Genomic DNA, 144,179 nt, shown 5'->3' on the forward strand with positions numbered 1-144,179 from the left:
ATAGTAATTCTTTAATATTGTCAAGAGGCATGATATAAATAACCGCTTCTATGACTCGATAAAGTAAAAAATTCTAATGATTATTTTGTTTTAATGGAGGTATTGATTTTCTCAGTCTATATATTTCAATTTATATGGTGATATTTAATAGATGAAAAATACTATTATCCCAAATGAGTACTCCCAAATCCCAATTTGAGGCACAATTCCCACATTATAATTTTTATTTTTATTTTCTCTTAATAGGACAATTTATAATCCTATAAATATTAAGAATCAACTACTTTAGTTTAAAAGTTTTCAAAATTAACACACATTCAAATAATATTACATAAATTAAAATAAAATAATGATATTTTTGTTTATATAACAATTGAAAACAAATCAAATAAAAAAAAATATACAAGAAAATGGGTGTGGCCGTGGGGTCATTAGCCCGAACCCGTTATAAAATTTTAATATAAATTTAAATTAATTAAATTTCAAAATGAATATCGATAAAAAATAAAATAAAATGGTACCACTAGAACAAGTGACTCCACAAACTCTCTCTAATAACCGCCTGTGTTTTCTTATTGGTCACTTTTTCAATGATTTGCAGGTACTAGCCATACAAAACAAAATAAACAAATAAAAAAATATTTTCTATACAACAAATTCTGTTTTACATAAAATATTTTTGAATAAAATATAAGAGATGAGCCAAAGTTCTCTTTCATCATAAATTATTATATTATATGATAAGATTAAAGTTGGAGAAAAAAGGTAGATAGTTGTTCCCTTGATTTAAATGTTAGTTTAGGTAATGGAGAAATATGATCGGTGAGAATTTATTATAGTTGATTTATTTGAAATCGAGATATAGTATTGTTTAAACATATCACATCAACTACAAAATTGTTATCTATTCATTCATATGAATATTTAGGAATTTCTTTTGTTTGTAGATCTTGAAACAAATTAATATTTATCGAGTGATGAATTATAAATTTTCAATTCATTTTGTAAGGAAGGGTGAAGGAATAAATCTATTATCCATCGAGTTATGAATTTTACTTTATCTAATTTTCTTTTAACAAATTTATTTATAATAAAAAAGATAAAAAGTAAATTTTATAACTCGATGGATAATAAATTTGTTAGCCTATACTTCCCTACAAAATGGATTGAGAATTTACAATTTTGGTTTTAGCTAATTATTAAACCAAAACTTGTTTAAATGGAAAAGGCACTCAACTAATTGTGTTCTAAAATTAATTAAACTAGTTGAAATGGATTTGTTTGGTATTTATCTGTTTTGTTGACATGTCAACATCTAAACCTTGTCATCACCTAAAACTCAAGATTCTTTTCCCTTAATTAGAAATTTGGTTAAGTGGACTTTACCATTTAGTATTATTGATAATGATAATTAATTAGGGTTCCTTTTTTGGGCAACAAGAGGTATGATGCTTGCCTCTATTATGTCAAATAATGTTACTCACTTTGTTTTGAGATTATGATTAATTAATCTGAATTCATGCCGCATAAAATGATAAGCATTTTCATTCCTAAAGTTCGAATTTGTGTACATTCTCTTGTTAAGAGTTGATAGATCTTATTAATCTCATCACTAGTCTTATTGGTGTTACTTATAACTCTTCATTTTCTCTTTGTATCTTGCTCAATGTTCGGTATTTATTTTGGAGCTTTGATTAAACTTAATCAAGTGTCATAAAAAGAAAAAATGCTTCCTATATAAAAAAATCATTCTTAGGTTTCAAAGATTAAGTAAAAAAGGCATAGTTTAAATATAAAACTAATATAAACGTAATGATTTACGAGAGAGATTTTAGACTGTCGTGATTGGCACCCACACTAACACTCCGGTGGGAGAACATCTACTATGACTCAAACCAAACAACTAAACCAGAACTAAGGCATATAAATCAAACACTAAGGAAATAAAAATAGAGTTGCCATAAACTCTAACAAAAGTCTAACAATAATAACTAACAATGCGGAAGAAATAACCTAGAACCTGAAAGTCAATGTATCAAAACATCTAACAATGAACCAAGTCTAAACAAGAAGGAATGCAACGTCTAACTAATGTACTAATAACTAAAACAACTGTCTAGGTCTGGAAATGGTGGACATAGACGAAAGAGAATTTCATGACAGCCTGGAAGAATTGGCTCACCTTTGAATTCGAAGCGACGATCACTGATCTTCTAAGCGAGGTCTGTAAGTAGCCGCTTGAAGATGCACTGTACTCAACAAAAATAAGAGCAAGTGCAGAATCAGTACACAACTACAGTGTACTAGTAGGATCACACGGCTATCCCACTAGTGCAACATAAACAAGTCAAACAACATTATAATCACATGCATATATATCAACGTATACAATATTATCAACATTTACGAACAACGACCAACTTCACATTTTATATCAAATCATTGGTTCTCTCATGGAACCCAAACGCAAACAATGAGCATGCTAGAACATGACAATCGATCCCATATTTATATAGGAACATGGCAACTGATCCCATTTTTATGCCGAAACGTGGCAACCGATCTAAGTTAGTTATGCCGGAACGTGGCAACCGATCCTATTCACACATCACAATCACAATCACAAGTATATCATCAAGATCATACATTTAAGTCATGATTTCATAGCAATCATCATTCATTGTCTCAGTTACAGCAAGTGTGATCAACATTGCAACATTCATATACATACACGTATCATAATGAAGCAAGAACAAGCATACATCACACAATCATAGAATCACAACCATCACCTACCTTGAAACAAGCTTGAAACCCTAAGAAACTTGATCCTTCCCTTTCTGGATCCGTTTCGCTTGTTCTTGGTCTACAACAATCAATATAATACGAAAATCAATAAACAATCACTAATTACCCGAATTACTAACAATTCTATGAACCCTAGATCATACCCATGATCTTAATTATCCATTTTAGGGTTGTTTCCACCATAGAATCTATAACAAAACCTTCCCCCATCAATATTCACCCATTCTATTACGTTCTATGAATCGAAAAACGGATTCATGGAGTGAAAAGCTTACCTTTTTAGCCTCAAGAATGGTGAAAAATGAGTAAGAGTCGCCTGGGGGTCGTGCTCTAAAAGTTGAAAAGTGCCAAATAAGGTCGTTTAGGGGTTTATTTATGACTTTAAGTCGCATTGGTCCCACTGCAGCGGCCCTCACCCCGCTGTAACGGCCCTGACAAATCGACCAGAACCTCCACCCCAGCGGCTTCCGCGTAACATTTAGCTATTCGTCTTTCGTCTACGATTTTGAGTCTTGTCGTACCCGCCACAACGACCATCATCCTGTGCGACGGCCACGCTAGAGTGGCAACTATCCCGCCAAAGCAATCCAAACGAAACCATAGAGCTAATTAAAAGAATTTCAAAATCCCATTTCACATCACACCTCTAAACCACGACGATCAAAAAATACCCTTTACGCTAAGATCGATTCCAAGAGTTCTACTCTCCCAAATTCAATTCCGTAAAGTCGTATGGATTCTTTATCGAGTTATTTAACCACTCATGTAATCAAAACCATAAGAGATCCACCCGATTGTTACCAGATTTCTCTACACTTAAAAGACTACGATTTCGTCCAAATTTGGACAAGGTTGGAAAAATTCAAATACTATGGAAAAAAAATTCGACCCCAAATTTTCCCCCGCTGACTTTCCTATAACGACGGAAACGGGTCGTTACATATCCACATTTGGAACCTGATTATTCTGAATTAGCGACGCAAGGACCCCGTTCGGAGGAAAGCACTCTCTGCCAAAATTTTTACCATATCCAAAACTCGTAATCAAAATCTGTGATTAAGAAAGTGGTTTAGAGAATTTTGTTTCTCATGGTTGAAGGTAAATTTTGTGTAAACACTAGATAATGGCTTAACATTCTGCACATAAAAAAAATTCAGACTGTAAAAATAATTATAATCTACAAATGGACCCATATATATATGATAAAGTTCATTTAGTTGGAAATTGGAATATACAAAAAAATTATAATGCTTTTATCATCAACCACCTTTGTAGCTAGTATTCCCCTACCAATAATTCCTTCCAATCATTGGCCATACAAAAGGTTATTGGGACCATAAAAAGGAGAGAACTTGTTACCAATGGATTAGGTATGCATGTAATTGAGTGCTAATAACTTTTTATTTCGATACGTAAAACATTTCATATTCACGTAAAATTTGAAAAAAAATAATATTTTGAGAATGAAGGGTGGTGTATACATTTTATTCTAACGGAAGATCAATAGTTGATATCATAACTCCTCTATTGTAATTCATAAAAAATCTCATATTTTCAGCGATGTTTCAATAGATATGTCCACCAAAAATTTGCATTTTAAAAAAAATGCTTAACCCTGTAAATTATAGGTCAGACATAGTCTATATACATTGATTAGAAGAAATAAATAATAAATTTGATTAGAAATAAATAATCTATATACATGATTGTATTCTTGACTCTTAAACTAATTCAACATTTTCAAATATTACTCAATACTCATTCAAAATTTTGTACTATAGTTTAATGGTCAGAATATTCCAAATAATACACCAAAAATGGTACTTGCAATTTTTGAGTGATTTTTCTTTTACTCTTTGAACAAATCATTCTAACACTTGAAAAAGAAAATCTCAATACAAATTAATTATGGGTTTTAAGATTTGCAAGCCATGGTTCATGCATATATATGGGGTTTTACTAATTAGTAAACTAATTAATCTCCTAAACTAATCAAAATTATGAGGCAACTCCTAAAAGTTCCTCTCAGTATGACTAAGGGGCATTGCTTGATTTTTTTTTATTTTTTTTGAGGTTATTTATAGTTAAAACGATGATTTTGTGCACGAAGCATTCCATTTTTACGTGGAATTATGGGAAAGGTCGCATTTTATAGGTGTATAATAGGGGTGTACATGGCCGGGTTGGTTCGGGTTTTTCAAATATCAAACCAAACCATTTGTGTCGGATTTTTAAATTTATAAACCAAACCAAACCAATAAAACTCGGGTTTTTCAACCTCGGGTTTTTTCGGGTTTTTCCGGTAAAGTATTCATACAAGCATATAATTTACTTGTACTTCAAATATTTCTTTAGTCCTACCAAAATACAACTATCTAAGATGTTTCTTAAAAATATAACACAATATGATATGATTAATGACACTAAAATATCCAACAAAAATAATAATAATGAAATCGCGTAAAACAAATATTGCAAATTAACAAGTCATAATGAAAATGATCATAATTTAAAAGTACTAAGTCATGCTAAAATTAAGTTTAAGAAGTTTTAGTTACATGACTAAATATTAAAGAAAATTAAAATTAGATTATGTATTTTAATTGTCTAAACCAATGTAAAACTAAAGAACAAATATTCAATATTATTGTCATTCTTACTGTTGAGTTGATTTTCTTTTTGCATTAGTATTAATTTGATTTTGATTTAAGCTTTATTATAATTACTAACATCTGTGGACTATAATCTTTATTGACCCATTCATAATTCTAAGTTTCAAACTTGAAATAATATATTAAAAGATAAAAACTATGGAAAAGTATAAGAAATATTTAAAAATTATATCAAAGTAAATATTTTTATGTATAAAATAAAATTTTAAAATTATATATATAAATTCGGGTTGGTTTTTTTTAGTTAAAACCAAACCAACCCAAATATAGTCGGGTTATTTTTTTCAAAACCAAACCACTAGTCGGGTTTTTTTTTTTTTGGCTTGACTCGATTTGCGGTTTAATTCAGTTTTCGATTCGGTTTTGTACACCCTAGTGTATAATATAATAAGACAATAAAATGACACATTTACCACTCTCAAAGCTTTTCTCCTAAGGTTTTTGTTTAAGAAATATAAAATTGAAATTGGAAATTAATTTTTTATTCTTATTTATCCAATTCAAACTATAACATATTTTATATTATATTATATTTTGAGTCTAACGAACCAAACATCTACTAACATCTCCAACCAAATAATTTTCTATTGATCGTTTGATAGCTAGTTAGAATTATACAAATATTAGTAATGTAGAGATGTTAATTACAAGATAATTTATTTGTTATTAGTTATTCCATCTTTTATCGCGTGTAAAATCATACACATATTTCCTCCAAAACTTATACATGTATTAATTATGCGAGTTTCTAAATTGTAACCGAACATCATATAATTAGGTGTGTTGAATTTTATACATAGCGAAAAAATGCTACCAAATATGACACTATTTATACTAGATTTAATACATGAATAACTTAGCTCCGAACCAACTCCAATTATCACTAATTTATATGTTTTTATGTGTCTTTAAATATTACAAAAAACAAAATATACATAACACATTTATTTAATCATATCTTTTAGTTAAATCAGTGCGACTTTTATCCTAAAGTTTTCCTTAGAAAGAACTTAATTTGTGTAATTATCAGAAATTGATACCTCAACAAATTAAATATAAATAACATATTCTCTATTTAACTGATAGACTGAATGATTGACTATATATTATAAGTCATTGAACCATTATTTTTTAAAAAAAATGAGAAGGAAGCAAAGCTTCTAGTTTTTTTTTTTAAAAAAAAATGTTTGTCACCATATTTTAAATTTTTAATATTTAGCAAGCTAACATTATTCATACCACATATACATAAACAAAACTATTTTGAATAGAACATTTTTTTTTATAAGTAGAACAAAACAAACTTGAAAAACAAAGAGATCAAAACTCATCATCAGAACCACAAATTTTATTTTTTTTAATTATACAAGTGATAATATTATCAGATTAAATATTTAGTATTGATATTGAAACTTCAACTTGTTATTGAATATCCTTAATTTGGAAATAATGAATGTCAAAGTAAATCTAACTACTATTCTCCAGCCACAACTACATTAACAACTGCATTAACTGATTAGTTAACTATATACTATGTAAAGAAAAAACGACAGTCCGATACACTAAACTCCTATGCGTGGGATTCGAGAAAGAGTCAGACCACAAGGGTCTATTATACATAGTCTTACTCTACATCTCTGAAAAAGGTTGTTTAATTTCCACTACATCGACCCATGACCTCATGGTCACATGACAACAACTTTACCAGTTACACTAAAGTTCCCCTTCTAGAATTAAAAAAAAAGGCATTATAGCTCTCAACGAAGGAGGTAAAAACCATGAATTAAAAAAAAGGCATTATAACTGATACTGATAGTTGAGCTCAACTAGACCTATTGTTAACCAACAATGAATTCATGCATTGAGTCACAACATGACAAAGATACACTATGCTGTAGAATGTCTTATAATTTTGAATATGTGCTCAGACCATATGGTCGTATCTGTATAATAACTACGTCTCAATCCCAAACAAGTTAGCTCGTATCTGTTCAAATTGGAGAACAGTTTAGTCCCTTGGACTTTTTGATAGAAAGATATGATGTCCAAATACTAAGTTGTTCTATTCAACAGAACCATAAAACAGATCATTCTGTAATTTGGTTTGATGAGTTCCAGCACAACTTCTGAGCTCTGAGACAAAAGACTGAGGGGCCTATATTGCTACGAAAATGTTGTCGTACCCGTGTCAGATCCTCAAAAATGCATTAATTTTGAAGGATCCGACACACACCCGACTACATTCTTTGGAGAGTCTGAACAACGTAGCTGAGGGCTGCTATGTGTCAATTAACTCCAACACCATTGCTTAAGAGCCCAAAAACATAACTAGTGTACATTTGACATATCAAAGAATCAAGATGCTTCACCAAAGGTTTAGGTCTCAATTCAAAGAGAGAGAAAGACGTTGTTTCTCGGTGTGTATGTGAGAGAGGGGAAGAGAAAGATACACAAAAACATAGAGCATTCCAATTTAAACACTAGATACAACAACAACAAACTCAGTGTAATCTCACAGGTGGGGTCTGGGGAGGGTAGAGCGTATGCAGAGTCACATACCTTACCCCTACCTTGAGAAGGTTGATAGATTGTTTCCGATAGACACTTGGCTGAATAAACGATGAAAAAGAGGCAGCAGTAACATGGGTTCCTGGGGTAAACATAGCTGCAATTTCAATGGAAAACATAGAAGATAGTCTCAAAATTCAGCACATCAGATACTAAAGTGCGATAAAACTAGAGTCATCATTTTCTGGAACTAGAAATGACGTTGGTCAAAGGAATGGTCGTGTAGAGGAGAGTCCACCAAGATATACAAGTATCCGTACACAATCAACAAATCGTCATAACATATAAACAGAGACTGAACAAGGATGCTAAGGAACTTTGTTCTTGATGAGATGGAAACATAAAAAAGGAAACAAGAACTTCTAAGTGAAAGAAATCTTTCAAAGACAACAATGATCAAAACTGCTTGTTGCAAACATTACTACGAGTCTATGACATTCATTCCACCTCCACAGTCGGATGGACGAAGATACAAGAGATGTAAGTCCTATCAACATGCTTAGATCCATTTGTAGATAAAGCAAATGAGAGTAATCTTTGTTACAAAATGCAGTGGTTCTCATTTCTTTCAATGCATTTTGGTTGACAGCTCTTCTAACATACAAGTTAGTAAAAAGATGAACTAAGACCTGGCAGCCATTCCAGTCTTCTAGTCGAAAAAAACACAGAACAATCTAAGTCATCAATTTCATTAGGTGATTAACTTTGACCATACTAAAATGAAAAGAAAAAGGACATGGCGTGGTAGACTTCATACTTTTGTGACACGAACTGTTGGATCATGAAATTGCCAACTTAAGGAGACGACATTTGGAAATTTGACACATCATAGCATGCTAGTCCATCTCCTTTATCCACAGTGGGTTTTAAGTCTCCTGTTAAAGAAATAAGAGTTTCAATTTGAGATCGAGATCACTCGCTCAAGAAAAGAGTTGTAGTAAATATATATCAAAGCGTGATTTCACTCAAGGATATAGAACGTGTATGTACATTACAAATTCAAACTCCACAAAACTGAGAAGACAAGATACCAAACAAAACTTCGTTTAGGCAGCTATTTCCCATCTATTTCTATTTTCCTTTTCAATTTCTTACTTTTCCATCAACAAAAACTCAATTTAAAGAACCAAGAGAAATGTTATTTCGTACTGAGTGAATAATGGAATCTACTAGACAATGCATTTCTTCAATATGTTTTTTTTGACAACCGCAGTGTCTCGGCCAGCTTGTGCACACCTCGACTAACTCCACGGGGTACCTGCCACTTTCCACCAGTAACAAATACCAGGTAACTCTATCCACAAAGGCTAGGACAGATGGGCAGAAATCACCTAGTGTTTTTGCCTCCGTTGGAATTTGAACTTGAGACCTCACTGTTCTCAACCCACCTCATTAATGACCACACCCTTAGGTGTGCATTTCATCAAGTTGTTACGAGTGACTGACAGTAATCAAGAGGAAGTTATCATGTCATTTGTCAAATTTGAATCGTCAGTATTATAGCAATAGCAAGTATGCAAAGAGGTTTACAAAAGGTTAATCCAGTGGAAAGGATGATCTTCACGATGGATGCTAAGCTATCTACTTCGAAACATTACTAGGAAACCATTCCATAATCTGCACCATTTCATTAAAAATCAACAACAACAACAACATACCCAGTGTAATCCCACAAGGGGGGGGGGGGGTCTGGGGAGAATAGGGTGTACGCATACCTTACCCCTACGGTCCTACCTTAGGAGGTAAAGAGACTTTCCGATAAACCCTCAACTTAAAGAAAAGCATAACAAAGCAGATCGAAAAAAAATAAAGTGAAGAAATCATGGAAAAATACTATAGAAAGCATAAAAAGCATTCAGGAAAAACAAAGGAACAGTAACTACAACAAAATAGCGCAATAATCGAAGTACAAGAGGAAGCAAAAGCTTCAAGGTCAATTAAATACCTTTTCTACCTGCCTCTGATATTGTTGATTGAGCCCAATATACCACATTAATGTTTGTCTCTGAGCTACTCAAATTCAAACTGAACATCTACGTGTACGTATCGCCTAATCAGCTGGACAATAGATGAGGTAAAGTTGGCTAACATTTGACACTCTTCAGGTGTTTTAGTCTCGGAAATCACTCCATGAATAACTAATTTAGTGAGATTAGGGCATCTTTGCAGTAGACCAGTAACCCATTGAGTAAAGACGTCATTAATTACCGTTGATCCCAGCTCCAACACATTGACATTCTCTAACAGAGATAATCCTTGTAAACCATAGTGGAGAATTCCTTCTCGTAAGTCGTCTCGTAAATCATAACTAACTGCAAGATGGTTTAATTGTGGGAAGCAAAGTGCAATTGTTTCGACATCCACAATCTCATCCTCTTCATCAAACACAACGTCCCATAACCTGAGACTTGTCATTGTAGATGATTTCGAAATCATCTGATAGAACTTGGACCAATTTATGGTGAAATTACTAACATCAACGGTTTCAAGATTATCAACAGACTCACCAACATCAAGATGTATAATACTAACATCATCAATCTTGAAATACTTCAAAGTTCCTTTACCGACGAGCTCAAAAAGCTCAAGTGCACAGTCTTTTAAGTGCAGATTCTCAAGGCTGTCAGCCTCCAATATAAACTTGTCCAAACTTATCGCTTCAATGTAGATACTCTTTAGTGTAGTGCTGTTCAGCTCAACAGTTACCTGTGCATCTGACATTGCAATCTCGGGATTCACAAGGGCTAAAATTTCAATCTTTGGACATGCTGTCAGTAACAAATTAAGATCCAATGCTGAAATACTAACGTAACTTAAAGAAAGCGATTTTAAACAGAGGAACCTCTGATAATTTGGTTCAACCCCTGATACAGAATTATGAGCAAGCACCAACATTTCCAACTTCTGTCGCCCACATATATCAAGAATGTTGATATTTGGATTAGTACGGACATTGTAAAACAACCATTGCAACGATTCTCTTGTATACATGAGCCAAGCAACTACAGTGGAAGCTGAGAACTCATCAACATCATCCATCAATATCGATAAACCTTGTAAATGTGTTGTCTGAAACAATGTCTGAGTAATCAGTATCTCCAGCCTACTAGTACTTAGGTCTCGATAGAGTGGCCAATCATGAGAATTGAATGAAAGTGTATGGAGGTGTTTCTGACAAGCCTCCCGCCACTTTCTACACGTTGCAGATGCTACAATCACATCCCTCGCTGCTCCGAGGTGAGAGAGGATATTCCCAACGACCTCAACAGGAAGGTAATCCATATCACTAAAACAAGTAAACAACAATCAGAAATTTGAACCTAAAGAGTTTGCAACCTTTCAAGCCATAACTATTATCCTAGTAATTCCACAATGAGACGTCACCAAATTAATCAAGATTTGATTTTTCTTCAATCATCGCGTAAATTTTAACTTTTAACCTTCAAATATGACACGAACTAAACTAAAATGACATGCATTCACCAATACACAGACATAGACAAAGAAGCAACCGGACCCAGGGGTTCATCCGAATCCCCTTCAGTGGAAAGTACATTGTTTATACATGGTTAAAATTACTTTTTATGCATATATAGTAAATGTTGAACCCCATTCGGCTTCTTCCTGAGTTTTCTTCATCATATTTTGAACCACTTACTGAAAATTCTAGCACTGCCAATGCCTTCTCTCAAACCCGTATTTGTATTAAAAATATTATTTAGGAACATTTGGCCATGAGTTTTTTTCTTTGTTCCTGAGTTCCAACTCCGGAAAACACATTTGACCATATCATTTTTCCGGAAGTTAAAAAACACCAAAAAACTGTTTCCACTCCAAATTAATCACACAAATTCTAAAACAAATCCAATTCGCATTCATAACGAAACACAACTCCAATTTTCAAATATCATTTTTCGCTTTGAAAACAAAAACTACTTTTCTTCAAATGCTCACAATTTTCATAGCCAAACGCCTAATGTGTATAAAATAATTTATCCAGAAAACCCAGTAAGCAAAAAAGGATTATACTACAGAACTCATAAAAAAAATCCTAGCTCCGGCACTGGCATCAAATGGGTACCTCTAGAACACAACAAATTCACAATTTCTTGAAAAAAATTTGCAAAATTTGTAACAGACCTCATAGACTAAAAAAAAATCCTAGCTCCGGCACTGGCATCAAATGGGTACCTCTAGAACACAACAAATTCACAATTTCTTGAAAAAAATTTGCAAAATTTGTAACAGACCTCATAGACTAAAAAAAAATCCTAGCTCTGACACTAGCATCAAATGGGTACCTCTAGAACACAAAAAAATCACAATTTCTTGAAAAAAGTTTGCAAAATTTGTAGCAGAAAACAACACCAACCCATGATCTATAACACTTATCTGATTACAAAGATTAAGATTTTAAGGGTTTTTATACATACCCAATTGAGAAAACTGCCAAAAGGAATGAATGATTGATACCATTCCACAAAATCACCAAAAAATGAGAAGAAATTTTTTTCAGGTAGCATTATGGGGAGTGATAAATTGGTTGACGGTTCACAGATGAAGAGTAAATCAAGGAAAATTTTTTAAATTGGGAATTGGAGATCCAACAACTATGAGAGGGAGAAAATAAAAAGAATTTTTTTTTTTGAAAATTAATAAATATAAAATATATTTAATGTAATACTATATTAACAAAATATTATAAAAAAATTATGGTGAGTCTGTGATGGTGATAGTTGATAGTGACGAAAAATGATAGTGATAATTAATGGTGGTAATGAATGTGATAATGGTTGCAATATGTTCTGGTAATTGATGATGGTGATTATCAATAATGATTGTACAGTGATTAGAAGTGATGATGACGGATTACAATGATTGGAAGTGATGGCGGTTGTCGTTAAGGAGGGTGGTTGTGTGTGGTAGTTGATAATGGTGGGTAGGGGTGTTTTGGGTCGATTATTGGTCAAAATCAAATTAATTTAGTCGGTTTCTAAATTATTAAAATCAAACAAAACCGAATAGAATATACATTTATTGATTTGATTGTTATCAATTTCATTTCAGTTTAATTTGACTATTCAGTTATTAATCATACATGAAATTAAAAAAAAATTCATTCAAAACGAAAAAAGAAGAAGAAGAAAACAAAATGAAAAATAGTTAGAAGGACTAGCATTACAAAACTTTCAATCACTAAATTTATTGTGAATAAAGCTCCAAAATTTACTACTTTTGGCTTAGAAAAGGAAGAGTAGTCACATTTTGAGTCCCACCAAGAATTTCTACATATACATATACACGAAATCAATAAGATAAATACTCTCTTCTTGAGCTTTTTTAATTTCATATATACGAGTGTCTATAGAAATGATTTGATTCTCCTATCCCAATTTAAATTGATGAAGCTGAACGCACATCATTAAGATTATGATCTAATTCTTCAACTTAATTAAATAAGGTTCAAGTTTTCCTCATTATTAATCTATCTATATACTAGAAAGGCATGGCCCGTGCTAACATAGTAAGCCTGTGGTAAACAAAGTATTGTTCGAACTTATTTCAACCATAAAAGCCACAATTTTCAATGAAGCAACTTATTCAAGTTATGAATGATTTGGTTAAAGGGATGATCTAGTAAGTTATAAACAAAAGAAATTCAAATGAAAAGAAGTATTCTAGCAATTGCAATCTGTCCTGGAAACATCAGCTCTTCAACTCCTTCCTTGCACATATCTCCTTTTCAATGCCTGGACATTACTGTTTGTCGTTCCTGTAAATTATTGAAAAGGAACATATCAAAAATAGTTGGGCCAAGCTCCTATTAAGATATCAACTTCACTATTTACACAAATTGCATATTTATATCAAGATGACAAAATCAAAAGATTTTAGATACAAATTAAGCAGTTCTCTTATGTTTAAAGGTTGAAGTTAAAATGTAAGTAGGCAAATTTAGATAAGTCGGATATTATACATGTTGTTAGAGAAAATAGATTAGCAATGTCAAATTAGTAATAATGGAAAATTTACAATATTGGGACGATCAATATGCCCTACGGAACACGTAATGGAAATTAAAGAACAGGCTTACTTGTTAGAGAAATGGTCAGAGGATTGTATACTTTTTCCTTTGTTTAAATTGTCTTGGGGTTGAGTTGGTCGAACATGGTGACTGACAACTGGCAAACAAAATACAAAAGATGTTTAAAGGCAGACTTGGTCTGTACACATTTACAGAGGGAACACATTGGCAACATTAAGTTAATAAAAGAGGAAACCTTTCTCAGGAAGCACATGAGGTTCTTGGATGATAAGTGCAACATGTTATTGAAAAATCATCTCTGTACCAAGATGATGTTGGCTGCGTTGGGGTGTCAATAGTGGGATTTTCAAGAAGATTATATCTTGTAGAATCTGTTTGCAGACAACGAGATAGCAACAATGCCTCCCAAATACAAAACAAACTTCAAATGCTTACTTTACTGTAAACGTAAAATTACGCAACAAAAGAAATACCAAAGAAGTATAACTAAAAATAAGTGAGATTTACAAATACCAGGATCGAGTAGATGGGATAGATAAAAAGATGCCGGGAGATGTGAGGCAACTTTTTATTCCTTCTTTTGATAAATTCCCACATAAACAATGTCTACCAATAATTAAACTCCAGCTAGTGCAACTGATGCTATTGCATCTATTATTTTATCTGATGAACCTTATAAGACACTTATAAAAAAATATTCGACACGCTTAGTTGGTGCAGTATTTTCCATCAACAGATTGATTTGAGAGCAAAAAGGGATAATGGAGATATCAACACAAAAGAAAGAGAAGGAAAGAGTAATCCACATTTGCTGCAAGCTAGGAAAAACATGAATGACCAAATATGTTAATAATCTGCAAGTACCTGTTAAGATAAGGTGCTTCATGTATAATTACTTCAAATATGAAAATGGGTAGACTATCTACATCAAGCCCCTTGAGGTGTGAACTTTTTTCATGCCAACTGTGAATTCCTTAATATATATTAACTTGAGCTACTAATCGGTATAACAGAAAAAAATTGAGAAGAAGCAAAGACCACCCAAAATAATGTATAGAAAGAGAGAACCAACAACAATATTGACTTACTTTCCCTCTGTTCCTCTGATGCAAGATCTTCCATGATTTGTTGCATGTCACAGCAAATCCATGAAACAATAATACCATATTCGTTACATGAATATACAACTTTCTTTTTCGAGCTCTGCTAACAATAATACCATATATATATATATATATATATATAACACTTGAGCTACTAACCCGTATAACAGAACAAATTGAGAAGAAGCAAAGATCACCCAGAGTAATGTATAAAAAGAGAGAACCAACAACAATACTGACTTACTTTCTATTTAACCTCCAATGCAACATCTTCCATGATTTGTTGTGTTCACAGCCAATCCATGAAATAAAAATGTCATATTCGTTACATGCAGGTACGACTTTCTTTTTCGAATCCTGCTAACAATAATACCATATAAAACACTTGAGCTACTAATCCATATAGCAGATCTTCCATGATTTGTTTATCTGCATAAAATAAGTATTCATGGATAAAATTGGATTTAGAAATAGAAGATCCATGACAACAACCACCACATTGTGCCAAGAAAGAAGTACACTGACAATCCATAAATTATACGTATTCAATAATATTTACAAATAAATCGAGCTTAAACTCAATATAAACAGTTCTACAATCTTTATAATGCCATTTTGTATCATATCAATTTCACCTCTAATCACAACTGAACTTTATTGGTTTAATTAATAACATTAGTTAGTGAGCATACAATAACTGAAATTGAAAAAGAAGAATGTGTGAATAAAAGCCGCCTCACAGTTTCTAATTAAGGAATAGTTAAAATCTAAAAAAGATATGCATAGAAAACAGACAAAAGAATTCTATAGGCCAAGAATTTACAGTTGTAAAATCATGAAAAGAGGAAGCAAATTCCAACAATGTCGGCAGAAATCTTGTAATACGAACAATTTGTTTGTGCATTTTTCCTGTTTCAAGAAATCACCAGAGAACAATTGAAATGACGGGTGCATTACTCTAATGTCAGAGAATTCACATAAGCGTAACAAGATTATTGTAAAATCTTTACATGAGTTATCAAGGGACATGCCATGTTCCTTTATCTGACACAGAAATGTAGGACTTTTCACAGTCGATGATACCTTCTTTATTCTTTGGAGGTGTGTTGGTGTCTTCTCGAATTTCCACTTCCACATATGAAGTGAAACTCCAAGATCAATTGAAATGGAGAACAATAAAATTTCAGAACTTGGTGCTTGAAATGTAATTCGAAGTTTCAACATTTTCTAACTACATATAAGAACAAAGGAATTATATTACTCTCTAGAATAAAGAATCAAGTATTTTATAAATGCACTAAAGGAGAAGATACAAGGATAACTATTAAAGCTATAATGTCTCTAAAAAATTCCTAATAGTATTTTTTAAGAAGTAAAATTTCATTGCTCACCTAACAATAGTCACAATACCGTCAAGTAACTTCAATTCCACCAATTCCTCGCTTGTTTATTCCTACTGAAGTTGAAAACATCCTTAGGTGCATTTGAAGAATTTTTCATAGTGAGAAAGAGACCTTTACGCTCTTCTTTTTATTACTTTCCTTCCAATTCAACACATCTTCTAAAAGTATTAGTTAAAAGAGAGAAAGAGAAAGGAAAAACATATTTACATTAAGATACTTGGTACTGTAGAAAACCATTTGATTAATGGCTTAAACTGAATAACAATGTCAATTTACCAGTGGGATATCACATCGACAACATTTTATTTTATTTTTGTAAGTATTACATAGACAATATTCACAACATTTTTTCTTATAAAGTAATAAATTTTGTATTGATAATTGAGGCAGAAAACAACCATATACACACGTTAATAACACAAACTGAATTCACCTTAAATATAACATCCTTAGAGGGTAATAGAGCATATTTTACTCCCTTCATTTCAATTTATTTGTATCACTTTTCTTTTTAGTACGTTTAAAAGAATGTCTCTTTACTTTTTTAGCAACTCTTTATTTCTAACTTTTCACATGACATGTTAAAGATCACAAGTTCAAAAGGGCATTTTGGCACATCCTATATATTTTTAGTTTAAGACCATAAAACTCAAGAGCCTTTATTACTTGTAAAAAAATACATAAAACATGAATTTCTCCTTTAACATATAACATGCATATAAGAGATTATTCTCATAAAACATCAGCTTCCAAAATATACCTACTAAATAATAAAGAACTTTTAAATTCAAAAGTAATTATCAAGATTAGCATATTAAACAAAAACCATAACAAAATTCTGAAAATTGGAAGCAGAGAAGAGCAAGTATTATCATACCAAAGATTTTGGAAGTTGCTCCTAGTCTAAGTAAATAGCAAAGAATGATGAACGGAGATTGCCATATGTGTATCTCCTCTAAGTAGCAAATAGAACATGTTGAAAGAAGCCTTAAGAATATTTGCAATTAGCAAGTAGTACTTGTTTAATGAGTGCCCAAATAAAATACAACTTACATTACTTTTGGTACAAGTATTTACCTTTAATTTTAATTTCTCAATATAGAAAAGAATGGACATAAATTCAAATTTTTTTTACAGCCATGAACTCTTTCAGTGCTTTAATCCCATAATCCTTTTTAGTGTTGTTTGAGTAAACCTAAAACCTTCCTCAACCTAGATGCCCAGTTCTCTTCAAAGTTTGATCCAAAGATCAAAGAAAAATAGCAATGGACGTAAAACCTAAACAATATACTACAACATAAAAATATATATTGTAAGAGATTGATATATACCTGTAAGTGCTTTTACTAAATGATCTTCTGCCTCTCTAACTAAGCTCAGTTTTCAATTTTCCAAGATCTGCAGCCCTTCAAAGGCGGATACTTTTTAGAATGAAGTATTTTCAATTTTACCCTGGAATTGAAGGGTTTCTTCAGCTTGGAGGTTGGCTGGATCCAAAGATTTTCGAAAAGAGATGGCGCCTGCATCTATACTCTGTTGTTGAATTTGTAAATCCCTATTACCTAAGTTGCTCCATTTTGTTTAGTCTATCATTTAGAGTTTACAAATGAAAATTTTGGTACTTGTCAAAATGGTATAGATACATGAAAAAAGAAAAAGAAAAGGAAAGACCAAGAAATCTACCTCATACCCAGTTGAATTTTGAGGTCTTTGTTGGTATGTGGCAGAAGAATTTTTTTGTTGTACTCTCTTATAATATGACTCATCAATGCAAAATTGAGACGGGTCTACACTTCTGGGCATAGGAGATGAAGAAGAAGTGGATTCAAAATAGAAATTTTGTGCATGCAACATACCTACATCCACATAACTATGAAGGAGCAAAAATTGAAAGCAATATCAAAACAATCGAACATAAAATCAACAAAGCAGGACAAAGTTTAACCTAAAGTCCTGGAAGAAGATGATGAAAAAGCAAAGAAAAACAATGAGAGCAAAAAAGTAAAGTGAAAGAGAAAAAATAGAACAGCAAACAGGAGAAGAGAAAAATGGAAGTACACCTAGAAGGAGAGAGATTGCAGGGGAGGGAGATAGAACTGTAAATGATTTGGCATACGCATAGTTTTGCTAGAAAAAAAACATACACGTGTTAAACAAATAGGCACACAAAAGATAAAGTAATCAATACCCAATGAAAAAGGTACACATTTATAGTACCACTCAAATAACTTTGTGTACAATCCTCAATTGCAGTGTTAGTCCTATTGTTGTTGGCTTATAAATAAGGGTAATAAAAGGAGAAGAAAAAATGACACATGTCAATACCACAAAAATTTCAGAATTTTGAAGAATTTTAAATACTTAATAAACAGAAATTAAATAAATAAATATAGACACATGTCAATAATTAGAATTAGAATGACGCATGTCAATAATTAGAATTAGAATGACACATGTCAACATCACAAAAATTTTAACAATTTTAAAATTCAAAAAATAATTAAAAATATTTTAATTATCTATCTTAAATTAACCAAAAAGAAATAAAGGGTACTGTTGGAATCAGTTTCCACGAAAATTGCCAACAAATTTAAATTTTAAATTTTTCCTTTTCTGAAATACAATTTTAAAATTGAAGTACAATTTAATAATAATAATAATAATAATAATAATAATAACAATATAGTAATAATAATAATAATAATAATAATAATAATAATAATAATCTATCTATATATAATAGGAGAGAGAAAACGTCACATGCCATCACCACAATGATTCTTAAATTTTAGTTTTAAAACTGATATTTTTAGTTAATTTAAATAATAAATTCGATTTTAAAAACAAAGAACAATATAAAACATTTTAAAAAAACAGTTTTGAAACTTAACATTTAAATTCAAATTTAAAAACAAATAACAATATAAAACCACTTTTTAAAATTGGAACGTAATGTTTAAATTCAACTTTAAAAATAAATAACAATATAAAACAATTTTCTAAAAATAAAACATACATTTTGCAACTTACCGTTTAAATAACACTAAAGCATATTTAAGCTATATACAAAATTGTAAAGAAATCTAAACCTATCTAATTATCTATTTATTTATTTTTAAAAAAAACTTCAACTACAAATAATTATCCCTAAAATTCCTCACCCACTTACTTAACTTCCTTCCCCAAAAAAACTCAACCGTATTAATTCACTAAATTTAAATACGATAGTCTTTTCTTTTCCAGGAAAAAAAATGCATCTCAATAAAGGAAATTCAAAGCAATAATAATTCTTACCATTCACGGAAAGGTAATTTTTTTTTGCATATTTCCTCTTTTTCTTCTGTTTTATGTAGTTTACATTATCAATAATTGTACTTTATTTTGGAAGATGTCAATTGATGAAGTTAGGATCAAGTCATTTATGTGATGAATATATGTAGTTGAAGAAGGAGAAACACTTTTAAGACTATCTATATTCGATAACTTTGCCAAACATGTAATAGTTTAATATTTTTTCATCTTATGTTTTGTTTCAAAATCAAACTGATGTATTTACAGATAATTTATGATTTTTTGTTTACTGCATATTTCATATATATAATTTTTTAATCTTATTTTTTTAACATGCAGATAATGATGAAAATTTTGAATTGAAAGATCAGAAGTATTTGAATTTGAAGATATTATATTTTCAAAAGAAAAAAAAATTATTAACTTAATTAAAACTAGAAACTCATGTTTATAGAATTGTAAATAAACTCTTACTATTTCACAAATTTATCTTTTCAGATGTTAACAAATATATTTAACTATATTTATTTTACATATATCGCTCTATATTATATTAATATAAATGAAAGTTGACATATATCTGCTTGTAATTTATTTATTTATTGGATGATGTTGAAAATGTTAATATGACAACGATTTCAACAACGACTACAGTGATAATGACGACGACGTTGATGATATCGATATTACAACAATGAAGATTAAAGTGGACAACAAAAGAAATATTAAGATGACGAAAGAGATCAAGAAGAAGAAAAAGAAGATCAAGAAGGAACATACAATGACTGAAATGATAAAAGAAATACAACAAAGTAGATCATCATTTTTTATTTTGGATCATTTCAAGATTACACTGGCAATGGTAAAGGAATAAACATTGATAGTTTCATTTCATCACCATAGTGTGATGATTTGTATTTATCAGACCATCACACTTCATTCTTTCTTTAAATGTCCAGGTAAATATACCAATGTTATGTTGAAAATTCATAAAGTAAAACATAAATATAAGTGATAATTTGCATAAATTTTGTTTTCTTTATAATATGTGAAGAGATAAGATTTATTACCCACAAAAGTTTTATGTGTGGAATATAGATTTTCTTATGTGTGTTTTTTTAACGTTGTTTGTTAGTTTGTATTAAATGTGTAAGAATTGTTTATGAGTTCTAAAAATTACATTAAGTTATGGAGAAGCATGCAAATTTAAAAGGATCTAAAGAAAGAGGAATATTTATGAAAAATTACATATTTTTAAAAATAAATTAAAAAAATAAATATATTTCTTTTTAATTTTTTTAATCATTAAAAAATTTAAATTCGTTATTTCAAATAACAATCAAGAAAAAAACAATTTCATGTAATTGTAATCATATAGTTAGGATATAAGAATGAAAATTAACTTAAATTAAAATAAAAGCTAAGTAAAAACTTTCACTAGCTATCCATGAATTATGGATCCCATTAATGTGAAAATTGGGCGTTTTAAATTTTCAAAAAACATATGATTAATTCATATGTTTTTGTTCGAAATGAAAATTCATTAACTCATAAAAATATGACATATTGCAAAAATAAGTTGAAATAAACAAATGCTTTTACAAATACAACTTGAACAATTATAACATACTCATAAAAAAAAATAAAAAAATAAACAAACACACATTATGGGTTGGTGATGAGATGGCTTTTATCTTATTCTAGTAACTGGACAACGGGAGAAGCAAACTGTAGAAGCTCTTTGTTACTCTGAAATAGTAACATATCAGCCTCAGTCAAAGTGATTAGTACATTTATCCCATCTCCACTTGGATCATCCATGAAGATAAATTCATTTTTCATTGGATGTTTCACTTGAGTCACTCTTAGGGGGGTACCCCATCCAAAATCAATCTTATGTGACCCAAAAGTGCACACACTTGTGCAAAAATACATGTCAAATACATCCCGCTTTGCTATGTTTACAGTCTCTTTCATTTTTTCGATTGCATGTGAGGCTAGTTGATTTGTGTTCATATCTTTCAATTTGTGTCGAAGTTGTAGTTTAGCCTTTTGTAACTCACCAACATAGTTTGATAATGTTATGTTATCTTCTGTCATTGCTATTGTGCTAAAGACACAAGTAGCATTTCCCATTGTGTTGAGTGGAATAGGGGGGCGTAAATTCATTACATGGAATAACACAGTTGGTCTAAACACACGCCTGATTTTGCCATTGACACATCAACCCCACATTTATGAACAAGTGCTGTGGCAACTTCAATGCGAGATGGATTTTGTATTTGTGAATTTGTTGAAACAACAATATTCTTCAGTTTCAACAAGCTAGATGATGAGAAATTGTACATTCTTGACACACATCGTTGTGGGTCAGTCACAACATTAGGCATAGGTGGAGGATTATCTATTGGTGGGAAGAAGGAAGCTCCATCAAACTGAGGAGATGGTTGGAAATTCAATTCATGATCTCTAGCCATAGAAATCCAATCACTAAGGAACTTAAACCCGCTATGCCCATCAACAATCTTGTGGGATAGACATAAGCCAACCGCCACTCCACCACAATCAAAATGGCTCAATTGAACCACTACAAGGCTACTTCTTTCTTTTGATAAGGAATCACTCCAAGGCAAATTTTGTGGGAATACTATCTCAATAGCATCATTATAGGTATTGGTAAGTATTTCAGACATTTGACAATTGACGCGGACATTAAAATACTCAGCACCACCTATATCACTGCAATCAACATACTTATTATCCTTGATTCGTCCCGCTAAGGGATAATAAAAGAATAATATTTTTGAAAGGGAATTTTCAAGAATATTGGATATTTGAGTTATCGTATGATTTTCAGGTTTAGAGTACAAGGCAGCAATTGGTAAATATAGAGTATTAGCTATTTGATCTTTAAAAGAGAGATTGTAATGTCTATGTGAAGAAGGGATGGAGGGAGAAGGCTTAATGATTTTTCTGGAAAGAATTGTTGATGAGGCCATTTTTAGCTCTATGTTTTAATTTGAATTGCACTTAATAGGTGCACATTCACATTTATATAGTCTAAGTAAAATACCATTTCTATTTATGTGGTTTGATTCAGGCTAGGAGAATCAAATCAACTAATATTATATAATATTTTTTCATTTTTTATATTTAAAATAAAACTCATATCATAGAGATTCTATAAATCATAATGGTCTATAATTCTAAAGATTTAGAAAAGTTTGTGATTCAACTAATAATTAGGATATGAGTCTGAAAAGAATATATGAAAATTTCAGTTTAAGTCTGATAAGGAATGTATATGGATCTCGTGAGTTCTCCATGACTCCACCTCACAACTAAGCGATAGGAATTATAATCTCGAAAATTATGTTATCTTTTGCGGTACTTCCACATTTATCCCAACTTTTTATGCCTTATTAGGAGGAATTAGTCCATGATAGGTGTCATCATGCAAGGGCGGATCTTGGTGGGTGGGACCCAATGTTTTTTGGTTAAAAATTATAATGTATATATAAAGTATCTTTTTAATTTTTATGTAGATATATATATTTTGAATCTCCTAAACACAAGACTACATACTGATTAGTGGTTTAGGCGGTTCAAATTCACTTTGAGGTTCCAAACTCATATCCCAAGCACTACATTTAATTTTTTGAACCCCCTTTAATTACGACCCCAAATTTGAATTGTGACAGTTTTTGATATATTAATTTTGAACATAGAAAAAATAGATTCGACTCCTCTCCATTAAATTTTTAGCCCTCTTCAATTATCTATCGGTTTATTTTTATTAGAATTGAATTGGTAATAGTTGACTTGAATATTTTTTCTGTATCGTTAGACACATGATTAATTATTTTTAGTGTAATGTTATCAAATCGAAGATGACATGAAGAGCACTACAAGAAATCCCAACCAGTTTTGAATTAAAAAAAATTAAGTGAAAATATGATCATGCATGTTGGTGATCTTATTTCAATCATGATTTAAAGTATATATATATATATATATATATATATATATATATATATATATATAGAGAGAGAGAGAGAGTAACATTGTTGGACATGATAGTGATATGCATGATTTAAACTAAACAATTCCACCACTCAAATTCCATGAGAATAAATAAATATATATATAATTCCAAAGTTGATAGAGAAGTGTAAGTTCTTGATTGTAATTAGAATAAGAGTTTATTTGGTATTACCGCTAAAAATTGCTTACTTTTACAAATACTTTTTAAAAATAGCTTTTCAAAAAAGTATTTTAAAAATAATAATTTGTGTTTGATTAATTAATTCGAAAAGTGTTTTTGATATGCCGAATGTGTTTGACTATTTTTTTAATTTTTTTTTTTGAGAATCAAATTACGAAAAAGGACAAGTGTCAATGCACTTTTAATATTAAAATTATTTTAAATATCGATTATAAATTTTTAATTAAATTAAAATGTACATATTGAAATTCTCAATCAATATTATACATAGATGAATAAAAAAATAAATTAAATATTGATATAATATTAACATGATGATTTAAATATAATTAAAAATATCAATCAACATAACTTTAAATATCATTTCACCAATTAAATCACAACATACAAAAAACACATCACAAAAATAAATAAATATAGGAGATATAATGGTATATATATATTTATATATTGCAGAGATATTTTGATCTTGTAATAAATAATTTTTTACTTCTGCTTTTTTTAAGAAACAAAATTTTTTAACTTCGTTTCAACAACAGAAAAACTGCTTCTACTTTTATCTAAAAAAAAGTATCACCGATTAGCCAAACACATAAAAAAAATTTCAAAATAAATGCTTTTAGCCTTGAAACAACAATGCCAAACATGCTCTAAATATAATTCTAAAGTTAGGAATTTTTTTTCTTATATATGTACCAAAATTTGGAGTTGTTTTCCTATCAATTAATTCTTTTAAAAGTTTCTTGAATTCCTCCCTTCATAAAAAAAAGAAAAAAAATGTCAATGAACATGAAATACAAAGAGATAATTTCATCCCTCCCTAGAAGAGAAGTATCTCAAAATTTTAGTTCTTTTGATTACTATCAATACAAAGGCTTTTGGTTCCCTTTAGCCTTTTTAGAATCAATTTTATGTGTGGAAGAAAATTTCAAAGCACAACCTTCTAATATTTTTCTTTGTGGTGCTCTAAAAACAGGCACCACTTGGCTTAAATCTTTGGTCTTTTCTATTATGACAAGACATCATTTTGATGACTCTAAAAATCCTATACTCACAAAACTTCCTCATGATTGTATACCAACTTTAGAAATTGATTGTGACATCAATTTTCACTACAAGAAAAGACATCTATTGCTACAAAATACATTGTAGCTAAATATGATTTTTTTCGTGGCTAAACACTTTAGCTACATTATTTTCTTTCGTAGCATTCGTAGCAAGATGTAGAGTGGCTAATAGTTAGCTACAGACTTTACATGTTGCGTGGCCAAGGATTTATATCTATTGCTATAAAAAAAAATGTGTTGTAGCTGCATTGGAATAAAAAGTTGCCACGAAAAATATACTTATGGCAAGTAATTTTATTGTTGTGCCATGATAAATAAAATTTGTAGCTATCTTCATATTGTAGCCACACAATGTTGTATTGTAGAAAAAAAAATTTAATTTATTTGCCACACAAACTTACATTTTATGGCAAGTGCTATAGCTTAGTCTCGTGGCAATAATGCTCATATTTAGCTACGAAATAAAATATTTATAGCTATAAATTTTAGTACTGGCCACAAACATTTCATATTGTAACTGAGAATTGATACAATTAGCCATGAAATATATAGCATTGAAGTAAAATAAATATTCATTTACTACAAAAAGTAACTTTCTTTAGCTATGCTCTTGGAACGTGGCAATTATAGTAATATATGTAGAGCTACAAATTCAAAATATTATAAGATAAAATTCACACTTTTTTGTTACAGAATATAAATTGTAGCAAATAAAAATTCTTCATTTGCCACGAAAATAAAAATGTGAAAACATGTTATCATTTGCGTGGCAGTTTTGTATGTTTAGCTACAACTTGAATTTGTTTATAGCAACTAATTGAAAAATTTGACACACTAGTAATTCATTATTTATGTATGTGCGCATTTATTTTTAACATGAAATTTATAGATAATGATACTATAATATCTTAAATGAGGTAATAAATATAATATATTAGAGAAAAATAATAAAAGATCAACAATGTCATTTAAAATAGTGGAACATTATTCTACGCAAACATATGAAATGTACTTTTACAAGAGAAAAAAATAATTGTTCATCTCTCCATCACTCAAGTGCTTTCATCACTTCTCCAAAAGCTGCAATAACAAAGAAAAATTAAATAAAAAAAGTACAATAAAATATTTACTTTAAAAATAAAATTTAATTGTCAATATATATGTTTTCTTAAAAGAAATCACATAGTATCAAAACACTAATATAAAAAGATAATATAAAGTACTTACGGTTAGATTTGGATCATTTGATTGTTGCCTTTGAGCTGCCATCATCATTTGAAATTTTTCTTCCCATCTTTTACTCAACTCTTCTAACTTATTGTTTCTTTCTTTCTTCATTTCTTCAATTTGTTCCTTCGCTTCCCTTTTAACTTCTTCCACACGCTCATTTGATTCTAGCTGTTTTATGAGTTGTACTTTTGTTGGTCTACCACCAAAGTATTCGCTAATACTTTTTCCCGGACCATATGCACGAAGATATCCATTTTTTTCTGTCCCAAGTACTTTTTCGAAGATATTATCATCATTTAAAGAAATTTCTCCTTTTTCTTGTTGTTTTTTAAATTGATCAAATTGATCCTACAATTAAAAAAATAATTAATAAAGATATATGCAAAAAATAAAAAATATAAATATATATATATGAAATAAAGAAGGCTAACACAATATTGAACTTACAATGACATCTTGTTGAAAAGCATCAACTTGTTTTCCCTTTTTTCTTTGCGAGATTCCATAAAAACGTCAACACGAGAAGGAGTTTTTCCATCTTTCTCCTATAAAAATAATTATTATTATCATTCGCAAAATTAGATAATCTAATATAATTCTTCAAAGTTTAATCTAAATATTATAATAATTACCATTTCATGTCTAAGTCTTGCATAACTTTTGGTTCCAATATATGGAGGTAAGGAACATTTCGATCTATTTGTCTTGTTTTGCAAACTTCTCTTCTGAGAAAGATATATTAAAAAAAACAATAATTAACATTAGTTTCTATAATAGATTAAAAAACTACTATAACAAATAGTAATTTTAAAATCTTAATTACCTGAAAGTCAGCATCACTCCAAAGGTTGACCAAATATTTCCATTCATCCACACCAAAATGTTTGGGCTTATTCCGCAAGCGAAGTTGATAAGTTGATTTTGAATCGAAATACTTTCTTTTCAGTTTGTGTCTATAGTCTCTGTAGAGATCACTCATATGACCAAAAATTGCGTCTCTTTTTCCCTCAGACACATCAAAATTGAATTTTTCCTAACAAAGATACATTCATATATTAATGATCATATGTTTCAATAAATGTTAATTCATACAAAGTTAAACAAATGTTTTTCTTACCAAAATAATATCCCACATATGATCGATTTTGTCTTGCTCAATCTCTTTCCAACCATTTACTTTTAAAGGACAACAACTTCGACTTCTAACTGTTTGACCCAAAAACCAAATAAATTGGGTTGCATTCTTACCAATAGCTTGAAAATCCTTATCAAATTCTACATTTAGTTTTTCTCCTTCTTGTAAGTTGATTATTTTTGTGCATCGTGTGGGTCCTCTGACTTTTATTTTCACAATATTAGAACCTAAAATTGAGGATTAAATAGATAATGTCAAGTTAAAATGTTTATAAAAATAAAAAAAATAAAAAAATAAAAATTACCTACTGAATTCGCCAATTCATGTTCTTCCATACTTACTTCATTGACTTCTTCAGATGTGTTATCTCTAGCATCATGTTCTCCAAGAGAGGTATTCATGACAATATTATAATTTTTTGATAGCGTAAAAATTTCGATGAGCTTCTTTTTATGCATTTTATAGCTAACCATCATGTTTCTAACGTCTGAATCATCACCATATTCAACTAACCCAACATAATCATTAATAACCCTATCACCTCTCAAATAAATTTTTTTATCTCCCTCAAAAATATCAAATTTACAATGCTTTTTTAAGTCGTCTAACAAATTAAAGTAACTAACAAAATCAATGTCCATATTTGTTTTCTTCAAATGTCCATTCACATATTTTCTAGAAGGTGAAAATATAAAATAACCACCATAATAGTAGTTAATTTCAACCTCACTTAACGTGTCCACATTTCCTACGAAATTATTGAACTTGAGTTAGTTATATATGATTAAATAAATATGTAGATTTATCTAATTGAAAAAAAATCATAATAAATTCAATACTGAACAAAGTTATATTACCTCGATAAATAAGTTCTTCCACATGTTGTGTGGGAAGATTTTCTTTCACTGGCGCGATTCTAGAATTCTCAGGAGGCACCATATCATCATTATCGATCAAGCAATTAACTTTTTTTCGTAGAGCTTTCCTACCCATATCTAATTTTAAAAAATATATTTATTTAATTTAATTTTGTTTAAATCATTATTAAAAGCAAGCAAGCAATAAAGAAAAAGAATATTAAAGTGCAAGAGAGAAGTTAGTAGCTTATTTACCTTAGCTTTGACTTGAAAACAAAAGTTGAAAAACTATGAATATTTGAGATAGAGAAAAGGACGATTTGAGATTTTTCTTTTTCGTTTTTGATTGCCGGAGTCTTTTAGGGTTTAGGGACTTCTAATATAGGAAAAAAGATCTTTAATTTAGGCATAAAAAAATTAGAGGGAAATTATTTGGAGGGAATTTTTTTGGTTTTTGTTCCATTTTTTTGGTGCCGAATGTTTATTGTTATATTTTCTAATTTCAATACAATTCCTTTGTTTTTTCTATTTCATAACATATACGGAAGTTTGTGATGTAAGCATTACATTTAAAAAAAAAAAATCTATTTTAGTTTATGACTTATTAATTAGTGAACATAATTTAAAGTTAATACTTAGTTTATATATTAGCATTATAAGATTATTAATTCTTAATACAATTTATAAAATCCAATAATCATTAAGTAAATGAATTAATAGAAATTATAAACGTATTGTCCCGATAAATTAAGTCAATGGCTAATTCTTATTATTTGATTGAAAAAAAATCAATTTTTGATCATCATAGAATACAAAAGAAAAAACTTCAAATTACAAAGTACGATTTATCGGGATCTAAAAAGTGTCAATTATTGTATTTTAATTATTTGATATAATTATTTAATCAAAAGTTATTAGATATAACAATAACAATAACATATTTAATGTAATTTCACATGTGGAATTTGATAAGGGTAGTGTGTACATAGACCTCACCTTCCCCTTCATCGGAGAGGATTTTTCCAAAATATCCCTAGTTTAAGTAAAATAATACAAAGCATATTTAAAAAGAAAATATTGTAGAGATACTATATTGAAAATACAAGTATATATGTTTGTAAAACTGAATCTAACTGAAGAACATTTATAATTATGCTAAAATGTATCATTTTGATAGAATAGGTTCGTATCAAATAATAATTTTTGAAATAATTGATCAAGAATAAATCTGGGTATCGAATTGAGCGAGTCCAAATTATATACAATATTAGTCCATATTAGAACTCGAGTTATATATATATATATATAACTTGAGTTCTAATTTGGACTAATATTGTATCAAGTAAAATAATACAAAGCATATTTAAAAAAGAAAATATTGTAGAGATACTATATTGAAAATACAAGTATATATGTTTGTAAAACTGAATCTAATTGAAGAACATTTATAATTACGCTAAAATGTATCATTTTGATAGAATAGGTTCGTATCAAATAATAATTTTTGAAATAATTGATCAAGAATAGATCTGGGTATCGAATTGAGCGAGTCCAAATTATATACAATATTAGTCCAAATTAGAACGTTATATATATATATATACACACATATATATTATCAAAGCGAGTCACACAAGCGAAGTCGAGCCGGTTCAATCGAGCCCGTACTTTGATTGAGTTTTAACCTAGCAAAGGTAAATACAATTGAGGTGAGCCGAGCTCCGCTTCTTAAAAGCATAGGTTAGAAACATGGTTAAAACCTTATTTAATTAATTTAGTGTTTGACCATGAATTTTTTTTTTCCAAATAATTTATTCACTTTATTTCGAATTTCTTTTTGACTATAAAGTTATCAAATATAAATTGAAGTTGTATTTGAGGTTTTGAAAAATATATCAAGAGGTGTTTTTACTTTTTTACTTTTCACGTTTTACTTTTATTTTATTTTTACAAATTAATGAGGGTATAAATTACATTTACAAAAAAATTACATCCAAAACCAAAAAAAAATAAAAAATCCAAATACTATCATCAAACAAAATTCCAACTCAAACTTTAGATTCTAAAATTTCAAATAAAGTTAAATAATTTTTTATTTTCATGGACAAAAAATTACATATATTAGTATATGTAACAACTGAAACATATACTCTTTTCGTTTCAATTTTTTTAACCTATTTTTTTACGGTCTATTTAAAAAAAATACATTCGACATATTGTTAATATAATTTAAATTCACAAAATTCAAATGTATTTTTAATTTTCTTAAATTTAGCATCAAGTTAAATCAAGTCTAATAAATTAAAACGGAAGGATTATAAAATATTGAATACCAAATAGTATATTATGCAAATTTGACATATACATATCAATAGAAAAAGAAAAATATATGTACAGTTCCTAAAGCACTAAATCAGTGAATCCCTAAATTCCCAAACTTGTCTCTCAAATTTCAAGGCTCAACCTCATTCTCATTTGCTCCTACTTCGTCGACATCAAGAGTAAGTTATTCTTCTTTTACTATGTTAAGAGCTTACATACTATAACAACTTCTCTAGTTTTCAGTTCCCTTATTTCGCATGTCTGGGAGCCAACGTCTATTGAAAATAGTCTGTAGTAAGCCATCAAACAGATATTGTGTAAGCTTTTGTATTTGGACAAGTTGTTATAGTGTGTAAGCTTTTGTATTTGATCAAATTTACTGTACTATTTGTATGGGTGGAAAATTATAATAAAAGGGGGGGGAGGGGGAACTTTTGTTCTTGATTCTCTTTAAAAAAAAAATTTTACTTAAAAGACGGAAGGTGTAGATATCCCATTCTTTTTCCGACTAGTTTAATAATCAGGGATTGTATCCAGTGTGTATATAGTCTTTGTTTATCGCTAGATGTAATAGGGATGAAGTTTGGGTGGTTTAGAGGATTTGCTTGTTCGTCGTGGAAGCTTATGTTGTCTAGACCTTGGGTAATGTAAGTTATATAATATTCTTCAGTTTTGAAAATAAGAGATTCGAGGAAACTTACTTTGCGATTGACGGAGGTTTGGTCTACTTCTTCCTTCTGTTTTTTGTGCTCCAATGATGTAAATCAGTTTCTTGTTCGCTTGTATCGTTGTGCTTTGTAACTACTTCTACTTTTTGGTATTGCATTTTACGGAGAGAAAAATCGTGCATAGGCTTATACTCACTAAAACATAAGATGAGATAATATTGTTTTAAAAAAGTCATATATTCTGATTCTCTTTGATTAGTCTATCATATATATATAAATTGAAAATTTATCTTGAGATCTTGTGCAATGTAAATAATTAACGGTTGATGATGAATTCATCAAGCTCCTTATATATTCTATCCAACTATTGTGCAACCAAACAAGGGAGGAGGTTATTTCACCTCTTAGTTTCTTTATTTGTTTGGTGCAATAGGGGAGGAAGTTATTTGTTTGGTGTAGTAGGACAGAAAAATATACTCCAGCAACAACAAGAAGCAACTCTTTCTTGTTAACACTAGGATTAGAGTCTAGCATCTCATATAGTGTCTCAACCATCTCGTAATTCCTTCAAGTGATAAAGCTTAGCATTTGAAAGTGAACTTCATAAGAGAAAACACATAATGTATCTCTTTATATACCATGTATGCATTTTCAAACTACTGTTTTCAAACTACTGCAACTTGTTACTTCCCTTTACACTTAAACCAAATAAGAAGAGAAACTCTCTTAGAATTAGAAATATTGTCGTCAACTCATGCAACAAACGTTTAGCACGTGTATCCAAACCAACTCTCTCATATGCTGCAATCATTGTCTGGTATAGACTCGGCCAAGAAGTTTTGCCTAAGATTCTAGTTTTGCAGAGCAGCTAGTATCTGCTTAAAATAACTGTGACATATATTTGCTTTGCTTTAAGTTTGGAACTCAAAATCAGGTATCCTTAGTCCTTGACTTGCTTTCCCTCACATATCTGCCAATAGATGCTAGTCAAGAACTAAGACTTCATGAATTTTTAGCATCCATCCGTTCAATCACACAACGTGCTTCTTCCTCTGTACCAGGGACGACATTCCTAACACATGCTAACAATATATTTCTCTATTTATTTTTCTTTGTAGGAAATTTGAAAATGGACAAGTCTTGGATGTGTTGTACTGACAGATCGAGCGACGTTTACTTAAAAGGAGTTGAGAGTTTTCTTCAATTTGCATTTAAGCAATCAGAACTAGAAGATGAAATTCCTTGTTCTTGTAAGAAATGCAATAACGTTTTCCACAAGTCTAGAGATGTGGTCAAGGAACATTTAATAATTTTTGGGATAGTTCAAGGATACACACGTTGGCTTTATCATGGAGAATTTGCACCTAAAAAGCAAAATGTTAATCAAGAGGAAAAAGGAAAGGAACCAGGTGTTCCATCTCAAAAGAAAAGAAAAGAGCGAGGTGATGATATGTTTGAAATGATATATGATGTTGTTGGTCCTGAAATCACAAATGATTCTAGTGGGGTTAAGTATAAACATGGTGATACTTCAGAATCTACTTCCACATTTTCCAAATTATTGGAGGATGCTGCACAACAACTTTATCCTGGTTGCGAGACATTCTCCAAGTTATCACTAATTGTGGAACTGTTCCAAATCAAGTGTCTTTATGGGTTGAGTGGTAAAGCAGTTGATAGCATACTAAAGTTATTTAAACAAGCACTTCCTTCTGGTGAAACTTTACCAGAGTCATTTTATGGAGCAAAAAAAGTGATTAAAAATTTAGGTCTTAATTATGAAAAAATACATGCTTGTGAGAATGATTGTATGTTATTTTGGAGACATAATGCGAAAGCTGAATCCTGTTTGATTTGTGGGGAGTCTAGGTGGAAATCAGTTGAAGGTCAAAAAACTAATGGGGATACTCAAGGAAAAACTGGGAAAAAAGTTCCTCGAAAAGTGTTACGTTACTTTCCCTTGAAACCAAGATTGCAAAGGTTATTTACATCACCAGAAATAGCTTCAGACATGACATGGCATCATGATCAACGTTCAAAAGATGGGGTTCTTAGACATCCAGCAGACTCTGAAGCATGGAAACATTTTGATACATTAAATTCGGGCTTTGCTAGAGATCCTCGTAGTGTTAGACTTGGTTTAACATCTGATGGGGTAAATCCTTTTGGTAATTTAAGTGTTTCTCATAGCACTTGGCCAGTGATCACTACTGTCTACAACTTACCCCCTTGGATGTGCATGAAGAAACCATATTGTTTCTTATCTTTGTTGATACCTGGTCCTAAGGCTCCTGGAAATGATATTGATGTATACTTAGAACCATTGATAGATGAGTTACGAGAACTATGGTTTTATGGAGTCGATACATATGATGCTTCGAGAAAAGAGAATTTTGTATGCGGGCAGCACTCTTATGGACTATAAATGATTTTCCCGCTTATGCCAATTTATCTGGATGGAGTACAAAAGGAGCTTTGGCTTGTCCGTTATGCAACAAAGACACACCATCTACTTGATTAAGGTATGGTCGTAAATTTTCTTATATGGGTGCTCGTAGATTTTTATCATCTAATCATAAGTGGCGGAGTAATAAACGTGATTTTGATGGAAAAGTAGAAAGAAGATCTGCTCCAGAAGTTCTTTCTGGAAAGGATGTTTTAAACCAATTGCTTACTTTGGAGGACATGAAATTTGGTAAGACTCGAAAAAAACGAAAGTACGAAAAAAGTAAAGGCATTCATAACTGGAGGAAGAAAAGCATATTTTTCAAGCTTCCTTATTGGAAAAATAATTTAATACGTCATTATTTAGATGTGATGCATATTGAGAAAAATGTGTGCAATAATATCATTGGGACATTATTAGATATTGAAGGAAAAACAAAAGATAATTTGAATGCTTGTCATGATTTGAAGGAAATGGGTATAAGATGTGAGTTGCATCCATCTCAAAGGGATGGAAGATGGTGTTATCCGGCAGCATGCTATTCTTTATCAGCAGATGAGAAGTCTAAAGTATGCAAGTTCTTGAAAATGATTAAGGTACCAAATGGTTATTCTTCTAATATATCACAGTAGGTGAAGTCAGAAGATCGTAAAATTTATGGACTGAAGAGTCATGATTCTCATATTCTATTGGAACAATTGCTTCCTTTTGCAATTCGCGGAGTCGTGCCAAATAATGTATATGATGCTATCACTGAGTTAAGTATTTTCTTCAGAGAATTGTGCTCGAAAACATTAAGGGTTGATGTGTTGGACCAACTTGCAACTCAAATTCCTATAACATTGAGCAAATTAGAGAAAATATTTCTACCGGCATTTTTTGATGTTATGGTACACTTAGTCATTCATCTTCCAAGAGAGGCTAAGCTTGGTGGACCTGTACAATATAGGTGGATGTACCCAACTGAGCGGTATGTTTTTAATTTATAATTTTGATTTAAATTTATGTGGTTTGTTAATTTATCATTCTAATTTGAATGGTATCTTGTTATATCTTGCAGATTTTTACGCATATTGAAATGTTATGTTCGTAATAGAAATCAACCTGAAGGATCTATTGCAGAGGGTATATTGTTGAAGAAAGTATAATATTTTGTTCAAGGTACTTACCTGGAAATGTGAAAGGATATGATCGAATGGATAAGAATTATGAAGATGATCGTATTAAGACATATAGTGGATTATCCGTATTTGAAAGAAAAGGTTCTCCTTTATTAAGAGATGCATCCAGAAAACTTGAAGAGTTAGAGAGAAAACAAGCTCATCTTTATGTTTTAAGAAATTGCGAAGAAGTGCAACCATTTTTACGGTATGTTTTTTATTGCATTCTCTAATTTACTATATTAGATCCCGAGTCTAAGTTAACAATTTAATATATTACGAAGAAAAATATTTTTTGTTGTCGGTGGACAGAGAGACAATTTTATAAAGGAATATGACAGTAGTAAAATTTGGGGCAAATATCACATTCAGTGCTAGCAACATACAGTACTATTAGGATTGAAAGGTGATCTGATCTCTGGTTGTACAACTCTCTGCAAGTAGCTCAAGTGTTGTTCCTTTGGCATTCTGCATTCTATTCAATGTCATACTCCCACTAGCGTCAACTACGTATCTCACCTGAAAGACAAATCATTGAGAATAAGATTTAGTTAATACTTTGTCTACTTGGCTACATCCTTCAGTACACTTCTCAAATATCATAAACATGGTTCTAGATAGAGCGGTTGCTCATTAACCACAAGAATGCTATCAAATATTGAGATTTGTGTAACAAGTAAGGATAGTTAAATAATGTTTTTTGTTAATTATTATACCATAAGGATGTACCCTAAGTTTTGGTTATACTTGAAGGATGATTTTATCCCAAAACTCTCATCCGGATTGACCTCTCTAATCATCTGACCACACAAATCCAACACCATATCTCCCTTTTCCTGCATTTTCAATTCACTTAGCATGGTACATCATGAAATTATGTTCTTTCAATGCATCAGATTGATCAAGGCTGCCACATTTAGCACACATATTAATCAAGGCTATTTCCACCAATATATATATATATATATATTTATATATATTTCATGTTCTATCATCTTCAAAGAATACATGTGTACCCATTTACCCATCAAAATATTCCCAGAGAAGTTACCTTTCTTAACCCTATCTTCATCTTTTATTTTATTTTTAATTAATGTACACTTATTTGTATTATAGTGAGTATGAGCAGAGTTATAAAAGCATGAACTTTGATGATTGGTTTTTTCATCGGGTAAGTTTTTATTGTCTTTCAAATTAAATTTGTGATACTTATTTATCATCATTAATTTATATTTTTTTTATATATAGATTGTACAAATGTGCAAAGAAAAAAATGAACTCGCAACCTGTGAATTGTATTCTTTGGCTAGAGGCCCTTTTGATGGTGTTCAAAGATTCAAGGGGTATGAAATAAACGGGTTTAGATTTCATACTAAACTACTTGAGGAAACGAGGAAGACCCAAAATAGTGGTGTTTTAGTAAGAGGAGAAGCGAATGGTAAGAATATTAGTTACTATGGTGTTTTGACTGAAATAATAGAACTTCAATATTTTGAAGGTAAACGGGTTGTTTTGATTAAGTGTGATTGGTGGGATGTTGATCACATCGGAATAGGAGTGAAAATAGATAAACATGATTTTGTTAGTGTTAACACTAAGCGAAAACTAGTAACAGATGAACCATTTGTGCTTGCATCTCAAGCAGAACAAGTTTTTTATGTCAAGGACCATCTTCATCCCAGTTGGTCAATTGTTTTGAATGGTCATTCTACCTATTTTACCGGAGGTGCTATTGATGAAGATACTTTTCAACAAGATGCTTGTAATGAGTTATTGCATATATGTGAGGATGATGAAGACATTATGAATTGGAAAAGAAATGATCTTGATGTTATCCGTACTGATACCTTGGCTGATGATACTATTGAAGTCAGTGAATCAGAACCAGAAACTGATGATGAATATTTTTTATTATAGATATTTTGAATTCTTATTTCCATATTGCTTATATTCAATTAAGGTTAACAATTTTATTTACTTATTCCTGAGAGATGATCTTTATTTTTTTGAGTTACTCTTATTGGATAGAAATCAATATTCAGTAGTGTTGAGTTGATAATATCAATTGTATTTAGTTGGAATATTGTTATTATTATTATTATTATTATCTACAGAGTGTTTGTTGACAAAGTCTTCAGTTGCAATGTGATTTTTTTTTTTGGGTTAAATCATACACTAAATACTAGTAGCTTGTAGAGTGATATTTTGTAAACAAATTGTCAACATTTATTAATTTTTCTACGAAAAAAATATTATTTTCTCTTTAGGTTGTGACACTCTTCATATTTTGTGTCTCTCATTGAATACCAAAAATATTATTGTTAATTTATTATGACCATATAAGTATTATTATCATGGTAATTTCAATCATAAAAAATATTTAATATAGATAAAACATTAGTATGTACTACAAATTTTAACTTGTGATTGAAAATAATTATTAACTATGAAATATTTATCAAAATTACAGTTTTATAGCTATATTATTTTATCATGACAAATAATTATACTTTTTATGTCAACTATTACCACGATTATTTTGTACTCAAAAAAAAATATTTTTTTGGCTAGAATATTTTATTTTAAATCATTTCTTGTGGCTAAAAGGTTATTGTTACTTCAATAAATTTTAACCAGATCATGGCAAAATTGAATAATTATCTATGCAATTTTGATATAGCAAAAAATTTATGACTATATTATCTAATATTGCCACATTGTTTATAACTTCGAGAATAGCTATTGTTTAGCCAGAGATTTGCTTCAACAATAATTTATTGTGGCTAAAAATTATTATTACTACGATAAATTTTAGCTTGTGGCAAAAAATAATAATTAGTTACGAAATATTATCAAAGCAAAATAATTTATGGCTATTTCATTAAACTTTTGCCACAATCTTTTATTACTTGAAGCAAGATTATTTATTTAGCTACAATATTTGTTTTAAATTATATATTGTAGCTAAAAGATTACTATTGCTAGAGTTAATTTTCTTGCGTGGCAAAAACTTATAATTAGCTATAAAATTTCACCGTAGCAGAAAAATTATAGCTATTTAGGTACTTATTGCTACGATTGTTAGCAATTATAACAAAAATCAGAATTTAGCTTTGTCAATTTGATTTTCGTGGCTAAGAAATTTGACAAATTTTTATATAGCCACAAAATTCAAATTTTTGTGGCAATTACTAAATAATAGCTACGATTTTCAAATTCATAGATTAAATTTTGTAGCTATAAATCCATTGTCTTGTAGTGTTTACTTCTCTTGATGATACTAGGTTCCCATTATTAGACACACATCTTCCATACACTTGTTTGCCACAATCTATAATAGATTCAAAGTGTAAGATCATTTACATATGTAGAGAACCAAAAGACACATTTGTTTCAACATGGCATTACACTAAAAAGCTTGAAGAAACCATCTCTCAATTCAAAGATAACCCTATCACACTCGAACAAGAAATTGAGTGGTTTCTTGAGGGAAATCTGCGTATGGACCTTATTGGGATCACGTGTCTGAATATCGAAAAGCAAGTAAGGATCATCATGGAATGAATGAAATTTTCTTTTTAAAATACGAGGACTTGAGGAATGATACGATGAGTTATGTGGAGAAATTGGCAGAGTTTATGGGGAAACCATTTTCAAAAGAGGAAGAGGATCAATTTGTACCTGAAAAAATAGTGGCAACTTGTGAATTTGGAAATTTGAGCAATTTAGAGGTGAATAAGAGTGGATCGCATAATCCAAAATCTGGGATAAAAGTTAATAATAATGCGTTTTTTCGTAAAGGGGAGATTGGAGATTGGAAGAATCTTTTGAGTGAAGATGTGACAAAATCAATTGACAACATAACTAAGGAAAAATTTCAATCTTTAATTTGGGATTGAATTTTTGAATTTTACAACTTTAATATTATGTTTACTTCATTCAAATTTATCATGTAATTTTTTCTTTATTTTTCTTCTTGGGGTTCTATTATGTCATTTCATTGATATGTCTATTTTATTATGGTTTGCAATTAAAATGGTTTTTCTGCACCAATCTCCTAAGTTTGTTTACCAATTTTTCTTTGGACTTAATTATTCTATGAAATTAATGTTATTATAATAATATACATATTTTTTGTTGCTATACATAAAGGAAATTCGAGAGGGGATTATCTGGTGGAAATCTAATTCTTACTAATCAGATGAAAGTTATTTTAAAACATTTTTGCCTCATATACAAATACACAAGGAACCTCAAGTCTTTGACAACAATCTTAGAATGTTTCTAACCTTAGCTTGAAACAAAATTACAATTCTAAAAATATTTTGAACCTCAACAATGTTTTTAAGAAATCAATTAATTCACATGACTTTAACATTTTTTCCCAAAGACAAAAATATTTATTATAATTCACACCAAAATAATTGCACACACAATATTCCATATCTTCAAAACTTCAAAATTAATTTAACAAGTACATTTTATTTATCATTATTAATTCCTTGTTAACCACCAATTCATTTTCCATCATATTCTGATATCTCTTTAGTTTTTTTATTTGTCATTTTTTTAGAATTATATAAAACTAAAAATACTTAGTTAAACAAAAATAAGACTTGTACAATGAGTAGTAACTTGATTATGTGTTGTCTCCATTTAATATATGATCTCACTTCTACCTGCTTGATTCCTAGGGTTAGGAAAAAACTTTCCATATGCAAGGAAATTGAGATTCTCATGACTCTTTTCCTTGTGAGCCTTATACTGCGTTAAAAATAACTTTTAGCAGCAATAAATATATACATTAACAAAAAGTGTTAAAATCTTTATCTGCATTAGTTAATTGTTATTGGATCAATTATTGCTATAGTCTTTAGAGACATTTACAAAGAGTGCTAATTGCCGCGAAAAATACATATTTAGCGAAAATTAAACTATTACCACTAAAGATAATTTTTTATGTGATATTATTAGGACTTTGATTCCCTTTGATTTCCTTTCCTTAATTATTTTGATATATCAACCTCTATCAAAGTGACTAGTACATTTATTTTGTCTCTACAAGGAGGAACGTACAATGTTTTAGTGAAAATACTGCTCAATTACTGCTAGATACCACCATAGTATATAATAGATGTAGAAGCAGTGGTTCAGTGAATAGAACAAAGGGGTAGTCGGGTAAATAGTTTGGGTCGTGAGTTCAATCGTGATAAATATTTGAAAAACTTACCTAAATACACATCTTATTTTACCATAATCTCTAAAATTCTTTACCATTTTAAAAAAATTCAAAAATTTCCTCTCGGATTAATCACTTGCCTCTCGCTGGTACATCTCTATCTACCTCTCGGATACATTCCTCCCCTCTCTAATACATCCCTTCCCTCACGAATACATCCCTCATCTCTCTGATACATTCCTATCCAATGTATGTGGATGTCCTATCCCCTCACAGATACATCTCTCGGATTCATCTCTCTCCGATGTATTTGGATGTCTATTGATGTATTCAGAAGTCCAGTGATGCATTCGAAAGTCCGGTGATGTATCCGGATTCCATAAATTTTAAGGGATTCTTGTAATTTATAAATAGTAGGGAAATAATGTAATTAATACTTAACACTATGTGATTTATGTAAACTTTATTAAATATATTGAGTTGGATCCAATTTGGGTAAATACTTTGCCTAATGGGTCCAATTTGGGTAAAAAATTATGTCATTTGATTGGGGGTACGAGAATCATACCAACTAATATTCAATATAAAATTTGTATTTATATATTTAAAATAAAATTCACATTATTAAGAAACTAAATAAAATTTCTATAAATCATAATAGTTAACGATTCAAAAGATTTAGAAAATATTTGAAAAGATCGTGATCCAAAATTAATTATGTTTAGACTCTTCAACTAATAATTAGAACATATAAATTGAAAAATCATTGATATGTATTCCTTTCCTGATTGGATCCTATGCGGTTCAATACTAAATTAGTTGAACTTAATATAAATATCAAACGTCGAATAAAAAATAGATGGGTTAAGAAAGTGCGCACAGCTTGTTTTAATAAAATAAATTGTATTTAATGTGGTTAATTTATTACTTAATTACAAGTATATCTAATCCTAAACAAAAATCCGTTTAATATTTTTTCACATTTTAAATTTTAATTGAAAATAACTAACAAACACACATTTGTTGACACCCAATTTTGACCCTCCCCGATAATCATTAATTTTTGAGTTTCTTAAATCCAAACGATTTGAAATAACTGACTTTATAAAATTCAAAATATTTTTCAAGTCATTTTAAGTAATTTTGTCATTTTTAAAAAAAAATAATAAATGTGTTATTTTATATAATTATGTGCTAATTAGTATATTTTATGAATGTTCGAAAATTGTCTTGAAAATATTTTAGTTTTGTTTAAATATTTGGTAATTTAGTTTAATCAATTAATAGCTTATATTTAGAGTTAATTAGTTTATAATTAAGTTAGTTATTTTTATTTGTTAACATTATGAAGCTCATTAATTAATTATATTAATTCGTCATATTTAAGTCTTAACCAAATTTACTAGGGAAATTCAATTTGGTCAAATCATAATTCATTTGGCTATATAAAAAAGACTAAGTTGGGCCATTCACTTAGAGTTTCCTACCAGCAGCCCACCATAATTCCCCAACCCAGCCCATTATCCATACATAAACCCACTAAAACAATAGCATACAACAACAAACAACAATACGTATAACACCAAACCGACCCCACCCATATACCTTCCATTCTTCTTCTTCTTCTTCTTCTTCTTCCAGTATAGTCCAGAACATTAATATCAGCAGCTCAACAGCAGCATCACAATTCTAACAGCCTCGCGTGAACATTTCACCTGACCCTGTACGCGCCTCACGCGAGGGCGAGTTCACGGAACTCCGCAATAGTACACGGCGTCTTCACGAAAAGCAAAATGTTTGCCCATAAATTTATTATCGTCTGTCTGAACAAACAGTACACTCATTCAATTATTGAGCAGAGCGCGCAACCGCGCTTCAGTCCTTATAGCTGGGGGATGAGGCCACGTCGAGCATAAGGACATTGGAATCGATCCAGTCGTCCATCGCCCTTTCTTTATCCGGAATGGGACGAAACTTCAGGAAAAGGTGGTCGTCTCAAATTGGTGAAAGGTATTTGGGGTTTGAATTTTCGTAATAGGCCTTGTTTCTGCCCATTTTCCATCTCCCTCCTCCCCGAAATTTACCCTAATTTTCCCTATATAATCATCTCCTCTGTTCATATTCAAGGGGGGGATTTTTTTCGGTTGGAAAAAATTGAGAGTCAAAAAGGGCATTTCTTAAGTGAACAAAAATTTCAGTCTCTTCTTAGCGTTCTCTTTCTGGTCGGTGAAAATTTTGCCGGGATCCTCGGAGTTCTCCGGAGTCGTCGGTGAAGTCTCGCTATCTTCTGCTCACTGTTGTCCCGGTTGCTGCCCCAAAAAAGGTGACTCTTCCCCCATACTATTCTTTGTCGTCTCTTATTTTGTCACGGTGTTCCTAGCATAATAAGATCGGCATTTGTTTGTGGTGTTACTGTTCCTTATTGTCAAATATTGATTGCCTGCTTGTATTGCATATATGTTATTAAATGTTGTCCATGAGCTAGTTTTGGTGTCGGATTAAGTCTTTTGTCATCCTGTATCTGGTGTTGATGATGCTCTGTTGTATTATTTGAGTTTGTTTCGTTACTCGAATGTTGTTGAACCCATGCTATCTCGTCTATTCTGATGTTAAACAGTAGGGGTACTACATTTTAGTTCGTTCTGTTTGATGTCGTTACTCATGTGAGCCTAGGAGTTTCAAATCGATGTATATGCGGAGGATGTCTGTGATGCTAGCTTTTATTTATTTATATCTTAGTGATCTCATTCTCTCTTTCTCATGTCATTGTTTGAGAACGAACTAGTGGGTATTCTAATATGATTGTTGTTTAGTATTTGACCTTTCGTGTGTGTTTATCCTTTGTCTTATGTTATTGGTATTATCGAGTTAGCTCCGGGTCAGGATTCATGCTCGGTTTTAATATAGTTTTGCCCTCTCGCTATCTGGATCTCAGTAAAAAATGCTCATATTTGCAAGTTGAGTCAGTATAAAATTTGAGTCCCTTGTTCCTTCTTTCATTTTTCAGTTTTGTTAGGGCTTAGTATTCAAGGTCATTTGAAATGTGCTGTCTTTGGTGTTAACCTCTCATCGTGTGTCTTGGAGTATTCGCCCCCCTCCCTATGTATTCCTTATGGTTTTGGTGTGTCGTATTTATAGCTTCCGTTTTGAAACAAATGAGGTCCCTTTATGTTTGTTTGCTTTATAGTAAGTGTGTAAAGCTGAAGTCTCGTAAACCATTGATGAAGTTGTGTTATTATTAAGTTCTATTATTTCTCCTAGTCAAAATGCATATTTTGTCTAATTTACTTCTTGCCTTCCTGTAGGTTATTAAGTATTCATTTAATGACAGCAAATAACTCATATGGGTTTGAGTATTTCGTACATTTCACTATATTTCAAGCATGCTATATTATGGGATGTTATGTAGTATACCTTGCTGATATTTGTCTAATATTGCCTTTAGAATAATTAGATGTGGGGTGTCTTCCTAGTAGGATAGACAGTGGTACTACTTTGTTGCTTAACTCAAATAAAAATGTGATTTCTTCTTGTCGAATGTGTGCTTCCTTTTCCTTTCTGAATTTTGTGTTTATTTGGAAAATTGTCAAAGTTCATTGGCAATAGCTTTTCTTGTGTTCTGAATCATTTAGTTTGTTTGTTATGAATAAAAACTCACATTTTTTATTGTTTCCCTTATCTCGTATGCTAATGTGGTCTTTTCTTTCGTGTGTTGTGATTGTCTCCGAGTCCTCTTGGGCTCCTATTTTCTTCCCCTCATGTTCCGGATGGGCCATCAGGCCCTCATATCCCCATCTTCCTTGAGTTAGCCTGCGGAAAGTCGATGAACAGGTCAAAAATCAAAGACACAACACATGCTGAAAAATTGAGATACATTTCAAAATATCAAAGGCAAAAAATGAGTCCAAAAGCTTTAGACAATTTCAGTAGGCCCAAATAATGGCCAGCAGCAAAAGTATTGATTGAGCATGCCCAAAATCATGTTTTGGGCATTTTTAATTTTAGGACAGGTTTTGAATTTGGGCCAAAGGCCCAAACTTGACATTCTCTCCCTTTTCCTCCTTATTTCTTTGTTATTGAACTAACACTTTATTTGATTACGGTTTAATTTAATTAAAGTAAAAATTAGGCAAATGACATAGTATAAGAAAGAAATTACTTCATTTCCCTACTCTTTCATTAATTACCAAAAATCCCTTTTTTTAGTGTTTTTCGGATACATAATATAGCAGTGTGGATACTTTAATTAATAACGGGCGGATACTTAAATTATTAAGTTGTTAATAGCACAGATACTTAATTAACAGGCGGATGCATAATATAGTAGCGCATATATTTTAATTAATAATGGGCGGATACTTAAATTATTAAGTTGTTAGCAGCACGGATACTTAATTAACGGCAGATGCATAATATAGTAGCGTGGATACTTTAATTAATAACGAGCGGATACTTAAACTAATAAAGTATCCGGTTAAGTTGAATTGGGGGAAAATAAGGAATTTTTGTATTTTAGTAAAAGAGTAGGGAAATATTGAGAATAGGTAAAGAAGTGTTGTGTATTTAAGTAATTTTTCCTTAATTAAATTCTCATGGATAGCCATTTCATTTTTTTTTATCATATTCAAATCAAAGATTTATATTTCATACCTAGCTCTATTTCTATTAGTCTTGTCACTTAAACTATTCCCTTTTAAAAAATTCCCCTTTAGTTCAATCCCCCTTAAGATAAATAAAATGATAAAAATAATAATAGTAATAAAAAATAAGTTAAAATTAATGAGCTCTTTTTACTTAATTTAAGTTTTAAAAAATAAAATAAAAGATAATTAGTTAAAATAAATGAGTTCTTTTACTTTGTTAAACTTTCAAAATTAGTCAAAGTCGTGAGTTCTTTACTTGGTTAAATTCTAAAAATAATTAGTTAAAATAAAATGAATTCTTTTACTTAAGTTAAAATTTCAAAATTAGTCAAAATCATTTTGGTCAAATCGCCAGTCAACTGCGAGTTAGCAGGCATTCCGAGGGCCTAACACCTTCTCGGAATGTACATTGAACTTTGAACCCTTTTATTTTCAATGGATTTTATCTGTTTAAATCTTTTGAAAACCCTTTAATTTTTTCTTGATTTTCATTAAAAATTAAGTGGCGGCTCTGTTCTTTTGGAAATTCGATTTCTCTTAAACCATAAGTTTAATAGATTTTTTCAAAAACTTAGTCAGTTTTCTTTTATCTATATTTTCCTAATAAAACAACATTAAAATATTTAAAATTAAATTTTGTGGTGCTGCCATGTGACACTTTTTCTTCTCCTATTATATATAGATAGATTTGACATGTGCAAGAAGCGTTGACCTCATGCATGAGTTTTTATTCCCTTTGTTTTTTTTAGTTGTCCAATTTTGACCTTTTTATTTGTCAGTTTTGACAAAACAAGAAAAGACAATATTTTTATCTGTTATATTCTCAATTTATTTTGAAAGTTAATGTTTTTGAAAGAGGTAGAACCTCTTTAATGAGTAAATTTATTTTGAAATTCTATCTATTAATATGGGTAAAATGATAAACTCACTATATCAATTTCTACCTTTGTCCAATTTTAATTGTTATAGTTTCCCTTTTTGGAGTCAAACGATAATAATTTTGACTAACATTTTATGATGTATTTTTTCATTATATTGATATGCCAAAAAATTGGAATTTATAGTACTTTTATATAGTTTTTGAATATCTGTTTTTTTTTTGTTTAAAATATCTAATTAATGTATTCTAATTTAACTTTGAAAATTAGTCAAATCGATTTTCGAAAAACGAAACATAACAATTAAAAGTGGATAAAGGAAATATTATTTTCTTAATAAATGTGCCAAGTTATAAATGGATAAATAAATAGAACCGGAAAGAGTATTAATTAATGAAAGATCACGCTTTCACACGTTATGTCATTGACATAATTTTGATACAATTAAAATGTACATGTTTAGAATTTTCATAAAGATTCTATAGATTATAATAGTTAACAATTAAATATAGTTTTAAAAATTGATCTAAAAAAATTGTTTTTGAATTCTCAAATAATAACCAGGACATATAAATCAAATCATATCCACATCAATGATGCAAATTTTAATAAAGTATTTACATGTAATGCTGTTAATTATTTAATTATATGATCCATGTGCAAGAAGAGTTGACTTCACGTACAAGATGTTCTCCTACTGAAAAGAATATCGTTGGTACATGTGGATAATTGTTACGATCTAAACGATTGAGTCGTGTGGACACCTACTTTATTTTTTAAATAGGAGAATTTTTACTATTTACGAACTTAAAATTAAACTCAAATCATCACTTATTTAATTAAGAATAAAGCTATAATTTATCAACTTAGTAAATTACATGGTCTTTGAAAAACATTCGAATTTCTGTTTAGGAACTAGTCTAAACAGGTAAAAAAATTTTAAGAGAGTATAACATTTTTTTTTTATAATTATGTATTCGATATTTATATTGTAATTTGATGAAATTTGAATCCACATATTGCTGAAAACACTTTTTTTGGGTAGAGCTCTAATAGGAATTTTTTTTAATTCCTAGAAGTAAAAATATGATATACCTGATTAAAAGTGTAAAAATCTAAATCATTCCATCACAATTTATACTAATTCTCGATATAATTAATTATTTTCCAAATATTAGATTACTTATTGATAACCGTTTTTTAAAAAAAATAATTTAAGCCATTACCAAAGTTGTGAATCCTTAATGTGAGGGGTTAGGCTTGACTCTGACTATGTTATTCATTAAAAAAAAAAAGAGGCGTTGGTTACTAGTTATAATCAATTTCAATAATATCTTCTATTACTAAATTGGGAGTCCATATAGATTTCCTTTTTCTGTTGTAAATGAAAAATAATAATTCAAAAATTGGGATAAAATGAAATTATTAAATAATTTCTATCTTCCTCCACGTTGCTGAATCTTTAATTGAACACTATAATTAAATCCTAATTAATAGGATCCTAAGATCTCGTTTCATATCCTTGACGACATAATTTAAGTTTTAAATATATTGAAAAGAAATTATGGACCAACGACCCCTATCCTTGTAAAACCTCGGAACCTAGTAGTCTAAGCAAGGGACAAAGTAAGAGGTCACAAGCTAAGATGTGAGTCTGGGAACCCTTCACAAAGGCGTAGACAAACCGTGAAGGGCACCACGAGACGTGGTGTTGCCGTGGTGGCTCACAGAACCCAGCAAAGAAATGCTTCCCTCCCACGAGCACCCAAACGGCTCATGAAGAGGTCAACGAGCTGTGGTGATGGTCGTGAAGGGGAGGCAGTAGCTAAGCAATAGGAATTATAATCTCAAAAATTGTGTTAACTTTTGCGGTACCTCCACATTTATCCCAACTTTTATGCCTTATTAGGAGGAATTAGTCCATGATAGGTGTGATCATCCAAGTGGGGATCTTGGTGGGTGGGAAGGTGTTCAACCAAAGTTTTTTGGTTAAAATTTACAATGTATATATAAAGTATTTTTTTTATTTTTTATGTAGATATATAGATTTGAATCTCCTAAACACAAGACTACAGGTTGATTAGTGGTTTAGGCAATTGAAATTCACTTTGAGGTTTCAAACTCAAATCTCAAGCACTGCATTTAATTTTTTACACCCTTTCATTACGACCCCAAATTTGAATCGTGACAGTTTTCAATATATTAATTTTGAACATAGAAATAATAGATTCGACTCCTCTCCATTAACTTTTTAGCCCTCTTCAATTATCTATCAGTTTATTTTTATTAGAATTGAATTGGTAATAGTTGACTTGAATATTTTTTCTGTATCGTTAGACACATGATTAATTATTTTTAGTGTACTGTTATCAAATCGAAGATGACATGAAGAGCACTACATGAAATCCCAACCAGTTTTGAATTAAAAAAATTAAGTGAAAATATGATCATGCATGTTGGTGATCTTATTTCAATCATGATTTAAAGTATATATATATATATATATATAGTAACATTGTTGGACATGATAGTGATATGAATGATTTAAACTAAACAATTCCACCACTCAAATTCCATGAGAATAAATAAATCTATATAATTCCAAAGTTGATAGAGAAGTGTAAGTTCTTGATTGTAATAAGAATAAGAGTTTATTTGGTATTACCGCTAAAAATTGCTTACTTTTATAAATACTTTTTAAAAATAGCTTTTCAAAAACGTATTTAAAAAATAATAATTTGTGTTTGATTAATTAATTCGAAAAGTGTTTTTGATACGCCGAATGTGTTTGACTATTTTTTTTTAAAAAAATAAAATAATTTTGAGAATCAAATTACGAAAAAGGACAAGGGTCAATGCACTTTTAATATTAAAATTATTTTAAATATCGATTATAAATTTTTAATTAAATTAAAATGTACATATTCAAATTTTCAATCAATATTATACATAGATGAATAAAAAAATAAATTAAATATTGATATAATATTAACATGATTATTTAAATATAATTAAAAATATCAATCAACATAACTTTAAATATCATTTCACCAATTAAATCACAACATACAAAAAACTCATCACAAAAATAAATAAATATAGGAGATATAATGGTATATATATATTTATATATTGTTGAGATATTTTGATCTTGTAATAAATAATTTTTTACTTCTGCTTTTTTTAAGAAACAAAATTTTTTAACTTTGTTTCAACAATAGAAAAACTGCTTCTACTTTTATCTAAAAAAAGTATCACCGATTAGCCAAACACATAAAAAAAATTTCAAAATAAATGCTTTTAGCCTTGAAACAACAATGCCAAACATGCTCTAAATATAATTCTAAAGTTAAGAAATTTTTTTCTTATATATGTACCAAAATTTGGAGTTGTTTTCCTATCAATTAATTCTTTTAAAAGTTTCTTGAATTCCTCCCTTCACCAAAAAAAGAAAAAAAATGTCACTGAACATGAAATACAAAGAGATAATTTCATCCCTCCCTAGAAGAGAAGTATCTCAAAATTTTAGTTCTTTTGATTACTATCAATACAAAGGCTTTTGGTTCCCTTTAGCCTTTTTAGAATCAATTTTATGTGTGGAAGAAAATTTCAAAGCACAACCTTCTAATATTTTTCTTTGTGGTGCTCTAAAAACAGGCACCACTTGGCTTAAATCTTTGGTCTTTTCTATTATGACAAGACATCATTTTGATGACTCCAAAAATCCTATACTCACAAAACTTCCTCATGATTGTATACCAACTTTAGAAATTGATTGTGACATCAATTTTACTTCTCTTGATGATACTAAGTTCCCATTATTAGGCACACATCTTCCATACACTTGTTTGCCACAATCTATAATAGATTCAAAGTGTAAGATCATTTACATATGTAGAGAACCAAAAGACACATTTGTTTCAACATGGCATTACGTTAAAAAGCTTGAAGAAACCATCTCTCAATTCAAAGATAACCCTATCACACTCGAACAAGAAATTGAGTGGTTTCTTGAAGGGAAATCCGCGTATGGACCTTATTGGGATCACGTGTCTGAATATCGAAAAGCAAGTAAGGATCATCATGGAATGAATGAAATTTTCTTTTTAAAATACGAGGACTTGAGGAATGATACATTGAGTTATGTGAAGAAATTGGCAGAGTTTATGGGGAAACCATTTTCAAAAGAGGAAGAGGATCAATTTGTACCTGAAAAAATAGTGGCAACTTGTGAATTTGGAAATTTGAGCAATTTAGAGGTGAATAAGAGTGGATCGCATAATCCAAAATCTGGGATAAAAGTTAATAATAATGCGTTTTTTCGTAAAGGGGAGATTGGAGATTGGAAAAATCTTTTGAGTGAAGATATGGCAAAATCAATTGACAACATAACTAAGGAAAAATTTCAATCTTTAATTTGGGATTGAATTTTTGAATTTTACAACTTTAATATTACTTTTACTTCATTCAAATTTATCATGTAATTTTTTCTTTATTTTCTTCTTGGGGTTCTATTATGTCATTTCATTGATATGTCTATTTTATTATGGTTTGCAATTAAAATGGTTTTTCTTCACCAATCTCCTAAGTTTGTTTACCAATTTTTCATTGGACATAATTATTCTATGAAATTAATGTTATTATAATAATATACATATTTTTTGTTGCTATACATAAAAGAAATTCGAGAGGAGATTATCTGGTGGAAATCTAATTCTTGCTAATCAGATGAAAGTTATTTTAAAACATTTTTGCCTCATATACAAATACACAAGGAACCTCAGTCTTTGACAACAATCTTAGAATGTTTCTAACCTTAGCTTGAAACAAAATTACAATTCTAAAATTATTTTGAACCTCAACAATGTTTTTAAGAAATCAATTAATTCACATGACTTTGACATTTTTTCCCAAAGACAAAAATATTTATTATAATTCACACCAAAATAATTGCACACACAATATTCCATATCTTTAAAACTTCAAAATTAATTTAACAAGTACATTTTATTTATCATTATTAATTCCTTGTTAACCACCAATTCATTTTCCATCATATTCTGATATCTTTTTAGTTTTTTTATTTGTCATTTTTTTAGAATTATATAAAACTAAAAATACTTAGTATTTAAACAAAAATAAGACTTGTACAATAAGTAATAACTTGATTATGTGTTGTCTCCATTTAATATATGATCTCACTTCTACCTGCTTGATTCCTAGGGTTAGGAAAAAACTTTCCCTATGCAAGGAAATTGAGATTCTCATGACTCTTTTCCTTGTGAGCCTTGTACTGCGTTAAAAATAACTTTTAGCAGCAATAAATATATACATTAACAAAAAGTGTTAAAATCTTTATCTGCATTAGTTAATTGTTATTGGATCAATTATTGCTATAGTCTTTAGAGACATTTACAAAGAGTGCTAATTGCCGTGGAAAATACATATTTAGCGGAAATTAAACTATTACCACTAAAGATAATTTTTATGTGATATTATTAGGACTTTGATTTCTTTTCCTTAATTATTTTGATATATCAACCTCTATCAAAGTGACTAGTACATTTATTTTGTCTCTACAAGGAGGAACATACAATGTTTTAGTGAAAAGACTGCTCAATTACTGCTAGATACCACCATAGTATATAATAGATGTAGAAGCAGTTGTTCAGTGAATAGAACAAAGGAGTAGTCGGGTAAATAGTTTGAGTTCAATCGTGATAAATATTTGAAAAAATGACCTAAATACACATCTTATTTTATTATAATTTCAAAAATTCTTTACCATTTAAAAAAAATCGAAAATTTCCTCTCGGCTACATCACTTGCCTCTCGCTGGTACATCTCTAACTACCTCTCAGATACATTCCTCTCCTCTCTGATACATCCCTTCCCTCACGAATACATCCCTCATCTCTCTGATACATTCCTATCCAATGTATCTGGATGTCCTATCCCCTCACAGATACATCTCTCAGATTCATCTCTCTCCGATGTATTTGGATGACTATTGATGTATCCAAAAGTCCAGTGATGCATTCGAAAGTCCGGTGATGTATCCAGATTCCATAAATTTTAAGGGATTCTTGTAATTTAGAAATAGTAGGGAAATAATGTAATTAACACTTAACACTATGTGATTTATGTAAATTATATTAAATATATTGGGTTGGATCCAATTTGGGTAAATACTTTGCCTAATGGGTCCAATTTGGGTAAAAAATTATGTCATTTGATTGGGGGTACGAGAATCAAACCAACTAATATTCGATATAAAGTTTATATTTATATATTTAAAATAAAATTCACATTATTAAGAAACTATATAAAATTTCTATAAATTATAATAGTTAACAATTCAAAAGATTTAGAAAATATTTGAAAAGATCGTGATCCAAAATTAATTATTTTTACAATCTTCAACTAATAATTAGAACATATAAATTGAAAAATCATTGATATGGATTCCTTTCCTGATTGGATCATATGCGGTTCAATACTAAATTAGTTGAACTTAATATAAATATCAAACGTCGAATAAAAAATAGATGGGTTAAGAAAGTGCGCGCACCTTGTTTTTTTATTTAATGCGGTTAATTTATTACTTAAATATTTGACATGTGCAAGAAGCGTTGACCTCACGTGCAGGAATTTTTATTCCCTTTGTTTTTTTTACTTGTCCAATATTGACCTTTTTATTTGTCAGTTTTGACAAAACAAGAAAAGACAATATTTTTATCTGTTATATTCTCAATTTATTTTGAAAGTTAATGTTTTTGAAAGAGGTAGAATCTCTTTAATGAGAAAATTTATTTTGAAATTCTATCTATTAATATGGGTAAAATGATAAACTCACTATATCAATTTCTACCTTTGTCCAATTTTAATTGTTATAGTTCCCTTTTTGGAGTCAAACGATAATAATTTTGACTAACATTTTATGATGTATTTTTTCATTATATTGATATGCCAAAAATTGGAATTTATAGTACTTTTATATAGTTTTTGAATATCTATTTTTTTTTAAATTTAAAATATCTAATTAATGTAATCTAATTTAACTTTGGAAATTAGTTAAATCGACTTTCGAAAAGCGAAACATAACAATTAAAAGTGGATAAAGAGAATTTTATTTTTTTAACAAATATTTCAAGTTAAAAATGAATAAATAAATAGAAACGAAAAGAGTATTAATTAATGATAGATCACGCTTTCACAGGTTATGTCATAGACATAATTTTGATACAATTAAAATGTACATGTGTAGAATTTTCATAAAGATTCTATAGATTATAATAGTTAACAATTAAATATAGTTAAAAAAATGATGCAAATTTTAATAAAGTATTTACATGTGATGCTGTTCATTAATTAGTTAATTAATTAATTATATGATCGATGTGCAAGAAGAGTTGACTTCATGTACAAGATATTCTCCTACTGAAAAGAATATTGTTGGTACATGTGGATAATTGTTACGATCTAACCGATTGAGTCGTGTGGACATCTACTTTATTTTTTAAATAGGAGAATCTTTATTATTTACCGAATTAAAATAAACTTGAATCATCACTTGTTTAATTAAGAATAAAAGCTATAATTTATCAACTTAGTAAATTACATGGTCATTGAAAAATATTTGAATTCTTGTTTAGGAACTAGTCTAAACATGTATAAAATTTTTTAATAGAGTATAATATTCTTTTTTTTCTTTTTATAATCATGTATTGGATATTTATATTGTAATTGGACGAAATTTGAATCCACACATTGCTGAAAACATTTTTTGGTAGAGCACTAATATGAATTTTTTTTTAATTCCTAGAAGTAAAAATTTGATATCCCTGATTAAAAGTGTAAAAATTCAAATCATTCCACCACAATTCATACTAATTCTCGATATAATTAATTATTTTTCCAAATATTAGATTACTTATTGATAACCGTTTTTTTAAAAAAAAAATTAAGCCATTACCAAAGTTGTGAACCCTTGATGTGAGGGGTTAGGCTTGACTCTTGACTATGTCTATTCATTAAAAGAAAAAAAAGGCGTTGGTTACTAATTATAATCAATTTCAATAATATCTTCTATTAATAAATTGGGAGTCCATATAGATTTCCTTTTTCTCTTGTAAATGAAAAATAATAATTCAAAAATTGGGATAAAATAAAATTATTAAATAATTTCTATCTTCCTCCACGTTGCTGAATCTTTAATTGGACACTATAATTAAGTCCTAATTAATAGGATCCTAAGATCTCGTTTCATATCTTTGACGACATAATTTAAGTTTTAAATATATTGAAAAGAAATTATACAAATTTTGAGTAGTTCTTTTGGCAAAAAATTAATAATATTTCTTGATAATTGATATGGTCCTATGTAGGGCATAAATATTGGAAAATCGAACCAAATTGAACTAATTTGGTTCTTAGATTTTTTGGTTCAGTGCTTGTATTTTTTTATATCAGAAGTTCAGTTCTTGATTTGGTGTAATAGTCTCGAAACTTCGTGCACCAAAGAATCGAATTGACAAATATGATTTTTTAAGCATAATAAGTGTTCCATGATTACATCGATCCACCACTAGTGCTATGTTTATATATAGTGAAAATTAACTTACCTACCAATATGGATTGTGGTGTAGTGGTGAGACTATTTCGCCCTTAACCAGAGGTCTTGAGTTCGAGTCATAGATAAAGAGAAAATCATGTTAGAAGCGCCATCCCAAAATGAACCCAACAGAATGCGATCCAAATTAAGCCGGAGCTCTAATGTGGGCTCCGGACATAGGATAGGAAACAAAAAATTTTTTATCTTAGAGGTTTATTTTTTCATTTTTTATTGGTTTCCCACCTATTCCCTTTTGATATAAAGGCTTTAGCTTAAAGGCTTTTTATTTAAAACTACTAGATTCAAACAAAAATTTGAATCAAGTAGTTTTAAATAAAAAGATTTATCAAATGTATCAAAATGTCCTTTAATCTTATAATCTTAAAGATGACATGTGAAAAGTGGAACTTAAAAAGTTATTAAAAAAATGAAACGTTCTTTTTAAAGTAAATTTTAATTTTTTTTAGGATAAACAAATTAAAACGAATGAAATAATAATTAAGAACCAACAATTGACCAAAAAGGTAATCAAAATTGCTTCATATACAAAGAACTAATCAGAGATTAAAGAAATAATGACTAATAATTTATTTATAAACTAACTTAAAAGAGCAAAAAAATTGAAAACACAAAAAATTAGTAAAATATTCACATGTTTGACCAAGAAACCCATGATAAAAGAAAGACATGTAAAATGGGTAGATTGCAATTACAACAACATAAGTACATTGAATTTTAATGGTAAGAAATCACAATTAGAATTTTCATTTTGTTAGTGAGATTTTGATTTTCGTCCCCTTATAATTCCCCTCGACCCAATTAAAAATTTAAAAAATAAAAAAAAAATAAAAAATAAAAATAAAAATATATATATATGAATTGAATCTTTAGGGATTTTTGAAGTTCTTGAATTAAGTTTTCTAACGAGTTATATCAATATGTATAGTCAACACAAATTATTTTCAACAAAATGACCGCATGTTTGTAATGTATCGATAATTGTATATAGATGATGTATAACTATGTATCAGAGATGTATATATATCTATATACATTGTTAATATAATAAAGTATATATTACAAGCCAAATTTTTTTTCTGATCCCAACCAACTCAAACCACGTGTTCTATCTTTTTTTTTCCTGCCACATGTTGCTTCCTAATTCACCCACGTGTCTTGCTCTAAAGCTATTGTTATTAAATATTAAAGAAATGATCATTCTCTATATGTAAAATATTAAGTACTTACTATCCGTTCATTTTATGTGTGTTAGTTTGACAAAAAAAAAATTTAAAAATAAATAAGACTTTTTAACTTGCAATTAAGGAGTTACTGATTATAAATAGTGATTTTTTTTTTTAAAAAAAAACTAAACATAGAAGTAAGACACAACTTGAACCATGGGAAGTAATATATATATATATAGGTAACAATATAATTTGAAGAAAAAAAAACAATCTTGATTAGCAGCGTGCTTGTTGTTGAATTAATCAATTAGTTCGTACTTCATCTGTCCAGTTTTAGACGAACATCTTATTAAAAAAAATTATTCTATATTATTTGATAACTTACTAAATTAGGATAGAGTTAATCATTTTTTTTTTCTATTTTACTTCTACAACTAATATGATCTTTGGAAATTTAAACAAATTTTGAAGATCCACAATTTTTTTTTCAAGAGGCTAATTAATATGAACAAAGGGAAAAATAGTAAAATTGATCAATTTACTAATTATTTCTTAATCACCGTATAAAATAGAAAGTACCCATCTAATATGGGACGTAGAGAGTGTTAGGATCGAAATAATCCGGTGTCATGCGGAAGCTAGCAAAGCAAACCTCGAAAGACCATGAGTAAGAAGACAAACAAGAAATATACCAAAAGACACAAAGATTTAACGTGATTCAATTTATTGACCTACGTCCACAAAGAAGATGAGCAATCCACTATATAAATATGAGAGTACAAAATATAGAGAAAAACAACTTCGACCAATTCACTCGGAATACATGGGAGATTCACACAAGTAATAACATATCACTTGTGTCCCACAAATTATCCCCCTAACCAAAATTCTCAAAACCCCTAGGACTACATTGTGAATGTTGATTAAGTTAGAAGGAACAAACCTCTATTTATAGAGTCCTAAAAATTTTCCTACAAGAAAAGGACTAGCAAATCCTAAGCCTTTTCCTAAAGAAAAACCTATTTATGGTAAGAAACTCAGTGCAAATAAAACCCAACAAATCTCCCACTTAGCCTGAATTATTTCTAATAAAATAAATTTGTCCACCTTCTTCACATAATCTTCAACAACTTGCATCTCCTCTCCATAATCTCCTCCATCAATCTATGTCTCGACACAGAGAACTTCTCTGGAAAAGTTTCTCCAAAAAAAGCATTCATTACTGTCAAATAGGTTGCGACTAGAACTACACCCGCCAAGATGAACACCCAATTTTTAACCTGGCTCCATCATTGAACCATCGAACTATTGAACCTGGCTTCGTCATTGAATCTGGCTCTGATACCACTTGTTAGGACTGAATAAATTCGATGTCATACGGAAGCTAGCAAAGCAAACCTTGAAAGACCACAAGTAAGAAGACAAACGAGAAATATACCAAAAGACACAAAGATTTAACGTGGTTCGGTCAATTGACCTACATCCACTAAAGAGATGAACAATCCACTATATAAATATGAGAGTACAAAATACAGAGAAAAACAACCTCAACCAATTCACTCGAATACATGGGAGGTTCACACAAGTAATAACATATCACTTGTGTCCCACAAATTCCCCCCCTAACCAAAACTTTCAACACCCTGCGACTAGTAGATCCTAAACCTTTTTCAGAAAAATCTATTTATGGTAAGAATCTCAGGGCAAATAAAACCCAACAAAGAACTTATGAAGTGCTTTACTTCTCTTTGTTTGTCTTGGTGGCTTTCGAGCCAGATAAATTAAGAACTTCTTTTATTAGACTATCTTCAACTTGTATTGTAACTACTTATGAAAATTTTGTATGGTGCATGAGTTTAATATTTATTCACAAATTTATTTGTTAAATGGTATTAATTAAATGATATAAAATCATCTTATTAAGTGTAAAATAAATACTAGATAAATATTATTTATGTTTATAAATTTTAGGTGGCATTGATTAAATTTGTTTTACTCTGAAACAAATTATAAATATATATTTATATGATAGTAAATCATTTCATTTATTTTTTTTGCAAGTTTCATTGAGATGTTCATAATTAAAATATTTTCTATCAACAACTAATGATTTTTTATTGACATTCAAAATAATAAAGCTATCATTAAAGCTAGCTAAAGCAGGTCCTATAATTTCGAAAAGAATATATACTAATTAAATCAAATTTGAACAAAAAAGTAACTTTTAAATATTTTTTCAAAAATTCTCTTGCTGAAGTAGACACGCCAATGGAGATGAAGAAAAAATATTACATAAATATTTTCCCATACTTCTGTAAACAGGTACACAACTAACTAATATAATAAAATATAAACTGGCAAATACTATAACAGGCACATAACTAACTAATATAATATACATATTTTAAAAACAGGCACATAACTAACTAATATAATAAAAATATAAACTGGCAAATACTATAATAGGCACATAACTAACTTATATAATATACATATTTTAAAAACAGGCACATAACTAACTAATATAATAAAATATAAACTGGCAAATACAATAACAGGCACATAAGTAACTAATATAATATACATATTTTAAAAAGTAATAATTATATCACATGAAATGAGATAGAGAAACTATATACTAAATATTTCATCGTTCAATTTTATTTATCTGCAGTGGACTTTGCACATTCCTTGAGGAATACTAAATGAACTAATAAAATGTATATATTATCATAATATTCATATTGATTGGTGTATAGTTTTTAACAGATGTGATAAATCATTTGAAATGAGTAATTAATGCAAATGGTAAAAGGAATTTTTTTTTTGTCTTTATGTTAATATGCTAGAATAGTCAAGTAAAAGTGAAAATCTTAGTTACGCGGGAATTTATCTGTCAATTCTGCTTGACACACTTTCATCATCCCACCATCCACCCCTTTTCCATCATGTGACGAGCACGAAGAAAAGATATCACCCCCTTCGGATACGAACTCAGAGTATCCTTCCACACCAATCTAGGCAAATCGGAATAAGCTAGGGTCACGGTCTTAACATAACAATCTAGGACCACAAGATAGGGAGATAACCAATCAATACCCAATATCACATCTGAGTCAAGCATGTCAAGTAAAATTAGGTCTGCCCAAGTCTCACTATCCGATAATGTCACTACACACGCTCGATATACACACGATCTGCCACTAAAGAATCACCTATCGAGGTAGAGACATTAATAGATATTGCAAGGGACTCACATTTTACACTAATATTGCAAGGGTCAAACATATAATTATATTATTATATCAACTACAATTTTTATTTTTTATTTTTATAACAACCTAGAAAAATCTAAATCGTGCAAAGCATCTTCGTTTCATTATACCACTTAAATACATTCAACTATCACTTTTCAAATAAACATATCTCCATTCTTAGCTCAATAATTTTTTGTTAGAGAACCAAATATGTCTAATAACAACTATAGTGTTAAAAAGGAAAATGAAATTGAGAAAGAGAGAAGCATTAACATCATCAATACTATTCCATTTTACAAACTCTTTTCATTTGCTGATAATATTGATAAAATATTGATGTTTTTGGGAACAATAGGTGCTTTTGGGACTGGACTATGCCAAGTTATTGTGCCTCTCTTGTTTGGGAAATTGGTGGATGCATTTGGACTAAACCTAACTTCAGTTGTTCTTCAAGAAGTTTCCAAGGTAATAAATATATATATATATATTAGATGATTTATGATAGTCCTGAGTTTCTTATCATAATTGCTTTTTTCCTTTCAGGAAAAAGAAAAATATGTAATCTCTATATCTGACTAGTCCTTTTCTTGTAGGAAAAAAATTGTGTCTTTTTGGCATATTTCTTGTTTGTCTTCTTACTCATGACCTTTCGAAGTTTGCTTTGTTAGCTTCAGCATGACACCTAATATGTGGTTATAACATCCTTTTGTGAGACACATTATTTACTTGCATAAACTAGAACAGAACTTGAGGGCTATCTCACTTGGTGAGCTTCCTACCTTCTATCGTTGACGTAGATGGTGTATTTAAACCTCATAAAAAACGTAATGTGCCCTTCCTCTCTCCCTCGTCCTCCCTTGATATAAGCGAGAAAAATTCTATCTTATTAGTCAAGTGCAGTAGTTGTAATTAAAAAAATAATGTTAACTAGAAATAGAATGTGTTTCGAAAGGTGCCACACTTTTTATCTTGATATGAGCTACAAAGACCCTTTCTATCATATTAGTCAAACGCGTTATGCGGTAGTTGAAATAACAAAAAACAAAACGCTAGCTAGAAATAGAAAAGTGTTTCAAAACGAATAACAAGTGTTTTTCCTTGTGTGGATCCTATTTTAATGGGACTAGACGGGTAAATCCACCTATACATATGGTGTTAACTGTTATATGAGAGTTACGCCACGTATTGCTTGATATAAAACGGATAGTGAAATATTTTTGTTTTTTGTTGAATGTTTTTTCACCACTTGATAGACAACTTGTTTGATGGAATGCCTAGTAGAAATGTGTATGTGTAGAGAGTCCCACTTCCCTGCTTTAAGGCAGGGGCGGGTGCGGAGCTACACTTGCCCCTGCCAGTATTTTAGTTTTGTTTTATAGGTACATATGTATCAGTATTGACGTGTCTAGATATAAGTTGAAGATTTGCACAGTGGTTAAGGTGTTGCAAAAAATTTTTAAGTTTGCGTGTTGAATAGCGACATATTTATAATTTTTCATATTATATGAATCTTGTTTCCATTGTATGTTAAGCTATGTTGTTTTTCAGGTATCACTAAAACTTGTTTATTTGGCCATTGGTTCAGGTGTATCAGCAACGCTTCGTAAGTCTTAAAGAACTAAGCTAAATTTTGTTTGAAGTATGAATTAATAGCAAAAGTTGCTAAAAATTTGTGTTATTTGTTTGGTAGAGGTTTGTTGTTGGACACTAACTGCAGAGCGACAAGCTGCACGTCTAAGGGTGTTGTATTTAAAAAGTGTTCTGCGACAAGAAGTTAGTTTCTTTGATAAGGAAGTAAATACAGGTGAAGTTATTGGGAAAATGTCTGGTGACATTTTTATCATACAAGATGCTATGGGTGATAAGGTACGACGATGTATAAAATAGTTTGGGAAATATGTAACTAGTGTTATATATATGTATATTATGAATTCAAACTATTGGTTATGGTCAGGTGGGGAAGATGATAAGGTGCATAACAATGTTTATAGGAGCATTTTCTATTGCGTTCGCCAAGGGGTGGCTTCTAGAACTTGTTATGGTTTCACCTGTCGTTCCACTGATAATAGTTGTCGGTGTCATGTTCCTCCTCATGTCTAGACAGGCATCGCAGTCACACAAAGCTTATTCTAAGGCAGCCAATGTAGTTGAGCAAACACTCGGTTCGATCAGAACAGTAAGACTAACTTAATGTTTATTCGTTTATGTGTTTTAGTTAAATACTAAATCTCACTTTATGTCTATAGGTTGCATCATTCACAGGTGAAAAGCAGGCTTTCGAGGAGTATAACCAGTCCTTACAAAAGGCATACAAATCGGGTATACATGAAGGACTTGCAAATGGCTTAGGCTTCGGATTGTCCCAATTTATTCTCTTCTGCAATTATGCTTTGGCTTTCTGGTATGGTGGAAAGATGATCTTGGAGAAAGGTTATACAGGAGGTTCAGTGTTGACCATAACTCTAGCTGTGTTAAATGCTTCAATGTGAGTGTCGATGAATCTTCAAATATGTTTTAATGTGATGATCCATTATTTACATTTTATTTTTTTTTGGTAGGTCAATAGGTGAGGTTTCTCCTTGCTTTGCTGCATTTACAGCAGGGAAAGCTGCTGCGTACAAGATGTTTGAGACTATAAACAGAAATTCAGAGATTGATGTGTACAACAATAGTGGGATAATTTTGGACAACATCCGTGGAGATATAGAGTTAAAACATGTCTGTTTTAGCTATCCGAGTAGACCAACAGAGAAAATACTCAACGATTTTTCATTGTTAATCCCAAGTGGAAAGTCTACTGCTTTGGTTGGTGGAAGCGGAAGTGGAAAGTCCACAATTATTAGTTTAATTGAGAGATTCTATGATCCACAATCAGGTGAAATTTTTATAGACGGACGTAATCTCAAAGACTTTCAGGTTAAGTGGATTAGACAGAAAATTGCTCTAGTAAGTCAAGAACCTACTTTGTTTTCAACTAGCATCAAGGAAAATGTTGCATATGGGAAAGATGGAGCCACCAAAGAAGAAATTGAAGCAGCAATTGAGATTGCGAATGCATCTAAATTTATTAACAGACTACCCAAGGTTCGTGTGTAATTGTTTGATTATTTGATTAGAATATATGATGTACGTACGTAGATTATGTTCAATGGAATGAATTTTCCTGTAGGGAATAGAGACAAATGTCGGTGAACGTGGAACTCAACTCTCTGGTGGACAAAAGCAGAGAATAGCTATAGCAAGGGCAATTCTGAAAGACCCTCACATTTTACTTCTAGACGAGGCAACAAGTGCTCTAGATGCTGAATCAGAGAGTCTTGTCCAAGAAGCACTTGACAAAATTATGGTTGATAGAACAACCATAATAGTCGCGCATCGCTTAAGTACAGTGAGGAATGCTGATAATATTGCTGTCATTCATCGAGGCACAATTGTTGAGGAAGGTATAAACAAATGTGTATGAATTCTTCTACATATTTTCTCGAAGCACTGCTGAATGACTTGAGCTAATTACACACACACACATTTGAATGCTAACGCTCATCATACATCTCAGGTAAACACTTTGAGCTATTGAAAGATCCTGAGGGAGCATACTCGCAACTTATTCGCTTGCAGGAAGTAAATCAAGAAAAAGAGCAACTTTGCCTCAATGATTCACAACTTCTTTCTACTGAGTCAAGACCAGAATACAGTGAAAATTATGATACTACAGAAGTTAAAGGAATTCCTGAGACTATATTGCCAAAAAGTTCAGATGCTAATTTGAAAGTATCTAAAAATCTCGAAAAGGGTCATATTATTCGCCTTGCACATTTGAATAAGCCCGAGTTTCCTATTCTTCTTGTGGGAGCAGTAGTTGCAACAGTTTCTGGTTTCGTCCTCCCAGTTTCTGGTTTAATATTTTCCAACATACTTAAATCATTTTATGAGCCACCAGATGAACTAAAGAAAGATTCACAATTTTGGTCACTCATGATTGTGGTTCTTGGAACAATATTGCTGATTTCATCTCCACTAGAGACATTTATTTTTACCGTGGCTGGTTGTAAGTTGATCCAACGAATTAGATCGATGTGCTTTCAAAAGGCTGTCCACATGGAAATTGGTTGGTTTGATGAGCCAGAGAACTCCGTTGGAGTGATAGCCACAAAGCTCTCTACTGATGCAACTATTGTTCGAGTTCTAGTGGGGGATATATTGGCAAAAATAACTAAAGATCTTGCAGCTGCAATTATTGGGATTGTGATTGCTTTTCGAGCAAGTTGGTTATTGTCTCTTATTATCCTAGCCATGGTACCATTTATGATGGCCAGCATTTATGTTCAGAACAAGTTTGCTAAAGGATTTGGTACTGATGCAAAGTTTGTCAAGAAGCTAGCTAAGAAACCTTTATAACAATAAAAATGTCCGTCAGAAACCTTAGCTTATTCTTCTTTTCGTTTTTGTTATTGCAGAAGTATTAGAAAGCAAGTCGAGTAGTCAACGATGCCGTCAGTAATATAAGAACAGTTGTTTCATTTTGTGTAGAAGAGAAGGTGGTGGAGCTATATGAAAAGGAAAGTGATGTCCCAATAATGACCGCGACTAGAAAAGAGATGATTAGTGGTATCAGTTATGGTATTACGTCTTCATTCATTTTCCTTGTATATGCAGCAAGTGGCTACGCTGGCGCTCGCCTTGTAGATAATGGGACAATTTCAAATTCTGCTACTTTCCGTGTAAGTATTTACTTTACATGTTGCCTAATATTCTTGGGCAAGACAAATTAATAAGTCCGCCTCATATGTCCTCGCAGGTTTTCCTTGCTGTGTTTTTGACATCTCTAGTTATTTCTAGATCAACCTTTATGAATGATTTTACAAAAGCTAAGACTGCTGCTGCTTCAATATTTTCTATATTAGATAGAAATTCAAAGATAGATTCGAGTAAACAGGACGGTTTAACTTTAGACCAAAGCAAAGGAGATATCGAGTTTAAACAAGTATGCTTTGCATATCCAACGAGGCCAAACATCCAAGTTCTTAACGGCTTCAGCTTGACAATATCGAGTGGCCAGGTATACCTATATATATATATATATTATGAACATTGTGTATTTCATGAATCATGAACATTTACATTTGATTACGAACATACAGACAGTTGCTTTAGTTGGAGAAAGTGGCTGTGGAAAGTCTACAGTGATCTCACTCTTACAACGATATTATAATTTTGGTTCGGGTCAAATTATGCTTGATGGGATTGACATTCAAAATTTCAATTTGAAATGGCTAAGGCATCAAATGGGGCTTGTGAGCCAAGAACCAATTCTGTTCAACGACACAATCCGAGCCAATATAATGTATGGGAAGGAAGCTGGAGATGCAAGTGAAGCAGAATTAATAGCTGCAGCAAAATTGGCAAATGCACACAAGTTCATTTCTAGCTTACAGCAGGTTAGAAAATATTAATAATTCAATATAACGTAACGTATATGTAAGGTAAGAGGCTTACTTTTTGTGCTCGTTCAGGGGTATGATACCATGGTTGGGGAGCGAGGTGTTCAGCTTTCAGGTGGTCAGAAACAACGTATCGCCATTGCACGAGCTATTTTGAAGAATCCCATAATATTATTACTGGATGAAGCCACCAGTGCACTTGATGCAGAATCTGAAAGGATGGTCCAAATGGCATTAGAACAAATAATGGTCAATAGAACTGCGATTATAATAGCACACAGATTATCAACAATTAAGGAAGCAGAGGTAGTTTGTGTTTTGAAAAATGGAGTCGTTGCAGAGGAAGGAAACCATGATACTCTTCTGAGTAATGAAAACGGTCACTATACCTCTCTTATTAAACATCATATGGGGTATAAATAATTTCATTTTCTGTTCATTCTTAATATGTACTACGGAAAATATCCTTCGTCTCCATCTAACTTGCTCCTCTGTTTACATTTTCCTTATTTTGTACCTTTCATGAAATATAAGATTAGCTGCGACAACTTTACTATCACAATGAAAGACAACTGGTAACTGCAACTCAACATTCAATTCCTTGAAAAACCAATTCGTTAGGGTTTTGTCCTGATTTATCAAACCATGTTTGAGTTTTACGCTTTTATGAAAGGAAAGTTGAAGCATTATGGAGTAATTTGTTTTACTTTTCCGGAGAGGAAAATATAATTAATTCTCTTCAATATTTGGTTATTCTTTACTTAGAGGAAAAGTTGGGGAATCTATACTTATTTTCATAGCAAAATACAATAGGCGTAATACATATATTGGACCCTAAACTTGACTTCAAATTTTAACTTTGACCTCCAACTTTCATAGTGCACAAACAAGCACTTTAACTATTCAACCTTTTAATAAATAAACACGCGATTTTTGGAGCAAAGAGCGTGAAATGCAAACGCTTCCACGTGTATTAGTGAGCCACTCAATGGCTGCCAACTAATTAAACACTTTACACGTGCATTTTTGAACTAAAAAAAAATAAAATTAATTAAGGGTAGAGTTGTCATTTCAGCATTTTTTTTTACTGTTGTGTGCCTCAAAAATTACTTCTAACTCGCGTAAAATGCGTGCACATCACGCGTTTTGCCAGGTAAGACACGCGTGTTTATTTATTAAAAGGTTGGATAGTTAAAGTGTCTATTTGTGCACTTTGAAAGTTGGAGGTCAAAGTTAAAATTTGAAGCCAAGTTTAAGGTCCAATATGTGTATTATGCCAATACAATAAGGAGTTTTGTTTATGGGGAGTTTCGTTGAGTTATGTCATAATTGCAAGTAACCATTATAGACATCCATTTGCTGGATAGACCACATCCATCGGTAGTAGCTCTATTCCATATTAACTGAATTTTTGAGCCTTTTTTCATTGTTCAAAATTCAAGATGAATGTTTGAAATTTTTTTCATATTAGCTCTTTCATTTAATGAAGTTTGATATTTTCTAGGAGATTAAATTGCACTATTTGCAAAGTTATATTTATGATTTTGCAATAGTGGAAAGTAAGGTTTAAATTATATCCTTGAATGTTTTTCTTAATAAAGTGTGCACTGTCTCACAAATTCGGTTAATATAGAATAGAGGCTCAAATATGTCATCGAACTTTGAGAAAAAACTCATCTATGTCATCCGTTAAAAGTTTGGCTCATCTATACCATTTCCGTTTGAGAAAATGTTCATCCATGCCATTATTTATTAGCTAAAATGACATAGATGAGACAAACTTTTAGCGGATGACTTAGATGAGCCTTTTCTCAAAGTTTGATGGCATATTTGAGCATCTGCCCTTTTAAAATGATTTAATTAATGATGTGACCGAATCATAATTGACCACATGTAAAAAATAGTTTTGCAAAATCAAAAATATTTTTAGTTTACAAATAATGGCATAGATGAGCCTTTTTTTCAAACGAAAATGACATAGATGAGCTGAACTTTTAACGGACGACATAAATGAGCCTTTTTTGAAAACGTTTTTGAAAACACTGTATAAACCAAATAATTTACCAAGTTCTTACGCAACAATAAATGAACACAATATCTTACCTCCAAAATAAAATAAAATAAAATAAAATAAAGGGAAAAAACATAAAATCCCCCCTGGACTTGGCACGAAAACTTACTTTAGTACTTAAACTACACTGGTGTTTATATACTCCCTTAACATCTTTTAAGTGATTAAAACACCCCTTAAGGGATGATGTGGCAGAGAAAGTGAGTGCACTCTCTTGAAAGTGCGTGAAAAAAGAGAAAAAAAAAACTTAATTTTTAAAGCCCTACGGATGGCCTTTTTTTATTGGCCAATATATAACAAATTATTTAAATAGTTTTTTTTATATATATTAAATCTTTAAAATATGTAAATTTTCTTATTAAGAGGTAAATGAAATTAGTGGGTCTCCTTTTTATTTTCTCTAATTTTTATTTTTTTTATTTTGTTGTCTTCTTCAATACACATTTTTCTCCATTAAAACATCTCTTCCTCCATCTTCTTCCCCACCTCTATCCACTATTTTCATTCCACTAATCTTTTACTAATCCGTAAAATTCAATAACAATGTCATTTTATTGACGTCGATTTCACTCTATTATTTGTATCGATTTGACAAATGTAAACTTTCTTAAATTTTGAGCGACCCATTTTGATTTCTAGATCATTCAAATATTTCTCATAAATTTTTTATTTTTTTTGGATCAACTTTCTTATGCAATCTTCATTTCTTATTTGAGTTGTCAAGAAAAAATTAGCTTTCAAAAAAATCCATTCTCCAAGAGGGTAAATTCGTTGGGAGGGTTCGAAGAAGATAATGCGAATTTCTTCTTTAAAGTGACTTAAAAAATTGTTGAATAGTGAAGAAGAAGAAAAGAAAGTATTGAAGGTTGGAATAATGGTGAACAACAAGGAAGAAGAAAGAGAGGGGGTGGGGGAATGCATTTATAAATTAATTAATTGATATAATTAATTTAAAAAAGTGTTTAAGTAAAAAAGAAATAAAGATTAATGACATGGTGCCTACATGGTTATGATGTGGCGCTTACATGGCGGGTGAGAGTGGTGTTATAGTCTCAGGGTGGAAAAAAAATCACTTCAAAGATCTTAAGGGGGGTATTTAAACGTCCGTGTAGTTTAAGTACTAAAGTAAGTTATCCGACCAAGTTCGGGGTTTTTTTTATGTATTTTCCCTAAAATAAAATCAAATCAAATACTGCAAATTAAAAAGGTAAAATTTCCAAGGAGAAATTAAAGAGTCTCATATCAATATAATATATAGTGATTTACATAATTAGTTAGCTCTATTCCATATGTGTTGACATGATAAAATGATGATTAATGAAATTAACAAGTTCTTATTTGTGGTATGACGATGATATGATAAATACGACTATAAGCATAAATACTATGTAAATCGAATCGTTGAAAGAAAAAATAATAAATAATTATTGAATATCTTAAATTGTCAACAAATTTAACAAATATGAATCACAAGAAAATCCAATTTAGAAATGTATATGATGAATGAGAAATATACATAGCAAAAAAAATTAGATAGATCCCATATGATGTTTGACAAGAGAGGTATATTGTCCATTTTCATTACTAATAAGAGTATCATGGTTTCCTTGTTCTACAATGGCTCCATTTTTCACCACACAAATTATGTCTGCTTCCTTGATTGTTGATAATCTGTGTGCTACAATGATCGTTGTTCGATTTACCATGATTTGGTCTAATGCCATTTGGACAATCCTTTCAGATTCTGCATCGAGTGCACTCGTAGCTTCATCCAGTAACAATATTTTTGGATTCTTCATAATAGCTCGTGCAATGGCAATTCGTTGTTTCTGACCACCTGAAAGCTTAACAGCTCGCTCTCCAACTATGGTATCGTACCCCTGAAATCCCAGATTTGGAGGTTTAGAAACATTGAAAGCATAGAATCTTGAAATGTAATTGTCAGAGGCGGATCCAGGATGTGAAGTCTGAGTTCCTGGAACGACTTACTACAATTGAATTCACAGTCAAATATTTATAGATATTTCAATATGAGATGACCTGTTGTATGCCAGAAATGAACTTGTGGGCATTTGCTAATTTTGTTGCAGCGATTAATTCTGCTTCAGTTGCCTCTTCAGCTTCCTTCCCATACATTATGTTGGCTCGGATTGTGTCATTAAACAGAACTGGTTCTTGGCTCACAAGCCCCATTTGATGCCTCAGCCATTTCAAATTGAAATTTTGAATGTCAATCCCGTCAAGCATAATTTGACCCGAAGAAAAATTATAATATCGTTGTAAGAGTGAAATCACTGTAGACTTCCCGCAGCCACTTTCTCCGACTAAAGCAACTGACTGTATGTAAGTAATCAAATGTAAATGTTAATATCTAGGAAGGACACTGTCTAATCTAAATGTCACTGTTATTTGAGAGATACACATACCTGTCCACTCGAAATTGTCAAGTTGAAGCCATTAAGAACTTGGATGTCTGGCCTCGTTGCATATGCAAAGCATACTTGTTTAAACTCTATCACTCCTTTGCTTTGGTTTAAAATTAAACCATCCTCTTTACTCGAATCTATCTTTGATTTTCTATCTAATATAGAAAATATTGAAGCAGCAGCACTCTTAGCTCTTTTTAAATCATTAAGGATGAAGCTTGACTGAGAAACACTTAATGCTGCTAAAAACACAGCAAAGAAAACCTGCAAGGGATAAAATAAAGTTATATGAGGGAAGAGTTATTACTCTCTCTTGGAGAAAGCCAATTTATATGATTCACTTTCTTTTTTGTCTGTCTCAACAAAGAATTATCCGTTTTATATTTAGAAACAATTTTAACTTTTAACTTTTCATTTCACCCTTGTAGGCATAAAAGTATCTATGACTTGGGAAAAGGGCCTGATATACCCCTGAACTTTGCGATTTAAAGCTCATATAAATACACCTCGTTACAAAAGTAGCTCACATATACCCCTACCATTACACAAATGATCCAGATTTTAACGGTATATTAACATTTTTTCCTTTTTCATTTCTAACTTATCTCATCTCAATGACAAAGTTCAAGTATCAAGATTCAAGGTTGTAGGATTGTATATTGGGTTCTATATAGACTGATGGATGAAAGACAAAGAAAGCTTTCATAATTAAATCAAACTTCTAGTTTCCCTTTTCTATCATTTATTGGGAAAAAAAACATCATATATAAAGCATGTGAAGTAAATTAAAGCTTACGCGAAAATGATCAGTAAATGTAATTTTGCCATCTTGTATAAGTCGAGCTCCAGCATAACCACTTGCTGCATATACAAGGAATAAAAACGTAGTTGTAACAGCGTAACTAATCCCACTGATCATTCCTTTTTTTGTCTTTCCCTTAATGTCACTTGCCTTCGTATATAACTCCACTACCTTCTCTTCTGCAGAAAAAGAAGCAATTGTTCTTATATTTGCGACTGCATCGTTGGCTATCTGACTTGCTTGCTCGTACAACTTCTGCAGAAGAAGAAGAAAAAAGAATGTTGACAATTGAGTTTTAAGCTGGTCTCTTGACTCGTGGTGGATTCATACAAGCCAACAGAAACGTAGTGAAAATTATAAAACAAACCTTGGAGTCTGAACCAAACCCTTGAGTGAGCTTGCCATGAAGATAAAGGTTGCCTATCATGAATGGTATCATGGATATAAGAAGAAGAGACAACAACCAACTTGCTTGAAAAGCAATCAATGCCGCAACAGTTGCAGCTGCAATATCTTTAGTTATTTTTGCCAATACATCCCCTACTAGAACTCGAACAATAGCTGCATCAGTAGAGAGCTTTGTGGCTAGCCTTCCAACTGAGTTCTCTGTCTTATCAAACCAACCAATTTCCATGTGGACAACCTTTTGAAAGCACATTGATCTAATTCGTCGGATCAACTTACAACCAGCCACAGTAAAAAATAGTGTCTCTAGTGGAGATGTAATCAGAAGTACTGTTGCAAGAACCACAATCATGAGTGACCAAAATTGTGAATCTTTCTTTAGATCCTCCGGTGGCTCATAAAATGATTTAACAGTGTTGGACAAAATTAGTCCAAAAACGGGGAGTACACAACCCGATATTATTGCAATTATTGCTCCCACAAGAATTATAGGAAACTCCGACTTATTAAGATGCACAAGGCGAGCAACTGGATTCTTTTCAAGCTTTTTAGATTCTTCTGAATTAATATCTGAGCTTTTTGCCAATCTAGTCTCAGGAATTTCTTCAATTGCTGTAATATTATCATTGTTTCTGGATTCCGGTCTTAACTCAGTAGAAAAATGTTGTGCATCATCCCGGCAAAGTTGCTCTTTTGCTTGAGATACTTCCTGCAAGCGAATAAGTTGCGAGTATGCTCCCTGTGGATTTTTCAATAGCTCAAAGTGTTTACCTGAGATATATAAATAATGATATTAGCATTCAATATCCGAGAACATCGGCATGGAAAAAGATATCTTGTATTATGGCTTTCCTTTGAATTTATAAATGCTTATACCTTCCTCAACAATTTTGCCTTGATGAACGACAGCAATATTATCAGCATTCCTCACTGTACTTAAGCGATGCGCGACTATTATGGTTGTTCTATCAACCATAATTTTTTCAAGTGCTTCTTGTACAACTCTCTCTGACTCAGCATCTAGAGCACTTGTTGCCTCATCTAGAAGTAAAATACGAGGGTCTTTCAGAATTGCCCTTGCTATAGCAATTCTCTGCTTTTGTCCACCAGAGAGTTGAGTTCCACGTTCACCGACATTTGTCTCTATTCCCTACAAGAAAAATCATTTAATTAAAAACAAAGTTCATGTACGATCATTCGAATCAAGTCAAACAAAAACATATTAAAAATATGAACCTCAGGTAGCCTATTAATAAATTTGGCTGCATTTGCCATCTCAATTGCTGCTTCAATTTCTTCTTTGGTGGCTCCATCTTTCCCATATGCAATATTTTCCTTGATACTAGTTGCAAACAATGTAGGTTCTTGACTTACTAGAGCAATTTTCTGTCTAATCCACTTAACCTGAAACTCTTTGAGATTACGTCCGTCTACAGAAATTTCACCTGATTGTGGATCATAGAATCTCTCAATTAAACTAATAATTGTGGACTTCCCACTTCCACTTCCACCAACCAAAGCAGTAGATTTTCCACTTGGGATTAACAATGAAAAATCGTTGAGTATTCTCTCTGTTGGTCTACTTGGATAGCTAAAACAGACATGTTTTATCTCTATCTCTCCACGGATGTCATCCAAAATTATCCCACTATTGTTGTACACATCAATCTCTGGATTTCTTTTTATAATCTCAAACATCTTGTAAGCAGCAGCTTTCCCTGCTGTAAATGTTGCTAAGCAAGGAGATGCCTCACCTATTGACCTACAAAATAGTTTTTAAATGATCAGCACATTAAACTTGAAATCATGTTTGAAGTTACTCAAGATTGATCGACAAAATACTCACATTGAAGCAGTTAACACAGCTAGAGTTACGCTCAACACTGAACCTCCTGTGTATCCTTTCTCCAAGACCAACTTTCCACCATACCAAAAAGCCAAAGCATAATTGCAGAAGAGAATAAAATTGGCTGATCCCATGCCTAAGCCACTTGCAAGTCCTTCATATACACCAGATCTGTATGCCTTCTCTAAGGACTTATTATACTTCTCGCAAGCCTCCTTTTCACCTGTGAACGATGCAACCTGTACAATGTAAAAGTTAGAGAAAGTATGTTAACTCTGATATAAATGACATCCCTCAAAGTAAAAACCAACATTTCATGTAAGATTAGCATTGCCATCCGTTAATAGTTGGCTTATTTCTGTCATCGCCATGACACATTTGGTTCATTAATGTTTAAAATGACAGGAAAATAAACATTAAGTTGTAAGGTTAAAGTCTTACTGTTCTGATGGAACTAATTGTTTGCTCAACTACATTGGCTGCATTAGAATAAGCTTTTTGTGAAAGCGAAGCCTTTCTAGACATGAAGAGGTACATGACACCAAGAACTATCGCCAGTGGAACAATGGGTGAAATCATAACAAGTGCTAGATGCCACCCCTTGATGAACGCAGTAACAAATCCTCCTATAAACATTGTCATGTACCTTATGAGCCTCCCTACCTGAGCATAAGCAAAAATTTTATATAACATATATACATATCCAAAACTTTTTTCTTTTAAGATTTTCAACAACACTCTCGTACCTTCTCGCCCATAGCATCTTGTATGACAAAAATGTCACCAGACATTTTCCCAATAACTTCCCCTGTATTTACTTCCTTATCAAAGAAACTAACATCTTGTCGCAGAGTACTTCTTAAATACAATACCCTTAGTCGTGCAGCTTGTCGCTCTGCAGTAAGCATCCAACATGACACCTCTACCAAACAAATATCACAAAATTTTTAGCAACTTAGAAAACAATTAGCACAAACAAAATATAGTTAGTTAAGACTTACGAAGCAATGCTGCTACACCTGAAGCCATGGCCAAATAAACCATTTTTAATGATACCTGAAAAATAACATAGCTTAACAAGAGTCATGATTGTTCATAATATGCACATATGAAGGATTTAGCAACTTTTGTTGCTAAACAGCAATGTATATGTTAACGAATAACGATAGATTGACCACATCAGGTTTCTTCTTTGAGAAGTTTCATCAAACACCTTCTCTACATTATTTCCTCACACTTTCATCTTCCTTGATTCTCATTATCTAGTTTCATCCAACACATTATCTAATTAGTTAAGGTATTACTAGAGTCACAGGTGTTTCAGAAACAACATCTCTACCTCTCGTCCGAGAGTAGGAGCAAGAACTAGGGGGTGTGAAATGTGGCTGAGCTAGGATTTTCACCAACGAGTTCAAAATCTGAACAAGCAAACACATAAATTAGCCGATAGGGGTTCAACATCTATCGTATAGATGAAAAAAATATTTTAGCCATGTATGAATAATAATTTCCATCGAAGAGGGTTCGGATGACACCTGACCACAAAGGGGCGCCGCCCTGGGGTATACACTCAACCTTCCACATATATCTCATTTTGTGAGATTTTACTGAATATGTTATTGTTGTAAATAATTGAAGTATGTTTCAATAAACATTCGACAATACTTTGCATAAGAAAACTCACACCTCATAGTTCACGTATGAAATTTATAAAAAACAAATATTTTAGGTGTATTTTTTATCCTTCGCTCTTAATCTTTTTATTTGACCCTCTCAATTATACTATTGATCTTATGTGTTAATTCATTTAGTTATATTCTCAACATGTTGTCTCATATACAAGTCTAAATCTCCTTTTCCCCGAGGCTTGTTTTGATGCTATAATGTAGTGTATGACTATCTCATTTAGTTATTTTTTAAAAAAAAATACTTTATTTACTTAATTACATTTTCAACACGGCCTATCACATTCAAACGTGATCGTCTTCAATTTTGTACATCAATTTGTGTACGCAAAGAAGAGTTTGTCCATCTTCGAAAAGATAAAGTCGCGTAAAACCTTTAATATAGAGGCTTCAATCATCGTTAGGATTCGGGGAAAGGAGAATTTACATTTTTTTTTAAAAAAAATAATTCATAGTAATTAAGATAGCTCAGCTGAACTAAAAATCTTTATGTGATTCAAAAGTGAAGAGGGAAACGGTATAAAAGGAACCGATCCACTCGTCAGACTCATGACCTAAAGATTACAGGTTCGAATCATATCACTATTCCAGCCTAATCATTAAAACATTGTTCACAGGGATAAAAAGCCAATAATAAGAGAAATGCATAGAACTAAGTGTTTCAAATATATGACATTTAAAATGACTGTAATACTTAAATATACAAACGCAAAGCGCAAACAATTTTACTAATAAATTGTTACAAAAATAAATTACCTTGGAAACTTCTTGAAGCACCCCTGAAGTTTGGTTTAATCCAAATGAGTCCACCAAATCTCCAAACAACACAGGCAAAATAATCTGAGCTAGTCCATTTCCAAAAGCACCAATTGTTCCCAAAAACATCAATATTATGTCAATATTATCAGCAAATGAAAAAAGTTTGTAAAATGCAATAGTATTAGTATTAATATTTCTCTCTTTTTTAATTTCATTTGCCTTTTGTGACATTTTTTCACTAAATATTGAAGAGGACCCTTCAAAACTATTGTTGTTATTAGTCATTTTTGGTCCTCTAACAATTAATTGTTGAGCTAACAAGTAAGATATATTTGTAGATGGAATTTAATGTATTAAAATGGAATAATTAAATAAGAAACTAAATGCTTTGCACGTTTGAGATTTTTTTTTAGGATATTCAAAAGATCAATTAGTTGGCTAATGAATCACAAAATATATATGGCAGCTGTGAAGTACTATAGTCTATTGATGAACAATCAACAATTAGTCCCTCATTAGTTATCGGTATAATACGTATACGTGTCATTTAGTTTGATCCCAAATAGACACTTAAATTTGTATAAAATTGAAAAAATAGACAGGATATTATTCGTCCTATGTTGCATCCTACCATGGCAATTCGTGTCATACATGTATTATGTCTTGTAAGATGTGTGTGTTTACTTATTTAATTTTATACAAGTTTAAGTGTCGATTTGTGCACACCCAAATTTGAAGGACATGGATGTCAACTGAAGACAAGTTAAAGGGCATAGTTATGTATTATGTCTTAGTTTTGTGTTTTTTGAAAATGTCAAGATCGATATCCTTATGGGGATTGTTGGATTTCGTAAGGTGTGAATCAGAATTGAATAGGTGTTTTCTCGAAAAGATATGTGGAAAAAGGATGCAATTTGAATAGTGCACTTTCACATTGAATATGTTGTGACTTTTCTGATGATTAACATATGTTCACACTATTCTTTGTTGACAATAAATATAAATTGCTTCTTCAAATTTTTAGTTAAGTAAATTCTTGATTACCTGTTGTATTCATTGTACGCAACATCAAAGCGATTTATCCATTTCATCCTGAAAGAAAATAATCATATACCTCGAATACTAAGAAGGGATTAAGTTTTTAAAATTTTTTTTTTATATATATTTTAAATTCAGTAAACTTGGATTTTTATTTTTTATATAAATTGATATATCAACTCACAAACTTGCACGTTGTTTAATAAATTTATTTAAATGGAACAAGCAAGCACGTCATGCAATAAATTAATTACTTTCTTGATGTTTAAATTACCAACATGATTTTTTTAAAAATAATTAGCATAAATCTTTGATATTGTTGATTATATTCTCTTAATTATTCAAAATCAAATTTGTTTAATGGAACAAGAACGCACGTCATTTCCTCTAAATTTAATAAAATTATTATACTGATGGTCAACAATTCTTTTTAATTTTGTATTAATTTTTAAAATAAAAGAACGTGTCAAGTGTAATTTGCACTATTTTTGAGTTCGTCGTAGTTTTGTAATTTAAAGGGTTGCTATTACAAAATTATTTTTTCATACTATTTTGGGAGAAATTAATTCGAAATCTTGAACAACAATAAGGGACTCATAAATAATTTAGTTTTTAGAAATAATGGTTAAAAATAAATCTGAAGTATCACTTTTTTTGTGAGTTTTCTACGTGAACTATTAATTGTTTGTGTTTTCTATATGAACTATAATCAAAAACACGTCGAAGCTCAATAAGCCAAGAATACAATCGTCAAAAGATGTGTGACAACTTAATATACGCATAAAATTTCGTCCACATATGCTAACTGACTCATTTATTTCGAGAAGTGTTTTGATAAATAGTTGATGATAATAATTTAGGTAGGAAACTCGCAAAACAAAGTGATACCTAGAATGTGTTTTTGTTTATTATCTATTATTTTCTTTAAAAAAAAATCTCCAATTCCTTAATTATTCGTGTGGACTGTCATTTGACATCATTTTTAAACGCAAAGAGAGAATGTTCACCACACACCATCAAATACTTGTCGAGATGTATAAAACACAAACTTTTAATAATTCAGATTAAAAATCTCGAACACAAAAAAGTGATACTTGAAATGTGTTTTGGCCCAAATCTCTTAGCTTTACTATTTTAATTACAAATAGATACAGAAGATAACTAATTAGTCAACATCTACAGCTCATCTAAAGCTTCTCCATGTGTAATTTATACTCCTTCTATTTCAATTTATATAATTTACTTTTCTTTTTAGTCAATCTAAAAAAAGAATGACACGTTTCTATATTAAGTAACAATTTTTTAACTTTAAAATACTAAATGATTTACAGTCACACAAGTCACAACTCTCTATAAAACTTCGTGTTAAGTCAAACTAACTCATATAAAATGGGACGGAGGAAATAATTATTTTGGTAGCCTATATAAGTGTGAATGTGGAAGTGTAAGGGCACATTCAAACTTTTTGATAGCTAAAATGGCAGCATCAACAATTCTTTCTAGGAAAATGATTAAACTTTTATCCCCTACTCCTCTTTCACTTAGACAACACAATCTTTCTTTTATGGATTGCATAAATCTTCCTCAATATTCACCAATAGCCTTCTTGTACCCCAAACCTGAAAATTATAACAAAAACCAAATATCACAAATTCTTGAAAACTCCCTTTCAAAAGTATTATCCTCTTATTATCCCTTTGCGGGACGAATCAAGGATAATAATACCTATGTCGATTGTGATGACACAGGTGCTGAGTATTTAAATGTCAAAATCAATTGTTCAATGTCCGAAATTCTCAACAACTCTTCTAATGATGTTGCGGATGTAGTCTTCCAACAAGACTTGCCTTGGTGTAGTACCTTGAATCGAAGTCCACTAGTGGTTCAATTAAGTCATTTTGATTGTGGCGGAATAGCAGTCAGTGCATGTATGTCACATAAAATTGCTGATGGATATAGTTTTGCTAAATTCATTAATGATTGGGCCACTACAGCTCGACACGTGGATTTCAAACCATCTCCTCAATTTAATGCATCTACTTTTTTTCCACTAATGGATGGTGGTCCAAATATTATGTCTATAAATGCTTCACTTGAATCACAACGACATGTGTCAAAAATGTACAATTTCTCATCCTCAAATTTGAGAAGACTCAAAAATAGTATTACAGGAATACAAAATCCAACTCGCGTTGAAGTTGCCACAGCACTTATTCATAAATGTGGGGCTACTGCATCTATGGAAAATTTGGGCTTGTTTAAACCATCTCTAATGAGCCATGTAATAAATTTACGTCCTCTAATTCCACTAGACACAATAGGAAATGCGACATGTGGCTATAGCACAATAGCAATGACAGAAAATGAGATACAGTTGTCTAACTATGTTGCTCAGTTGCAAAAAATTAAACAACAAGTTCGAAACGAGTTGAAGAATCTAGATATGAATCAGATAGTCCCATATGCACTTGGAAAAATGAAAGGTGTTGTAGACATGATGGAGAAGGATATATTTGATATTTATTTATCAACAAGCGTGTGCAATTTTGGACTATATAGTAAGAATAATTTTGGATGGGGTAGGCCTATAAAAGTTACATATACAAAATATCCAGTGAAGAAAAGTATCATACTTTTTGATGACCTGAGTGAAGAAGGGATAGATGCACTAATCACATTACCAGAAGATGAAATGTTAATTTTTCAGAAGGACAAAGAGCTTCTAGAGTTTACTTCTCCAATTCCTGGTACAACCAAATAAATTTAAGGGTTTGTATTTTATTTTATTTTTTATTTTGAGAATGTTTTACGAATTGATTTAAATTTATATTTCTTTTGGATCATGTAACATTTTTATGATTTGATGAATTTGATATTGATACACCATACTATCTATGCTTTATGCTAAATATAATATGATAGGGTCAAGTCAAATCCTCCACATCTTAACGTTCACAACATAATGGTGATGGCTTAATATATTAAAAAAATGAAAGGATCGAATAATTCTTTTAAATTATTACAGTAGAAATGAAATCTAGAAATCAACTTTATCCAGAATAATGCTATTTTAAGCCATATTAACTAGTGCACGACATATAGTACATATTGTGCTGCACGTGATTAAAAATCTACCGGCCATAATGACTCAACCAAGCTTTCAAACGATGACATTTATCAATGAGTTTTTTTTCAAAGTTTGATGACATGTTTGAATTTTTTTTAATAATAAATACATCCTCCGTCTCTTTTTTACTTGTTAAATTTTGAATTGGCACACCTATTAAAAAAACAATGATTGAACGAGCAATTTGAATTACTGCAGACTGGTTTCCTCCCATATACCCCACAGATGCCTATTTCCTACCATTGAAGAAAATAGAGAAAACTGCTAATTCCACCCACGTCGTAAACGGATGCTCAAGTTGCCCTCTCATGGTTGTATGTGAAAAATAATTTCTTTTGTTTAGCAACAGTCTTATAAGGATGATGCTTTCCCTGTGCCTTATCAATAATTAATAAGGAAAATCGGGCTAAAGGTAACTACTTTTTGCTCACCCGGCAAATCCTACCATTGTATTTCCTTTTTTCATTTGGATCTTATCAACTTGGAGAGTGTCTAGATTAAGACACTTCTCGTATTCGGACTATCAAGATCGACTAGATGAGAGTGTGGCTGACATGGTAAAAGAACAAATCAACCACAGTTTTCTGAACCCCTTATCCTACTAATTAAATGTTGCTTAATTAGTTGAATATTGAAGATTTAGTTTAGAAAGATTGCTAATTCCGCAAAATGCTCTTAGAACGTGTTGTGTCACGTAGAAGAAAAGGGCAACATGTTCATATACTTTTGATAGGATAATATCATATATTATATGTAGGGCGGATCATGGTTATATTTAAAAAATCAAATCTAATCGTAATCCGAATCAAATTGATTAAAAAAATTGATATTTGGTTTTAAATTTTGAAAATCGATACTATTTGGTTTGGTTTGGGTATTACTTAAAAACAACCGCAAAAATAACCAAATTGAACAGAGAAATTAGACATATATTATTCATGAATAAAATGTAAATATTTCGTTAAATTTTAATTAACTTGAGTCTTTAACTTTACCATTTTCTCAAGCCCAACACTTAAATTTTAGCTCAACTATTACAACCCCAAGTCCAAGTCCATCAAAATCCATTACTTTAGTATTTATCCACCCTACCTCACATAAGATAGTCACATTTTTCTTAATTGAATCACTTTGTTCGTGTAATAATAATTCTAGTATTGCTTAATTGCTTAATTGAACTCACAGTAGATTTCCTGTAGATAGTTCATGTACTAGGTGTCTATGTCTATCGAGATACATATGTCCTCAAAATATTTATTACTTTCAAACCAAAAAAATAAGAATAAAAATGAACCAAACCGAGAATAACCAAATCGACAGTTATTTTTTTCGTTTGGATTGATTTGGTTTAAAAAATTTAAAAATAGACTTAGATTGGTTTGATTTTGGTTTTAATCAATAACCGCTCCAAACTAAACCACAAACACCCCTAATTATATGTGCATGTTGTTGGATTTGTGTAAGGTGTGATCTGAAAAATATAATTAGCAGTAATTAAGCTATCGTCGTTAGTTAATAATTATCGCTAAAAAACATTTTTCATGGTGCATAGTGATGCTCGAAAATTTTGGGTCTATACTTTAGTTATTCTCCATATATTGCTATATGATAATAGGGCAAGTATTATATTCCAATTTATTTTTCTTTTTAGTCCGTTTTTAAAAAAAAATAAAAAAAATCTGGTAACATTTTAATTAAATTTACTTTTTCACATGACATGTTTAATGTCACAAGAGTAAAGGACATTTTTGTATACTTGACATAGGTTTAGTTTAGGACTACAAGATAATTATCTTTTTCTTAATTTCGTGCCAAATCAAATTAGGTCATTCTTTTTTAAACGAGGGGAATATAAACCTAAAAAATCCATTTTTTTTCATGTAAGCATTATGGAAGCAACTGGCCAACGTGTAGATAGGGAAAAATCACATTTCAGGTTTAGTAATGAGAGAAATTGAATGAGGGAGCAACCTTTCTAGTATTAGTTGCATATGCAGAACTTGTGTCAATAGATTGTGGTATTAAATGTCACGTAAAAAGTAAAAACTTTAAAAATTGTTCAAAAACAGAAGGAACATTGTAACGACCTGATTCCGTCATTATAGAAAAGCCAACAGGGAAAAATTTTGGGCCGGAAAACTTTTTGGTAGTAACTTGGAATTTTTCAACCTAGTCCAGATTTGGACGAAATCGGAGTCAGTAAGGTCTAGAGAAATCTGGTAACAATTGAGAGATCTAATTATGAATTTGATCACATGTGTAGATAGCTAAGACGTTAAGGAACCCGTACGACTTTACAGAATTTAATTTGGGCGAATAGAACTCCCAAAACTGATCTTAGCGTGAACGGATATTTTCTGTGTGTCATGGGATGAAGGTGTGAATGGGGGTTTGGAATTCTTAAATTTGCTCACTGTTTCTGTGCAAGCCGCTAAGGCGGGATTTTTTCGCTAGAGCGGGGACGCTGTGGCGGGTTGGGTCCTGCTGTGGTGGGACAGCCACGACTTAAGTCGGAAATAAACCCCATGTAACATCCGACAATTTAAAAATCTTGAAATTTGGCTAAGTGTGGAAATCAGTGAGTTTTTGGCCAACTTTGAGCAGTCATAACTCCTAGCTCAGGATGATCCAGGAGTAGTTCCAATTATGTTTGGAAAGCCCTTGGAAGGATCTTTCCAACGCCACTGAGTTTACTCGATTCCGAGTTCGTATGAGGGAGTTATGCCCTTTAGAAGTTGGGCAGTTGGAAGGGAAATCCGTTCGGAAATTTAAGGGCATTTTGGTCTTTTCACAAATTTGTTTCTTTTGAGACTACATTGTTGTATTAGGCTGATCTTTGGATCATTTTGTCCCATTTTTGAAAGAGAAAGAGTTAGGGTTCTTGAGAGTGAAGAAGAGAAGAAGGAGAAGAAGAAGAAGAGAAGAAAGAGGAGATTCAACAAGATTAGTCAAGATCATTGTGGATGTTCGCCGGGGGCGATCCCTATCAAGGTATGTGAGTTTTCGTGTGGGTTGATCATTTCCCTCACACACACCAAGCTTATTCTATGATTTGAGAAAAGATTGGAATTGTTGTTGAAGTTGTTAGTTGTTGTTGATGTTGTTGGTGGTGTGGTTGAAGTCATTTTTCATTTTGAGACATGATTGGGTTATGTATTTACGTTGAAACCTATTGTATGTTGAGGGAATTATGATTCTAAGAGTTATGACCCTTTTGAAGTTAATTCACCATCAATTCTCAGCAATTTTTTTTTTGGATGTCGATCCCCATCTACGGGCGTGACCTACGGACCGTAGATCGATTGACGGTCCGTACTGGTCAACCGTCAATCGGGACAGAAGTGGGGTTTTTGGGGCATCGATCTACGGGCACGACCTACGGTCCGTAACCTGACCTACGGACCGTAAGTCCGGACCGTAGGTCAACACTTAGTCATTTTTTTTTAAATGAATTCGGGGGAAGTTTCTGACGCGATCTACGGACCTGCAGGATGGACTGTGAGTCCATCTACGGTCCGTCGATGGCGTCCGTAAGTGCCATCTGTGTCACCAGAAATCTGAAGTCTCAGCCAAGTTTCCCCATTTCTTTCCTCGCTTTCTCATGCATGTTCCAAAGTATTATACCTATGTTTTACAGTTGTTTCCGACACTCCAAAGTACGTCTAAGCGTTCAAGAATCCCTCCATAACATGTGATCGAACACCTTGAATTCATAATTCCGATTCAAGGAAAGATAGTTCCAAGTCAAGTGAAGTTAGAAGTTAAGAAAAAGAGTCTCAAGTTTCAAGTCGAGTAAGAGTCTCAGTTTCAAGTTAAGTCATGAGTTTAAAGTTGAGTTCGTTTCTCAAAGTTATTAGGGAACTATGTATTCCCAAAGAAGTTTTAAAGAAATGTCTTTACATTTGAATAATGTTGGAAACTGAGATTTCCAAAGGGGCCTTCGGGCTAGTTTTTGAGTAATTATCTCATATCAGCAAGAAGAAACGTGTTTTAAAAACATAAGAGCCAGTACATTTTTGGGAGTAGTATCGAGCACCGAATTGGGGGAGCGTTCAAAGAACCCACAGCCCCCATAGAACCATGTTAGCCACCATGGGTAGAAAAGGATCATATTTTTTGGATGAATCCTTTTCAGATTAGACTAGTGGATCCATTAGGCAGTTCAGGTCTTATACCTTTGGCCGGGTATAAGATGCTCTGGCAGCGTGAGGTCGATCGCTGTATCATCACTATAGCTCTTATGTGATGGTTGTCGGTTAGAGAAACTCCTACAACAGTTATTGTATTTTCATACACAGAGATTATTGTATTTTTATATACATCAATTCATTGTATTTCTATATACATTTCAGGCTTATTGTGTCTTTGTATACACACAGAGTTTATAGCATGTTTTAAACAGTTTTTTCTTTATATCGCACTTGTTTTAAATTGCCTTATATTGAAAGAAGTCAGTCAGGTTGAGTTGAGTTGAGCCAGGTAAGCTATTCAGTTTCTTCCAGATTTCCTTCTAGCCTTTGTTGCTTAGTTTTCCAGCTTGCATACTCGTACATTCCATGTACTGATGCCAGTTGGCCTACATCGTTTGATGATGCAGATTCAGGTACCCCGGATCAGCATCCTGCTCATCGTTTATCCAGCTGAGCACTCCAGAGTCAGTGGTGAGCCTCCTTGCATTCCGGAGGACTCAAATATTTTGTGTTAGTTTTTTTTTGTTTTATTAGGATGTTGCTGGGTCTGTCCCAACATCCATCTCAGTATTTTAGAAGCTTCATAGACAGACAGTCAGTCAGCTAGTTTTGAGTCTCTTATCTATGTATATATGTAAATATTCTATTTTGAGATTCGAGTTGCCTTTTTGGCGATATTTTATAAGTTATGTTGTTTTGTAATATTGCATTGCATCGAGTTTTTCTGTTGAGGTTTCCGCTGAGTTAAGAAAGCCAGGCCAAGGGTTCGCTTGGGGCCAGAAATGGTCTCCGGGTGCCGGTCCCGCCCAGGGTGTAGGCTCGGGGCGTGACACCCAAAAACGTTATTTTCTACAAGTTTTGTTCTTCAGAGCTAGGAGGAAACCCCAAGTGTTTTCTTGACAGTTTTCCACCATTCTTGAGGCTAAAGGTAAGATTTTCACTCCCCGAATGCATTTTTCGATCTGTAGAACTTAGTTTCTTGGGTGATTATTGTTGGGGAAGGGTTTTGGAACTGTTTGGATGGTGGGAAAAATCTTAATTTGGATATTAGGATCATGGGTTTGATCTAGGGTTGATAGTGTTGATTATATTCCGGGTAATTAAGTCTTATTTATTGATCCTAACATCATATTGATTATTGTAGACCAAGAACAAGCGAAAAGAATCCGAAAAGGGAAGAATCAAGTTTCTTAGGGGATTCAAGCTTTGTTCGAGGTAAGTGATGGCTGTGATTTCATGTTGTGTGATATATGTTTGTACTTGCTTCATTATAATGCATGTATGTAGGTGAATGTTGCATTATTGATCACACTAATCGTGAATGGGGATAATTGAATATTTGAATATCATGAATCATGACTTGATTGCATGATTATGAGAATGTACTTGTGATTGTGATTGTGGCTTGTTGAATGGATCGGGTGTGACATTCCGACACACTAACTGGGATCGGTTGCCACGTACCTGCATAAACATTGGAACGGGTGTCACGATCCAACACACTAACTGAGATCGGTTGCCACGTACCAGCATAAATATTGAAACGGGTGTCACGATCTAACACACTAACTTTGATCGGGTACCACGTACCGGGTTCCATGAGAGGACCATTGAATTGGGTTTCGTGGAGGACTATTGAATTTTGTTATGTATCTACTTGCGATGATTACATTCATATCTAATGATGATTGATATTAGAAGACTGTATGTTGCTCTAAAATGATAACCAAGGTGTATAATTGAGAACGTGGAATGCTACATTGATCCTGAAAAGATGACTAATATTGTATTTGTTCGGTATATGCATATTTTATAATGTTGTGGTTACTTGCATGTGTTTCACTTATTGGGATAGCCACGTGATCCTACCAGTATACATTGTGGTTGTGTACTGAATTTATATATATTTTAAATTCAGTAAACTTGGATTTTTATTTTTTATTTAAATTGATATATCAACTCACAAACTTGCACGTTGTTTAATAAATTTATTTAAATGGAACAAGCAAGCACGTCATGCAATAAATTAATTACTTTCTTGATGTTTAAATTACCAACATGATTTTTTTAAAAATAATTAGCATAAATCTTTGATATGGTTGATTATATTCTCTTAATTATTCAAAATCAAATTGTTTAATGGAACAAGAACGCACGTCATTTCCTCAAAATTTAATAAAATTATTATACTGATGGTCAACAATTATTTTTATATATTTTCCTCTCCACATGGCTGTACTTTTTTAATTGGATTTTATTGCTACAATTAAACACCTGGAATAAAATAATAATTAGCTACAAATTTTAAGAGATCTTATCTCAAATTTTATATATTGAAATTCGAAGTCTTTATTCCTTTTAATTATGTATTATGTTTTAAAATAAAAGAACGTGTCAAGTGTAATTTGCACTATTTTTGAGTTCGTCGTAGTTTTGTAATTTAAAGTGTTGCTATTACAAAATTGTTTTTTCATACTATTTTGGGAGGAATTAATTCGAAATCTTGAACAACAATAACGGGATAAAATTCCTTAAGAACACACAGTTGGACTCATAAATAATTTAGCTTTTAGAGATAATGGTTAAAAACAATTCTGAAGTATCACTTTTTTGACTATTAATTGTTTGTGTTTCCTATTTGAACTATATATCACCAATTATTTATCAAAAATATATACCTCGAAGTTGACTAAACCAAGTGTCTGAATATAATCATCAAAAGATATGTGCCAACTTAATTTATGCATGAAATTTTGTCTACATACGCATAAAATTTTGTAGTAAGTCAAACTAACTCATATAAAATGGGACGGAGGAAATAATTATTTTGGTAGCCTATATAAGTGTGAATGTGGAAGTGTAAGGGCACATTCAAACTTTTTGATAGCTAAAATGGCAGCATCAACAATTCTTTCTAGGAAAATGATTAAACTTTTATCCCCTACTCCTCCTTCACTTAGACAACACAATCTTTCTTTTATGGATTGCATAAATCTTCCTCAATATTCACCAATGGCCTTATTGTACCCCAAACCTGAAAATTATAACAAAAACCAAATATCACAAATTCTTGAAAACTCCCTTTCAAAAGTATTATCCTCTTATTATCCCTTTGCGGGACGAATCAAGGATAATAATAACTATGTCGATTGTGATGACACAGGTGCAGAGTATTTAAATGTCAAAATCAATTGTTCAATGTCCGAAATTCTCAACAACTCTTCTAATGATGTTGCGGATGTAGTCTTCCAACAAGACTTGCCTTGGTGTAGTACCTTGAATCGAAGTCCACTAGTGGTTCAATTAAGTCATTTTGATTGTGGCGGAATAGCAGTCAGTGCATGTATGTCACATAAAATTGCTGATGGATATAGTTTTGCTAAATTCATTAATGATTGGGCCACTACAGCTCGACACGTGGATTTCAAACCATCTCCTCAATTTAATGCATCTACTTTTTTTCCACTAATGGATGGTGGTCCAAATATTTTGCCTATAAATGCTTCACCTGAATCACAACAACAACATGTGTCAAGAATGTACAATTTCTCATCCTCAAATTTGAGAAGACTCAAAAATAGTATTACAGGAATACAAAATCCAACTCGTGTTGAAGTTGCCACATCACTTATTCATAAATGTGGGGCGACTGCATCTATGGAAAATTTGGGCTTCTTTAAACCATCTCTAATGAGCCAGGTAATAAATTTACGCCCTCTAATTCCACTAGACACAACAGGAAATGCGGCATGTTGCTATAGCACAATAGCAATGACAGAAAATGAGATACAGTTGTCTAACTATGTTGCTCAGTTGCAAAAAGTTAAACAACAAGTTCGAAACGAGTTGAAGAATCTAGATATGAATCAGATAGTCCCATATGCACTTGGAAAAATGAAAGGTGTTGTAGACATGATGGAGAAGGATATATTTGATATTTATTTATCAACAAGCGTGTGCAATTTTGGACTATATAGTAAGAATAATTTTGGATGGGGTAGGCCTATAAAAGTTACATATAAAAAATATCCAGTGAAGAAAAGTATCATGCTTTTTGATGACCCGAGTGAAGAAGGGATAGATGCACTAATCACATTACCAGAAGATGAAATGTTAATTTTTCAGAAGGACAAAGAGCTTCTAGAGTTTACTTCTCCAATTCCTGGTACAACCAAATAAATTTAAGGGTTTGTATTTTTATTTATTTTTTATTTTGGGAATGTTTTACGAATTGATTTAAATTTATATTTCTTTTGGATCATGTAACATTTTTATGATTTGATGAATTTGATATTGATATACCATACTATCTATGCTTTATGCTAAATATAATATGATAGGGTTAAGTCAAATCCTCCACATCTTAACGTTCACAACATAATGGTGATGGCTTAATATATTAAAAAATGAAAGGATCGAATAATTCTTTTAAATTATTACCGTAGAAATGAAATCTAGAAATCAACTTTATCCAGAATAATGCTATTTTAAGCCATATTAACTAGTTCACGATATATAGTACATATTGTGCTGCATGTGATTAAAAATCTACCGGCCATAATGACTCAACCAAACTTTCAAACGATGACATTTATCAATGAGTTTTTTTCAAAGTTTGATGATATGTTTGAATTTTTTTTAATAATAAATACATCCTCCGTCTCTTTTTTACTTGTTAAATTTTGAATTGGCACACCTATTAAAAAAACAATGATTGAACGAGCAATTTGAATTACTGCAGACTGGTTTCCTCCCATATATCCCACAGATGCCTATTTCCTACCATTGAAGAAAATAGAGAAAACTGCTAATTCCACCCACGTCGTAAACGGATGCTCAAGTTGCCCTCTCATGGTTGTATGTGAAAAATAATTTCTTTTGTTTAGCAACAGTCTTATAAGGATGATGCTTTCCCTGTGCCTTATCAATAATTAATAAGGAAAATCGGGCTAAAGGTAACTACTTTTTGCTCACCCGGCAAATCCTACCATTGTATTTCCTTTTTTCATTTGGATCCTATCAACTTGGAGAGTGTCTAGATTAAGACACTTCTCGTATTCGGACTATCAAGATCGACTAGATGAGAGTGTGGCTGACATGGTAAAAGAACAAATCAACCACAGTTTTCTGAACCCCTTATCCTACTAATTAAATGTTGCTTAATTAGTTGAATATTGAAGATTTAGTTTAGAAAGATTGCTAATTCCGCAAAATGCTCTTAGAACGTGTTGTGTCACGTAGAAGAAAAGGGCAACATGTTCATATACTTTTGATAGGATAATATCATATATTATATGTAGGGCGGATCATGGTTATATTTAAAAAATCAAATCTAATCGTAATCCGAATCAAATTGATTAAAAAATTGATATTTGGTTTTAAATTTTGAAAATCGATACTATTTGGTTTGGTTTGGGTATTACTTAAAAACAACCGCAAAAATAACCAAATCGAACAGAGAAATTAGACATATATTATTCATGAATAAAATGTAAATATTTCGTTAAATTTTAATTAACTTGAGTCTTTAACTTTACCATTTTCTCAAGCCCAACACATAAATTTTAGCTCAACTATTACAACCCCAAGTCCAAGTCCATCAAAATCCATTACTTTAGTATTTATCTACCCTACCTCACATAAGATAGTCACATTTTTCTTAATTGAATCACTTTGTTCGTGTAATAATAATTCTAGTATTGCTTAATTGCTTAATTGAACTCACAGTAGATTTCCTATAGATAGTTCATGTACTAGGTGTCTATGTCTATCGAGATACATATGTCCTCAAAATATTTATTACTTTCAAACCAAAAAAATAAGAATAAAAATGAACCAAACCGAGAATAACCAAATCGACAGTTATTTTTTTCGTTTGGATTGATTTGGTTTAAAAAATTTAAAAATCGACTTAGATTGGTTTGATTTTGGTTTTAATCAATAACCGCTCCAAACTAAACCACAAACACCCCTAATTATATGTGCATGTTGTTGGATTTGTGTAAGGTGTGATCTGAAAAATATAATTAGCAGTAATTAAGCTATCGTCGTTAGTTAATAATTATCGCTAAAAAACATTTTTCATGGTGCATAGCGATGCTCGAAAAGTTTGGGTCTATACTTTAGTTATTCTCCATATATTGCTATATGATAATAGGGCAAGTATTATATTCCAATTTATTTTTCTTTTTAGTCCGTTTTTAAAAAAATAAAAAAAAATTCTGGTAACATTTTAATTAAATTTACTTTTTCACATGACATGTTTAATGTCACAAGAGTAAAGGACATTTTTGTATACTTGACATAGGTTTAGTTTAGGACTACAAGATAATTATCTTTTTCTTAAATTTCGTGCCAAATCAAATTAGGTCATTCTTTTTTAAACGAAGGGAATATAAACCTAAAAAATCCATTTTTTTTCATGTAAGCATTATGGAAGCAACTGGCCAACGTGTAGATAGGGAAAAATCACATTTCAGGTTTAGTAATGAGAGAAATTGAATGAGGGAGCAACCTTTCTAGTATTAGTTGCATATGCAGAACTTGTGTCAATAGATTGTGGTATTAAATGTCACGAAAAAAGTAAAAACTTTTAAAAATTGTTCAAAAACAGAAAGGAACATTGTAACGACCTGATTCCGTCATTATAGAAAAGCCAACAGGGAAAAATTTTGGGCCGGAAAACTTTTTGGTAGTAACTTGGAATTTCCCAACTTAGTCCAGATTTGAACGAAATCGGAGTCAGTAAGGTCTAGAGAAATCTGGTAACAATTGAGAGATCTAATTATGAATTTGATCACATGTGTAGATAGCTAAGACGTTAAGGAACCCGTACAACTTTACAGAATTTAATTTGGGCGAATAGAACTCCCAAAACTGATCTTAGCGTGAACGGGTATTTTCTGTGTGTCATGGGATGAAGGTGTGAATGGGGGTTTGGAATTCTTAAATTTGCTCACTGTTTCTGTGCAAGACGCTAAGGCGGGATTTTTTCGCTAGGGCGGGGACGTTGTGGCGGGTTGGGTCCTGCTGTGGTGGGACAGTCGCGACTTAAGTCGGAAATAAACCCCAAAAACGTTATTTTCTACAAGTTTTGTTCTTCAGAGCTAGGAAGCAACCCCAAGTGTTTTCTTGACAGTTTTCCACCATTCTTGAGGCTAAAGGTAAGGTTTTCACTCCTCGAATGCATTTTTCGATCTGTAGAACTTAGTTTCTTGGGTGATTATTGTTGGGGAAGGGTTTTGGAACTGTTTGGATGGTGGGAAAAATCCTAATTTGGATATTAGGATCATGGGTTTGATCTAGGGTTGATAGTGTTGATTATATTCCGGGTAATTAAGTCTTATTTATTGATCCTAACATCATATTGATTGTTGTAGACCAAGAACAAGTGAAAAGAATCCGAAAAGGGAAGAATCAAGTTTCTTAGGGGATTCAAGCTTTGTTCGAGGTAAGTGATGGCTGTGATTTCATGTTGTGTGATATATGTTTGTACTTGCTTCATTATAATGCATGTACGTATGTGAATGTTGCATTATTGATCACACTAATCGTGAATGGGGATAATTGAATATTTGAATATCATGAATCATGACTTGATTGCATGATTATGAGAATGTACTTGTGATTGTGATTGTGGCTTGTTGAATGGATTGGGTGTGACATTCCGACACACTAACTGGGATCGGTTGCCATGTACCTGCATAAACATTGGAACGGGTGTCACGATCCAACACACTAACTGGGATTGGTTTCCACGTACCAGCATAAATATTGGAACGGGTGTCATGATCTAACACACTAACTTTGATCGGGTACCACGTACCGGGTTCCATGAGAGGACCATTGAATTGGGTTCCGTGGAAGACTATTGAATTGTGTTATGTATCTACTTGTGATGATTACATTCATATCTAATGATGATTGATATTAGAAGACTGTATGTTGCTCTAAAATGATAACCAAGGTGTATTATTGAGAACGTGGAATGCTACATTGATCCTGAAAAGATGACTAATATTGTATATGTTCGGTATATGCATGTTTTATAATGTTGTGGTTACTTGCATGTGTTTCACTTATTGGGATAGCCACGTGATCCTACCAGTACACTGTGGGTGTGTACTGATATTGCACTTGGTTGTTCTTTGTTGAGTACAGGGCATCTTCAGGTGGATATTGATAGACCTCAGCTAGGTGACTATTGAGTGTGACCGGATTCAAGGGTGAGTCAGTTCTTTCAAGCTGTCATGGATCTCTCTTGTTTAAGCCCACTCTTTTTTTACTCAGACTATTTGTTTAAGATGTTTGTTTAGTTTTGGGGTTGTAGTACTCCTTGTTCTTAGACTTGTCGTTAGAAGAGTTTTGGTAAAATGACTTTCAGGTTCTAGGGATTGTTCTTCCACATTAGTTTGGTTAAGTTATTTGTTTAAACCTTTGGAGTTTATGAGAACTCTGTATTTCTTTTGGTCATTTAAACCTGCTTTCGTATCTTTTAATGCATAGTTTTTGGTTAAGTTGTTTAGTGTGGGTTGTAGTAATGGTTCTCCCACCAGAGGGTTAGTGTGGGTGTCAATCACGATGGTCTAGATCGTGACAGACATTCTTTATGAAGTGGACTATAAAAAGAAAAGTATGACAAAAAAATTGAAACGAAGAAAATATGTTTTATGAAATCGTTGTTCAATGTCGCACAATCAAAAGGCAGTGGTGGTGATGTTCGGCATGGTTGTGAGGTGGCAGTTGGTTGTGATGGTTGGTGGTGATGATGATGGCAACGGTTGATAGTAGTAATGTAATACTAGTAGCTTGTGGTGATTGTATGATCGTGGTGGATCATGATATTAGATGGTGATATGTACAGTGGATTACAAGGTTACTTTGGAAGAATTTTTAGTGCAACATCTTAATGATTTTAAGAACATGCATAAATAAGATCAAGGGGAAAAAAAAGAAATGCACTAAATATATAGCAATCTAAAGAACTGAACTCAAACTTTTATCCTTTTAAGTGGAAACAAATGAAGCTTTAAAAGTATCATAATCAATGGAAGTAGTAGGATATGGAAACAAAATCAAAATATTACCTAGTTGCATAGAAAAAAATCAATACTAAGAGGGTGTTTGGACATGCAATTTTATCTCATGATTTTAAATAGCGAGATGAAATAAAAATTTTAAAAAGTTTATTTTAGAAATTTTATCATGATTTCATATTTTTTAAAATTTTAAAATTGACTCACGAATTTATTTTGTAAAAAAAAAAAAGTTTCCCATTTTATATTTACAGAGTATTTTTTGTGAGAATATCAAATGAGTGATGAAATATTCACGACCGAAACATGAACATGATGATATAAGTTCTAGGGTTATTATTGATCAATGTGATAATTCCTAATTTGAAGTGAATAGGTATGCATGTGGTGGAGTTTGTAACAAGAAACAAGTTTGATTTCTTGAAGAGTAGCAATAACAAGTATAGTTAACTGTTGAGATTGAGGCGTACTAGCTAGAATTAGTTTCTTAGATTATAGAGTTGTAATCTAAAACCACTCTTTGAAGTTAGTGGAAAATGGTTGCTGAAATCCAACATCTTGTAAGTCGTGATTTTTCCTCCCTTGAGCAAGGAGATTTTTCACAATAAAAGTTTGTGTTATCTTCGTTAATTGTTTAGTGTCAGCTTTATAGGAACCAGATTCCCGTAACTTACCGGCAATTCTGATTTCTTCAATAATATTATCGCGATTCTTATTTTAATACTATTAAGGATGTGAATCTGAGATAGATATAAAATTTAAATCTTACAAGTTTTGAATTTTAGAATACCAATCTTAAGTATGCTATTAAATGAGTACTTATGAATTTGATTTTGTACATACTTGGCGAATATTGAATTTAAGTCAAAACTAATGAATTTTGTGAACTCATATGTTGCACCTCTACTCATTCCAAAGCGCCACTTAGTCAACTTTGAGGGAAGGAAATATCATCTTTTTCTTGTAATAAAAAACAAGCACAAAATAACCTTTTTGTTCTTATTGTTTAAACAATTACTAGAAATAAAATAGAAAACAAAAAGTAATTTAAAAAATATTCTTCTTGATCACAACACCATTAAATTAAAGGTAAGAATGAGATTCACTAAATTATTACTCCCTTTATTTTAATTGATGTGAGTTACTTTCATTTTCAGTCAATCCAAAAAAGAATGACACATTTTTATATTAAGTAACAATTTAACTATAAAATGTTTATTTTATCCTTAATGAAATGATTTACAGTCACACAAATTTTTATCATTCATTTTTAACCAAAATTTTAAAAATCTTCCTTTCTTTTTTAAACTCCGTATCGAGTCAAACTATTTAACATAAAATGGGACAAAGGGAGTATTATTATTATCACTAATGAGATGCTTTAATTAAAGAATGCCAAAAAAGGTCTGGTCACCTCCAAAGGTGTCATGTGAAACTCCAAACACAGCTCAAACAAATTAAAGCACATGAAAAATAATTTTATTTCTAGAGAAAAGATGCAATGAAGGTTTATTTAATTATTCAATTTCAATTTTGACTATAGTTTAGCTTTATAATAATAAATAACTTTACCAATTCTTATAAAGTCATCTATATAGATAATATGTGTTATAAAAATTAACGAAGTTTGAATTCTCTATGGCTTATAGGATATTATATATTATCTCCATTCCATGGTATGTTATATTATCTCCATTTCATTCATAAACTAAACAAAATTTTATGACACGTTAAGAATTTTCATGTTCAGAAAATGTAAGTTGCGAAAATAAGAATGTTAAGACGGATGTGTGAACACAGTAGGAGAGATAATATTAGGAATAAAGATATTGAGGACAAGGTGAGAGTAACTTCCATGGTGTAAAAGATAAGAGAAGCAAAACTGAGATGGTTTGGACATGTAAAGAAGAGATACGCAAATGTCCCAGTGAGGAGGTGCAAGAAGTTGAATACAGTTGGTACAAGGAGAGATAGTTGAAAAAGTATTAGAGATATGTGATTAGACAAAACATAACACTACTCCAGATTATCAAAGACATAACCTTGGAGTGTCTTGTTTTTTTATTCCATCGAAATCATCACATTAATTTGTGATTGTTATTGTTTCCTTAATAGTTAGTACTTTATTTTTTTCACAATCATTTTCACTTTTTTCATACCTACATATTGTACTCAAGCTGAGGATCTTTCGAAAACGAATAAAACAAAAACACCAAGTTGGAAAATGAAAGAAAAGCATTGGAGAGAAAGAGTACTGGTCCAAAGAAAAGCCAAAAAATTGCAAAAAAAGGACTTATTAAAATGATTCATGATCACAATGTGCCGGAATATTACAAAATAGATTCCGGGCCGGCCCAACAATGTCTTTCTCAACTCCGGTCAGCTAAATACTGCCCGCGGTCAGTTCTAAATTTATTTACTTACAACCCCTTTACTTTTTCTCTATATGAATTTTCTTCAAAAATTTCAAAAAAAATTCGGTTTGTAATGAAAGAGTGAAGAATTCGAAGATCGCATATCTGCTATAATTATCTATCACTGTAAGAAATTGATCTTCTTCTATGAGCTCATTTGTTAGTGTAATTTTTTTTCTCAATTTTTCTGAATATTTTTTCGTTTTGTTTAGTGAATTTCTTGATTTTGTGGTGTGTTTATGTAGTGGAGAAGTTTGAAAAGATTGAATTTTTATGGTTTAATTCGATGAATTATGTGGTGGGGTAGACGTGTAATTTAGGGTTATGGTAGATGACTTGAGTTGACTACTTTGGAGAGGGGTGGAGCTAGCAAGGGCCAAGGAGGTTCAGATGAACACTAACACCGTGTTCGGTGGAAAATTATACTGTTTATATATGGTTAATATTATTTTTTACGTGGATATTGAACCCCATTTGGCCAATCCTGATTCCGCCACTGACTTTGGAGAGGAAAGTTACAAGTAGGTACTAGTGTTATGAGCTGAAATGTGATGTTTGATACATGGGGTGAGTTAAATAACTGGTGAAATTATAAGGGTGATTGTAATTATGAATTTGTCATATATTGAAATTTGGGGTTTTTGTTCTTGTATATCTAGTTGTACTTGAGCCGAGGGTCTTTTGGAAATAACCTCTTTAACTTCACGAGTTAGTGGTAAGTCTCCCCAGACCTCACTTGTGGGATTTCATTTCACTGGGTATGTTGTTGTTGTTGTATACCGCTTGACTATAACTACAACAACATGCCTCACTTTTAAATGAATTTTTAGAGCTGGGATATGAACTTCTCTAAATTGTTTCATTTAAATACTCAATTTCGGAGAAGAAGGTGAAATGCTCATTAGCATAAAAATTAGTGTTAAGCTGAAATGCAATATATGATATGGTATGATACAAGGGGTGACTTGACGAGCTGATGAAATCACTAGTCGTTAAGTTTCAAAGAATCTCTAGTTTCTAAATTTGCGAGAGGATAATGAGCATGCACACTGAAGAAGTCCTAAGAAGCTAAGAAGAAAAGGATTAGCTTCTGAATTGAGCTACACAGATGGAGTAAGGCGAGAGAAGAGATATTATTGATCTGATGATGAATGACCTAGCTTATACCCTTAACCTCGTTTTTTATATAACGTAATTAATTTCATCAAAGAAGGGCAGCAAGGGCCCTTTATACAAGTAGTATATCATTAACTCTGTTAACCATATTTTAACTACCCTTTAACAGCCTTATTAACAAACTATCTCTCAAGTCTCAACTAGATAAATGACTATTGTACCCCTTATATATTCATAAATGGACTAATATACCCGTGTCTATTTACGATTACAATCAGCATATAACATTCAGATAGGCAACGTCAACTAGTTTCGAGTTGAGTCATAGTTATTATTGTTGTTGATACTAGGGAATGTTGTACTTGTACACTACTATAGACTTGTCAATTTTGGAGTACAAGGGCGAAGTTGGATAGCAATGGTGGTGGACTCGGGATTTTAAAGTCATGGATTCTCGACTGCCTTTACTAGAGTTGCTATAGGTACAAAGTAATAGCGTGCAACTATTTGAAATTTGATGGTGAAAATATCTAACAAGTAAACTATGACTAATATTACAGCTAAAAAGATTTTTTTATAATTGTCCTTGGTGTTTACATATCATAAAAACATATATAGTATCATCAATGCTTACACTGAATTCATTTCCAAAATCAAAATTCATTGCAAAATTATTAGCTTTAGATTAGCATAACTTGAAAGTTCCTAAATTTGCAAAAAAGTGATTTGAACTATATTTAATTGGTCTCTCAGTCTCAGAAGTAAAATAGAAAAAAAGATAGAGGAAGGAGGGAATCACCTCCGCGCGAAATCCAGCTATTGAGACCACCGAGAGGGATAAGAAGAAAGTTGAAGTTTCATTGGGGAAAAAGAGCTCTAATAGAGGAGTAAGAAGGACGTTGTTGAGGAAGAAGCAATTTCTCATTGAAAGGAAAAAAGAAAAAAAAAAAGATGGTTGTTTTGGAGCAGAGTGGAAATTGTGAAGAAAGTAAAAACAAAAATGAGAAACTAAAAAGGAAAAATAACAAAGTAAAAAGTATCATCTGAAAAAGACAAATTGCTCAAGGGGAGATATGATCCCGCAGCACAAGGAAATACAGAGCTGCTTCATCTGCCTTATTAGCCACATTGTACCCACTGACCTTTTCTGAGTCTTTGGCTGCTCGATCATATTTCAGCAGTTTTTGCCTCTATAAATACTTAAATCCCCAGTCAAAAGCAGCTGGTGCTCGAGCCACTGCAGAGTTCCATGTGGGGTCCCTGTAAAGTTTAGTACTTTGATGGTTAAGTCACTTTTAATAAATGATGAGTTAACTAAGGTATAGGTGAATTAGTTGGCTAGAGAATTGTTATAATAAATGTAAAAAGGGGTATCTGGTACAATATTTCACATGGAATCAAGGAAAATTGGAGCGATTTCAAGAGGACTAGATCTTTTGCTTCTCCGAGTGTTGAATTTCAGGAAGTAATGCTCTTTTATTTGTTTTGCTGATTTTGAAATTCTTATAATTTTTTTGAAGTCTCTGTTTCATTATTTTTTGTAGATAAATGAAATGTATCAGCCCAAAGGCGTTTCCAGTTCAAGCTTAGCCCACAACAATGCTGCTGTCAATAGTCAGTCATTAGACTGTGGTGGCGGTTCAATGGACCCTACCGGTGGAAGCAACAACAATTCTAGTCTTGCCTCGAAGCAACGTCTGCGTTGGACCAATGAACTTCATGAACGATTTGTTGATGCTGTAGCACAACTTGGTGGCCCAGATAGTAAGTTTCTGGACTTCCACTTTGTTCAGCCCCACGCCCCCCCCCCCCCCCACCCCGCCCGCCTCTTGCCTATGGACCCCAACGTCTATGTCAGAGTGGTTTAGGATGCTACCTTTTATATTGTTGGGACCATTATAGTTCTTGCCTATGGACCCCAACGTCTATGTCAGAGTGGTTTAGGATGCTACCTTTTATATTGTTGGGACCATTATAGTGGGGTGCAGGGCCCTAACTGCATATGCTAGAGTGCTGTCAGTTTAACACCCTTTTCCGGCAAAATAAGCAACATATCTAGGTCAAATATTATTTTTTGTACATATACGTTAATTCTTAAACACCTTAACAAAGACGCTTGTGCTCAAACATATACAAATTATAAATAACAGAGGATAGATTTTTAGGTAAATGCAACCGTTCTCCCAAGAATCAGGGGGGTCAAATTTCACTTGATCCCACTATTGGTTATCCTTTCATATATTTGCTCAAGCCATAGCTTTATGCAACATAGTGGGGAAAAAAAGGAAATGGCAGCTTTATTTTAAACTTTTCAATTGGAGATACAGAATCGACCTATGGTAAATTTGCAAGATGCTATAAGTTTCAATTGTACGCTTGTATAATCTGTGATCTTTTTTTTTGAAACTGAAGAAGCTTATATAATCTGTGATCTTTTTTTTTTTTTGAAACTGAAGAAGCTTATATAATCTGTGGTCTTCCATCAGTTAATCATTAAATGATCTAGATTTGACAACTGTAATAATTAATACACCTTTTTCCTAATTAATGTTTACACTTTTTCCTCTTCTGAACGTCTCAGAACGTCTGATTATTCAACTGAAAGTATTACTACTTTATCTAACTACTTCAAGTTTCTAGAATTCATATTTATCTAAGTTATCAAAAATTAAGCTTTGATTTTGATAATTTCTCGTTCAAACTAAATTCTCAGCTGTTATATAACATTTAGTCCACTGTAACTACTACTTATATAATATATAAGTCAAACTATCTTATACTCCATGCCAGTCAAACAGTGTTACAAAAAGAAAAGGACGGAGGGAGTAGTAACTCTTTGAGAGTGTACCAAATTATCCTGTATTTGCTTGTGTTTACATGTTGTGTAGGGGCAGTATGTTAGAAAATCCAGCCTATATTTTGGATTTTTGGGCCTTGATACCATAATTGCTGTCCTGTTAGGACCTCTTGTACTTCTCCTGTACCTCCTTGGTACTCTTCATCAATAAATTACCTTCCTTTGTGATAAAAAATTCTAAGATTCCTTTCTATGGTTCAGGAGCTACACCGAAAGGCGTTCTTAGAGTCATGGGTGTACAAGGGCTTACTATTTACCATGTAAAAAGCCATTTACAGGTATAGATACATTCACCATGTTTGTACAGCTTATCTTTCGGGGATCTGTGATTGTAACTGACTTGCATTTATTTTCCTATTGATTCAGAAATATCGACTTGCTAAATATCTTCCAGATTCCTCATCTGATGGTAGGTTCTGATGGAATTTAAAATCTTCATGGTTGCGTACTCCTTATGTTTAGAACATAGCTTGATTATTTGAAAATGTGGCTGAGGTTGGTTCTACTCCAGTAATGCTAACTTACTGATGTGGCTTCGTCTTGTGATTGCAAGGGAAAAACTCTGATAAGAAAGAACCGAGAGATATGCTTTCAAGTTTGGATGGTTCATCGTGAGTAGATTTTCCTTATTGCTTGTGTAGATATCTTTTGAATGCTCACTAACTGACAATGCATCTGAACTTGTCTTGTACTCTTAACATGACCATTTAGACAGTCTTTTGTTTGAAAAAATCTAAGTAACTATTTTTAAGGATCTTAAATATTTGACCCGAGAGAGGATTGTTTGTTAACAGAGGAGTGGAAATCACTACGGCTCTAAAGCTGCAGATGGAGGTGCAAAAGAGACTGCATGAGCAACTGGAGGTATGTTCTTTTAATGATTTTTAGGTAATTGGTATAGTTATGGTCCCCAGGAAGTATTTAATTGACAGGTAAACGATGGTAGACGAGAGTTTATTTTTGTTGCTTTGTGTAGCAAGAATGTCCTTCTCGTGTCCTGTGAGAAAATTGTCTTCTAAAAGTTGCAAAAAATAATAAGCAAATGATAGCCACCGACTTCTAATTTTGCTTCAACCTTTTGTTTTTCAACATACCGCTTAAACAAAGACCTGCAAGAATTTTTTTTCTTCTTTTACGTAACTTGTCTCAAGAAAGTTTAGATGCTGATAAGTAAGCTGTGTCTCTTAAAAGTGGGCTTATATCCATGCTAGTCATGAAAGCAGAGCAACTGCACTAGCGTGATATACACCATCCTTGCATTATAAATGAAATGGAATAATGTAGCAGAAAGTATATCAACTTTCCTCGTTTTCTAGTGATTGAGATAGTAGAGACTAAGCCTTCCATTAGGACAACGGTTTGAAGCTATTACGAAGAGGAATGATGCACAATGAGAGGAATAATGCAAAAAATGTGACAGAAAGATTATCTTTTTCGTAGGTTAACAATATTCCGTGTTAGAGGATCAAAACTCCCATATGTCTGACCATTTTCAGGCAGACTGTTGGGCATGTGCATTGGCACAGCTAACAAACGAAGTGTTCATACGTTATAGACTAGCTTCATTATGCTCAAGAACATTTCCTAGTCACTGACAGAATTTATCTATTGTTTCACCAAAAAGCACATGATTAATTGACCATTCTTTATGAAATGGACCGTAATTTAGTTGGATTAAGTTAAATTCATCTTTACTTTACTTCTCCCGAGTTTGGCAAGCATAGTATCCTGCATGAAGGACTCCTGTTAATGAAGTGCTGCAGAAGTTTTATGCTTGTGAGTACCCCCTTTTTTCTTACATTAACAGGTCCAGAAACAGCTACAACTTAGAATAGAAGCTCAAGGTAAGTATTTGAAGAAGATAATCGAAGAGCAACAGCGGTTGAGTGGAGTTCTTTCGGAAGTTCCTGGTTCTGGGGTCACTGCTCTTCCAACTGGTGACAACAGCCCAGAATCTGATAACAGGACTGATCCAGGAACTCCTGCACCGTCATCTGAGTCTCCTCATGTTGATAAGCCTGTAAAAGCACATACCTCAACCAAGAGCCTTTCTATGGATGAATCATTCTCCTCACATCATTCTCCTCTCAGTCCAGACTCTGATTGCCAAGAAACTTCGCTAATGGAGAGCCCTAATGGCGAGAGGTCATCAAAGAAACAACGAGTGGACAACGTGGCACTTCCACATCAGATATTGGAATCAAGCTTGAGCCCACCATACCAGCAACCACATTCAGTTTTTATGATAAGGGACCAATTTAATCATACATCAGGATTATCTCTTGGTATCGAGGATCAGAAAGTTTCTGGTAGCAACATATAGTTATTTGATATTCAATGTCATGCATGCTCTGCTTGTATTGTGCAACATGACTTCAATTCATCTAATTCTGTAACCTTTGAATATATATATATTACACATTTGGTCACAGATACCTCTTGGTTTTTACTGTAGTTGGTTTAAGTTGCTCTTTTATCTCCAGGGGCTTAACTACTTCTTTATGATAAATATATATAATATAGAAACAGTTTTTATTTATTGCTATATTGAAAGTACAATAATAAAGAAGTCTATAGGTATCAATATTGACACCATAGACTAATAGAACTTATTTGGTTGATTCAACAACTGGAGAAGCAAACTGTAGAAGCTCCTTGTTGTTCTGAAAATTCAACATATCATCTTTTGTTAAAGTGATTAGTACATTTATCCCATCTCCACTTGGTTCATCCAAGAACAAGAAGTTGTTCTTCATTGGATGTGTTGCTAGGGTTACTCTTACAGGCCTACCCTACCCCATCCGAAATCGATCTTATGTAATCCAGTATTGCTTATCCCTGAGCAAAGATAAACATCACATGTATCCTTCTCTATTATCTTCATCGCGTTTTTAGCTAGTTCAAGTGTATATAAGGGTATCATATCTTTATTCATATCCTTTAACTTGCCTCGAAGTTGTTGTTTATCCTTCTGTAATTGAGCAACGAAGTTTGGAAGTTTTACCTCATCTTCTGTCATCGTTTTTGTGAGAATGATACATGTAGCATTTCCCATTGTGTTTAGTGGAATTGGTGGGCGTAAATTTATAGCATGGCTCATTAGAGTTGGTTTGAACATGCCTGATTTCTCCATTGACATAATCACTCCACATTTATGAACAAGTGCTGAGGCAACTTCAAGGCGAGTTGGATTGTTTACATGTGAATTTTTTGTTACAATATCCTTGAGTCGTCCTAAATTAGAGGATGAAAAATTGTATATTCTTGACACATGACGTTGTGATGGATGCATTACAGGTAGAGTACTACTCGAAGCATCACTCATTAGAGGGAAGAATGTAGATGCATTAAACTGAGGAGATGGTTTGAAATCCACATGTCGAGCTATATTGGCCCAATCATTAATGAATTTAGTGCTACTATATCCATCAATAATTGTATGTGACATACATGCACTGATTGCTATTCCACCACAATCAAAATGGCTTAATTGGACCACTAGTGGACTTCGATTCAAGGTACTACTCCAAGGCAAATCTTGTGGGAAGACTACATCTACAACATCATTATAAGGGTGGTTGAGAATTTAAGACATTGGACAATTGATACGGACATTTAAATACTCAGCACCTGTGTCATCACAATCGACATAGGTATTATTATCCTTGAATTTTCCCGCTAAGGGATAATAAAAGGATAATACTTTTGAAAGGGAATTTTCAAGAATTTGTGATATTTGACTAATTTTGTTACTATAATTTTGAGGTTTAGGGTAGAAGAAGGCAAATGGAGAATGTAGAGGAATATTTATGTGATCCATAAAAGAGAGTTTGTGACATCTAAGTGAAGGAGGAGTTGGGGAGAAAAGCTTAATCATCTTTTTAGATACAATTGTTGATGATGCCATTTTAGCTCTCACAAAATTAATACAATTTTGAATGTGCCCTCAATTGCACTTTTCACACACATATATATAGATTGCACTTTGGGTCTCAAAAATTAATATTAGGATTTGTAATATCAGTCTAGTAATTACATAATCTGATAATTACATTGCCCTATTTGTTTGTTATAGTGTAATTATAAATGTATTGTTTGGTTGCACAATTGCAATTATAAGAATAAAAGTTAATTATCTAAAATTAAAAAATTATATTAGACAAATAAGAGACCTTATAAATGATATTGAATTAAATATTTAAGATATATATTATTTTTTTAAAATATATTAATCAACAAAAATATGTTCTTAACTAATATTATAAGAAAATAATTTTTTAAACTAGTATATTTTAATTAAATAATAATAACAATTAAAAGTACAAGACTTCTGTTAACATTATAAAATGTATGTTTGAAAAAAAGATAAATATTATAAATATAATGTCATAAATTATGAAATATTTGACAAAAAGATAATATATTAACTCTAACTAAAATATGAATGGCTTGCAATGTGAAATATCAAAGTCAATACTATTAAAACAAATAAAACTGAAAATATAACATAAGTTCTAAATTTAAAACAAAATATTTAATATAATACTCTTATGTCAAATTTCAACGTAACGTATAAATATAATTTAAAAGAAAAGGAATACGTAAATCTATAACCTTATTCAACAATGATTTCTAGTTCAATTTAAAAATTAAAATAATACCAATAAAATTATGTTAATGAAAAAAATAAACATAAAATAAATAAATAAATAAAATAAATAATTTGAAATCAATTCAATTTGATTTGATTTGATTTTTTGATTTAATCTGAATAGTGTATATCCCTATTTATGTTAATGTTACTCTATTCGTAAGAAATTTAATCCTCTAGCTCTAATAGTGATAATTTCATTGTAGTGATAGAATCCAATTAATATTTTTGTCACCTATTTGTTGTAGTGATATAATCCAATTAAAAAATTACAGCAAAGTTAGCTTCTAGGGTTGGCAGCTGGGTCTAATCTTCCTAGGTTAGTTGGAATATTTATATCCATTGGCTAGTAAGTAAGAGTGGATCTGGTACGATAGATATATATATATCGAAATTGATATTTGGCATATATTATAAAATTTGATATAAGAAAAATATTGAATACTTAATATCCTATTGAATTATAAAGTTATATATACAATTCATAAATATTAGGGATAAGGGTTTGAAAAATACCCCAACTTTGATCGAATTTGTGTTGCGATACTAAACTTTCATGAGGACCTATTACCTCCCTAGACTATTTAATACCATATTTTTTACCCCCAGAACTATTTAATAGTGTATTTTAAAGGTATATATGTGCCCACGTGGATACATTACTATTTATAATTTGCATTATTTTTTATGTCCACGTGGACAAATATATATATTTAAAATACGGTATTAAATAGTCTAGGGAGGTAATAGGTCCTCACGAAAGTTTAGTATCGCAACAGCAAATTCGACCAAAGTTGAGATATTTTTCAGACTCTTATCCCTAAATATTACTATGAAACTATAAACATATAAACTAATATTAAAACAAAATTAATTGTTTAGTCGTTGGAATTTTGATTATTTTATCTTGAGTAAAATATTATTTTTTAATGTAATTAATTAATAAAGAAAAGTACTTGTACTTTCTTTTAACTATTTTTACATGCTTAAGGTGTTAGTTGATATATTTTTCGGGTTTGATTTTGAAAAAGGTGTAATTTAATCAATACCAAAATAAATTTGATTTATTTTGATTTTTCTCTTTTTCGGTTCGATTATTCGTTCATTGTCACTAATTAATAAATAATTAAAGTTATATTTGCAAGTTGTAAAAAATATATATACCAGGAGATGTAATAATATTGAATCTCTTAAATACACTTTATAATATAAATCTAAGAAAGATTTAAAACACAATACCTAAAAATATATCAATAGATGTCCAAACATAAAATAAAAAATTAATTCATAATGAAAGGCAATAACTAAAAAAGGGAAAATGCATAAGTACCCCCCCAGCCTATGCCCGAAATCCCAGAGACACACCTAACTTTTACTAAGGTCCTATTACCCCCCCCCCCCCCGAACTTAATTTATCTATAATATTCTACCCCTTTTCGGCCTACGTGGCACTATCCTTGAAAAAAATGTCAACATGCGTTGGGCCCACCTGATAGTGCCACGTAGGCCAAAAAGGGGTAGAATATTACATATAAAATAAGTTCGGGGGGTAATAGGACCTTAGTAAAGGTTAGGTGTGTCTCTGGGATTTCCGGTATAGGCTGGGGGTACTTATGCATTTTCCCACTAAAAAAGGACGAAAGTGATTAACTCCAACTTTAATTCTAAACTTAAATATTATATATGTAATTATTATTATTATTATTAGGGAAAAGGGTCAAAAATAACCTTGAACTATTCAAAAAGGTTTAAATATACCCCTCATCCACCTTTTGGGCTGAAAATACCCCCTCAGTCCACCTATTTGGTTCACTTTTACCCTTTAACACTAACAGACTTTTCTTAAATTAATTTTATTATTATTATTATTACATGGCAGATTTTTACTTGTTGAAATTAAAACCCCACCCGCATGTATAGACTTCTAGATATTACGGATAATTTGGATAGAAATCTGGGTCATGTGACGGGTTAAATAAAGGGGTGAAGGTGGGTCATCGGGCAGCTTCAACTCTAATTTGATTGTTCATCCTCCCGATGAAATCATCAGCTCTCTTGTTCAATTCATTGAGCTCTGCTTCTACACCACCAAATTTGAACTCTTTAAATTTCTCTAATTATTCATTCTCTATAAATTTGTTGTTGCAGTAGCTTCCCCTAATTCCATCCGTCCATCACATTCTCAAGTATTACACTTCTCTTTTTCTCATCCTCATATTTATCATCACATCCACGAAATTCCTTTTTTTTTTTTTTTTACTCCAGCTCATATTTTACATTTACACGATAAAAAATAAAAATATTTTGATCTGAAAATCTTAAATTCTCCAACAAGAAAAAAAAATCATCATTTTCTTGCTTTGATGCATAGTTCTGTTTCAATACAGTAGAGGATAAAGAAGAAGAAGAATAGGATCTTATTTGAAGATTTTGGGCCTTGGACTCTCCAACCAAAAATATGTTTATGAAGTTTTTAACTAAGAAAATGCACTTAGAACTGAAAAATAGAGCATCCAATTTGATTTAGGAAAAGAGTCGAACTGAGAGATTTCTAGAAAGCCGGAGAAAGGGATACCGATCGGGTTTGGGGTGGGATACCATGGGCAATTGGGTCATGTAGCGGGTTAAATGAAGAGGTAAAGATGGAGTTTTAATTTCAGCAAATAGAAATCTGCCATGTAATAATAATAATAATAAAATTAATTTAAGAAAAGTCTGTTAGTGTTAAAGGGTAAAAGTGAACCAAATAGGTGGACTGAGGGGTATTTTCAACCCAAAAGGTGGATGAGGGGTATATTTAAACCTTTTTGAATAATTCAGGGGTATTTTTGGCTCTTTTCCGTTATTATTATTATTATTATTATATAACTCAACTTTTTCGGTTTATCGATTTTTATTTTTCTGAATGCAAACCAAATAAAAAAAAGTAAATTCTTAATTGGAAACCAATCCAAATTAAAATTTGGTTCAATTTGATTTGATTTTTCGATTTGATCTAAATAGTTCTTAACCTATTTTGTGTTATTATGTTCTTAAGAAATTTTAGTCGAGGCTTTGATATAAACTCTGAACATAGGGTGTAAAACCAAAAAGAATGTTTTTTAATAAATTTAATCCTCTAACTCTAATAGTGACAATAGATTTGTAGCAATTGAATCCAATTAATAATTTTTGTGACCTATTAGTTGTAGTGATATAATCCAATTAAAAAAAATACAGCAAAGTTAGCTTCTAGGGTTGGCAGCTGTCTCTAATCTTCCTAGATTAGGTGTATCTATTTGGTGGTCAAATTCCAAAAATACCCTATAAGAATAAATGAGATAGAGAAAAAGATTAAAATATTTATAGAAAAAATTACGTAACTATACATACTGTACTATCATATTTTAGGATAAATGTGCAATGCACGTTTTCTCTGCACTAGTAATCTTAAAATAAAATGCAAAAGAAAAGTGCATTGCCTTTGTGGAGCAGCTACTTGAAAGCTCGAGTCGACTCAAGAATACACCTTTGTGTTAAAATACACCGCAATGCTTAGCTGGCCTACACATGCCTTAAGTTCCTAATGAGGAAAAACACTTAAAGTATCATTTTTTTTTTGCGAACTTTAGACCTTATTATATCCATTGTTCAATTTTTCTACTTAAACTATCACTTTCTTTGTTTTAAAACACCCATTGATGTTGAGTTAGTCTAAACACGCTTATTGTGGATCATGATTAAATATTAAACTTTCTTCAGCTTATCAAATATTTTTTAATCGTTAATTGTGTTAGCTCAGAAAATGCTCATGAATTTTTTTTTATTCTTCTAACTACAGTTTAAGAAGGCAAGTGTATATATATTTGTCAATAGAAGTTTATAAAGTTCACACATTATACATTAGCCTAGTATGTAGTATATTAGTTTCCTCATTTGAATATTGTATTTGTACAATAGTTAGTTTATTTTATTTTATATGTCAAAAAAATAATAATCTGCAGATCACGATAATAAACAATTTAAAATATTTAAATTTTAAAGACATAAAAAGTTCAATTGACTCTCAAAATTCTATCATTGCCACATGAATTAAGACAAAAGAAGTAACAAATATTATTTGAAAATGACGTAAAAAGCACCATAAATCACAATAACTAACAACTTGAAATATTTGAAAAACACATGAAAATTTGGTTGATTCTATAAATTCTATTTGTGCCACATAAATTGGGACATAGGGAACAATATATAATATTTGAAATTATATATAAAGTACTATATATCACAATAATTAACAAAATAAAAGATTTAGAAACCATACAAAAATTTGGACGAATTTCCAAATTCTAATTGTCACATCAATTGAGAATGAGAGTAACATATATTGAACCCGTGCTGGCACACGTTCACAATATCTAGTATTTATTACAAATGCTTATGCACTTAATTTTTTCATAAGAATATTGCAAGTTACCTTCTTGTCCGCAAATACATGCAAAAAGGGAAGTGTGGTGCACAAAACATCCCACTTTAGCAAAGTTCGGGAAAGGGTCGCACCCTATAACGCATGTGATGTAGATAGCTTACCCTGGTTCAGGATAAGTGATTGCTTCCATGTGACCTATAGGTCACACGGAGACAACTTTACAGTTGCTCCAAAAGTTTCCTCAAGATGGTTTCACAATAACTAGCATTGTGAATTATAAAATGTCCAGCATTAGGAACCTCATGATATTGAATCCAAGGGAGCTTCTCTGCTAGATAACGATTGAGTTCGCGCGGAATAATTCTGTCATCATGTCCTTGCCAAAGATGGACCGAACCTTCGTTATCTGGAAAAGGATTTTTGATGTCCGTCGGAGCAAAGTCCCAGTTTCCGAAACCAACTATCAGGTCTCGATACAAACATTCAAACTCGCCTTGCTGTCGAACTTTCTCCTGGACAAAGACATAGTTCCAGAATTATGACAATCATAATGGTAAGAAAATACTGAATGAATCTATCTCATTCATATAAGAAGAAAAAATTCACGCTCGGTAGCATTTGAACCTGCGACATTGGATTTTGGAGACCCGCGTACTACCATCGGAGGTTTTTGAAAAGAAAGGGTAAATAATCATTTTATTGTTCGATCACGTGGGTGCTAGTTGGGAGTATGTTCTAGTCACAGAAAATCAAAAGGCAAGCACAAAAATGAGTAATGACCCGCGGTAGGAACTGGAACGATGAAATTCAACATTTTGTTAGTTCAGTTTTGACTGTGTAGTAGCTCTATAATACGGATGTTGTTTATTGTTGGATAAACTGCAGATATTGATCCAAAAAAAAAAAAAAAGACGGCAGGTACAGCAAGTCCGTGAACAACCAACCATCGTACTGCAAAAATTGTGAAAAAAGAAAATGAGAATCATTTACCTGACCAGGACTCGGGGCAGAGGATAACTGCTTCAGCATTTCTTGATCTGGCGGACAAAATATTGCCATGTTCCCTTCCATCATACTTAAAGCATGGAACCACTTTTGGTTCATCCACCAATGAACCAGCCATGGGGCATAATGCGCAATTCTGAATGTCCGTTGATCTTGTGCAAGCATCTTCCCGAGGGCTTCGTTTGATAGTTTAGCGGGATAACATGACCACCAATAATTTACAAATGGAACAACAAGGGCAACTCCGGCCAGCCTGCGTTGGACATTCAATTCATTAAATAAAAGAACTGAAAATGTAGCATTTCCAGGTATCTAATTTAAAAACAATAAGAAACATGGTTAAGTTCATTTCCGAGTAACAAAGGACTGTAAAAGATGAAAATGTACCTATTCGGTATGTAATTAAGACAACTCCATACAGAATACGCTCCCATGGACAGGCCAACCACATAGAACTTGGCTCCTAGTTGCAACTTATCAGCTAGCTCCTCAATGTCAAATGCTTCACTCTTTACTGAGCGCTTTGGATGTGGATCACTCTCTCCATATCCAGCACGATCATATTGTAAAACATATATTTCAAGCTCTTGCATTAAGTCCTGGAAACATAAAACAGAATCAGCAAAATGAAAATACAAAATTCAAGAACCAAAGGCTTATTAAAGATAATCTCCTCTTCTTTTTTGTCCTTCTACGACAATCTCCCCTTCTAAGGATAGAAGAAAATTACTCCCTATGTCCCAACTTGAGTGTCTTAGTTTGACAGGGTACGGAGTCTAAGAAATAAAAGGGAGACTTTTGAATCTTGTGGTCTTAAATTAAAGATTTCTGAAGTTCTTCTTAAATCTTAAGGTTTTTAACTTTCCAGGTTGAATCTTGGAATTTGGGAATTGGAAAACTTATTAAATATAGAAAGAGATACTCTTTTTGGGACAGACCAAAACGGAAAGTAAGACGCTTAAGTTAGGACGGAGGGAGTATACAGCCAATCAGGTCTGTTGTAGTTCTAAATATGAAAGTGCAAGAAAAGAGCAGAAGCTTCAAACATCAACTATCGAGCAGTCATTAACGTTGAACTCAGTAAGACTTTTCTGATTTTCAACCGTATTGTAGGTACAAGAAAACTTGGTCATAACATACATAGTAGCTACTAAAATGAAAACGCTAAATATGGAGTTATAAAAGTTTTCATACTTGGGATATCGGCAACATCAAGTCTTTGGAACTATCAAAGCCATGAATAATAATGATCTTATGCTTTGCCTTCTCCTTGGAAATGCCACTCTCTTTGTAGGCTACATATCTCCCATCATTGAGTTGGACCCTTGGCGAAATCACCGGAGGACCACCTGGAGAGCCACAAACTTTTGGAGGGGAAGGCTTAAGTAATGCCAAATAAGCCCATCCGAGAAGTCCAACTGTTGTTGTTACTGCTATTTGTGTAATCATAGCTGAAAAGAGAAGGGATAAATTAGACAATAGTTGAATACGGTGGCAAAACTTATGTTAATACAACGTAAATGATCTATGCCATATAAGTATGAAGTCATAAACTTTAATCTATTGCCTCTAGACAGACGGCACGTGTTTTATGAACACAAATCAAACACTATTTGGCAGTAGAACCCAAATTTCTAATTAGAGTTTTGGAAGGCATTTTTTCATTAAATGGTACACAGCAAGAACAGATATGAGAATAGTAGGTAGATAAGGCACAAGTGGAGATTGCCACTATAAGGCACAAAAAGCTAAATTGCAAATTTGATGACAGATCATTGTGTTCACTGTTATGGTCGTGTAGATATATGTCAAATGCTCCTCATCTTAAGATTTGCCACAGTAACAAATACTAATTTATTTCCACCGGGGCTTTGGTCTAGTGGTAAGAGTACAGCACATCATGTGTGAGCTAGAGGCACGTCACGAGTTTGAACCCTGTTATAGACAAAAGCCTGGTAGTTCGGTCGAGAATGGTAGAGGTCCTCAGGGATTCCTCCGTTATCTAAAGAAAAGGCCAATAATAACTGATCACCTAATGAAATTGTGGTACAGAGTTTCTCATGTTAAAAACCAATCCTGACTCTGATTTCTACAAGTACATCAGAAATGGCATACAACAGACTGTCCTACGTTTCGGTGTGACATAAAAACTTCCAAATATATTACAGAAATCCACAGTAGTTAGCTCGTAGACATTGAGAATTCCACAGAAAAGCATCTTCATTGAGATAACGGTAAAGCTTATAAGAACAAAGATGAATTACAGAAATTACCAAGGAATTGAGAATTCTCATTTACCTGTACCTAAATTATTGTGTCTTTTCAAAGTAAGATAAGAAAACAGAAAAAGGATATTCTTGTTGTTCCTCAAATGACAGCAAAAACGGAGATGTTAAGGTACTAGCACAGTTGTCTACTATTCGACATGAACAACAACATACACAGACCTTACCTCTACATGTATTAATAATACACCCTATAGTACTGAATAGGGTGTATAACTGTTGAGATGTAGAATATAGAAGTAATAAGGGTAAATCATTAAAATCCCTTTATGAGATTAGATAACTAACTTCCAATAGTTAATTAGTAGGATGAGCTAATTCTTATCAGCAAGTCAGAAGTCAAATTCTTTTGATGGATCCTCTGTCAAATATCAATCAGGCTTATGCCATGGTAGTTGGTGATGAAGCACAAAAGTCCTTAGGTTCAAGTTGTGGAAATCTTGGGATGAACATTACGTCAGCTAATAGTATTGATTCTATGGCTATGTACTCAAAGACTGGTAGAGGAAACTATGGTTCAAATACTGGAGGTATTAGTGGACAATCTAGTGGTAACACTAGTGTAATCATCCCAGTGGTAATTTTCATAGTAGCTATGGTGGAAATCGAAGATTCAAAAAGAACTTCAATGTGGTGTGTGAGTTCTGCAGATGCAAAGGACATAGTAAGGATCAATGTTTCAAACTAAAAGGCTATCCACCTGACTTCAAGTCTAAGAAAAAAACTTATAGTGAGGCATCTGGGCTGCATATAATGTGATCAATGAGCAAACGTATGCAGGTACTGAAAACTTGCAAGCTCAAGGAACCTTCACATATGGCTTGAACACTAATGTACCACCATCTACTAGGAGTCATCAGAATGGATATAACTTGTCCAGCAGCTCCAGGAGTACTGATGACTATGCTAAACAGTTGCAGGGGTGTACTTTCACAAGGGATCAATATGATCAAATTCTAAAGATGCTTGGCCAAACCTTTAACAGTCTAGAACTAATGTTTTGGATCATTGCACCGTGTGCCCTTATGCTAAGCAAACAAGATCAGTGTTTCCTGTTAGTAGCATCAGAAGTGTTGGTAGTTTTGATTTGATACATATGGATTTGTGGGGTCCAACTTCTACCTTTGATGGCAATGAATACTTTCTTACAGTGGTAGATGATTTTACAAGAACGACTTGGCTATTTTTGCTAAAGAATAAGTCTGATGTATGTGTGTCCATTCAGCAATTTGTGAAAACTCAGCTTAATAAATCAGTAAAGGTAGTAAGGTCAGATAATGGGACTGAGTTTGTGAATTCTGTGTGTAATGAGTTCTTTAAAGATATGGGAATAGTTCACCAAAGGTCTTGCCCTTATACCCTTTAGCAAAATGGAGTTGCTGAGAGGAAACACAGGCATACATTAGAAGTGACAAGAGCCTTGAGGTTTCAAGCTAAGATTCCTATGAAGTTCTGGTATCAGTGTGTTTTAGCATCTTTTTACTTGATCAATAGAATTCCAAGCAGTGTTTGCCTATAGTCATCTGTCAACCTTATATCAAAATTATATTGCTTCGACTTCTTCTCTTAAAGAACCAGGGTCATACTCTGAGGCTTTAAAGGATCGTAGATGGGTAGAATCCATGAAAGCAGAGATTCAGGCTCTAGAAGCCAACAATACTCGGCTAGTCACAGATTTACCTGATGACAAAAAGCCAATTGGATGCAGATGGATATACAAAATAAAATACAAGTCAACAGGTGAAGTTGAGAGGTTTAAAGCAAGGTTGGTGGCCAAAGGTTACAACCTAAAAGAGGATATAGATTATACAGAAACATTTTCACCAGTGGTGAAAATGGTGACGGTAAGAACTATTTTAGCCTTAGCTGTATCAAATCATTGGCACATCCATCAAATGGATGTATACAATGAATTTTTACAAGGAGATCTACATGATGAATCTAAATGTGTATGCCTCAAGGATTTTCCAGTTTGCCAGATCAAAGGTAGGAATCACAATGCATCAGAGAAAATATGCCTTAGCTTATTTCTGAGGTAGGATTATCAGCATCCAAACTTGCAGGAACTCCTATTGACTCAAATGTAAAGCTGATATCGAATCAATATGATGATCATCTAAAATATAAGCTGAAGGAACCAGTGTGTGAAGATCCTCCTACTGATCAAAGAGCTTATCAAAAATTCATTGGAAAACTCCTCTACAAGGGATATTAATACTTGGATAAGCATGGTTAAAGAAAGAACTACTCATAATACACCAAATCAAACGGTGAATAAGAAATAATGTCAACATAACTAACCAAACGACCCCTAAAGGGATTTGTCATCAGTTTATGTCTTGTGATTGCATATCATTCATTTTATTGGACACTGCTTGGCTGCGTTTGACAAATCCATGCATCTTCACTCTTCTCATCCATACACAACTATGTTTTACTTCTTGACCTTAACTTGAACTATTAAATCTGCTTATATAACATTCTTCACAGCTTAAAGAACCTTCAGAAGATACCATACCTGATTGGCCATGATCAAAGTGGCCTACTTTTTAATCCCCACTTCCCCTGAACGGAAATCATTCTAGAGAGTAGCAGAACTTCTGCTGCAGAAGCAGGGTACTGAATTTATGTCTCATCTCTAGTGGTTATTACAGTTAGAGATTGTAACTCCTAGAGCTATCTCACAATGTGAAAGGAAAAGGCTTAGTGTTATTAGGCTTCATTTCAATCTGTTCTTGTAAGTAAGATCCCTGTACAAACAGTGGCGAAGCCAATAATTTCACTCAGAGTGTTCAAGGATATCTTTTGACCTATATACACCGTATAGTTTTGTACATACTCCGTATAATTTTTCGATGAAGGGTATTCAATTGACCACCTTACTCTATGTGGCTACACCTCTACGTACGTACAAAGCAAAATTAGGATCTTTAATCACAACAAATTTCTCAGCTCTAAAGCGTGCTTGGGCTAGTGCCTTAGATACGTCCCATTCCACGCTTAACTCTGACCTCTGCAACCGAATTTACAAAGGCACAGTTGAAGGATCCAATGCTAATGGAATGGACCAATCTATAACATAGTTATCACAATAAAGATCTACATCTAATGGCTCCAAGACTGCTATTAGTATATGTTTTTAATGACCGAGAAATCTATCTAGAGTAGACCCTTTGGGCCAACCACAGCCTTTGAAACTCGGGAATGATGGCCCACCCTTCATAAATGCAACCTAACTATAAAATCTAATGTCGAATTCAAACAAATAACACAATCTTGAAACAAATGCAAAAGGAAAATGTATTACCTTTGTTGAGCAGCAAATTGAAAGCTCAAGTCGACGAACTTGACTGGATTCCACCTGTTCTCCTAGAATCGAAACAGCAAGGAAGGAAGGGGATGAAAATCACAATTCTAGCCAGAAAACCTTTTCCCTCTTTTGGGTGTGAAAATCATATGAAACAATGAATGGGCCGGGTTCAAACCGTGCGAAATAGGATAAAATTAAGAAAAGGTGGTTAAAACACACCTAAATTATCACATTTCCGCGAGTTTCATACCTCAACTATCCATTATTCCATTTACCTACCTAAACTATCACTCCCTTTGAATCAAAATACACCTCGATGCTTATCTGACCTACACGTGGCTTGTGTTCCTAATGAGGAATCTCATGTAGTCCTTAGCTTTTTTATTATTGGGTTAATTTCAGAGTTAATGGCTAAGAAAACACCTAAACTATCACATTTCCACGAGTTTCATACCTCAAGTATCCATTGTTCTATTTACCTACCTAAACTATCACTCCCTTTGCGTTAAAACACACCTCGATGCTAAGTTGACCTACACACATGACACACCTATTGTGGATCGTGATTAAATATTTGGCCAACTCAACAACAAGGTATGTTTTAATACAAAGGGATTGATAGTTCAAATAGGTAAATGGAACAAAAAATAGTTAAGATATGAAAGTCGCGAAAAAGTGATAGCTTAGGTGTGTTTTTGACCATTAACTCAAACTAACATTCAAGATAATAATATTTATAATTTAGTCCCATACCTAAACAAATTATTCATCATATGCTCATTTCAGTGAAAGCACCATATCAAAAATTTAGCAACTACAGTACTACAGAACAGAACTATATATAATCAATACAATACAAGAAATAGTGGAGGTATAAAACTCGCGAAAAAGTAATAGCTTAGGCATGTTTTTGATCATTTAACTCTAAAACTAACATTCAAGAGAACAACATTTATAATTGGGAAAAGGCTCAAATATGTCATCGAACTTTGAGAAAAGACTCATTTATGTCATCCGTTAAAAGTTTGGCTCATCTATGTCATTTTCGTTTGAGAAAAGACTCATCCATGCCATTATTTGTTAACTCAAATGGCGTGGATGGACCAAACTTTTAACAGATGACATAGATGATCCTTTTCTCAAAGTTCGATGACATATTTAAGCTTTTTCGCTTTATAATTAGTACCATATATAAGCAAATTATTCATCATATGCTCATTTCAGCAACTACAGTACTACATAACAGAACAATATGTAACCAAATACAGTAGAAGAATCAGCTTAAAAGATGTAACACAACAACACTAGCTAGACATTGAAATCAGCAAACAAACCCCAAGCCCCAAATCTCAAAAAATCAACAAAACAGAACAAAATTAAGGCAAAATTAGTAAAAAAAGATCAAATCTTGAAAGGAAAAAAAGGTACCCACTTGAAGAAAAGTGAAACGGGGTGTTGTTCTTGGATTTTCTGGTGTGAGCTCTAGCAGTTGCAGCAGTAATCTTTTTACCACTTTGATTCATAGCAATAGTTGAGAATTGTGTATTTTGTAGAAGATATTATGAAGTAGGAAAGTACTGTATAAGAATGTCTAATTAGGATAGCATTATTCTCATCTGTTTGGTTTTTTTTATCACATGGGAGTTTTGGTATCTATGTTAGGACCCACGTTAATCTAAATTCATGTCGTGTAATATTTGTTAAGATAGAAAATAAGTTGTACCTGAATTGTTTCATATGTTAGGACGTACATTAATTTGAATTCATATCATGTATTTCCTCCGTCCCATTTTATGTGACAATATTTGATCGGGCACGGATTTTGAAATGTTTACGAAATTGCCCCTTCAAAAAATAGTCATATTAAAAAGTAGACTCACTTTTCTCTCTCCTCATAAATGTATTAGAGTACTATCTTTAAGATTAGTGGGACCAACAAGGGTAAAAGAAGAATTGTACCTTTAAATACTTACCATATAAGGAAATGTGACATTCTTTTTGGGACTAACCAAAAAAGAAATGGTGCCACATAAAATGGGACGGACCGAGTAGCATTTATTAAGCTAGAAAGTGACATCTACCTAAATTGTTTCATATGATAGGACGTACGTTAATTTAAATTCATGTCGTGCAATATTTATTAAGGTAGAAAATGACATCTACCTAAATTATTTCATATTCGACACATTTAACTAAGCATGAATGTATCTTATTCATCATGCTACAACCCTTTATGAGTTATTTTGATTTATTGTTATTTCTTATTTCAATAAGGGATGATTTTTTCATCGAGATGTTGAACTTTATTGTTGGCTACCTTGACAATTATCGGTAGTGAATTTTTTTAATTAAGGAATTTAAAAATATGAAGAAAATACAAGAAAAAATCCATTGGGATTCAATATCTAAATGGTGTAAGTTTCCAACGATGAATACCCTTGCCTCTATTTGGCTCCACTCCTGATTAATGATCCTCTAAATCATGTTATACTGTCGGTGATTGTTTGGATAAGAATTTCTTTTTTAAAATAAAATAAAATTGTGCTTTTGGTACTTGGAATTTTCATAACTATATAAGTTATTAATCTTGTAGTGTAAAATTAAGTTTTGAGACTAACTCACATCACAAAAGTTAGCTCATAGAGAGCAGGATTATCCAAGCCTTATTAATAAAGGGGTCGTTTGGTACAAAAATGAATAACGCAGAGATTAGTAATGCAAGGATTAGTAATGCAGGAATTAGAAATGCATGGTTTATTTTTATCAAGTATTTGGTTCATTGTTTCCAACCTCGTCTTGTGTTTGGATTAAAACTCTTTAAAAATCTTCTTTCCAATTATACCCTTGAATTATTATGTAATTGGGTCAAGATAGATAATTGCCGGAAAATATATTTTTTTATGACCTTCTAACTAGTTATGAGAAGAACAATTTTGTTGTCATGTTTCCAATTTTCTACTTGAATTACTAGAGGATAAATCATTTTCATCTTAATAAATTGATCACTCACAAAATGTCAATTTTCAATTTAAAAAAGATAAACCATCTACTTTTAAAATTAAAAAGACTGTCAACAATGGTAAAATTGAATAAATCATCTACATTTACACATAAAAATTGCAAGTTCTAGTTTTAATGTGTATGTAATTTTTTAAATTGTTCAAAATACAAATAATTAGTGATATATTTGCCTTTTAATTAGTAATTTTTAAATAACTCACATTTCAAATTTGTATTGGATATATTTAGTAACAAACAACTCTCTCTAAATAATTTGTAAGCTAATTTGTTTAAATAAATTTACTAGTACAAATACAAAACATAAAATCAAGAAAATGAACAACATAATTAAAATGATTTGAGGGATATTTTTGTCTTTATATAGACTTATCCCATGGTATTATATCCTATGTATTAGTAATACCTCCAAATGGAAGGTATTAGTAATACATCCTATAATACCATGTAGGATGTATAACTAATCCATGGATTAGTTATACATAGGCTCAAATTCCTACCAAACATAGCACTAATAATACCATACATAATACATGGACTATTTCTTTTAATACGGCCTACCAAACGACCCCAAAGAGTCTACCATCTCATTAACTATCATGTGGGACTTTTGTCATATTCTTCAACACTCCACCTCAAGTCCAATATAGAATGAGATGGATCCTGTTTTGATACCATGTAAAATTAGGTCTTGGGTCTAACTTACACCCCAAAAGCAAGCTCAAAGAGAGGAGGATTGTCCAAACCTTATAAGAAGTTCATCCATCACATTAATCATTAATGTGAGACTTTTTTTACCGTCTTCGACACACCATCTCGCGCCTAATATTGGATGAGATGGGTCATGGTCTAATACCATGTAAAAAATTAGGTTTTGGGCCTAACTTACACCAAAAGTTAGCTTAAAGAGAGAAAAAATGTCTAAGCATTATAATGAGTCCACACCACATTAATAATTAATGCGGGACTTTTGTCATTCTTCATTAGTAAGGAAACTAGAGAAGCTGTACAAAAAAAGGAAGGAAGACTTACACATAGCGTTGATTGGCCTAGAAAAGACTTACGAAAAAGTCTCAAACAATGTCTTTTGGAGATGCTTGGAGGCTATAGGCGTCCAAGTGGCATACACTAGGGTGATTAAGGACATGTAAAATAGAGTCAAGACTTGAGTAAAAACAATGGAAGCGGGAGGAGATTTGGAGCAACTACCAGTTATGAAGGATTTGTATGAGAGATTAGCTCTTAACCCTTTTTTATTTGTCTTAGTAAGGGATGAATTGACATGGAATATCAAAGAAGAGGTGTCATGGTTTATGTTATTTGCGCATGACATAATTATATTGGCGAGGCTCGCGGAGGAGTTAATGTTAGGCTGAAAGTTTGGAGATAGACCTTGGAGTCTAAGGAATTTAGATTGAGCAGACCAAAATAGAACATTTGGAGGGAAAGTTTAGCGACGTAATACTGAGGCCGACGTGGAAATGAGGCTTGATACAACGTTATACTTATTTACATAACCCATAAAGATGTCCCGTCCACTACTGTAACTACTCCATCCGTTTCATATTATTTGGCTTTATACAAAAAAATAAATATTTTATTGTATTTGTCTGATTTAAAAATCAAGAGAAATTTATAATTTATTTTCTCTTATTGTCTTTATTATTAAATGACTACATAAAGTATTATCAGTCAAATGTAAATTTTCAAAGTATAGTTATAAGATTAATTTAATAAACTAAACTTCTAATAAATACTTTCTTTAAAAAAATATCAAATCAACATGAATCAAGTAAAATGAAACGAATAACATATAAACTTAGCTAGACAGATATAAAAAGGAGTAAAATGTAGTTTATAATGATAATTTATTTATTTATTTTTTAAAAAAGGAGTATATCAAGATGGCTCAAACTTCTTTTCAAGTGTCACTTTTTTATAAAGACAAAATTAGAATAAATATTGAATATTTGAATAATGAGTACACAAAAACTTGATCGCAAAGAAGACTGGAATAGTTCTGCAGTCTGAAAATTAAATTTTAAGTTTGTAGAGTTGATTTTAGTGTAAGATCTGAATTTCTTTTTTAAATTGTGTCAATTAAATAAATTTAAATTTATTTAAACTACATTATTTTTATATATTTGTATGATAGTAAATTATCTCATTAAGTGTAAATGAATACTTAAAGACCATGTTCCTTTCTCCCTACCTTCTTAGATAGAATGAGTATACTAAGTATAATTAGTGATCTCCGTAATTTCAAATTTCTATTAAGATTAATTTTATTTCTTTTCTAAAAATAATTGTGCAGATGTTTGTATAGTGACAGAGCTAAAAGAAAGAGGATGACCAAAAGCAAGTAAACAAAAGATAAGAAGAATTTAACAAAGGGAAATAAAAATTATTAAAGAAAGAAGTCCACAAGAAATCGGAAGAGACCATGAATGACATAATACCTCAAAACTTGGAGTATGACATAGTGACTTAAAATATTATCAAGTGCCAAAATTCTCTATACGTAATCCTATAACATGTTTTTATTTATTTATTTATTTTAAAAATAATTATATTTGATATTTATTTTAAGACTCAATTCATTTTTATTCATGTCAGAAATTTTTTATTTTAACTTTAAATAAAATTCAATTCTGATTAAGAATGAAAAAAATTGATAGAAATATAGTAAATATTGAGATTTGAGAGGTAATGTGTGTCAAATAAATTTAAATGAAATTAATTTGTAAGTGTTGTTGAAAGTAATTAATATTGGTTATAAATAAAAGTTAAGCCATAAGAGTTTAAATAAGTGAAAACTGAGTATATATTTATAAGATTACCTTAGCTTAGTAATGATAATTTTGGTATCTAGAAAAAAGAAACTAAGCATTAAAATTCTCCGCTTTCTCATTTTGGAAGTTTTTAATTCGATATTTGATTTTTATATTAAGATGGAACCTCATTAAATTCGAGATTCCATCATAATAAACCTAACTCCATAATTCATATTCAAGATTTATATTTTAAAAATAAAATAAAATTATTATTTTATCATAATTCTTATTCAATTTTTTCAGAATATAATTTATATACATATAAATATTTATAAATTTTTTTCAATTATGAATTTCAAATTTCATACAAAATTATATGGAATGAAGTAGACCACAGTACCTATAATTGCAATATTTCTTCAAATTTGTAGGTCAGAACAATTAAAATAAAAGAAGTAAGAAACTATTTTGTTCCAGCAGAAATAAAAATATCAGATAATCTTTCTATATATTTTAATTTTGGCGGAAAAAATAATTAAATATATATTATTGGTAAGAGATGATAACTTCACATGTATCTTATAAAAAAATTAAAAACTTTAAAACTTTTTTTTTATATAATTTTAATTAGTTATCTCACATCTTTTTAGTTTGTTTAAAAAAAAGAACGTTTTTTTTTTTTAGTTCTAACTTTTCACATATATATCATATTTGGAACAATAATATTTAGTATACTTTACATATCTTTAGTTTAAGACCATAGAATTATCTTTTAGACTTTCTTAAATATTTTAAATAAAGTTAAAATCAGACAAATAAATTGAACGAGTGGAGGTGAAGACATGTGTCAAGCAAGGAGGTTGTACTAGTACACCTGTTAGCTCCATTGTGAGACAGATAAACTTTGATACCCACAATAAATTACACGTACGTGCCTGTATGTAAATGTAAATAAAAAGAGGCAAATTCTCTTATATTTTTTGTTTTCTTTATGTCTTTTGCAAGGTTTGGTTTCTTTGATAATTTGAAGAATTTTTCAAAAGTAGAGACAAGTGACAAAATCTTGAAAATGAAGGTTTGTTCTAGTTCTTTATAACTTTTATAATTTAATTTAATTTTTCAATATGTTAACAAAACATCTCTAAAATGTATATTTTTTGTGTATTATATGCATGCCTAGTTTTTACTTAGTGAAAATAGTTTCTCCCTTTGTTTTAATTAATTTATATATCTTGACTTATTTTGATTTGACTGGGAAGATTTTTGAGTCTTGTGACAAATTAAAACTGAAAATATTTTAAATATATTAAATATCTCTAATTTTTGTTCTTAACTATACTATTTGGAAAGTTTGAAATTAATTTTATTGTTTAAAAAATTGATTAAGGCACAAGTACTAGACTATGATCGAAATTCCTGACACACCCCTCAACTAAGTTAAGGTTCTATTACCCAATTTTATTTTATTTTGTAATTTTGTATCTCTTTTTAGCTTACGTGGCGTCCAAACATTCCACAGAAGTGCCACGTAAATCAAGGTGTACAAAATTACAAAAAAATAAATTCGAATACTAGGATCTTTGTTTATTAAAGGTGTATCTTTGGATTTTGATCATATAGTTTAGGAGTACTTGTGTCTTATCCAAGAAAAAAAACAAAAAAAAAGACTTATTTTCAGTGTTTTTTACTTTTGAACTATTTTTAGTTTTGAGAGTTTTTGGATAACTGTGAAAGTGTTTTTAAACACTTTTTTAAGGCCGTAAGAGTACCAAAAACTCAAAAAGTTAATAGTTTGTGTTTTCAACTTATGACTTTTAACTGATAAGACAGGAAAAATAAGTTTAATTTTAATTCAAACAAATTAAAACAGAGCGAGTAACTATTATTGACCACTACTACCACCAACCAAATATAGGAAGAAATCTCTTAGAAATGATGACATCATGTGCTTATAATTTCATTTTATGTGTCTTAATTTGACTGGATGTGGTACACTTACCTCAATTTTTGTATCTTGAGGTAATATAGGAAGTCTTTCACTAAAGATAAGCTTAAGATCGAGTTTAAGTTCTATACACCAACAAAATGATCCTACTAAATTCTTTTGAAAGCCTAGATAAATGTTGCAAGATATCTAATTTTGAAAATAAGATAAGTACCTACCATACTGAAAAAGGTGTGACATGATAGTTGAAACAGGCACATTTAAAAAAAAACGATAATAAGACAAATAAATTGAAACGAACTAAATATGATTATTTGATTTTTGTTTAGACAGACAAATCGAAACAGACTAAATATGTAATGGTGGTTGTTTTTTGTTAAGACAAACAAATTGAAACAGACTAATTATGATTATTGTTTCTTGTTAAGACAAATAAATTGAGACAAGACAAAATATGAATATTGTTTTCTGTTAAGACAAACAAATTGAAACAAATTAAATATGGTGGTTGTTTTTTGTTAAGACAAACAAATTGAAACATACTAATTATGATTATTGTTTTTTGTTATGACAAACAAATTGAAACGGACTAAATATGGTTATTGTTTTTTTTTGTCTAGACAAACAAATTGAAACAGACTAGTTATGGTTATTCTTTTTGTTAAGACAAACAAATTGAAATGAACTAACTATGGTTATTGTTTTTTTGTTAAGACAAATAAATTGAAAACGGACTAAATATGGTTATTGATTTTCGTTAAGAAAAACAAATTGAAACAGACTAAATTCGGTTATTGTTTTTTTGTTAAGACAAACAAATTGAAACAGACTAAATATGGTTGTTGTGTTTTTGTTAAGACAAACAAATTGAAACACACTAATTATGGTTATTGTTTTTTGGTTAAGACAAACAAATTGAAACGGACTAAATATGGTTATTGTTTCTTTTTGTCAAGACAAACAAATTGAAACAAACTAGTTATGGTTATTGTTTTTTGTTAAGACAAACAAATTGAAACGGACTAAATATGGTATTGTTATTTTTTTTTGTGAAGGTTCATGAGAAAAGGTCTCACTCTCATGCAAGTGATGAGGAGAAGAAAGTTACTACAAGAAAGCACAAGGCTGAGGCAGCGCCAAAGAAGTCGAAAATCGCCAATGAAGGCGAGGATAATGATAAGGTTAATGGGCGATCGAGTGTTGCGGATGTGGCAGCTGAATTTGAGAAGTTTTGTAGAGAGACAAGAGAACATCTCTCCATCAAACAAATGCGCGAAATTCTCGAAGCCAATGCCCGGGATGCTTCAATAGCTGATGAGGCTGTTGTACCTAGATGGTTTGTCACATTTATCTTTCGTAATTGTTATGCTTCTTTTGTAGTGTTTTTAAGTGTTTGAGTTGAGAGACTTTCGGAAACAGCCTCTCTACCTCCATGAGGTAGGGGTAAGGTTCGTTAAGTCGGGAAGCGGGAATAGAGATAGAATGCTACTGATAGACATTATATCATGATGTAATAGCCAACTTTAAGGTCTGTGTACACTCTATCCACTTCAAATCCCATCTATGAGATTTTACTTCATATGTTGTGTAGTTTAGTTTAACTCTATCCTCTTTCGACCTCGGACTTCACCCGTGGGATTGTGGGATTTCACGGGGTATGTTGTTATTGTTTGTTTGTTTAAGTTACGCACTCTTGGTGTGTAAGATTTTGCGCTTGGCAGGCTAGTTACCATAATTTTGGTTGAATCTTTTACACTATTAACATAGTTTTAGCTTCGTACGTTGTTACTTTCTCTAACTAGTGTGTTTTCAATTTTAGGATCTGTTCTAAAAAAGTTGACTTAGAAACTATTCAACTTTGAATTTTTCATTTTGATCTGTCGAGATACTTACTATATAGACACAAATGTTTGGTCGTAAGCTAAATTTATGTCATACGCTTTCCTTTTTAGTTTGTTCTAGGAAGTCAGACTTCCTTACTCGGAAATAATTTAGCTTTGAACTTTCATTTTGTTTGAGATATCTGTAGTCACATAAATGATTTTCACGTCGTCAAATCATGACGAGTTCGAATTGGATACAAATTTATATTTTTGGATACCTATTAATAGGATTTCGATTTACACGTTCTTATAAAAAGATTTTAAGTGTTGCAACAGTTCAGTTTATGATATGTTTTGTTACTGAACTATGCTTATTAGAGAATGTTATATGAAGTGAACTTACTGAACTATGCTTGTTAGCCAAGACATACTATTCTATGGTCCTGTCGGCGATTGTCCAGTTTGTGGTGGCACGTTGGAGTTTTCTGGCGACGGCTATCATTGCCAGGGAGCATATAGTGAGTGGTCCAGTTGTGTTTACAGCACTAGGTCTCCACCAAGAAGAGAAGAGCCTATAAATATCCCTGAATCTATTGGAAAAACTCCCGTCTACGATGTAATGTGCCAAACACTTCTTTACATTCATAACTAGCTGTATAATACAGGTACGACGATCTAAATCGACTGTTTGTTCATGTTAATATGATAGCTGATTGAGAAACATAGAGACCCGAAAAGTCGCCCCAAGCGGGAAATAGCTGTAGCAGATAAACCATTTGTAGGAATGATGATTGCTCTTTCAGGCCGTCTTTCTCGAACCCATGTATGTATATACATTTTTTCCATATATTTATGTTATTAAAGTGCGTTGGATCATTGTTTTGGTATGACATGAAGACTTCTTCTCTATAGCAATATTGGAAGAAAAAGATCGAGAAATATGGAGGGAAAGTGGCTAATTCTGTTATTGGTAATGATCCAAATCTTATGTTAATTTGATGCAATGCCTTCAATCGTAACCTTAAAAACTAAAATGGCTTCGTTATGGCAGGGGCAACGTGCCTTGTGGTTTCTCCCTCAGAGCGAGATCGCGGTGGCTCGTCTAAAGTAGCTGAAGCAGTGTATGTACTTGTAAAGAATTTTTTGCATGAATTCGATTAGTGTTGGCGATGATATCTTACAGCTAGGTGCTGTACGTTCCTCAGGGAGAGGGGTATCCCAGTAGTGAGGGAGGCTTGGCTGACCGATAGCATCAAGGAAAACCAAGCTGAAACGTTAGATGCATACGATATTGCAAGTGATATTGCGGTAGAAGGGAAAGGTCTTGCACTAGATCAGCAAGATTCCAGTGTCGTAGCACTTGAAACCTTAACAGCTGAGGTACTATTGAAAGCTTTTGAGTTCAATAGTGATTGGTTTTCTTTTTCGATTTTTTAGATAGAAACTGTACTCATTTGCCAAAATTGGTTTGACATGGTTGTAGCTAAAAGTGTTTGGAAAGAGAGGTGTGCATATCGACAGTAAGCTGCAGAATGAAGGTGGAAAAATATTAGAGAAAGATGGCATATTGTACAATTGTGCTCTCACTGTTTGTGATCAAGGGAGGAACCTGAACGAGTACGGATCAAGAACTAATATTTTCTTTTATAATTTCAAGGTAGTAACTAATAGAAATGTTTAAAATGGTGTAGCTTCTGCATTATGCAACTTATTGTGGCACGAGAGAACCGCTTGTACCTTTATTACAGAAAGGGAAAAATTGGTGACAGCCCCAGAGCAGATGACAAGCTGGAGGAATGGGAAAATGTGAACGATGCTATTAGAGAATTCGCAAAGCTCTTTGAAGAACTGACGGCAGGTCAGTTCGAACTCTGGGAAAGAGAGAAGAAGATTCATAAGAAAAATATGAAGTTCTTCCCTATTGATATAGTATGTGCTCTCTTTAACTTCCAGGAATCAAGTATATTTGGTGTTAATTCAGTTTAAAGATAACGATGTGGTGAATTGTAGGATGATGGCGTTGAAGTAAGGTATGGTGGACTAGGCCTTAGGCAACTCGGGGTTGCTGCTGCACATAGTAAGCTTGATCCGAAGGTAGCAAATTTAATGAAAGTCCTCTGTAGCCAGGAGATTTACCGGTAATGTCCTTTAAGATTACTCTTTTGTTGTTTGTTTACATGTGTACGCTTACTGTTATCTGTTGGATGAAGGTATGCTCTAGTGGAGATGGGATATGATTCACCTGAGATTCCTATCGGGATGGTTACTGATCTTCATTTGAGAAGATGTTAGTCTTTCTCGTTTTTGTGCATTCTCCGTTGGCGATTGCTATTAACATTTTAAGTAACTTTGTAACCACACAGGTGAGGAAACCCTCAAAGAATTTGTGGAGAAACTGAAATCTTCAACGGTGACGGGGAACAAAGCAGATGCCTTTTGGGCTGATTTCACCCAGAGATGGTTCACTCTCATACCGACTACAAGGCCCTTTCCCTTTAAAGACTATGAAGAACTGGCAGACCAAGTAAATTGCATATCAGTGAACAGTTCATTTTTCGTTTGCGGGTTTGAGTTCCTCTCTTATAGACTTGTCAGATGATAATATATTGATGTGTTTCTCGTATTGTGAAAATTTAGGGTGCTTCTTCTTATGAGGCTATTCGAGATATCAATACCGCCTCCCGTCTTATAGGAGATATGTCAGGCTCAACGTTGGATGATCCTCTTTTTGAGCGTTATGTGAAGCTAAACTGTTCTATTTCACCCCTTGAGAAAGAGGAAGATGATTACAAAATGATAGTGAAGTACCTGGACAAAACTTATGATCCAGTGAGAATCGGTGATGTCGTAAGATAATTTCACTCAGTCTCCACAAGTCAAGTTCATTTTGGATATTGATTTATGATGAGATATGTGAAGCTTTGATCTGAGGTGAGGTTATATATTTTCTTCAGAGCTATGGTGTATCGGTTGAGAATATCTTTGCCGTTGAAGCAAGTGCATGCCCCTCTCTTGATGACATCAAGAAATTGCCAAACAAGGTTCTGCTATGGTGTGGTAAGTAACTCTTAGATCAAGATTCGATAATAATAACAGTACGTGCATTACTTGCTCTTTACTAACAGGGACTAGGAGTTCAAATCTATTGAGGCACTTGCAGATGGGGTTCTTGCCTTCAACTTGTTCACTTCCTGTACCAGGATACATGGTATGTGCAGGCATATAAAATTTGTTTTTGTAGAAATGGCGTCAGTGTTATTTTCTGTGCTGTCTTTCTTTTCGGGTAAGAGAATACCTCTTTTGGGGTTTATATTTTGTTTCTTTGCAGTTTGGAAGAGCTATCGTTTGTTCGGACGCTGCAGCAGAAGCAACCAGATATGGATTCACAGCTGTAGATAGGCCAGAAGGTTTCTTGGTTTTGGCTGTTGCCGCACTAGGAGAAGAAATCCAAGAGTTCTCTAGTCCACCTGAGGTACTATAGAAAATGATGTTAATTGATTTTAGATTTTTCTGTTGCTGAAGTTTCTTACTTAGTATTGGACACCGATAGTCGAGGCTGGCCGTCACTATCATCCAGTGTCTTAGGCACTTGGCCATCTCTTTTCTTGTCTCAAACTAGTCGAGTAGGCAGTAAGTGGCAGTAAGTACCAATAGTCGGCTGCCGCCCCTATCATCTCGTGTCTTAGGCTCTTGGCAAAGCCTTCTTCTCGTCTCCGTGTCTCCTTTGTCTGGTCTTAGGTTCTTAGCCAACTCTTTTCTCATCTCCGTATCTCTCTTTTGGCTTGAACTTACGATTCGTGACAGCTACTCATATGTGCCAAAGTAACTTGCTCACATGCTGGGTCCCTAAACTTGCTAGCCTACTTATTAGGACTCCGGATTGACTAGGGGCTGGAGCAAGTTGGGTTGCGGTAGCTTAGCCCAAACTTGCCAACTGTTTCTTCTCTCCGAGGATGGACTCAGGGCTGGAGCAAGTTAGAGTGCTATAGAGCTGCAAGTATGGCGGGGGCTGATAAGAGGATTAAAAAAGAGGTGTTAACATCAAATTTTGTACTAAATGCAGGACACTATATCTCTGGAGGAGAAGGGGATTGGAGCTAAAGGGCTTGGCAAGAAGAAAACAGACGAGTCGGAGCATTTCGTGTGGAAGGACGACATTAAAGTCCCTTGTGGCAAGTTGATTCCATCAGAGCACAAGGAAAGCCCTCTCGAGTACAATGAATATGCTGTATATGATCCACAACAGGTACTTATAATAAGAAAAGAGGATGGTTTAAATTGAAGTTTGAAAGTTAAATATATATGATCTTTCGTTTTATCGCATAGGTAAGCATAAGGTTCTTGGTGGCGGTGAAATACGAGGAGCAAGACGTAGAGTATGAAGCAGCTGAGCTCGAGATTGAGCAGCAGTCCGAGGGATAACCAACATTATGGGAAGAAAGTGAAGGAAGACCAGAGAAAGGCTGTACATGGACATTTTGCCTTTTCTCTAATCAAGACTTCGTTATGGGATTTTGTAGTACTTTTTGGGGCATAGGATGTGGGAACTTGTGTTTGTTAAATGTTAAGTAAATCATTATGAAGTTTGTTTTTGTAGTTGTGGATGTTTGGTTCTTGATCCTGGTTAAGATGGTTGGGCACAATTTAGTGTATATATTGCAACTAAGTGCTACAGCCTACAGTATATGCTATGTTGATCAAGTGTTATGTTCTATATCTTTTTTTTTCTTAGTCCATGTGTTCTTATGATTAATATGTTTTTCTTGTTTGATCCACCAATTAGAAAGTTAAAACTATGCATGAACTAATAGTATGGGTTAGGCCAGCCTAGTTTAGCTTAGCTAGCCCAACTCAAGGTTGGACTATTTTTTTGAAGTCCATCAGAGAATGAGACCAGTGAGGCATCTTCTTTTTTGATCCATCAGTCCATCAGAGAATGAGACCAGTGAGGCATCTTCTTTTTTGATCCATCAGTGACAAAGTTTAAACTATTCATCACATGAGCTAGCAATATAGGCCAGGCTTGTTGTTAGGGTTAGGCTTTTCTGCCGGTCAATATAGGCAGTCAATTCCCTAAATAGTCACCCAAGTTTAGAGAATTGCCTTAAAATATCATTTATGTTTCATTTAGAATCACAATATCACTCAACTATTCCTATTTTCCTCCAAATATACTTGACACTTCAAAAATCTCCCTCTCTCCTAGTTGGCATGCCATGTCATTGAAGTTTTTTTTTTTAAGAATAGATTTATTTAATTCATCAAACTCATTTAACTAAAATAATTATTTTATTATTTTCTAAAAAGTATATATTAGTTTATTAAGAAGAAATTTTCATGCTTAAGAATCTTTTATCATAATTATTTTTTTGTTTTTTTATGCTATGAGGAATAGTTTTTAAAAATTTACTATAATGTCATCAATTTTGAATACTTATAAATACATATATTCAAAAAATATTGATATATAAATTACTCATGAATGTCAACTTACATCAATTGATCATATATTATATAATGGATCAATAATATTAAAGGTCAATTAACTAATAAAAATAATTAATTGGGTACTTTGAAATCCATACTTACAATATCTTTTTTTGAAAAAAAAATAGAAAGTGAGTAATATTTATATTAGAAAATAAAATTTTGATCTTTATTTATCAGTATATTAATCTCATACAATATGTATATTATTGAATTAAAACATGCAATTCAATTAATTATTACTTGTATTTCATGAATTTGGGATGAGATGAGAATATATATTGGTGTTTAATTGTATGATAAGTTAAAATATAATATAATATAGCACGAATAAGAATAAAAAATTAAATTAAAAATAAATAAATAATAGTTTTCTCTTTCTTACCAACTTTTTGTCAACCTTACAAATTTATTTGAATACTTTTATAAAAAAAATTGCTTAAAATTTTCTAATAATTTACTTAGGGATTTTAAAAATTACCAAGTAATAATTGCACACAAAGTTTTTTTTCATTGAATTTTGTTTGGTAAAATAATATAAAGGAATTAGTTTTTTTAATTTTTTTTTTTTATAATCTTCATAAACGCTCATGTAATTTATATATTTGCCTTGTAGAGACATAAGTTTGATGAATTAAATAGGTCTATTATTTTTTAAAATGATGATTTAATAACAAGACATATCAACTAGAATAGAAGGAGATTTTTGAGATATTTAGTATTTATTTTTTTGGATAAAAAACAGCCATAATATTATTTACTTTCTATTTTTTTTCAAGAAAAAAATATTGTAAGCATGAATTTCAAAATTCACAATTAATTTTATTGTAAAAGTTAATTGACATTTAATATTATTGATTCATTGTAAATTTTATGATTAATTGATGTAAGTTAGCATTCATGAGTGATATGTATATCGTTTTTTTTTTTTTGAATGTATATGTTTATAAGTATTCAAAATTGATGATATTATAGTACATTTAAAAAACCTATTCTTCATAACATAAAAAATAAAAAGTTTAATTATAATAAAAGATTCTTAAGTACGAAGTATTCTTAATAAACTAATATATATATATATATTTTTAAAAATAATATGATTATTATTTTAGTTATATTGTTTAATGAATCAAATTAATCTATTATTAAAAAAAAGACTTTAATGACATGTCATGTCAACTAGGAGAGAGTGTGGCTTTTAAAGTGTCAAGTATATTTGAAGGAAAATAGGAATAGTTGAGTGATATTTTAGTCCTAAATGAAACATAAATGATATTTCAAGGCAACTCTAGACGGTTAATATGGGTTAGGGTTAGGCTTGTTCGACCGGTTAATATGGGTTAGGGTTAGGCTCGATCAATATGTAGGCACGCACATATAGGGTTGCTCGGTCGGTTAATATGGGTTATGTAGGCGGCTTGTTCAGTCGGTTAATATGGGTTATGTAGGCACATATTAGGCTTGTTCGGTCGGTTAATATGGGTTAGGGTTAGGCTTGCCGGTCAATATGTAGGCTTGTTCGGTCGGTCAATATAGGTTAGAGTTAGGCTTGTCAGTTGGTCAACATGGGCTAGGTTAGGCTTGTTTTGTAGGCACATATTAGGCTTGTTCGGTCGGTTAATATGGGTTATGTAGTCACATATTATGTAACACCCCTAATTTCTAACCAAGAGTCGCATGTTAATACACCATTGCTTAATTACTACAATATATTTTATTCTCATTTTGGGAACTTGAATTTTTGTGATATTTGAAAACTTTATTAACATAATTGTGATCGTAATTTAAGGGATTGTGTTGGGGTATTTACGTAATATTCTAATTAGGATTACCTATAACTTGAAAGGGTGGTAGGTATATACATATATGTATATATGTATGCATTTTGGGCAGCACACTTTTTATTTGGGCAGCACCTTTGAAGGACAATTGTATAAGTGATAAACATCACTTTTGTGACTATATTTTCACACCTCCTTTAGTGAAATTCATTTCCCTGAAGTCTAAGAACCTTAGAACTTTATCTAAACAGATTGTTCTTCAAAATCACAAGAGAAAAACTTGGTCCTTTTGGTTGGAATTCGAGACACACCCTTCCCTTTGGTAAGTGATGAAATTTGTTTTCGAGCTGGGTCGTGTTTAGTATTTTAAGCATATATCGTTATTTAGAACTTAGTTTATAGTGAATAAATATGATTTGAAAATATAATTCATATACCTATAACTCTTATGTTTATGTAAAACTCTAATTTAGTTGTTATGGATTCGAAATATGGGATGCAACATAGGACAAGTTCTGTCCAGATCGGAATTAGAAATCATGTATGATCAACTGTTAGTGTTTTGATTATATCTTTTTTTACAAAATATATTTTGCGGTGATTCTTGATTATTTGCAACCTTAAGAGACGTACCCACATCTTTCATGAAGGATATAAAGTCCAGTTTTTCTGTTTTTCTTTTCAAAACTAAGTTGCGACTTGAGGTACCAGGCTGGACAGATTCACTATTTTGGGTGTATAGTTGTATTTGTACATGCTAGACTTACTTGTGATAATGATCCTGTTTTACGTCAACATTTTGAGCTAATAGAAGTTATTTAATTATTATTTTAAGGTTATATATACTCGTGTACAAGTTGAGGACCTTGAAACGCTGGTCGGTCTACGGTTTGAAATCTTGAAGTTTTGTTGGACTGTTTCTATGCTAAAACCAGAGGTTTGTGTATAAGCTTGTACTTGTACTCTTGTTATCTATTTTTATATTTGAAGGGTTATGTCGATACCTTGGTTACTTCTTATCACGTTGTACTGTCGTATTGGTATTCTCTGAGACTTTCAAGACACTTGTGTAACTCGCCCACTTGTACGGATTGCTTGATCACCTGGCATTCTTGTTGGGACTTTGTCCTTCTTGTGGATTTGATTTTGTCACTATTGACATGCCGATTGATTTGGATTATTTTCCATCTTGACTCTTGATTTTTGGTTCGTCTTAAGTATGGAAGTTGTCCATTTTAAGTATAAACTAGGAAGCCATTTCTAATATGGTTCTTGATTCTCTTGATTATTGGGTTTCGACCTTTCTTGATACAAGGCTTCGGTCCTTCTTGATACTTGATTATGTTGGGTGTGACGGTATGATGTATATATTGGGCGAGCTTTGGTATTGAATCTCTTGGGAAATGGTGCTATGAACATTCTTGACATTTGGATCTTTAAATATCAAACTTGATACTCTTTATATATTGTTTACTTGATTTATTTATTATGTTTCAATTGTGCTGCCCATGACTTTTGAAAGGTAACTTGGTGAATCTATCGGCTCCATGCATATAGTTTTTACACCACTAAGTTTTATGCTTAGCGATAGTTATTTTTATCATAGGGAACGTTCGAGGGGATACTTGAAGCTGGTCATTGGAGACAGAGTTTTTGAGAGCTTTATGGGAAGATCACATTTGCATATAGGCATCTATAATTGCATAAATCTTGGGACTTGTACATGATCTATATGTTGTACATTTACATGAAAATTTGAAGGCTAATTTGATCATGTCACCATGGGTTGTAAATTAAGTATGACTACATGTTTTACCGTTTTGGGTGTGTAAACCCAAGTCTTGTAATGTATTAAATTTACAGTTTATTTTGAAGGTTTGTATGAAGCATAATTTACAAAAAAAAAGGGACTTGTTTCGAAAAATCGACCAAACTTATGACTTGCAAAGAAATCGATTGTCCAAAATAGAGTCACCAATTAATTTTTTTAATAAATTAAGAAAACTTATAATTTTTTTCAAAAAATTTAAACAGAATAAAATCGTTTGAAATTTAAAAGGGTTCGGGGTTCAATTTACATTCTGAGAAGGTGTTAGGCCCTTAAAATGTCCGTTAACTTGCGGTTTACCAACGATTTGACTAAACATTTGACTAACTTGAAATATATGAACTGAGAAAGAACACTAATTTTTTATTTAAGGGAAATTAACTAAAGGAAAATTTCTGAAAGAAATAATTTATATTTTGCAAGACAAAAAAAATGAAAATAAAATTAAGTAAAATATAAATATTTTTATTTGAATATAAAAGGAGAAATGACTATCTTTTTTGGGAATTAATTAAGTCAAACAAAAAATCAAATAAAATGTTAGTTGGTAACAAATAAAGAGCAAAGGAAGGAAATATCAAATTTGGGCCTTTTCAGAACCTGTCCTAATACTAACAATACCCAAAACATGAGTTTGGGCCTATTAGATCAAAATTCTGCTGCTGGGCCATTCTTTTAAGCCTTTGGGCTTCTTTTCACTCTCAAAAGTCATGATTTACACCAAGTGTATATATGATGTATACACCAGGTATATGATTGATATACGGTCCATTTTTAGGACCTCCAAAATCTGTCTTTCTAATTTCAGCCCTGTACTCCTGTATTTCGGGTATTTCTTGACCTGTATCTCAATATTTCATCATGTATACCAGTGTATACAGCAAGTATACAACTGGTATACAACCCTTTCCTTGGGCTTTTGAGACTAGAAAATTCAATTTCTAGCCTTGTATTGCCTTCAACCTGTTCATTATTGCTTTCAATGGATTGCTGATTCGAACAACAAAAATAGAGTCTTTATGGCTCGACTCGGAAATGCAAGGGAAAGAAGTATGGAGTCCAAGATGAACTCGAGTTGGCGTCACATTAACATAAACAAATAAAAATATGTAAGTAGTAATTTAATGATTTAATAGAGAGAAAAAATATTAAATGGGCCGAACTCAAGTATTACTACTCATAGTTTTAAGTATTGTAAAAAAAGAAAATAATAATATTAATAATAAAGCAAATCAAATAAGCTTTAAATCAAATATAGAGCACTTTAATGGCCTCAAATAGTTAATGATTAAAGCAGAATTTGGATAAAAGAACAATTCCAACAATAAAGAGAAAAGAAAAAAAAACATGTGAGACTTTTCAAAAATTAGAACAATTAACCCACAACTAGCTAATGACCATGTAATCTTGAAAGGAAACCAGAAACCATTCAAACCAAAATTATGCTTAACAGTAAGTATTATAAGAACAAATATACCCTATCAAAGATGATTAACCAGGAAACAACTTCAGTAAGCTAGGCAGTAAGATACTAAACATCAAACAACAATGGGGAATGGAAGAATGAGGCAACCAAACACCATTAAATTGAAAATGACTTAGATACAAATATTAAAATCATCTTTTAACATGCTTCAAACTTAAGACTAAAATGATATGCAAGCAAAACTTGGTAAAATGTAGGCTAAGTTTAACAGAGAAAATCGATGCCGAACGAATACTCCACTAACTTGATTAAACATCTCAGCTGGTTAACAACAACAAAATGACACACGAATTTTCAATTTATAACACTTCAAAAGGCGAAAAGGATAAACCATAGGCATCAAACTTGAGGATAAGAACAAGGAAAACAGAACATTATGAAATCTGGAAAAGGGAGGAAACAAAACTTGCCTTTCAACATAGACTCAACCAAAACAAAACAATAAAGAATCGAAACGGACAACAACAAATACAATCTAAGGCCTTAAAACAGTAGCAGATACAACACATAACTCAGAATGTTGACATCTTGGTTCATTCATTCAACTTGAGGTGAAAGAATGAAGCATATGACTTCTAATATTAAACAATTACACAGATTCAACAATAAAAAATGGAATAAAACGAGTAGAACAGCTTGCCAACTAGACTAAAAGGGAAGCTAGGAATGCAAAGAAACAATAGAAAGGACAAAACAACACAGCCAACACATTCAAGTGTAAATAACATAGATGTAAACAACATAACCAACATGAATCAAAAGCAAACTTTATTGATTTAGGATTCAATCTTATTGTCCGAAAACTCACAAGAAAAACAAGTATCGAATACATACAATATGCTACATTGAAACGAAATACAGAAAGAGACAATGATACCTTTCTCGGGGCAGCGAAACTGAGAAACGAGCTAAAGACAACGATTCTTTACCACCAAAATATGGCTCTTAAAACTCCGACGAGCAAAACAGAGCAAACGAGACCAAAAACTAAGCAAGGATTTGGACTCCCGATCTCTACCATTTCAAAAAATTATCTAAAACACTTATATATATATAGTTGGAAGTTTGTAGGGTATTTTCGTCTCTAAAGCTAACTAGTTCCAACTTTTTCCAACTTTTTTTCCCAACCCCTAAACACTGAAATAGAGAAGAGTTTTTATAGAGGAGACTAAGGTACAAAAGAGGGGAAAACGGAAGGGATATGAGGCCAACTTGAATTTGAAATTCGAATTCTTCCTTAGAAGATAAGGCAGCCAGCTTGATCTTGAGCCAAGGACGAAGAGGCAACGAGATTTTGACACCTAGATTATTCTTGTACGTAAAAGATAAGGGAGAGGAGAGGGAGACAGACGCATGAGTGAGCTGGTCTGGATTTGGGCTCGTTCTCACTGGAAGAAGAAGAAGAAGAAGAAGAAGAATAAGAAAATGTATAGGGTCGGGTCGTTCTTTTGGTATTGATGTACTGTTGGGTATTTGGTATTGTATTGTTGTGGGATGGGTTTCTAATGGGTATTGGGTCAATTGAGGAAATATGGTGGGCTGGGGGAATTGGATTTGATGGTAGCAATTTGGACCAAATTGTGGTCAATTTGAATTGAGAAAATAACCACATGAATGGTATTGGTGTAATTGGTTAAATTTGGCCAAATTTAAAATAAGATAAATTGTTTATTAATTAAGTAACAAGCTTCTTAATCTTAACGAAATAAAATAATTAACTTAATTATAAACTAATTAATTCAAAAATATAAACGATTGTATAGCTAAACTAATTAGTAAAATATTCAAACAAAACAAAATCTCTCTTTTTTTAGATGATTTTCGAATATTTATAAAATATCCTAATTATATACAAATTTATAGAAAACATATGTATTGCTTAAAAATTATAGAAATGATAAAATTAATTAAAAGTAACTTGAAAAATATTTTGAACGTTATAAAAATTAATTATTTCAAATCGTTTGAAATTTAAGAAGCTCGGTGATTAATATATATTGTGGAGATCCAAAATTGGGTGTCAACAATTGTCCCTCGTTTGACTTGGATTGATGAAAGAAATACGAAGCAAATGAAATTGATAAATCCAATTTTGACCGACTACATCTTATCTTTCTTGTAAAAAGGATTTTGGTACGGACTTTAGTAATTATGGCCGAACCCCGGTATCGGGTTTCCTACATATCTCAGGCTATATGAGAATTCAGGCCACTTGTAGTTCGATAAGCTTGATTTGACGCACGATTTTGAATGAATTCATGCCACTTAAGATAACCTTTGGTTGGGAATTGTGACAAAATAAGTCGAGTATGAAAAGGAGGCTTGCAACCTCTTAGCCATGAACGTGGCATGCTTCACACCCATAATTTAGAACTTGCATGGATATAATTTCCAAAGCCCTTGGTGCATTGTAACTCAGATTGGAATGATGCCTCCGGTGAAAACCAGAACTTTTCTGATGCGAAACTGAAATTGGTAAACCTAAAGAAAAACCCACGTGCCTTCTAATAGGGGTGTGGTTTGATTGTAGTGAAAGTCGCTCCCCAGCTCGCATCCTAAGAGTTTGATACTCTTCTTCGGACTATGTCCCAGTTTGCTGCTAAGAAAAAATTCCACGTTGTGTTGCATCTTTTTTTATGTCGTCTGCACCTGTGGTATGTTTTGAGAATTCATCTTTTTGGATGCTCTCGACAAAGACTGAGATAAAACTCATTAGCATAAAATGTAATTCAAATGGAAAGATAGTGTCTTTTATCATGTGGAGACTTAGTTGCTCTCTTCAAATAATTGACGTCAGCTTTCTTTCAATTTGACGTTGAACAAATAAAACTTATATCTCATATTTGCAATATAATTCTTTAATGTACTCGTCTTTGATATGAAGTAATAAGAAATAGACTGATGTAATATGTTGATGGCTCTCTTAATGACGTTCTTGCAAATGAAAATAATGAAGATGATTCTTCATTAGTAAGATGACGATAATCCATTGGTAGGATGATGTTGATCCATTGGTAGGATAATGTTGCTACATGATAGGATGATGATGATGCTCCATCGATATGATGATGATGATATTGATGCTCCATTGATAGAATAAATGATTCTTCATTGATAGGGTGATGATAATGATAGGATAATGTTGCTACTCCATCGATAGGATGATAATGCCGAAGATTCTTCGGTAGGATAACGTTGTTTCATTTGTAAGATAATGTTGATGATCCATTGGTAGGATAATGATAATCCATTGGTAAGATAACGTTGATGATCCATTGGTAAGATAATACAAATCCATTGGTAGGATAATGATAATGAAGATCCGTCGGCAGGATGATGTTGATCCATTGATAGGATGATGTTGATGATCCATTGGTAGGATAATGCAGATCCATTGGTAGGATAATGATAATGAAGATCCATCGGTAGGATGATATTGATCCATTGATATGATGATATTGATGATCCATTGGTAGGATAATGTTGATCCATTGGTAGGATAATGATAATGATCCATTAGTAGGATAATGCTGATCCATTAGTAGGAAAATGATACTGAAGATCCATTGGTAGGATGATGATAATAAAGATGTGTTGGTAGGATGATGCTGATAAAGGTCCGTCGATAGGATGAAGATGATCTATTGGTAGGATGATGAAGATTTGTCCCTCTGTTTTACCTTCGAACATTTGTATGTTCACTTGTCTTGTTGGGATTTGAGTGAAGACGATATTACTCATATCCCTAATTACTTCTTTTGGAATCAGAAGCATTAAACCATTTCCTACATCCACAGAAAATTTGTTAGTTTTAAGTGAACTGATCTGTGTTGATTTCTTCGATTGTTTTCTCCTTATCTTCTTATCTCCGGTTGATTGCTCTTTGTCTCGCTATCTCCAGTTGATTGCTCTGATCACCTACTTTTTGATAGATAAGTAAAAACATTTTATGCAAAACATTTGAAACATATAGAAAAAGTCTTTAAGAAAAATAGATTTTGAAGAAGAAATATTTGAAAAAGGATCACTGTTGAGTGTCATATCACGTCAAGCTTAAATGAACGCCTTCAGGGTTGATGCTTCAAGGTCTATATGATAACTTGTTGAAAAGATTCTGAAGAATCTTGAAGTTTGGATGATTTGACTCTTGAAATGTTGAAGATTGTTGAAGTTGACTTCTGATCTCATAATGGACATGAGGATTATTTGAAGTCATTTCTAAACTTTTGATCATGCTGGAGGTATACAAAGTTTCTCTAAATCAATGAACCTTATTGAAATTTTTGAGGTCATCCTCAAAAATTTGTGTCCCAGTTAACTATCTCGGTGTATCTTGAACCATCGATGAATGAATCATAGAATTTTTGAGATCTTCTCTAAAATTCTGTCCCAGTTACAATTCTCACTGTAACTTCAGTCTTGACTTGTTGGAGAGATCCTCTTCTTGAGAATTTTTTAGTCCCCCTCAAAAATTCGGTCCTAATTTCTATTGTAACAAAAAATAGAAATCTTGCGGGAGATATGACCGAGATGTTGTGGTGCCTATGTATCCCGTTGAAGCAGGAATCAGGTCAAACGTAGTTTCCCCCTTGAGGATTAACAAAAATAAGAAATTTAACTAAGGAAACAATCGAGGCCGACATAGGCCGCCTACGTATCTCATTCTTGAGAATTCAGGTCGAACGTAGTTCAAATACAAAAGAAAATATTAGAAAGGGATAAATGGGTTACCGAGGCCGACATATGCCGCCTACGTATCTCATTTTTGAAAATTCAAGTCAGATGTAGTTCATTACAGAGGGATAAACCAGGCGAATACAAGCAAATAGAACGATTACAAAGAAATAACATAAATACGAACTAAAACCTAACACATATATCTCTTGACAACATTTAAGTAGGTTGATGACTTTTGGGATCTAATGTTCATGCTCAACTATGTGATGTCATCAAACAAAATTGTTGTGTTCTCTAAGCAAACTGATGAGTTCTCTTTCATGTATTTTTGTCAGATAGGCACCAATTTTGATTTCTTTGATGCATTCATCATTTTCCCGATTCACTATTCTAATTTCTTCTGAATTTTGCTCATTGTGACTTTCGAATTGTCTGAATTCTTTAACCAGGTGTTTGGGTAACATGATCTTTTCATTGTAGTCCTCAAATTCATCCGCATCTATCCCATTTCATTCATTCAGCTTGTGACATGACATAATATTGACAGATTTGAAAATAGTTTCACTGAAATCTTAGACAGATAATGTTAGATAACAAATATAAAATAAGTAAAGCAAATTTTTGCAATAAAGGAGTTTCTCATTTGAAATAAGAAAATAAGAACTTTGGCCATGACGATAAATCATTTTGCCTTTTTTTTTCAAAATAATTAAAATATAGCGAGGCAAAAATAAAGTAAAGGGTGGGTCTCGATCCTCATTCATACTACCACCGATTTTTTAAAATAGGCATAAACACAAGTCCTTTCTACCAAGATGACCGGGAAATCAGAAGTGGTGTGTAGGTCCAATTTGACAATTGCTCCTCTGGTTCAGCATCAAGGATGCATGGCGTCTCGATCAATGCTTTAAGCACAACATCACCTTCTTTGAACAATTTTTTTATTTATTCCCCTAGACCATTTTGCATTGGAAAAGACTGATATATGTGAGGCAATAATTTTGGAAAAGCTTGATCGATCTTCTGCTTGTTCTGACCCTCTTTCAGTACTAAAGCAAAAGATTGATGAGGTGTCATGATCACAAATTTGGATTTCTCCCTTTTGGTTGGAGAGGCTACAACTTTCTCAAGCTTTTCAAGGTTGGCTGAGATTATAACTTTCTCCACACTCAAATCTTCTTCGACTTCAACCATATTAATAGTCGCCCCTCTATGATTAGGCATGGGGTCACTATTGACATTAGCAGTGGCAGTCTAAAGAGTGACGACATTTTGATCTATCAAGTCTTGAATTTTATGCTTCAAGTTGATACAATCCTCAGTAATATGCCCAGCACCTCTTGAATAGTAAGCACAGTTAAGATCGGGTCTATAAAGCTTAGAGTTGACATTGATATTATTTGGATCAATTGTCTATATCAGGCCAGCTGATTTCAATCTTTCAAAAAGTTATGTTCGACTCTCAACCAAAGGAGTAAAGACTCTAGAAGGTTTCTTCTCAAGATTTGGGCGAGGAAGATTGTAATTATTTTGTGGATGTGGAGGCACTTGACTGTAGTTTGGAGGATTTTGATGATTTGGTGCTGGCGTTTGGAAATTTGGGTATTGTGGGGGTGGAGTTTGGTAACTTGATTGGACATTTGAACAGTTAACTGATGGAGTTTGGTAATATGGATGTGGAGATGGAGTTTGGTAAAAAAGATGTGGAATTTGGTAACTCGGATGTGGAGTTTGATAACCTGATTGGGTATAACAAGCTGGATATGAATTTTGTGTTGGTTCTGAAGGGTGATTAGGGCGTCATACGGAAGCTTACAATTTACAAATCATATAATTGATAAATCAGATAACAAAAAACTTATACTAAAATCGAAATATTATTATATCAAAACTAATATAAAGAAAAGCATTGAAACTTTAGAGAGAATAAATCTCCCCATAAACAAAAGTCTTAAACGACTACATTGTGGATTCTCTTGTTATTGTGTTAGAAGAAACAAACCTATATTTATAGAGTTCTAAAACCTTTCCTACTAGAAAAGGAGTCCTAAAAGGAGAGAATAAACCAAATATGAAAGAATATTATATTTTCCTTTCAGGAAAAAGTAAAAACATTTATGGTAATGTTTTGTTTTTTCTTTAAGGAAAAATAAATCTTAAATTATGGTAAGAAAATCAGGGCAAAACCCCAACATTTTGTAGAGCTCGAGGATAACCTTTGTAAGGTGAGGATTTTCTGAAGTGTCTATTTTCATCAGATACGTAGGAAATGGAAGACACGTTCTCTCTTTTCTTCTTCAACAATCTTGAAGATTCAGTTGGGGCGGCAACGCGAGAAATCTTTTCGGTTTTAATCCCATCCTCGATATTTTCACCTATATTGACTATCTTCGCAAATTTTGCTCCAATAAACAACATTATCCTATCATAAAACCCTGGTTCTTGAATGCGTATGAACACTTCAACGATCTCCTTCTCAGACATGGGAGGTCGAACCCAGGCGACCTCTTTCCTTCATCTATACGCATATTCACGATAACTTTAAGTGGATTTCTGTTTGATCTTCTCTAAAGAATATCGATCAGAAACGATCTCCACATTGTAGGAGAATCGTTCGACGAAATCCTTAGTCAGTGCATTCCAGCTAGACCACTGCTTTGTTTCATGTGAGGTAAACCATTCCAACGCTTCTCCACTTAAACTTCAGCTAAATAGTCGGATTAACAAGGCTTCATTCCTGCCAGCTCTTACGAGTTGGTCACAATAAGCTCTCAGATGAGCTAAAGGATTTCTGGTTCCTCCAAAAGTGTCAAACTTTGGCACTTTGAACCCTTCTAAAAGGTCCACGTTCGGATGAATGCACAAATCTTCGTAATTGAACCCGGTGACTTCTGAAGTATAATGCAACTCCTTCATGACTTTCATGATCTCTTCTTTCATATTATGCTTGGCCTTTTCTTCCTTGGATCTCTACTCTTTTTCTTGCTCTTCATAATGATCGAGTTCAGAATAATTAGTGTAAGGTTCATTTTGGACTGGGATTTGGAAAGTTGGTTTTGGAGGCAAGGGTGGAGCAGTGGAAGGATTTTGGATGTTTTGAGGAGCTTGGTATATCCGGGGGAACGCTTGAGGGTTGGTATTTTGAGGAGGAGGTGGTGTTTGATACGAGGTGGTGGCATGATGGGGATTGGAGGGTGGTTAAGTCGATGGTGGAAGAATTCTGAATAGGGTTGGAAGGTGGGTTAATGAGATGTTCTTCACTTGAATTCAGATGAGGAAAGTAGAGTGGAGGTCGTCCATCGCATGAAATGCTGGCGGTGATACTCGAATTTGACAAATCTTATTTTTTTTGGACCTCAACCCTCAACTCAGCAATTTGTTGTATCAGTTGCGCGATCAACTCATTTTGTTCAGCGGTAAAAGGCTAGACTATAACAACTTTGGTCAGGCCAATCTCTTCACTGTTGTCAACCATTGTGGCTTTTCCTTTTAGTAGACTTCGGTTAGGGAAGGAATCTTTAGGAGCTTTGGATCTTGTAAAGTAAAGGTGTTCGGCCAGCTTATCAACACAGATCAGTTCTAAATACCCGACAAACAAAAAATAACTCAAAAGGTAAACGTGTTAGTGTCTGAAGGTGATAAATAGTACAAGATATCACACATAGGTGTAAACACACAAGAGTTGCTTCATTCGGAGATAAACTGGCCCATCGGTATAGAGAAATAGCTAAATAGACAAGAATTTGTCTACTTGACTTTGGGATTAGTGAATCAAAGATGTCGACTTGAGTCGAGACAATGTCGATTGTATCTTTCATTGTCGTACTTTTGATTTTTGATTGAGATGTAACTCTAATTTCTTTGTAAGAGCTGAAAAAGATAAAATTTCTCAAAAAAACCGAGCCTTGAAAGGCTGTCTATGTATCTCACGAGGGAGAATTCAGGTCTTATGTAGTTTGACTAGCTTCAATCTCATTCGATTTGAGACAATGAATCTTTTCTGATAAGAGAGAGTAACATTTGAAAAATAAAGTTCAAATTTTATTGGGAAACTAAACACTCAAAGAGTATTTGGATGTACTTTTGATAGTGATTTGATATTTGTGGTTAGGGGTTTCTAGAAAAATTCCCAAAAGAGTAGGCTAGAACATCTCCAAATAAAGCAACATAATCACACAGGCAGTTATAACACATAAACAGTTAGTGCGCCTTTTAAACAAATATGTGACCCTTTTGTGCCAAGTGTAGACCTAACGATTTGAAGAATGTATAACATCATTTGAAACATTTCATTTCCCCAAAATCCAAATTTATACAAGTTTTACGAATAAACTGAATGAGGATACATAATAGGGGAAATAGGATACAAAATATTCAGTCCCGTGCATAAGTACAATCCTAAACTAAGCTTCTATGGAAGGTCCTTTGTCCTTGATTTCTTATCAACTCCGGATGTCCATGTCTTTGGATGCAATGGTAACTTGATCCTTTTTCGACTTGAACAAACTATTAAACACCCAACCCCAAGAGACAATGATTTGCCAAAAGACGTATATATCCTTCAAATTTGAACACATAAGTATGATTGTCTTTTATTGACCAATGGGCCATATAGACACAAGGTGGGCTTCTAATGGGCCCAACATACCATGGGTGTTGGATCAACTTAGTTCAAAATGTGCTAAATTTGAGATTTGGTTTCGCTCTACGCTAGGTGACGAAGAGTGGCTTTTGAAAGATCGGGAACCCAAGAGGATAACTTAGGCTGGAACTCGCGACAATCATTGGACGCATGACGAACCAATAAATTACCGATCATTCTGAAAAATGGTTGAGTATAAAAAAGTCCGGCTGTGGTTTCGTAAAATCGTTCTTTAATATACTATATATACAAGTTGGAAAATGTCATGGATGCAATGACAGTTTATAGTAATTTAACAAGTAAAACATATAAACAATTAATATCAATTAGTAAAATAGTCAAATCTTATGGTTAGAACTTAATCAATTCCCCAGCAGAGTCGTCCTTTCTGTTTTACTAAAAAAAAAATGCACTTGTTTCGAAAAATCGACTAAACTTATGACTTACAGAGAAATCGATTGTCCAAAATAGAGTCGCCACTTAATTTTTTTAAGAAATTAAGAAAACTTATAATTTCTTTCAAAAAATTTAAACAGAATAAAATCGTTTGAAATTTAAAGGGGTTTGGGGTTCAATTTACATTCCGAGAAGGTGTTAAGCCTTTGAAATGACCGCTAACTTGTGGTTGACCCATGATTTGACTAAACATTTGACTAACTTGAAATATATGAACTGATAAAGAACACTAATTTTTTATTTAAGGAAAATTAACTAAAGGGAAATTACTAAGGGAAATAATTTATATGCTGCAAGACAAAAAAAAATGAAAATAAAAATAAGTAAATTATAAATATTTTTATTTGAATATAAAAGGAGAAATGACTATCTTTTTTGGGAATTAATTAAGTCAAACGAAAAATCAAATAAAATGTTAGTCGGTAACAAATAAAGAGCAAAGGAAGGAAATATCAAATTTGGGCCTTTTCAGAACCTGTCCTAATACTAACAATACCCAAAACATGAGTTTGGGCCTATTAGATCAAAATTCTGCTACTGGGCCATTCTTTTAAGCCTTTGGGCTTCTTTTCACTCTCAAAAGTCATGATTTACACCAAGTGTAAATATGATGTATACACCAGGTATATGAT

General features: G+C 32.0%; 11 protein-coding genes and 2 pseudogenes across 13 annotated transcripts; 8 read left to right on the forward strand and 5 right to left on the reverse strand.

Moving 5' to 3' along the window:
• Positions 1 to 10,033: 10,033 nt before the first annotated feature.
• Positions 10,034 to 12,674, reverse strand: LOC125818077 (F-box/LRR-repeat protein At1g67190-like). The gene is made up of 2 exons (XM_049497598.1): positions 12,482 to 12,674; positions 10,034 to 11,334 (listed from the first exon to the last, which is right to left on the reverse strand). The coding sequence occupies exon 2, from the start codon at positions 11,328 to 11,330 to the stop codon at positions 10,059 to 10,061; it is 1,272 nt and encodes a 423-aa protein (XP_049353555.1). The 5' UTR covers positions 11,331 to 11,334; positions 12,482 to 12,674; the 3' UTR covers positions 10,034 to 10,058.
• An 8,912-nt stretch (positions 12,675 to 21,586) lies between these two features.
• LOC125818276 (acylsugar acyltransferase 3-like) lies at positions 21,587 to 22,914 on the reverse strand (annotated as a pseudogene).
• A 9,610-nt stretch (positions 22,915 to 32,524) lies between these two features.
• On the forward strand, positions 32,525 to 33,820 carry LOC125818345 (uncharacterized). Its single transcript, XM_049497871.1, has one exon. It carries the CDS (start codon positions 32,525 to 32,527, stop codon positions 33,818 to 33,820), a length of 1,296 nt encoding a protein of 431 aa, XP_049353828.1.
• Positions 33,821 to 33,939: 119 nt separating this feature from the next.
• On the forward strand, positions 33,940 to 36,918 carry LOC125818346 (uncharacterized). The gene is made up of 7 exons (XM_049497872.1): positions 33,940 to 34,090; positions 34,208 to 34,410; positions 34,474 to 34,811; positions 34,902 to 34,966; positions 35,026 to 35,209; positions 36,118 to 36,172; positions 36,250 to 36,918. The coding sequence occupies exons 1-7, from the start codon at positions 33,940 to 33,942 to the stop codon at positions 36,916 to 36,918; spliced, it is 1,665 nt and encodes a 554-aa protein (XP_049353829.1).
• A 12,475-nt stretch (positions 36,919 to 49,393) lies between these two features.
• Positions 49,394 to 50,128, forward strand: LOC125818347 (flavonol sulfotransferase-like). The gene has a single exon (XM_049497873.1). The coding sequence runs from the start codon at positions 49,394 to 49,396 to the stop codon at positions 50,126 to 50,128; it is 735 nt and encodes a 244-aa protein (XP_049353830.1).
• Positions 50,129 to 59,080: 8,952 nt separating this feature from the next.
• LOC125818348 (ABC transporter B family member 21-like) lies at positions 59,081 to 64,623 on the forward strand. The gene is given in 12 exon segments (XM_049497874.1): positions 59,081 to 59,224; positions 60,308 to 60,362; positions 60,450 to 60,625; positions 60,714 to 60,935; positions 61,006 to 61,244; positions 61,318 to 61,843; positions 61,929 to 62,202; positions 62,316 to 63,127; positions 63,217 to 63,480; positions 63,558 to 63,818; positions 63,901 to 64,197; positions 64,273 to 64,623. Coding segments are annotated over 12 exon segments (3,606 nt in total). The 5' UTR covers positions 59,081 to 59,095.
• A 3,126-nt stretch (positions 64,624 to 67,749) lies between these two features.
• LOC125818349 (ABC transporter B family member 21-like) lies at positions 67,750 to 74,425 on the reverse strand. Its single transcript, XM_049497875.1, has 13 exons — positions 74,192 to 74,425; positions 73,055 to 73,168; positions 72,752 to 72,806; positions 72,497 to 72,672; positions 72,192 to 72,413; positions 71,751 to 71,989; positions 71,141 to 71,666; positions 70,781 to 71,054; positions 69,867 to 70,675; positions 69,494 to 69,754; positions 68,698 to 68,961; positions 68,312 to 68,608; positions 67,750 to 68,151 (listed from the first exon to the last, which is right to left on the reverse strand). The coding sequence occupies exons 1-13, from the start codon at positions 74,423 to 74,425 to the stop codon at positions 67,801 to 67,803; spliced, it is 3,822 nt and encodes a 1,273-aa protein (XP_049353832.1). The 3' UTR covers positions 67,750 to 67,800.
• Positions 74,426 to 76,709: 2,284 nt separating this feature from the next.
• On the forward strand, positions 76,710 to 77,993 carry LOC125818274 (acylsugar acyltransferase 3-like). The gene has a single exon (XM_049497819.1). It carries the CDS (start codon positions 76,710 to 76,712, stop codon positions 77,991 to 77,993), a length of 1,284 nt encoding a protein of 427 aa, XP_049353776.1.
• A 7,448-nt stretch (positions 77,994 to 85,441) lies between these two features.
• On the forward strand, positions 85,442 to 86,728 carry LOC125818139 (acylsugar acyltransferase 3-like). Its single transcript, XM_049497670.1, has one exon. The coding sequence runs from the start codon at positions 85,442 to 85,444 to the stop codon at positions 86,726 to 86,728; it is 1,287 nt and encodes a 428-aa protein (XP_049353627.1).
• Positions 86,729 to 94,035: 7,307 nt separating this feature from the next.
• Positions 94,036 to 100,374, forward strand: LOC125818147 (myb family transcription factor PHL7-like). Its single transcript, XM_049497681.1, has 7 exons — positions 94,036 to 94,124; positions 96,659 to 96,878; positions 98,173 to 98,249; positions 98,338 to 98,380; positions 98,525 to 98,582; positions 98,766 to 98,835; positions 99,779 to 100,374. The coding sequence occupies exons 2-7, from the start codon at positions 96,668 to 96,670 to the stop codon at positions 100,292 to 100,294; spliced, it is 975 nt and encodes a 324-aa protein (XP_049353638.1). The 5' UTR covers positions 94,036 to 94,124; positions 96,659 to 96,667; the 3' UTR covers positions 100,295 to 100,374.
• Positions 100,375 to 100,580: 206 nt separating this feature from the next.
• Positions 100,581 to 101,878, reverse strand: LOC125818137 (acylsugar acyltransferase 3-like; annotated as a pseudogene).
• A 5,075-nt stretch (positions 101,879 to 106,953) lies between these two features.
• LOC125818146 (uncharacterized) lies at positions 106,954 to 115,244 on the reverse strand. 3 transcript variants are annotated; one of them, XM_049497677.1, is made up of 6 exons: positions 115,063 to 115,244; positions 113,628 to 113,689; positions 109,230 to 109,486; positions 108,423 to 108,634; positions 108,021 to 108,288; positions 106,954 to 107,542 (listed from the first exon to the last, which is right to left on the reverse strand). In XM_049497677.1, exons 3-6 carry the CDS (start codon positions 109,482 to 109,484, stop codon positions 107,249 to 107,251), a joined length of 1,029 nt encoding a protein of 342 aa, XP_049353634.1. In that variant the 5' UTR covers positions 109,485 to 109,486; positions 113,628 to 113,689; positions 115,063 to 115,244; the 3' UTR covers positions 106,954 to 107,248. The 3 variants fall into 3 exon arrangements, with proteins under 3 accessions (XP_049353634.1, XP_049353635.1, XP_049353636.1); XM_049497678.1 differs by lacking the exon at positions 115,063 to 115,244 and having other exon boundaries at positions 113,628 to 113,751; XM_049497679.1 differs by lacking the exons at positions 113,628 to 113,689; positions 115,063 to 115,244 and having other exon boundaries at positions 109,230 to 109,499.
• A 5,231-nt stretch (positions 115,245 to 120,475) lies between these two features.
• On the forward strand, positions 120,476 to 127,612 carry LOC125818350 (protein ADP-ribosyltransferase PARP3-like). The gene is made up of 18 exons (XM_049497876.1): positions 120,476 to 120,497; positions 122,423 to 122,703; positions 123,611 to 123,806; positions 123,900 to 124,013; positions 124,103 to 124,160; positions 124,242 to 124,311; positions 124,396 to 124,570; positions 124,674 to 124,807; positions 124,882 to 125,119; positions 125,201 to 125,328; positions 125,401 to 125,477; positions 125,554 to 125,714; positions 125,828 to 126,037; positions 126,145 to 126,247; positions 126,316 to 126,398; positions 126,519 to 126,662; positions 127,254 to 127,436; positions 127,517 to 127,612. Exons 1-18 carry the CDS (start codon positions 120,492 to 120,494, stop codon positions 127,610 to 127,612), a joined length of 2,457 nt encoding a protein of 818 aa, XP_049353833.1. The 5' UTR covers positions 120,476 to 120,491.
• The last annotated feature ends 16,567 nt before the right edge of the window (positions 127,613 to 144,179 follow it).

The sequence above is a fragment of the Solanum verrucosum genome, unplaced genomic scaffold (genome assembly GCF_900185275.1).
Source record: "Solanum verrucosum unplaced genomic scaffold, falcon-dt-bn FXZP01000253.1, whole genome shotgun sequence".
In the NCBI taxonomy this organism is placed as follows: Eukaryota; Viridiplantae; Streptophyta; class Magnoliopsida; order Solanales; family Solanaceae; genus Solanum; species Solanum verrucosum.

Bases quoted from the DNA above. Each gene is read 5' to 3' on its own strand.
- LOC125818077 (XM_049497598.1), bottom strand. From the start codon at position 11,330: ATGGATTACCTTCCTGTTGAGGTCGTTGGGAATATCCTCTCTCACCTC.
- LOC125818146 (XM_049497677.1), bottom strand. From the start codon at position 109,484: ATGATTACACAAATAGCAGTAACAACAACAGTTGGACTTCTCGGATGG. The intron at 108,289-108,422 runs GTACATTTTCAT...TGTCCAACGCAG, and splicing joins CTTAATTACATACCGAATAG to GCTGGCCGGAGTTGCCCTTG. The intron at 107,543-108,020 runs GTAAATGATTCT...GTCTTTGTCCAG, and splicing joins CTGCCCCGAGTCCTGGTCAG to GAGAAAGTTCGACAGCAAGG.
- LOC125818147 (XM_049497681.1), top strand. From the start codon at position 96,668: ATGTATCAGCCCAAAGGCGTTTCCAGTTCAAGCTTAGCCCACAACAAT. The intron at 98,250-98,337 runs GTATAGATACAT...CTATTGATTCAG, and splicing joins ATGTAAAAAGCCATTTACAG to AAATATCGACTTGCTAAATA. The intron at 98,836-99,778 runs GTATGTTCTTTT...TTACATTAACAG, and splicing joins GACTGCATGAGCAACTGGAG to GTCCAGAAACAGCTACAACT.
- LOC125818346 (XM_049497872.1), top strand. From the start codon at position 33,940: ATGGGTGCTCGTAGATTTTTATCATCTAATCATAAGTGGCGGAGTAAT. The intron at 34,411-34,473 runs GTATGCAAGTTC...ATATCACAGTAG, and splicing joins CAGCAGATGAGAAGTCTAAA to GTGAAGTCAGAAGATCGTAA. The intron at 34,812-34,901 runs GTATGTTTTTAA...TATATCTTGCAG, and splicing joins TGGATGTACCCAACTGAGCG to ATTTTTACGCATATTGAAAT.
- LOC125818350 (XM_049497876.1), top strand. The intron at 125,329-125,400 runs GTAATGTCCTTT...TGTTGGATGAAG, and splicing joins TGTAGCCAGGAGATTTACCG to GTATGCTCTAGTGGAGATGG. The intron at 126,248-126,315 runs GTAAGTAACTCT...CTTTACTAACAG, and splicing joins CAAGGTTCTGCTATGGTGTG to GGACTAGGAGTTCAAATCTA.
- LOC125818274 (XM_049497819.1), top strand. From the start codon at position 76,710: ATGGCAGCATCAACAATTCTTTCTAGGAAAATGATTAAACTTTTATCC.
- LOC125818347 (XM_049497873.1), top strand. From the start codon at position 49,394: ATGACAAGACATCATTTTGATGACTCCAAAAATCCTATACTCACAAAA.
- LOC125818345 (XM_049497871.1), top strand. From the start codon at position 32,525: ATGGACAAGTCTTGGATGTGTTGTACTGACAGATCGAGCGACGTTTAC.
- LOC125818139 (XM_049497670.1), top strand. From the start codon at position 85,442: ATGGCAGCATCAACAATTCTTTCTAGGAAAATGATTAAACTTTTATCC.
- LOC125818349 (XM_049497875.1), bottom strand. From the start codon at position 74,425: ATGTCACAAAAGGCAAATGAAATTAAAAAAGAGAGAAATATTAATACT. The intron at 68,609-68,697 runs GTATGTGTATCT...ACTTACATACAG, and splicing joins TGACAATTTCGAGTGGACAG to TCAGTTGCTTTAGTCGGAGA. The intron at 68,152-68,311 runs GTCATCTCATAT...CTGGGATTTCAG, and splicing joins TCATTTCTGGCATACAACAG to GGGTACGATACCATAGTTGG.